Here is a 124,702-nt window from a genome sequence, read left to right on the forward strand (position 1 = left end):
TGCTCCTGGTGCTGGATCTCTCTGTGGCTCCTCCTCAGGGAACGGCAGCCGCTGCCATGCCCTCTGACAGGGGTGACCTGGGCTCCTGCCCCCAATGTAACAAGACAGGCTCTGTCTTCCCAGCACATCCACAAGTTCCACCCTTCTCCCCAGCACAGCACCCCAACAGCTCTTCACTGGAGCCCCCTGGGCCCCTGCTCTGCTCTGCGCCTTGAGGTCCCTGCCGTTGAGAAGCCCTCAAGTGGGCATGGGGCCTGATTGCTGTGTCTTTTGGGCCTGCTCCCATGTGGCAGCCCCCAGGTTGTGAGGGTCATTCACACCCACGCCCCTCTCTCCACTGTGCTTCTAGGGGTTTGGATCTACTGCTCACCACCATCCAAGCCACAAGACTCTAACATGGACTCTGATGCTCTTTGCACCTCGGGCCTTTTGGGCTCTGAGGCTGTGGCCCCTGACTTTATGTGACATCACATATGGTCCCATGGCTTCTCTTTTGCATTCCAGGCAAACATCTTCCTGAGAGTCCTGGACATCTCAGACAATGGCTTTGGAGATCCTGGAGCCTCCACAGCAGGTGAGACACAACCAACAACATGTTGGAGGAGCTCAACGTGAGGTGAGGAGCACGGGTTGCCCCACGTGTCACAGCCTCTGGGCCCATAGACAGCCCAGGGACTAGGGGCTTTGTGATCTTGCTGCTGTTCACCACTTTAATTCCCAAACCTACCACAGTTTACCCACGATGGAGCCTGAGCCACAATCCGAGAGTGGCCAGCTTCGACCTTGTCACTTGAGCATCATTCGAACACTGGGGCTCATAATTCCCACTGCACAGGTGGGGGGCTGGGAATCGCACACGCACGTGTGAAGCATCTTCAGAGAGCCTGGTACAGGTTAGGTGCTCACACGCTCTACTCGACACATGGCTGCTGGGGTCCTGCTGTGTGGGCTGCTCCTCCAGGCCCAGGCAGGGTCCCAGGCCTAAGCAGGGGACCAGAGAGGGGCTGCAAACCAGAGGGAAGGAAAGAGGCAGAGCCCTGACAGGTCATGAGCTGCCAGAGTGAGCAGGGCCTGTCTGCTGCAATCTTGCCCACCTTTGCTCCCCGTGGAAGGAGCCAAGGCCAGAGGAGACCACAAGAGATGCTGAAATTCCAGGCCAGAGCTGGGGGCTGAAGAGTCAGAGAGAAGTGGGACTGGCTCCGAGACAAAGTGGCCAAGAGCGGTGCTGAGGCCTGGAGTTCAGTTCCAGCAGGACGAGGAGGAGGAGGAGAGGAGGTGGGGAGGGAGCTGGGGGGTTTCCCAGAACAGATGCTGTCATGGTGATAGGTACAGGGTGCCAGCTGGGGCAGAACATGTGGGAGCAGCTGCTGAGCTCTGAGGGCCAGGGAGCAGCTGCTGGTCTCCACCAGGGGAGGGACGCTCTAGGCGTGTTTGCTGGGGGATCTCCCTGAACACTGGGAGCCTCCGATGAAGCGGGGTCCTCATCCAGCTTTTACACACTGACCTGCCCCGGGTCCCTGGGGCATGTGTGGAGGCTGGAATGTGAACCCTGACCCAGTGGATGCACCAGCAGCTCCAGCTGGGAGCCTGGGGAGATCTGTTGCAAGGCAGCACAGTGCACATGTCTTTCTGCTGCAGCAACAACCGCATCTCTGCGGTGGGAGTCCTGAGCCTGGGCCTGGGCCTCCGGGTCACCCAGACACTGAGGATTCTTGTTGTGAGTGCTGCCTGATGGGGGAGACCCCAGCACAGGGCTGCCTGTGCCTGTCGACACAGATCCCTTCTCTGTCATGTCTCCCCACCCCAGTGGCAGCAGGGTACAAGGGTCCAGAGCACAGATGGGGAGGGGCCTCCTGGCTTCTTCTTGTGACCACTTCTTCCTTTTGCCATTCACTCACCCATCTCTGGCGTGGCCCATGCCCTTCTGCAGACTCCTCCCCCCCCTCCTTCCCTCTCAGCTGCGCTTCCTCCATCTCAGCCCACTGGAGAAGTGGTGGGGGGACTCCTTCCCATCAGAAGCTGGGGCCCAGTGCTCGCCCCTCCCTCTCTTTCCCACATCTTCCCTCCTCCATCTCACCTCCTGCAGCGCGCCCAGGCTGCCTGCTCCTCCTTCTCACTTCCCCTCCCCCAGTCCTGTGGTCCTGCTGCTTTCTCCTCTCTGGCCCTTCCTTCCCACCTGCTCCCAGGTGATCTTCCTAAACCAGAAACATGTCCTTGTCCTTCCTGATTTACACCTGTCAGCGGCTCCTCTCTGGATAAATCCAAGCTCAGTAGTGTGTCACTCACAGCACGTCCTCAGGATCTGGGCTCTGCCATCCCCCTCTTCCCTCCCACCTTGAAACCCATCCTCTGACTCCCAGCTGCCTGGGATTCTCCGTGCACATGGGGCGGGATCTCACCTCTGCTTTGCTCCTGCTGCTCCTCTTGCTGAAATGCCCGGCTCTGCCCACCTCACCTGTGGAGCTCAGCTCAGGGGCTCTGTCCCCATCCCACCTTTACTCCAGGGGGAGCTGGGGCACACTCTCTATTGCACTTATCACACTGCATTTATATGAGGTTCCTTTTCTTCTCCTCCCCACAATGGCTGAGCTCTTTATGGGCAGGAGTGTGTCTTGTGTGTCTGTACCTTTGTCCCCAGCACAGAGGTGGCACTGGGTGGGCACTCACTCACCATCCACTCCCTTCCTCTCTCCTCGGCCCTGCATGCTCACCCAGGGCATTCTGTCCCATGGAGACACCTTCTCAGCAGAGACAGTGGGGCCATCCTCGGCCATGTCACCAGAGATGAGGAATCACTCCTTCTCTTCACGCTCCTCTCCCGGGCTCCCTGGGCTCAGCTGTTCTCAGTGTGTGAATGTGGGTTTCTTAGGTGTCCGGGAACCATGAGAAGTGCAGGCTGCTTTGCTGTTCTCAAGTGTGTCCAGGAGAGTCCAGTGTCTGCCCTGGAACTGCTGGATTTCTCTGGAAGCACTTTTCATAAACCCCACCTCAGACCCTCCCCTCAGCCCTGTGAGGGATCATTTAAAGGGAGAAAGTGGGGATTAGAGAACTGGAGTGCTCTGCCCAGATCCATGGCATGGCCGAGTCCACATTCCAGCCCAGGTCTGAATGTGGGTCATGACTCCCCACCGGCTCCACTCCTGCTCCTGACTGGGGTACCGCCCTGGCCTCACCTCGGACCCCTGCCTGGTTCTTCATGGCTGAGAGAGAATAGCTGGCTCAGGGGACGGGACACGATGCTCACTGTTCTCTGATGTTTGGACTCACAGGTTCAGCCCTTGCAAGGTGATCCCTCCCTCCAGCCTGTCCTGCCTGCAGGTGGATCCTGGTGCTGGAAGATTCACCTGTGTGGCTGTGAGGGAGATCAGGACCCCTTTTCATTCTGTTTTGCCTTTTGTGTGTGTGTGTGATGAAGATTGGCCCTGAGCTAACATCCATCTTCCTCTACTTTATATGGGACACCGCCACAGCATGGTTTGAGAAGCGGTGTGTCGGTGCACACCCAGGATCCGAACATGCGAACCCCGGGCCTCCTAAGCAGAGTGCATGAATTTAACCACTACACCACTGGGCCGGCCCCTCAATTATACCTTTTTAACATAGAAAAAATGTCATTCTTTTCCAAGGCAGTTAAACACTAAGGAGAGATTCCCCAAATACAAATTATTAAAAGAAAGCCTAATCACAAATCACTGCTTATTCTCACCCTGATTCATTTCCATCCAGACTTGAGTCAAAGCCTCTCCAGAGATGTGTTTTCACAGTTCAGCCCTCAGGCTTGGGACACCTGGTGTTGAACGTCCTTGTTTCCTTCTACCTGCCTTGTCTCCATGGCGGCACAGCCAGAGGTGAGCTTGCATTGACCGTGTTCCCTCTGCTCTGAGAATGCCTGTCAGCACTGGACTCTATCGTTCTAAAACAAATGGGGTGATACATGAAATTGTCCTGCAACAATACAGCTTATTCAATATAATGTATGGTTATTACCAGAAGCTTTAGTATAATGGAAATCTCATGGTGTTTGCAGTCAGACAGACCTGGGACCAAATCCTGATCCATCAACGTTGCATCTTGATTCTGAATCAGAGATGAGCACTAGTCTAGGTACAATGTTCTATTTCCTGTTCCTTAACTCTTATCATTAGTCTGATCTGCCACACCCAGATTTTATCCTCAGATTTAAGGGAAATACTTCTGAATCCTTACATTTCATGTAAAACCCTTCCCATGACTCAGCCTTGTGTTTGTGTGAAACGGGGCTAGTACCTACCAGCCACGGTCACTGTCAGACGGGATGAGATGACAGACCCCATGGAAAGGGCCTGTGCAGAGAAAGACTCACCGCTCGTTCTCTTCCCCCAACCTCTCTGGTTTCCATTTTTTGTTGAGGAACAATATTTATGCTGAAAAGTGCACTTGGGTTAAAAGCAGAGCCTGGTGAATTTTCACAAACAGCATAGACCTATGTAATCAGCCCCCAGATCAAGAAATGGACTAGGCCCCCAGAAGCCCCCTCGAGCCCCTGTCCTTCTCTATTTGAATAGTTTGGGGAGTAATGATATTGTGATCCTAGGAGAGAAGCTGTCCTGAGGAGCTTCTTTGAGACCCTGTGAGTGTAAGTAAAAGAAGTCAAGTTCTCAGAAAGTGACCATGTGCTGCCTTGTCCTGGGTGTCTCCTCAGGATGTCCAGGTGAGCAGAGAGTTTGATGACCTCACTGCTCAGTGAAGCTCATTCTCCCAGGGCTTTGCATAAAGACTGCTGCCCGCTAGTGGTGTACGAAAAAGAGTTGCTGCCAGTCTTCAGACCGTCCCCACCAGTGTCTGCCCCTAAATGACTATGGAGTGTGGCTTCCTCATCTTCCATCAGCCACTTCCCCTTCCACCTGGAGGGTTCTGGGCCTCACCATGCCTTGTTACCACCTGAGTCTGCACTAAGTCCCCATGTCAACTGGGGGGTAAGTCCTACAGAGCCAGCCTTCATGTCTCTGACACCTGTACCTCCTCGGCCCCCACGGTCCCTGCACTAACCTGGACCTTCCTGTGCTCTAACTCCTTTGGTGAATTCACTCATGGGTGATTTGCATGGTGTGTGCATTATATCTCAAGAAAGCTGTTACAAAAAAAAAGAAAAAACATATTCTTTGATCCAAATTGTGTAGGAAAAAAAATGTATGAATGTTCATACAGAGGAAAACAAGACCAAAAAAACCTCTGGCATCTTAATAATGTTGATCTCTAGGTTGTGGGTTTATGTATTTTTATTTTCTTCATATTTTTTTGCATTTTCCCCAGTTTCTACTCTACGTATGTGTTACTTTTAGAGTCAGAAAATAAATAGGACTTTAAAACACAATGCAATACAGGCTACAATTTAGTTATATGCATGGTGTGGTTGGAGTCCTAAGGAGGGAGGGTGCTATAGACTGAATTTTGTCTTCCCAAACTTCATATGGTGAAGCCCTAACTCCCAATGTGACTGTGTTTGGAGAGAGGAATTAATTAACGTTAAATGAGGTCATAAGGGTGAGGGTCTGATCTGATAGCATTAGTATCCTTATAAGAAGCAGCAGCAGAAAGCTTGCTCTCTCCCCCTCCCCCCACGTGAGGACACAGCAAGAAGGCAGCCCTGTGAAAGCCAGGAAGAGAGACATCACCAAAAGTCAACCCTCCCGACCTTGATCTGGGACCTGTGGCCTCCAGAACTACGTGATGTCAACCAAGGAAAAATTCACTATAATTCAAATAGCAGATATTTATTTGGGCAATTAGAATTGCAATTCAGGGGACATAAATTCAGGCAGAAACCCAAAATGTGTTCCAAGGAAGACAATGAGGCAAGAGTTTATAAAAGCAAAAAGAAAATTGCATGGATTGTTTCATAAAATTTGTGGTTGGTGCTGCAACAACTAACTGTTACTTCTTGGCTGTATGAGATCAGTTGCTAAGGCCACCTCTAAGGCAGAAAGTTCTTATCTATGGGAGTAAGCATATTTCTTAAAAGGAGGTCAAGATGACAACAGCAAAGCAGAGTTCAAAAGTTCTATTCCCTCTGGGTAGAGACATGGTGTGTGTGCATTGGCCCCGTTTCCTTAATGGCCTCCCAGCTCCATTTTAGAAGTCTTGACACATGTTACTCCATTTTGTCATTGTCCACATTTACCCCTTATGATCAAGATCTTTCACCAGAAAGCATCATGGATCAACTGTTTGATATATTGGTATTTCCCTCATGGCCAGGAAGGCTCATTCCTGGGAGGTCATCTCCCTCATGCGGGGGAAGTGAGGTGCTCAGTCATCAGTAGGAATAACACAGTCAGAGCCTCTGGCCGCATCTGAGCAATAAGGAGACGGTCAGGAAATGAGTCGTAGGCACGGTCTCTATCTGGAAAAGTATCAAGTCCTTTGTTTGGAGTTTCAAGACTGGTCAATCATCTCAAGTCGCTGAGCAATCAGTATTCAAGAGGTAGAGACAGACACACAGCATGGAGAAAAGCAAATCTTTAGTAGCTTGAAGGTCACAAAGATCACACAAATCAGAACAGTAATCATTAGTATAAGTTGAGCAGATCTGAGTGAATAATAGCATAAGAAGCTTAAGTACAAGTATGCATGCAAAAGGCGACACACAGAATACAATGCTCTCTAGCTCTGTAGCAGTGTCAGTGCTCAGGAACACTTGGTAAAGTCCTTTCCAATGGAGCTCAAGGGCTGTCTTCCTCTGATGATGCTTCCAGAATACCCAGTCACCAGGCGCTAGACTATGACCAACATGATCCTTTTTTTTTTTTTTTTAAAAGATTTTATTTATTTTACTTTTTCCCCCCAAAGCCCCAGTAGATAGTTGTATGTCATAGCTGCACATCCTTCTAGTTGCTGTATGCGGGACTCGGCCTCAGGATGGATGGAGAAGTGGTGCCTCGATGCGCACCCGGGATCCGAACCCGGGCCACCAGCATTGCAGCGCGTGCACTTAACCACCAAGCCACAGGGCCGGCCCCAACATGATCCTTTAAATTGGAATCTGGGAAGGCATCTTTAACCTGTTGATGATGGGCTTGAGCATAAGACAGCAGAGACTTAGAGTAGCTGGTCACACTCATATAAGACAATAGGGGATCAGCAGAAGGTTGTGTACCAACAGACACTGATCTGCTGGTGATGGTCTCATGTGGAGTTAGTTCATGTTTTCCGAAGAGAGCACTGCAAACAGTTGGCAAGACCAGGGGATGCCAGTCCACAGTATGTAACAAACCTCAAAGACAATTAACAGGACTAGAATCTAATATCTACAAAGGTGCAAACAGAATTTTTCTCTCTACAATTACCCTCATTTTTTACGAAAAATTCTCACAGTAAAACTAATTTGTTTATATTAAAAACTTGGCCTGATTATTTATACAAGTGAAATAAGAATACTTACTGAGACTTTCTGAATTCTGGAAAGATCAAGTAGGCAGAAAAAGTCAATGTTTCATCTTTGTTCACAAAGGTATGTGTTACCAAATAGTTGACAGATTAAGAGAAAAGATTTCTTTAAATCTGGGAAAACAAAACATTAGAGCATCTTTCTCAGCTCATGTAGTCCCATGGAATTTAATATTTCTTCTGCTTGAAGCCAGTTTTCCATTAGTTTTCTTGCCTTTGACTGATGATTGAGGGTGATAGGGACAGTGATAATCCTAAGAAGTTTGCAAAGTTTTCATTAAGGTTCATATGATTTGTCCAGTGAAGTAGGTGCCTTGGTCACTGGAGATTGTGGAAGGTACATCCCAAGTGCGAAATACATTTTCTAACAGTTTCTTTCTCATCGTGGGGGCATCAACTTTGTAGCAAGGAAGGGTTTTAACACATCCAGAAAACACATACAATAACAAGAATGTATTGATAAGCCATAGTAAGTGGCAATTGAGTGAATCCAGCTGCAGGTGCTCAAAGGACCCAGAGGGAGGAGATCTGAGGCCTCTGAGGACAGAATAGTTGTTCCTAATGCACTATGGTGGGGTACAGAATGTAAAAATGAAAAAAAATGGGGCTTGCCAGGGAGCCAGGAAGAACCAAGTGGCGACTTGGGTTTTCCATAGCCCCAGCTGTTGGTTGAAATAACGGTCATTGTTTCCCCACCCTAATTTCTTTGATTCAGGAGCACGCTGGTCCCATGTTACAAGGATGTCAGGATGGCAAAAGTCTGGCAATGAGCTGGCCTGGTGGTGTAGTGGTTAAGTTCGTGTGCTCCACTTAAGCAGCCCAGGGTTCACAGATTTGGATCCCAGGTGTGGACCTACACACTGCTTATGAAGTCATGCAGTGCCAGGCATCCCACATATAAAAGTAGAGGAAGACTGGCACAGATGTTAGCCCAGGGCCAATCTTCCATAGCAAAAAGAGGAGGATTAGCAACAGATGTTAGCTCAGGGCTAATATTCCTCACAAAACAAAAAAAAAAGTCTGGCAATGAGAGGTCAATTTTTTTTCTTTGCAAGAGAAGCAGAATGGACTTCATCCACATGTGTCATAACCTTTATAAATTCTGTTGTTGCTGCCTTTACATGAAAGTCAGCTAAGGTGCTTTTCTGACATTTAGAGTGAGCGTCAAATTTGATAACAGACAACATTTTATACCAGGACATCTTAGACTTCCAGGAATTTCACATAATTTCTGGAACTCTTATAACATATACCTGTAGAGACGTAACATAAAGATGGCTTAATGTTATTTCTTATTTGACAATGCTTCCCATGTAATTTAACACATCAGCTAAGTCTAATTAGTTGAATATCTTTCAGGTCAAAAAAGACTTTATTTAGAATTTGATCTGGGGGAAGTTTTTCAAAAAATATTCAAAAAGGTTTTAAAATATTTGGTTAAAAAGCCAATCAGAAATGTTGGAGATGAAAAACAGAATGGATGAGATAAAGAAAAATCTGGAGTCCCTAAATAACAGCTGATATTATGGAGGATAGAATTAGCAATCTGGAGCACAGAAACATAGAAATGCTTCAGATGGAGGAGGAGAGAGAACTAAGACTAAAAAGAAACGAAGAAATTCTCTGAGAAATGTCCAACTCAATTAGGAAATGCAACATAAGGATGATAGGTATTCCGAAGGGAGAAAAGAGGGAGAATGGAGCAGAAAGCTTGTTCAAAGAAATAATAGCTGAGAACTTCCCAAACCCAGGGAAGGAGCTGGAAATACAAGTAAAAGAAGCTAATAGAACTCCTAATTATATCAATGTAAAAAGGCCTTCTCCAATGCATCTAGTAGTAAAACTGGCAAAAGTCAATGACAAAGAGAAAATATTAAGGGCAGCAAGGCGGAAGAAAATAACTTACAAAGGAACCCATATCAGACCTTCAGTGGATTTCTCAGCAGAAACTTTACAAGCTAGGAAAGAGTGGAATGATATATTCAAAATTCTGAAAAACAAAAACTTTCAGCAAAGAATACTCTTTCCAGCAAAAATATCCTTCAGATATGATGTGGAAATTAAAAACTTTCCCAGATAAACAAAAGCTAAGGGAATTCATTGCCACAAGACACCCCCTGGAAGAAATAATCAAGAAGACTCTCATACCTGGGGAAAAAAACAAAGAAAGTTTACAAAGCCTTGAACAAGGAGATAAATAGGCAGACAAAATCAGGAAATTGCAGCTCTATATCAGAACAGGTTAGCAAACACTTAATTGTAATATTAAAGATAAAGGGAAGGAAAACATCAAAAATAAAAATAATCTCTGTCATTTTAACCACAAACTCACAACACAAGATGGAATAATTTGTGACAACAATAACTTAGAAGGGGAAGAGGAAAGGGATGGAATCGGCTTAGGGTAAGGAAATAAGAGGCTAGCAGAAAATTGACTGTCTCATTTATGAGATTTTTCATACAAACCTCATGGTAACCACTAAATAAATAATCAGAACAGAGACACAAATGATAAACAGAGAAAAATCTGAGAAAACCATCATAGAGAACTACCAAACTGAATTGGTAGTCCGAAATACACGGGACAAGAAACAAGGGAAATACACAACAACTGGAAAATGAGTGATAAAATGGCAGCATTAAGCCCTCATATATCAATAATCACTCCAAATGTAAATGAATTGAATTCTCCAATCAAAAGACACAGAGTGGTGGGATGGATTCAAAAAACAAGACCCAACAATATGCTGCCTCCAGGAAACACATCTCAGTTCTAAAGACAAGCACAGGCTCAGAATGAAGGGATGCAAGACAATAGTCCAAGCTAACGGCAAACGAAAGAAAGCAGTTGTTGCCATACTTAGACAAAATAGACTTCAAGATAAAACAGGCAATGAGAGACAAAGAGGGGCAGTACATAATGATAAAAGGGACACTCTACCAAGAGACATAAAACTAATATATATGCATCCAACACAAGAGCACCAAAGTACAAAAAGCAACTATTAACAAACCTAAAAGGAGATATAAAAAACAACACGATAATAGTAGGAGACCTTAACACCCCACTTACATCAATGGATAGATCATCCAGACAGAAAGTCAATAAGGAAATAGTGGAATTAAACAAAAAACGAGTCAAATGGCCTTAATAGAGATATATAGAACACTCCATCCAAAAACAGCAGAATACACATTCTTCTCAAGTGCACCTGGAAAATTCTCAAGGATGGACCATATGTTTGGAAACAAGGCAAGCCTCAAGAAATTTAACAAGATTGAAATCATATCAAGCATTTTTTCTGATCATAATGCTATGAAACTAGAAATGAACTACAGGAAAAAAGCTGGGAAAGTGACAAATATGTGGAGACTAAACAACATGCTACTGAACAACCAATGGATCACTGAAGAAATTAAAGGAGAAATCAAAAAATATCTGGAGACAAATGAAAATGAAAATACACCATACCAACTCATATGGAATACAGCAAAAGTGGTCCTAAGAGGGAAACTCATAGCAATACAGGCCCACCTTAACAAACAAGAAAAATCTCAAACAAGCAATCTTTGTTCGTGTGTGAGGAAGATCAGCCCTGAGCTAACATCCATGCCAATCCTCCTATTTTTTGCTGAGGAAGACTGGCCCTGAGCAAACATCCATGCCGATCTTCCTCCACTTTATGTAGGACGCCACCACAGCAGGGCCTGACAAGCGGTGCATCGGTGCGGGCCCGGGATCTGAACCCGGGCCACCAGTAGCGGAGCACACACACTTAACTGCTACGCCACAGGGCCGGCCCTCAAACAAGCAATCTTAAACTATCCCTAACATAATTAGAAAAAGAAGAACAAACAAAGCGCAAAGTCAGCAGGAGGGAAATAATAAAAATTACAGCAGAAATAAATGAAATTGAAACCCCAAAAAAAAAAACCCAGAAGAAAGGATCAATGAAACTAAGAGTGGGTTCTTTGAGAAGATAAACAAAATTGACAAACCTTTAGCCAGACTCACTAAGAAAAAAAGAGAGAGGCTAAAATAAATAAAATTAGAAATGAAAGAGGAGAAATTACAACAGATACCACAGAAATACAGAGGATTATAAGAGAACACTATGAAAAACTATATGCCAACAAATTGGACAATCTAGAAGAAATGGATAAATTCTTAGACTTATACAACCTCCCAAAATTGAATCAAGAAGAAATAGAGAATCTGGAGCTGGCCCGGTGGCATAGTGATTAAGTTTTTGTGCTCCACTTGGGCAGGCCGGGGTTTGCAGGTTCGAATCCCAGGAACAGACTGATGCACCACTCATCAAGCCATGCTGTGGCAGCGTCCCACATACAAAATGGTGGAAGATGGGCATAGATGTTACCTCAGAGCCAATCTTCTTCTTCAAAAAAAATAGAGAATCTGAATAGACCAATCACAAGTAAAGAGATTGAAACAGTAATCAAAAACCTCCCCAAAAATAAAAGTCCAGGACCAGATGGCTTCTCTGGAGAATTCTACCAAACATTCAAAGAAGATTTAATACTTATCCTTCTCAAACTGTTCCAAAAAGTTGAAGAAGATGGAACATTTCCTAACTCATTCTGTGAGGCCAACATTACCCTGCTACCAAAGCCAGAACATCACAACGCAAAGAAGGAAAATTACAGGCCAATATCACTGATGAACACAGATGTAAAAATCCTCAACAAAATAGCAAACCAAATACAGCAATATATTGAAAGGATAACATACCATGATCAAGTGGGATTTGTACCAGGGACACAGGGATGATGCAAAATCCACAAATCAATCAATGTGATACACCACATTAACAAAATGAGGAATAAAAATCACATGATCATCTCAATAGATGCAGAGAAAGCATTTGACAATATCCAACACAAATTTATGGTAAAAACTCTCAGTAAAATGGGTACAGAAAGAAAGTGCCTCAACATAATAAAGGCCATGTATGACAAACCCACAACCAATCAGCCAATCATACTTAACGGTGAAAAACTAAAAGCCATCCCTCCGAGAACAGGAATAAGACAGAGGTGCCCACTGTCGCCACTCCCATTCAACATAGTACTGGAGGCTTTGGCCAGAGCAATTAGGCAAGAAAAAGAAATAAAAGGAATCCAAATTGGAAGGGAAGAAATGAAACTCTCACTGTTTGCAGATGACATGATTCTATATGTAGAAACGCTAAAGAATCCATCAGAAAACTATTAGAAATAATCAAGAACTACAGCAAAGTTACAGGATACAAAATCAACTTACAAAAATCAGTTCCATTTCTACAGAGTAATAATGAACTAGCAGGAAGAAAAGTCAAGAATACAACCCTTTTACAATTGAAACAAAAAGAGTAAAATATCTAGGAATAAATTTAGCTAAAGAGGTTAAAGACCTATACACTAAAAAGTATAAGACATTATTGAAGGAAATCAAAGAGGATTCAAAGAAATGGAAAGATATCCCATGCCCATGAATTGGAAGAATAAAAATAGTTAAAATGTCCATATTATCTAAAGCAATCTACAGATTCAATGCAATCCCAAACAGAATCCCAATGATATGATTCACGGAAATAGAACAAAGATCCTAAAAGGTATATGGAACAACAAGAGACCTCAAATAGCCAAAGCAATTCTGAGAAAAAAGAACAAAGCTAGACGCATCACAATACCTGACTTCAAAATATACTACAAAGCTATAGTAATCAAAACAACATGGTACTGGCACAAAAACACACATATACAAATCAATGGAACCGAAGTGAAAGCCCAGAAATAAAACCAAATATATATGAACAGTTAATCTTTGTTACAAAGGAGCCAAGAACATACAAGGGTGAAAGGAAAGTCTCTTCAATAAATGGTGCTGGGAAAACTGGACAGCCACATGCAAAAGAATGCAAGTAGACCATTATCTTTTGCCATACACAAAAATTAACTCAAAATGGATCAAAGACTTGAAGGTAAGACCTGAAACCATACATCTCCTAGAAGAAAATATAGGCAGCACACTCTTTGACATCAGTCTTAGCAGCATCTTTTCAAATACCATGTCTTGGGGCCGGCCCCATGGCTTAGCGGTTAAGTGCGCACGCTCCGCTACTGACGGCCCGGGTTCGGATCCCGGGCACGCACCGATGCACCACTTCTCCAGCCATGCTGAGGCCTCGGCCCACATACAGCAACTAGAAGGATGTGCAACTATGACATACAACTGTCTACTGGGGTTTTTGGGGAAAAAAAAAAAGGAGGAGGACTGGCAATAGACGTTAGCTCAGAGCCGGACTTCCTCAGCAAAAAGAGGAGGATTAGCATGGATGTTAGCTCAGGGCTGATCTTCCTAATAAAAATAAATAAATAAATAACAAATACCATGTCTACATGGGCAAAGGAAACAAAAGAAAAAATAAACAAGTGGGACTTCATCAGACTAAAGAGCTTCTGCAAGGCAATGGAAACCAGGAACAAAACGAAAAGACAACCCAACAACCAGGAGAAAATATTTGCAAATCATATATCTGACAAAGGGTTAATCTCCAAAATGTATAAAGAATTCCACACAACACAACAACAAGAAACAAACAACCTGATCAAAAAATGGGCAGAGTATATGAACAGATATTTTTCCAAAGAAGACATACAGATGGCCAATAGGCACATGAAAAGACGTTCAGCATCACTAATCATCAGGGAAATGCAAATCAAGACTACATTAAGATATCACCTTATACCTGTTAGAATGGCTAAAATCATAAAGACAAAAAATAACAAATGTTGGAGAGGATGTGGAGGAAAGGGAACTCTCATTCACTGCTGGTGGGAATGCAAACTGGTGCAGCCTCTATGGAAAACAGTATGGAGATTTATCAAAAAATTAAAAATAGAAATACCATATGACCCAGCTATCCGAGTACTGTGTATTTATCCAAAGAATTTGAAATCTACAATTCAGAGAGACTTATGCACCCCTATGTTCACTGCAGCATTATTCACAATAGTCAACAAGTGGAAGCAACCCAAGTGTGCCTCAATTGATGATTGGATAAAGAAGATGTGGTATATATATACAATGGAATACTATTCAGCCATAAAAAAAGACAAAATCGTTCCATTTGCAACAACACAGATGGACCTTGAGGGTATTATGTTAAGTGAGATAAGCCAGACAGAGAAAGACAAACACTGTACGATTTCACTCACATGTGGAAGAGAAACTAACACATCAACAAAGAGAACAGATGAGTGGTTACCAGAGGGGAAGGGGGTTAGGGAGGTGGGCATAAGGGGTTAAGGGGCACATTTATATGGTGACTGACAAATAATAATGTACAACTGAAATTTCACAATGTTATAAACTATTATGACCTCAATAAACTTTAAATATATATATGGTTGCTTAAAAAGGATCACAGATTTTTATGAAATGATACTTAATTATCTATTTAACCAAAGTGACAAAGACATTTTAAAGGCAAACACAGAAAGTTACATGGTTCTGAGCAAAGCCTAGCTTTTCTAAGTAATTGAAGACTTGATAAAGACAAAACACAGAATCTTTGTTTTCTAGGGAGATGACAATAAAAGTAAAGAAACTTCGTGTACAATTTCTTATTAAGAGCAGACCAATAATCTGAGAAGACTTGGTCCTTTAATAGAGAGAAAAACCAAATTCTAATTTTGTACCAGTCTACTTTTGATATTAAAATTCATTTTTAAATAAATTCATTTTAATCTTAGCCAGCTTGACCACACATCAAAATTTCTTTTTAAAGATTCCTTATTCATAAACCTTCTACAACTTTCTATGTCTATTTAGCTTTTGTCCAATCTTTTTCTTTCTTATTTTGGAACTATCATTTTATTTTAGGACAAAATTACTTTCTTATTTTCCTTTAACAAAAATGCATCCTCATCCTTCATAGTTTCTTTTACTGAAAACACATATCCTACTTTCCTTGTCTACTTTTCATATATAATTGTTTTCTTAATTTCAAAAACTTACAAAGTTTATCTAAAAAAAGAACTGACATGAGGCAATTGTTAGAAAATAATTACAGATTTTACTCTTGGAGGATAGCATAATTGCCTATGCATTACATTAAATGAGTATAAACTCCTTCTATATAATATAGTTAAACCATCCACTCTTTTGAAATGACAGTATGAGATTCACTCGTGTCTACAGGTTCATCCTGACATTGCTCTGCTCAACTGGGAATAACAGAACAGGCAGAGGCAACAAGATCCCCACATTCTTGCTGAAGAGCGTTGCTCTAGGTTGAGTAGGCAGAATAAAGATTTGACAGATGGAACAACAACTTCTAAACTGATGGCAGAGCTATAAATACCTGGGAAGCCACCATCAGAATTCTCAGCCTTGGAAGCAGTTATAAGAAATGGGGGACTTCTTCTAAATAAAGATCGCTGCCTGGCTGTAAATCTGAAAAGACAAGGCAACAAAGTGTGAGCCTCTCAGAGAGTGATTACAGCCTGGCCTTGAAGAGTTGTCAGTGTGTGTGCAGGACAGAAAGGGTGGTTGTTCTTGTATTGGCCTCTCCATCGGGCCACACAGAACTTTCTGTTGCTCAGTTTACTGTGGTATAAGAGCAGTGGCTTCAGATCATTCCATAGCAAGACACAGAGTGTATATTATGGTCTAGCATATACTTATGTATATAAAACCATATAAGTAACTGAAATAAAAATTTAATAAACTGACATGTACTTCCTGTTTTTAGTATATGCCATACATGTATTCTATTTTTCATTCTATGAAATTATTTTCTTTTAATTACATATAATAAATTTATAATGAATTTATCTATATATCATAGATAAAATTGAAGATATATATTATCCATTTCTCTATTTTGATAAATGTAGACACTGTGTACATTCTCTATTTAAATAAATGTTAATCATAATTTATCAATGATCTGTGATCACAGTTTGAAAAATAAGAAGTTACAGTAAATCCTTCCAGAGTAGGAGGAAGCTCCATGAGATTCCATCGCTTCTCATCTGTCAAAGGGGCGCCTGCTGCTCTGCTCATGCGTTCTCTCCGCATCGATGCACACAGTGTGCGTAGAGTGAATTTACATCTCTTACTCTAAGTGTTCTGCATTTTCTCTTTGCTTCATTTGTATTCTCAGCTCTTCCAACTTTTTAGAAAACTATCGCAATCTTTGCTTTCCAGTGAAAACTAGGAAGCAGCCAATTGTGAACTGTCATATAGTAGCATCCATAGTACATTAGCAAACCCATAAACACATTTCATAATTTCTAGAAGCATATTTCTCTACACAGAAAACTTTTCAGTGTGGCACAAAACATGTCTACTGATAATCCAAATAGTGTTTGCCTCTCTAAAAAAGAATTAGAAAGCCAGAACTGGACAAACTTATGTTGAGCAATCAATGTTTCAGTATACCATCCTATCTGAAAGGAATTAGACATTCGATGAATATCTATTATTTAGTTTAACTTAGTATAAACTTTTATCTTATTTACATTTATTTAAACACTTGTTTTTACAATTATGTTTGGATTAGACAGTAAATAGTTAGCCATTATCCCAAGTCATTCCCCCTGCAGACAAATTCCACAACAGAAACAGCAGGAGCCTACCCGGCCAGTAAACCCAGGTAGAAATAGTTGTATGTTTGCTTTACATTCAATACTGATAACTCTGAAGATGTGTTTGCTTTTAGTAAACCAACAAACTTAAACTATTTTTTACACAGATTATCTCAAATCACTTGAACTTGAAAAACATTTGGGATAGTTTCCATATTTCTGAGAGTTTTAGGAATACTTAACTTATAGAAATGTTTAATTTTAGCAATACCATCCCAAGGTAGAAAAATGTCATATATAGAGAGAGAGACACACACATTCATAGATGTACAGAAAGACACAAACAGAGATCTTTAAAACTTTTAGCCATGTCTCGGGTGCAAAATTCAAAAGTATAGTTGGATCCAAATAGTGTTTCTGGCAGATGGACTAAGTTAAGCTTACCTGCTCAGATGGCCAGAGATTTTTACTAAAGATTTTTTTTTTTTTTTGCATGCTGTAGGGATCCTTTTTAGAGCTGTTTTTGAAGTCATTTTATCTTTTAGAAGCTTCTGCATACCAATCAAAGAATGCACTCCATTGTCTCTGAGAGGTTTGGAATCCTCTCTTTTAAGGTGGACCCTTAAGGGGACTTATCAAAGTTCACCCAGAATAGCCATTACATTTCCAAATTATCTCAAAAGTTCATCCATTTCCACTTGCTTAGTTTTAGATCTCTTACTTTCTAACTGTGCATGCAAATAAACTAATTTAGGTATTTCAAGCGAGCCCCATTGGGGCCAAGGAAGTTTTAAATATCCCTGAGTAATATGGGTCCATTGAGGTAAAATTACAAGAAGAGGGACCATATTCTTTAAACATAAATCCAGCTGGAGTTCCTAAGGAAGGTTGATCAGTTATGGTTGTTCTAGAACAATTGTTCCCCATAATTTAGAGAGGGTGTTCTCGGATGACCAAGGCAGGAGGGTATATGTTCTGGGTCAGGTATGGGCTGTTGTGTGAGGACCACTTCCCAGAGTGTCACCAATGGGCTGTTGGTCTCTCTCTTTTATGTGTCTCGGAGATTCTCGAGCACCGAGTGCTGTCAGGTTGCTCAAGGTCCTAGGAAAACCAATCCTTTATGAGTACCTTCCGGATGAGCTTATGAAGGTCCTTGTGACCCAAGAATGGGGTATGTCCTTCTGTTGGGAGGCCCTGTGAAACTGCTGTAGGTCAGGGACAGAGTCCTGACACTTCCACTAGGTTTCTAGTCACCTAGAAACAACCCAAAGAGGGTCAGAGGGAGCAATGTCTCTGCTCTTTGGAGTCAGAGGAGTCTCATTTGCATAAGAGGAGAAACTAAGAGGTCTGCACTGAAGAACAGCTGAATTTCAAATTGTGAGAGAATGTGGCCACTTGAATAAAATGAAAAACTACTAGCGCTACAATAACACTCACCAAGAAATGTCCTTAAACCCAAATTGTCCACCTAGTTAAGGTGAGGATGGAATCCTCCCCTCCAGAGGAGTGAGGGCAGAACCAGCTAGTCACCCCAAATCTGGTCAGAAACCCAACTGAAAATAGAAGCTTTGGATCCAGGAAAACTTACCACTGGAACTCCAAGGCTCTCTGGTGGAAACGGAGGTACCTTCCAGGTGTCCATGGCAGCACCAGGGTCTGTGGTCAGCTGCTCTGAATCCTGCCGACTATGCCAGGAAATGTTGACTGAGGAAAAATTCACTACAATTCAAATAGCAGATATTTATTTGGGCAATTAGAATTGCAATTTGGGAGACACAGATTCAGGCAGAAACCCAAAATGTGCTGCAAGAAAGACAAAGGAGGCAAGGGTTTATAAAGGCAAAAAGATAAACTACACAGGTTGTTTTGCAAAATTTGTGATTGGTGCTCCAACAACTGTTACTTCTTGGCTATATGTGATCAGTTGCTAAGGCCATCTCTAAGGCAGAACGTTCTTATCTATCAAGTAAGGATATTTCTTGAGAGAAGGGAAAGATGACAACAGTGAAGCACAGTTCAAAAGTTACATTCTGTCTGGGTAGAGGCGTGGTGTGCTGCGTTGGCCTCATTTCCTTAATGGCCTCCCAGCCCCATTTTAGAAGCCTTGACATATGTTACTCCATTTTGTTGTCTCTGTCCACAGAGAAAATAAAATTCTGTTGGTTAAGCCACTCAGTCTGTGGTATTTTGTTCTGGCAGCCCTAGCTGACTGAGACAGGACTCACTCTCCTGGGGAGATGCGGCAGGGAGGTTTTCTCCTGGTTTCCCTGGCTCTCTGCTGACCTCTCTCAATATCCCTCCTTCCTAGTGCCAAAGCCGTGTTTCTCAGGGCAGACCCGATACAGTGTCCCATTGCAGGGGTCGGGTGTCCACTCTCCTCTAAGGAGGACAAGTTAAGGGTCTGCCTGAACTTCCACTAAGGAGTCTCCAGAACCGGGTGCTGCGTTCCGGCGCTGAGCTGGGGAACGCCTGGATTCCTCCTCCCCTGCTTTTCCCAGAAGTGGATCCTAAAGAAAGTTCAGTCCATCTTTACAGAATGGAGGAATCAGGTGCTTGTTCCAAAGTCCTCCAAAAGGGACACTGTGCCCCAACCCAACTCTTCGGGGTGGGAGGGCTGTGGTGTACCACCCTCCTTGTCCCTGGAATCCCACACCTCATTAAAGAAGTAATCAAATCCCGCCCGGCTCCTGGGCGCTGGATGGAAAAGCTTTTCTGCACCAGGAACGGGGCAGACAAGAAAGAGGGCGCAGACTTTGGGTTGATGACGAGCAGGCATGTCTGCAAAGACCCGAATATGGACCCGGGAGGCCAGCGGGCCTGGGGCGCCCGCCAATGGGACGGCAGGACAAGGACGCAAGGGGGCTTATGTGCACGGTAGGGTCCTGTGCCCCACCCAGGGGGCGCTGTGGCCGCCGCAACCTAAGGTCGGAGGACAACACCGAACGCCCGACCCTCCCTCTTTCTCCTGCGAGCCAAACCTTCCCGCCAAACCCGCATCCACTCAGAGAGCGCCACACTGGGCGACTGGAGCAAGAGAAAATGGAGAGCGGGATTCCCGGCGTCGGCCCGCCCCCAGGCGCTCCGGCCCAATGGCCGCGGGGCAGCGGCGGGCTCCTCTGGGGAGCGCGCTCGGCGGCGGCGGTTGAGGGCGAGGAGCGGTTGAGGGCGAGGAGCTGCGGCGGCGGCGGGGAGCTCAGCATGGTGAGGCCCCGGCACTGTCGCCCCGCGGACGCCCAGGCGGGAGGGCGGACGAAGCCGCCACGTGAGGCGGCGGGGGCAGGCCCGGGGGCCGCGGGGAGAGGGCGCGGGCGGCCCGGCCTGTGGGGCGAGCGGAGCGCCGGCGGCCGGGGGCGCCGCGAGGCCCGGGGGCCCGGAACGGGCTCGTCCTCTGGGGTGCGGGCCCCGGGCGGTGGGGACCCGGCGTGGGAGCGTCCGGTGAAGGGGGTGCGGGTGCGGCGGCCCCCGGACATCGTGTCGTCAGGAGCCGGGGTGGCGGCGGGTCGTTGCTCGGCCTGGACTCGGGCCCCGGGAGCGCAGACGGTGTTGGGGTCCCGAAGGCTGGGGCGGTCTCCGGACCTCCCTCCGCGACTGCAGGTTCTCGAGGACCCAGAGCCCGTGTTCGTGGGGTCGTGTCTGCCGGGGCTGCTCACGTTAGAGATTAAGATGAGCCGCTTTACAAAGACTGACTTGCAAGCAGCACGTTACCGTAAATAACAGACCCCGAAGTCTGAGCAGCCGGGTTGTCAGTCCTTGCGAGTGAAAACAGCGTTCCGTGGAAAAGCAGCTAGTTCAGCTGGCGACTCAAACAAATGCCCCGGGCTCTTCCCGAGCCGCTGCGTTTCGGCCTGTGCACAGGTGCCGCGTCCCTACTTTCCGTTTTGTGGCCGTTCTCCAGGGAGAGATTTAGTACAGTTAATCAGCGTCTCTGCTGCATCAGGGACACCTTAAGTGAATCTGGCTTTACTTTTTCTTCTTTTTACTCTGAGCGCGTCTAAGTGTGAGGAACCCAGTGACCACTGGTACAGTCTGGTGCCACTGCCGTGATTCCGGCTCAGGCGCCAGCCGTTGTGTCCACCTTTGATTGTGCACCATCAGGGCGAATGTCAACACAGTGGAGGGACTCGTAACCTCCTAGTCCTACTGTGAAATGCTTCTGTCTCCCTGTGCCCTGCAGAGGGCTGTGGACCCCTGGCGGCCTGGGAACTCCACCCTGATTCCTCTGAGGACCTTGCTGGGTAGGGGATCAGTAGGAGCAAGGGCTCATTCACAGGAGAACACGGCTTCATTGTAGAGTAAAGGAAGGGGAGAGCGGAAGGGTCTGTTTGCACATTTGGGGCAGGAAGGTGAATCTTCTGGGTAGGAAGGTAACAAGGTCATCTTCCAAGAATATCGAGAGAGGAGTTGGTCTGGAGTTTGAAAAGATCACAGGAAGTTTTGATTAATTTTTTGAGAGAGGAGATACAGCTGACTAAAGAAATGTAGATTTTAATGATCCAGCTGAGGTTGGCGATGAATTTGTAATTAAGGCTTTCTGTTGAAAGCTAGGAGTGATTTTCCTGACTGCTTTGATTATGTCATTCGTTAGTTAATCAGATAGAAGTGGCCTTGCAGACCACTTAGCTCCCCAGCCCCCATTCTGTAAATGAAGAAGTTGGGGGGCTTCCCCAGGTCATAGAGCTGACTCTGACCACACTGGGGCTGAGGAGTGGAATGCCACATCAGGCCTCCTGGGAGAGACACTCTGTGAAATACAGGGTGTCTGGACTTAAGGAAGGCACAATGATAATATGGATTTGAAAAGTGTGGTTGGGTGGATTCCAGAGCACTTCCCAGAGTGTTGAGGAATTTTCCTCTGGAGGATGCAGTTCCTTGTCACTGGAGAAGTTCTTTCTGGAACTGAATGCCTCCTTCTGGGGTGATATGGGGGGACTGCTGCGTCATGTCCATCTTTGATGCCCTGATGACTCTGAGTTTGTTGATTGTATAGTAAACAACAGAACTTCAAGTTCTTGGGATTGTGCATTTAAGAATTTAGGGTGGAGGGAACACCTCAAGTTTCATTTGGTTTCCTCTCTGTATTTGTAAGGATGATGTGTCTACAACTGAACAAGAGGTTCATGTCTGTACAGTTAGGTTCCCGGCAGGAAAGAGATGGTACATTCAGAATAGGTACTTTGGGGAGAATCTTTAAAAGGTACCGTTTATAAAGGAATGGGCCGAATTTCAGGAAACCACCGAAGGGCAGCACAGTGTCCCAGCATTCGGGGTGTCTGGGAGCCATCACCTCCTAGGCTTGAAGTGGGGACGTGAGGGAGTGGTCACTAGAAGTTGACAGGGTAGCTTTATGAGGAGCGCTGGCTGCTGAAAGCTGTGGCCTTGATAAGCAGCCTCCAGCAACCGCTGGTGGTCTGGCAGGGAGAGAGCCCAGGAGGGAGCCCTGACCACACTTTCTTTTAACCTCCCGGTGTCTTGCTGCTGCCTGCCACTGGCTAGAGCAAGCAGAAGCCAGGGGACAAGGAAGCCCTTTGATGCAGTCCCCGTGGTCAGCCTCTGGGAGCCTGGATCTGGATGGAGAACAACAGAGGGTAGATCCAGAGGGCAGCTGGGAGACACACACACACACAGTGACCACCGGCGCTTGGGCCATGGTGACCTGTGTCCTAGTCCACTTTTCCTTCCCTGACTCTATCACTTTTACCTTATTCTTTGGTCAGGACACAATCAAAAACTGCCGTATTCTTCAGAGAATTATGTGACTAGCCATAATGTGGAGTTTACTGTTCACATTACTCGGCTTCCATGTTTTAAAATAACCCAAGTTTTGTACAGTAGCAAACACTTAGGTTCTGGGCTAACTCTGGCACGTACTAGCTAGGGTGGTTTAGGGCATGTCTGTTTTCACATAAAATGGTCACATAAACCTTGTGGGAAATAAGGTTTGAGAAAGCCGTAGACACTCTGAAGCACACATACATGTTCTGCATGTCATAGAGTGACAATTGCCTTGAAGACGCGGGTCTCACCTTTATGTTCTGGTTCCCGGCGTGAGTGCATCTCTATCCACGTGGGGTGGGCCAGGGTCCAGATCAGCAATGCCTGCTGGGAACTGTACTGCCTTGAACATGGAATTCAGCCCGATGGTCAGATGCCAAGTGACAAAACCAGCGGTGGTGGGGATGACTCATTCAACACTTTCTTCAGCGAGACTGGGGCTGGCAAGCATGTGCCCAGAGCAGTGTTTGTGGGACCTGGAGCCCACCGTGGTGGGTAGGTACTCGGGCACTCAGGGCAGCTGTCCTGGGAGGGTGGGAGAGCCTTGCTAAAGCCCCACGTGTGCTCCTTTGACTCCTCTGCAGAAAGGACAGACGTACAAGTGTATACCCTTGGCCACGTTAGGTGAGAAACTGGAAGGTTAGTGCTTGAAATGTCTGTGGGACTAGGGCTCCTAATTTAGAAAAACCTACTGTAAGGTTGGCCAGCAGGAAGATGGGCTGGGGACAGATTCACTCGTGGCCACCTCAGCCCTGGTCAGGTGGTTGTGTAGACCCTGTCTGCAGGGTGCCCAGGCACTGGTCCCTTCTTAATGCTGTGCACTCCCTCAGGCTGGTGCACGAGTCTTGACCTGCATCTTAGACATAGAAAGGTAAGTACAGAACATTCGTTGGGTTCCTCCAGATTAGGAGTCTGAGGTAGTTTCCAAGGAGAGCTGCAAAGAGAGCACCTTTCAGTGGCCACCTAGGAGATGACAGAATGTCACCCTGAAGTCTGTGAGACCCGGGCCACATAGAGTGCCCTGATGGGACTGCCCAGCAGAAGTCATGCTGTGAACTGTCTAGTATGTAAGGGAGTTTTAAATTACACCCTTGGCTGTAGCTACGGGTATGAAAAAACATGCACGTGTAGAATTGCCTCTGTGCGGGTGTGAGAACTCTGTTCCCTTCTTTGGGAACCAGCCACACTGGCATTTGTACCGTGAGTTGAGTTTACTTTCCTAGAGCCATAGGTTGCAGTTGTGGTCTGTGTATTACACGGAGACTTTCCTAGGAGACACTGATGCTGTTGACCTACAAGGAACAGCATGTACTTGGGAGAATGGAACAGTCCTGAATCTGTCCACCCTGGTGAGTTAACAATAGGCCTTAAAGTCTCGCGGCCCCTGTGTCCTCTGTAGATGAAGTGCGCACAGGGACCTACAGGCAGCTCTTCCACCCGGAGCAGCTGATCACCGGGAAGGAAGACGCAGCCAGTAATTACGCCAGAGGCCACTACACCATCGGCAAGGAGATCGTTGACCTGGTCCTGGACCGCATCCGCAAACTGGTAAGAAGAGCGCCGAGAAGGCTTCCTGTGGACGTTGTCCTGGACGGGAGGGTAGGCCTTGGATTGCAACCAGGAGGACATTTTGGCAAAACCAAGGCCAGAATCACGAGTCCACAGTCTGACTCTCCAGTGCGGCTGCGGTGCACCCATACATCTTTAACGTCTGCTCTGCTCTGCCTCTAGGTGTAATGCATGTTCACTGGGGAGGATGTGAGTCGTATGATCCTGCAGAGGAAGAGAAGTGACCGTGGGTGGTTGGAGGTGGGCGGTGTGGCTTCTGCAGGTGTTGGCTCACGTTCTCTGCTTTCTCTCAGGCGCATCTGTGCACGGGGCTGCAGGGCTTCCTCATCTTCCACAGCTTTGGGGGTGGCACTGGTGCTGGGTTTGCATCTCTGCTCATGGTGTGCCTCTCAGTGGACTATGGCAAGGAGTCCAAGCTCGAATTTGCCATTTACCCAGCCCCCTAGGTTTCCGTGGCCATAGTGGAGCCCCACAACTCCATCCTGACCACCAACACAACCCTGGAACATTCTAACTGTGCCTTGGTGGTGGACAACAAAGCCACCTATGACATATGTCGGTGCAACCTGGATATCGAGCGGCCCACGTACACCAACCTCAGTCATCTGATCAGGCAAGTCATGTCCTCCATCACGGCCTGCCTGCAATTCGATGGGGCCCTGAATGTGGACTTGATGGAATTCCAGACCAACCTGGTCCCGTACCCCCGCATCCACTTCCCCCTGGCCACCTACGCCCCAGTCATCTCAGCCGAGAAGGCCTACCATGAGCGGCTGTCCGTGGCTGAAATCGCCAATGCCTGCTTCAAGCCGGCCAACCAGATGGTCATGTGACCCTCGCCATGGCAAGTACATGGCCTGCTGCATGTTGTACAGCGGGTGCTTGGTCCTGAAAGACGTTAACGCAGCCATCGCCACCATTAAGACCAAGCGCACCATCCACTTTGTGGATTGGTGCCTGACTGGATTTAAGGTAGGACTGGGTGATGTGGAGGGGGTCTACCTCTTAGCAAGCAGCAGACCCTGCAATAGAACATGGCCCTTTGCAGAGAATTCCCCTGTTCCCTTCAGCTTGGTTTAAGTCACTTTTTGGTTAGTTCAGCTGTAGCATAACCAGGACCAGCACAGAGAACTAGTTCTAAGTCTTTGTGCCTTGATGTATTCAATATGTGATAGAAAACGTCTTGAATGACCCTCAGTTTTTCAAAAGGTCTATTATCAACTGGAGGAAGCCACACAGAGCCTTTGCTGGGGGGTGGGGAGCCCACAGCCAGGCGGCATGAGAAGTCTCCACCTGTCTCAGGTGCTGCTCCCAGGGGGGCTTTTCCCTTGGTCCACCCCCATTGGGCAGCCTGGTGGCACTGGGCTGGCGGGGCATCCTCTGGCTGGATCCTGCCCAGCTGCCGCGTTCTGCCAGTGCCCGGCCTCCACTGCGAGCACTGCTGCCTTTGTTTCTCCCTGAGCAGACAGAACACCGCCGTCAGGAACCCGGGCAAGCCCCACGGTCACAGTGCACCTACTGTGTTTGTGTTCTCTGAGCAACATTTATGTTGAGGACATTTCTGTCACAGTCCTTTCAGCTGGAGACCCTATGGCAACCTGAGGGTGAGCACCACCTGGAGACAGCACATCCAAGAGGAGTCCTTGGCAGAGTGCAGGAGGCCCTCCTAGGACGGAGGCAATGCCAGGAGCGATGGGGGACGTTCTGAAGAGCAATATAAGGGAAGGGGAGCTCAGCCTGGTGACTCCCGCCCTGGAAAGTATATGCGGTCGGCCCTAACTGCCAGCAGCACAGGAGGGCTCCCTACAGGGCCGCTGGTCTCAGCCCCCAGGCCCTCTCCCTCTCCTCCTCTCCGGACCGTCCACATCTGAGCGGATCAGGAAGCGCGTCAGTCATCAAGTACGGAAGTCAGGCTTTTGGATCTGCATCTGGAGAGCTCTTTCTCACACGTTTCCCACCCTCCCTCAGGATCCCGCACACATTCTGTGGTCGAGCCTCCTGCTCCCAGGGTCACTCCTGGGCCCGTGACTGGGCTCTGCTGAGGCTTAACCGCTCGAGCCTCGCCCTAACCATGGGAGTCACACTCAGACGGAGGCTCCACATATGGAGCCCACGGGTTCAGCTACTCCTTGATGTGTCCTTTGCTTTCTTTATTCTCTTTGTGAAGACAGCCAGGAAGCTCTGCAGCCACACCTGGGCCAGAGCTCGATTGAAGGAGTAGCTGCCCAGGGCTCAGGGGCGTGACAGCATCAACGAGACCAAGAGGACCCCACGGGGACAAAACATGCCAGGGAACAGGCTTGCCTGCTGGGTCACAGTGCCCCCATTGGCCCTGCTCCAGCCAGGGCTCTCTGCTCTGGCCTAGCAGGGTCTGCCCTGCAGCCTCTGACCAGAATGCGTGTGCCCTGCTTGACCCCAGCCTCCATCTTGGTTCTTGGTCAAATAGCCTGCAACGTGGAATTGTGAGTTCTTGGAGAAAAGACACAAGGAAGGTTCTTAGGAGCCTGTTAGGTCACGTCTTTGTCACCATTTGTCACCTTGAGCAAGCATAGGCGTCTGCATTTGAGACTTTGCAGACCCTGGCTCCTCCAGAAGGACATCAGGCTCACTTTTCATGCTAATACTGGCAACTGAATTCTCCCCAGGATTCCTGCAGGGATGGGGTGGCCCTTCTTAAGAGAATTTCTGGAAACTTCTCCCTCAAAAAGCAGAGGGTCTTTGCCGCCCGGTTGATGGGGAGGGTTACAGTGGTGCCATGCTTGGAACTCTGAGGGCTCGGGTTTTCCCAGCCTCGCCTCCCTGGGTTTCACACTCAAGGGCTCACGTACACTTGATGAGACAAAGATGTAATAACAGGTTATCCAGAGCCGAGGGTGAGCAGACAGGAGCGTGTGGTGGGGTGAAGCTGGGCCAACGCAGCCTACCAGTGACTCACAAAGACAGACACAGAGAGAACCGTCACCCCCCATTTCCTTTGGTACAAATGCCACTATTCTGGTCCCCACTGCAAGGATCCCATGTCCTATGATAGCATGGGCCCCACCACCCTGCAGTGTCTCCCAACATGCCAGTGCCCCTGAGGCCACAGCCCCGCCCCAGGCAAGGTGGTGCAGAGTTAGGTCTTCTGTAGCCTCTGACCTAACCCTGGGAGGTTAGGGGCCCATGGACTCTCCATGAGGGGCGTTTCCTGAAGGACTGAGGAGAAGAGCTCAGGCACAGCTCACCCCCAGCAAGTGGCGGCTCTCAGGCATGGGCCTTTGAAGCCAGCTTTTCTTCAGCCTGCCACACAGGTGAGTTTCCTGTCCCCCTCAGTATAGTGACTTGGCCCTTCTGGAAACTCAAGGATGAGAGGAAAGTAGAGACGAGCAAATAATCTTCACCTTTAAACTTGACAAGGCCGATAAACCCCAGAAGTAAGAAACCAATGTAACTTTGAGCCACAGAAGGCACTGAGAAACCATCTAATGGTGAAAGCAGGCCATCATCCCGCTCTGGGTGATTCTTGGAGTCCTTCAGGAATCACGTGCTCCCGGGATTAGCGGGGAGACCCATTCAGGACTCTTCATTTTCCCCATGGAGATGGGGAGGTGGAGAATGGTCTGCAGGGCCTGGCAACGGGAAGACCTGCTTTGTTAAGCCCGGCTCAGCCACGCCCTCCCTGGGGGACCCAGCAAGGGACTGTTTGGAGCGGGTCACACCTGCCCCAGCTCCCTTGTGGAGGAGTTAGTAGGGTCAGAGGGAATGGAGGGTAGGGCTGAGCCAAGGGTGACTGCAGGCTGGGGTGGGGCAGGGTGGGGACGTGCTCCCAGGCCGGGTTCCTGAGGGCCCCTCTTAGGCGTCCACTTGGACACTCTGGCTTATTGTCTTCAATGTCAGTGCTCCTCCGATCCCCAAAACCAGCTTGTGGCTGCTCAGTGCTCTGTGACCCTCTAATGAAGCAAACCCTAAAACGTACCAGCCTGTCAGCACCCAGGACTCGGGGAGCCCCTGAAGCTGAGGAGCCAGCCAGACCGGTGGGACCCACTCTGCCATTTCTCCTTGGTGTGGCCCCTGTGATCCCCACTCACCATCCCCTGCGAGCTCTCCCGGCAGAGCTGCTTGACAACAAGGATCTATAAAAAGCCCAATGGGAACTGCTGCTCCCATCCCTTCCTGCTGGTCCCCAAAAGTTGTCTTCCTCCTTCGTGGTGGGAGCGCCTCTTCATGGGGAAATAGTCCACTGGGGCCGCAGAAGCAAATATTAGTGACTGGCCAAGAGTGTTCCCTAATGCATGTTGTGTGAGGAAGGAAAAGATCAGGGGGGCGGGAGGATGGGGGTGCAGAGAGTAATGACGAGACGAAAGAAAAGACGACAGCCCCGCTGCGGGAGCCACTGCAGCCAGGCGAGGCAGCACAGCGGGCCACCCCAAAGTCTTCAAGGCTGGCAGGCAGGGTAGTGGCCAGGGCAAGTAGTTGGCCAGGGCGGTACATGACCTGGCTGGAGAGCCCACCAGAAGGTCTGCACCCACCAGCCAGCACTGCTGCCCTCTCTGGCCGGGCTCAAAGTAGGGGCTTAATCACTGCCTCTAGAACACATTACGGACACGACAGTGACCGACGTGCCCCAGGGATGTGCACACATGCAGTTTTAACCCTGAACTGAGCCTCCGCTCCTTGGGAAGGTGCTCTCCCAGATGGACGTGCCCAGTGACCCTGCCCTGCACGCACGCACGCACACAGCCGTGATTGTGAATATTCTGGAGCAGCGCTGTTCAATAGCAATGTGATGCGAGCCACATGTGTAATTTTAAATTTTCTAATGGCCACATTAAAAGGTAAAAAGAAACAGGAAATTAATCTGTTTTAATTAATCGCAAATATCCAATATATGATCATTTCAGCATGGAATCAATATGAAAGTTATTCGTGAAGTGGTACATTCCTTCTCTGTGCCAGTCCTCCAGCGTCTGGGCATGCGCTCTGCACCTACACTCCCAGTGCATCTCACCTGCACCAGCCCCGGGGCCTGTGGCTCCCTCACTGGACGGCGCAGCTCCATGTGAGGCTCACGGCTTTCGCTCACCAAGTTCATCTCACAAGTCCTGAAGGACTTTTTTTTTTTTGAGGAAGATCAACCCTGAGCTATCATCCATGCCAGTCCTCCTCTTTTTTTGCTGAGGAAGACTGGCCCTGAGCTAACATCTATTGCCAACCTTCCTCCTTTCTTCCCCCTTTCTCCCCAAAGCCCCAGTAGATAGTTGTATGTCTAAGTTGCACATCCTTCTGGTTGCTCTATGTGGGACGCCGCCACAGCATGGCCTGACAAGCAGTGCCTCGGTGCGCGCCCGAGATCCGAACCTGGGGTGCTAGCAGCGGAATGCGTGCGCTTAACCTCTACGCCACGGGGCCGGCCCAAGGGACGTCTTGTTAAAATGTAGTTTCCCTAAACCTCAACAGAGAGCACTCCACTGAATTTAACTTCTCCTTAGTGACCCCCATCCTCATGACAAGCATTATCCCTCTGTGCTTTCGGGGTCTTCTGTTTCCCCCTTTTCTGCCAAGAAAAGGCAGAAATGAGTGAGCATGTCAGTGACAGTCCCCACAGGCCACCTCGATGGCCAGGGGTCAGGAACCCAGAGTCAAGCCCCTGAGTGGGGTCCAGCCCATGGCCTGGAGCAACTGCAAACCCCAATTCTGTGGGAAACCTAAGGCCAGTGAGTGCCCACAGCCCAAGACCCCCGTCGTCCTCATGGGCCATCATGGGCCCCACAGCGGGGTCACTCTGAGAACTCTTTATTTTCTCCACCCCAGATCCTACCATTAATGAGGTGGCCCGAAGGTCTCTGTGACAGATGCTGCGACATGTGGCCTAAGACATCTGTCTTGTCTGGTGGCCTCTGCCTATCGGCCACAGCACATTCCTGGCATGGCCCCTCATCTGCCCGCTCCCCTCCCACTCCTCCCCATCAAACCCTTCCCAGGCTACCCTCTACCCCACCAGGCATCTCCCCAGGGCCTCGGTGTCCCGGTCTCCTGGCTGCTGGCCGCCCAGCCCAGCAGGACCCAAGGCCTGAGCACTTGAGGAGAGAACAACCTTGTGAGCCCAGCGCTCCACTCCTGTCCCCGGGCTTGAGGCTTCCTCCCCACCTCCCTCAGAGCCCCCTCGGATCCTCCCATCCCCTCTATGCCAGTGCTCCCAGCGCCCTTCCCACAGCACACCTCCTGACACCCCACTGTCTCCCTCTCCCCACACCCCCCAGCTCAGGCCCAGCTCCCACCAGTGGCCTGGATCCTGGCTCCGCATCTGCCTCCCGCCTGCCCTTCCTCTCTCAGCCCCTCCCCACCACCCCACCTGCAGGGCTGCAGGGCAAGGAGACTGCAGCTGGTCCCCCCACCTGTTGAACCCTTACTGCTCCAGCAAGGCCAGCAGCACTGGCCTCCTCCCGTCCCTGTTACTGTCGCTTTATCTGGCCACCTCCCTCCCTGGACCAAGAGCATGTCCCTCTCGCAGTCCCACTGCGCCCTCAGCACTGGAGCCAGCCTGGCACCTAGAGTCCTGAGTGAGTGAGCCCTCGAGTGAGGGCTCTGTTCCCTCTTTCTCCCTCCCTCTGGAAACTCACCCATCGATTCCTCAGCCCAGCCTCTAGTCCACCCACCCCTCCCCTGACCTGCCCCTCGGCCCTTCCCCACTCCTCCCTGGCCCGAGCTCCAGGTGGCACCTGGAACTTCCAGGTGGGCGACATGGGGAGGGGCATGAAGGAGGGCAAAGCCCGATCAACTGTGGGATCTCAGGCTCTCCCTCATGCCCCTGGCAATGCCTGGGAGGTACCCCCGATTCACGAACCAGGCAGAAAAGAGGAGTCACAGTTTATCCTCCAGGCTGCCCATCCAGGTGGCTGACAGCATCTAAGAAGCAAAGGTGTCTCCCACACCCAGGGCTTTGCTCTCCCCAGCGCACCACGCTGCCCCTTCCCTGGCCCTCGGTCTGTTCTCCTCCTTGGGGGTGGGGGCACCTACAGAGCACAAGCCTCACCCAGCAGAGTTAGCCTCTGGGGGATGGGGTGTTGGTCCTGTTCTAGAATTACTGCGGGTTGTCTCTAATAAAGCGAACCGTGAAATCCTGTCCTTGGTCTCCAAGCTGCATGGCAGGGATGGCCTGCAGGGTCCTGCCCTTGTAGCTTGAAGCTGCTCTGGCTTTCTGGGGGCCACGGCAATTTCCATGGAAACAAGAAAGCACACCAACCCCCAGAGATAAACCAATAAACAACCTGTAAAAGGAGAGAACGGGCAGCAAGAGAACGGGAGGGCACCGGGGGGCCCAGGAGAGAGAGGCGAGTGCCTGGCAGCTGGGCCGTGGAGTAGAACTGGAGAGGCCAAAGGCCGTGGGGCCCAGGAAAAGGAGGGCCTTGCAGGGGGCTACAGTTCTTGGAAAAGAGGAAGGAGGCCTCTGGAGGTCAGAGAGAGACACACAGAGAGCAGACAGAGCGTGGGTCAGTGAGGAGGCCTGCACTCGAGTGCCCGGGGTCTCACAGGACAGGGGACGCAGGTACCCAGGGCCCTGGCACTCCCACCCACAGGGGCACAGCGTGCCCCCTACCCAAACGTCAGCCCCATCTCGGGGTGTCTGTGAGAGCCCTGGTGCTTCTGGCCCAGGAGCCAGCCCAGGAGGTTCGGCTGCATGTCAAGGGTTTCTGATAGCCACTGGGAACAGAAGTGACACACAGGGAGGATGCAGTTGGAGCTCCACCGTGACACCTGGTCACCAGCACCTGTTCATCCCCCAGTCATGACCCTCGAGAGTGAGGAGGCCCCTCACACCTGAGCCCAGCGCTCTGCCACTCAGGCCTCTGCACCCTGAGCATCTAGGGCAGCCAGGGGCTGCCACGCTGACTCCCGTCCCACAACCCGAGGAGGGAAGCTCAGCTGGCCAGACTCCTGAGCAGGACTTGGGCCGGGGTGGGGTACAGGCGAGGGGGTGGCAGGAAGGCCTCTGCCTGCCCAGCTCCCTGAGCACGTCCCTGGAGGCTGTACAAACCGTGAGAACAAGAACCAAAGCAGTCTTGTTCCCGCGTTTGTGGAGTGAAGGCAGGAGCCCAGAGGTGAGAAGAGTCGGGCAGCGAAAGTCCCGGATGAGGCCCAGCCTACTGGGGCCTCCCTGGGGCAGCCCCTCTGAGCCCACCCGATCTGGACGTGCTCTCTCAAGGGCGGCAGCCAACCCGAAGCTGGGGACCGGGAGCCCTTGGATGACCCAGCGGGTTCTGGGAGAAGACCGACAGATAGGCCTGGCCACTGAGGGCAAGCCCGCGCTTTGGCGGGCGCTGCCCTGCTCCCTGCCCCGGCCACCCGGCCGCCCGGGCGACAGGGGCAGGGAGTACCGGGCCCGACTCTGACTTGTCTCGGGCACGCTCGATGTGGGAAGAGACACGGCCACAGGGTCCTGGGGCTCGCTCGCCAGCCTCTGCCCGGCACACACACAAGGACTTGAGCATCTGGAAGACGGCGAGGGGCGCCACGTTCAGCTTCAGCAGGTCCACCAGGATCCTGGAGAGACCAGACGCGGTGCGCAGGGAGCCCTCCTCGCCCGGACCAGGCGTGGCCGCCTCCCTCAAGACCCCGACTCTACTCTGGGCCTCACGGGGGTCCGACAAGGGCGGGGGTGGGGAGCAGGAGTGTCGGGGGTCGGCCGAGCGCAGCGCCCCCTCGCCCACTCACTTGAACACGTCGGGGTCGATGGCGCCGCCCGCCGCCTGCCCTAGCTCGTACAGCTCCGTCTCCTCGGCGCTCAGCACCTTCTTCCGCCGCAGCGCGAGCTTCTGCAGGGTCGCCTGCAGCCCCGGGGGCGCCCCCGGCCGGGGGTGCCATCTGCGCGGCCGCGGGAAGGTGCGCGCCCCGCCCCTGTCCTCCGCCCCCGCCCCAACAGCGCCCTCTACCGGCCCGGCCGGCGGTTCCCTTCCCGGCAACGACCCGCCTGTCCTCCTCGGCAGCCCGACCCCAGAGGGTAGGGACGGCTCCGTCTCCCCCTGGCCATTCTGTCCACAGACATGTACGTGTCGGGCGGTGTGTTACGTGTGGGGGAAAACGTGGTCGACCCCAGAGACCTGCTCCTTGGCGATCAGGGCTTCCCTACTAGGCTGCATCGGTCGTTCTCGCTTAGGTAAGCAGCACTCAGCGCAGTGCCTGTCATACAGAGGGCGCTCAATAAAGGCCTGTCGGAGGCAGGGCAGTCAATACACTCTGCGTAATTGTTCTCCGGCGGTTCCCCACTATGAGGCGCGCCTCGAGGACCGGAATAACTGGCCTCTCATTACGCGCACGCCCAGTCCTTGCCGTGGATACCGGGTGTTGCAGGCTTAAGCCGCGCAGCTCCTCCTACTGCACACGCGTCTTCAGAGGTGGAGACCGTAGACCCAGCCGGCCTTCGCTTTGCGCACGCGCCTTTCGAGGTGGAATCCCGGAATGGTTATGGCGCGTTTCTCCTCCAGGCAAGGGGTCGTGGTCCCACGCGCAGCTTGATGACGACGTTCCGGCGCCCGGTAGTCGAGTGAAGGCCTCTGTCCTTGATGCGAGCGACGCTGTGGACCCCACAGGTGAGTGGCGGGACCGCCCCGTGTCTTGGCGGCCTCCCGGAACCTCCGCCGAAGCCGTCTGGTTCCTCCGCGAGCCCCGGGCCGGGCCAGCGGGGAACCCGGGGCCGGCCGCGCCCTCCTGCAGCCTTCCTGCCGCCTCTCACGCCCGCCCCGTGTGCTCGGTTAACGCTCGTGAACGGGCCGGCGGAAGGGAACTCGGGGTGAAAGCTGAGCCTCGAGTCGCCCAGCGGTGTGGGTCCCGGCCGAGCCCTCCTCCCCGTGGGGCTCGAGTTCTCCGAGCCTCTGTTTCCTCATCCGTAGGACGGGGCCCCGAGGCTCCCTTCCCAGGCCGCTTGTGAGCCCCAGTGGGGGCTGCTCGGCTCCGGAGCAGCCGGAGGGAGGCCTTGGCGTGATCCTGGCCTGCATGTTCACATGATTCAGTGTGTCTCCAAATGTGATAGTCACAGTACGGGTGAGGCCTCTGTGTAGGGCAGTGCTCAGAGGTGGGAGTCAGTAATAACGTTTTTCAAGGAGTGTATGAGACACACCCCAGAGCTGTATCATTCCTGCAAAATCCTCAATGACTTGAACGAAGTCTTGGCAGCGCTGTGCAAAGGGCTTCTTTATAGAGTCGGCTTTCAGGCTAGCCTAGAAGACAGAGCAAATCAAAAATATCAGGAGCATGTTCTCGGTAGGGGCACTATCCTACATGCCCTTTAAACCACGTGTCCTTCAGGCTCCTTGTCTGGGCTGCACACCAGCACTCATGATGGTAACAGGCCTGGGCTTGGCCAACCCAGCTGTTTTCTCGTGGGCGAGTTAGCAGACCTTTGAGACCCTTGAGGTCTGAAGGAACACGGAGGCCCTGCGGGGGCGGCGGGGGGTGGGGAGGGGCAGGAGGAAAGCTCTGGTCCTTGGAATGCAGGTCATACAGGGACAGTCACCCTTGGCAAGCATGCAGCCTTTCTTCCTCTGCCTAATTAAGCAAGCTTCTCTCAGGGGGTGGTAGTGGGTGCACATTTCCTGTCCAGCCGGCTGCTACTCCACCTTCCCTGGGAGTAACTCCCCAATAAACCCATATGTCTCATTCACTGTCTCCGAGTCTTTTCTTCAGTCTCTCAGCAACCTGTCCCGCACTGCTCGCCCAGCTGGGCATGTAGCGGAACATTCGCTTTGCAGCTTTTGCTGATATTCTGGCTCAAATCAAAACAGAAATCCAAGTGCTAGGCGGGAGTCAGACACACACCACTGGCCTGATTAACCTAAAAATAAAGAAGAAAAATGAGAGGCAGAGAGGTGTTTATTTTGGGATCAAAGAATTGCAATTCAGGGAGCACAGATTCAGCTAGAAACCCAAACAGTGTCCCCTAGGGAGTAAAAGTTAGGTGCTTTTAAAGGCACAGAAGGGAGGTTTGTATTACAAAGAATGTTACTTGGAGTTGGCAACAGAGAGCTAATCTTGGCTAAAAACAATTGATAGCTAAGGCTAGCTAGAGGGGGCAAAAGTCTACCACTGTGAGGAGCTGCAGGTTTCTTACAGTGTTACTCAGTTCAACAGTTCATGTTCTTCTGCATGAGGACGTGCATAAGACCCATTTCCTTAATGGCTTCCCAGCTCCATTTTAAAGCCCTTAGATATAAGTGAGTCCATTTTATTTCACATTTCAAATTTTTCCCCTTTTGATGGAGGTCTTTCTCTGAAAGCATCACTGATCGACCATAGGTTTGTTTAGTCCCGCATCGCTGGGATGGGCCTGTCCTAAAGAGTCATGTCCCACATTAGGTGAAGTTAATATTTTTTTCCCAATGGTTATTCCTAGGAGTCAGTGTCATAACGTTTAGGCCACATTTGAGCAATGAGGCAGTCAGGAAATGACTTTTAGGCAGTTTCCTTGCCTGGGAATTTCATCTGGTTATCTGAAGGTTCAGGTGAATAAGCCTTACGTATCATTTCAATATGTTGAGTGACCATAATCTTGGTGTTTGAGGAAGTTCTGGAGCAGATCTGAGTGAGCCGTAGCATAAGAAGTTTAAATACAAGTACACATGGCAAAATTCCAATAATAATCATAAACAGTATTTGAAGTCCTGATCTCATCCAAGCACCTATACCTGAAGTAAGCCAGCTGAAAACATCAACAGGGAACCAGAGGGTGTCATTGAAAGACATTGGACAGGAGACATCCTGTGCTACTTTTATCTTTTTTGTGAGTTCTAAGTCAACATCACCAGAAGAATTGATGCAGATGTAGCAAGAAGTGTTGGCTACGACACAGATGCCACCCTGTTCTGCAAGGAGGTAACGGAGTGCCATTCAGTTACCTAATACAACCCTTGCTAAGAAATCCAGGGATCATTGTTGTTGAGCTAGGGCTTAAGTGGTAGAATTTGCCAGTGTAGCTATCATCAGGGATATGTTTTTTTATCAACAGATTGTGATGGACAATGTCAGTCCAAGTGACAATGCCTTTGGCCATGGTAATCAATGGGGAGTAGATGAGGTGTAAAAAGGGGGTCTCCAACTCTCACCTAGACCTATGAGATTGTGGTTGGGTTTCTTCTTTAACAAGAACTTGAAATGGAAAACTATGGTATCCTAAAGGGCATTGTCCTGCCATATGCCAGCTGTCCAGACATTCATAAGCCCATGGGTCCGCATAGTAATCCACACACAAAGGAGTACCCGAAAGGGGACACGTAGAATGCAATGCCTTCTAGCTCTGTAGTAGTGTCAGTGGTCAGAAGCACTTGGTAATGTACTTTCCAACAAGGCTCAAGGGCTGTCTTCCTCTGATGATGCTTCCAGAATACCCAGTCACCAGGCTCTAGACTGTGACCAACAGGATTCTTTGAATTGGAATCCAGGAAAGCGTCTAACCTGTTGATGATGGGCTTGAGCATAAGACAGTAGAGACTCACAGTAGCTGGTCAGACTTGCATAAGACAACGGCATCAGCAGAAGGCTGTGAACCAACAGACACTGATCTGCTGGTGACCATCTCATGTAGAGTCAGTTCATGTTTTCCAAGGAGGGCCATGAGAACACTCAGCAAGACCGAAGGCAATACCTGAGGCCAGACGAGTCCAGTCCACAGTATATAACAAACCAAAGACAATTAATAGGACTGAAATCTAATATCAACAAAGGTACAAATAGAATTTTTCTCTCTATAATTACCCTTGATTTTTTTTTTTTTTTTTTTTTTTTTTTTGCTAAAGGTAATCACAGCAAAACTAATTTGCTTAAATTAAAATTTTGGCCTGATTATTTATACAAATGAAAATAAGAATATTCACTGAGACTTTCTGAACTCTGGAGAGATCAGGTAGGGAGAAAAAGTCAATGTTTCATCCTTGTTCACAAAGGTATTTCTTACCAAGTTGTCAGTAGAGAAAAGATTTCTTTAAGTCTGGAAAAGCAAAACGTTAGAGAATCTTTTTCTCAGCTCATGTGGTCCTATGTAATTTAATATTCTGCTTGAATCCAGTTTTTCCATTAGTTTTCTTGACTTTGCCTGATGACTGAGGGTGATAGGGACAGTGATAATCCTAAGAAGTTTGCAAAGTTTTCACTAAGGTTCATATGATTTGCCCAGTGAAGTGAGTACCTTGGTCACTGGAGATTGGTACATCCCAAGTGGGAAGCACATGTTCTAACAGTTTTCTTTGCCATTGTGAGGGCATCAGCTGTGTGGCAAGGGAAAGGCTTTAACACATCCAGAAAACACATACAATAATGAGAACATATTGATGAGCCATAGGAAGTGGCAGTTGAATGAAGTCCAGCTGCAGGTGCTCAAAGGACCCAGAGGGAGGAGTTCTGAGGCCTCTGAGGATAGGAATAGTTTTTCCTATAGTGGGTGAAGCAACGTAAAAACTGAAAAATGGGATTTGCCAGAGAGCTGGGAAGAGCCCAGAGGCCGTCTTGGGTTTTCCATAGCCCTGACTGTTGAATTTACAGCCATTGTTTACCCACCTTAATTTCTCTGCTTCAGGATCAGACTGTTGCCATGTTATAAGCACATCAGGATGGGAGAAGTCTGGCAATGAGGGACTGTTCTTTGCAAAGGCAGAATGGACGTCATTCACATATGATAATCTTTATTCTGTGATTGCTGCCTTTACATGACAATCAGCTAAGGAGCTTTCCTAATATTAAAATTGAGTGTGAGGCTCAATTTTGATGACAGACAGCCTTTTATACCAGGACATCTTAGACTCCCACGAATTTCACATAATTTCTGGAACTGTTATATACTTACAAAGTATTTAAAGACATGCATTTAAAGACATAACATGAAGAAGGCTTAATCTTATTTCACAATGCTTCCCATGTAATTTCACATATCAGATAAGCCTAATTAGTTTAATATCTCTCCTTTTATAAGGAGAGAAAACCAATGTTTTGAGATGTTTCAAGGATCCTCTGAAAAATCCCAATGTTAGCTAGAAGTCAAAAAAGACTTCATGTAGAATCTGATTTGGGGAAGTTTGTCCAAAATATCAAAGAAAGTCCTAAAATACTTGCCTAAATAGGATCACAGATCACTATGCAACTTAATATTTAATTATCTATTTAATCATGATGACAAAAAAATTTCAAAGACTAATATAGAAGGTTACATAGCTGCAAAACCTTAGCTCTCTGTAATAGGAAAGACTCAGCTTTTAACATAAAACACAGGAAATTATTTTGATAAAACATAACATCCCTGTCTTTTAGGCAGATTACACGAAGGTAAAGAAAAACTTTTCATAATCACTTTATCAGGAGTAGATTAAAAGCCCAAGAAACCTTGTCCTTATAACAAACATAGAAAACCAAATTCTCATTATGCACCAGCTTATTTTTGGTATTAAAACTCATGTACTTAATTAAATTCATTCCAATCTTAGCCAGCTCAAACATGCACAAGACGCTTTTCTCAGGGTTCCCCTTCCACAAACTTTCTTTTTTACATTCAGAATTTGTCCTTTTTTCTTTCCCATAACCAGGTTTATTTTATGACAAATTTACTTTCTTAAAAATATCTCCCTTCCTCATACCTTCTTTTACTGAAAATATACATTTTCTCATAGCATAAGTTTTTTAATGTGGCACAAGACATGTGTACTAATAGATCCAAACATCTTTTAGTTTTTCTGTAATAAGAAGCCAAAAGTAGAGAAACCCCTGTTCAGTAATTAACATTTTTCTGTTTTATCTTTTTTTTTTTTTTTTGTGAGGAAGATCAGGCCTGAGCTAACATCCAATGCCAATCCTCCTCTTTTTTTGCTGAGGAAGGTTGGCCCTGAGCTAACATCTGTGCCCATCTTCCTCTATTTTATATGGGCCACTGCCACAGTATGGCTTTGACAAGTGGTGCATCAGTGCGCGCCTGGGATCTGAACCTGCGAACCCCGGGCTGCCGAAGCGGACAGCACGCACTTAACCGCTTGCGCCACTGGGCCAGCCCCTGTTTTACCTTTTCTAGATATTCAATGAATTTTCCATCATTTACTTTCATTTAGCAAAACTCTAAGGTTTCAAGTTACCAAAAGATTTGAGGAAGCTATTTTTAAAGTACACATATCATAAAACATAAGTATTGCACTTAAAGGTCCTTATTTCAATGACATCTATATAACTCATTTATTCTTATCAGACCATGAAAATTTTGTGAGACATTAAAGCAGGTAGCTATCATTTTAAGTTAATCTTGCTGACAAATCTTATAACAGTGATGACGTGAGCTTATTTGATTAATAACCTAGGTAGAGTTAAAGTTGTATTTTTCGATTATATCCAGTGCTGATAACTCTGAAGACATGCCCATTTTCATTAAACCAGCAAACTTAAGCAAGCTTTTATTGACCAAAGATTATTTTATATTGTTATCTTGAAAAACATTTGGGTTAGTTTCCATTATATTTAGAAGTAATTTATATAAGCTCTTACTGTAAGTTCATTAAGTAGAACTCTTTTTTAGAAGTTAATTTTGTTGATACCATCTGAAGGTAGGAAAATATCACACCTATATAACGTACATATGTATATAGAGACCAACACAGAGATCTTATAGCTTTCATTTTAAAAATTTTAGCTGTGAATCAGGTACAATAGAAAACTCAGTAGTTTACAAATAAATGCTTCTCTAGCAGATAGAACATGTTTAGGTTACCTGCATAAAAGTTTTTGTTGTTGTTGTTAATATTTGTGGAGAAGACTTTAAGATTTATCTTTGCTATAGATAAGGAGGCGATGAATTAGATTTGGGGGAAAGAGCCTCTCTAGCAGCCTACATTTAAAATGAAACTCCTCCCCGCCTTTTTTTCTTTAACCTCAGGCTTTACTGATTGAGCTACCAGGCTTAGTCTCAGGTGACTGTGGGCTGTTGTCTCCTGGGGTGTTTACATTCTAAAGATATGGAAATTTTACAACTTCAAAGGACAGACAAAAAAATGCAAGTTTTTTCCTAGGAGTTTCAGGGTAATTGTGATTTAAATTTTCCTTCAGTCTTAGGAATTGGGGATGGTCTAAATAAGAGTTCCTGGAGAGGTTCCAAGGCTTTTAGTCAGATTGGGGAGGTTTTAGGATTGGTGAAAGGGAATGGGTGGAATCTGAACTGCTTTTAGAGCTGCATTTTCCATTTTACAAAGATTTGTAAGACAAGGACAGTTGCTCTCAATGCCTCAGAAATTGGGTTGTAATGTTGTATGTTACCCCTAACTTGCTTCTTTCTCTCTGGGTACATAGTTTTAATTTATATAACCGCAGGCCTTCCAGTACCAGTTAAACTGACCCCATCTCTTATCAACAAAGTGATTTATAATTGCCTTTCAGAAAATGTGCAGGGCCGTCCCGGTGGCATAGCAGTTAAGCGCGCGTGCTCCGCTTTGGCGGCCCGGGGGTTGCAGGTTCAGATCCTGGGCGCGCACGGATGCATCGCTTGTTGAGCCGTGCTGTGGCAGGTGTCCCACATATAAAGTAGAGGAAGATGGGCACAGATATTAGCCCAGGGCCAGTTTTCCTCGGCAAAAAGAGGAGCATTGGCATCAGAAGTTAGCGCAGGGCTGATCTTCCTCACAAAAAAAAAAAAGAAAGAAAACGTGCAGTCATGTAGCCAGAGCATGTGCAGAAGAAATCTTGACCTGAAATGACTGAGGAACCAAAGATTTTCCCCACAGAGCCCAAAGGACCAGGACACGGCCAGAACTTGAAAGTCACCCTCTTATCAGATGCGAGGGGTCCCTCATTCAGGAAGATCCAGTGTTAAAATTCCTTCCCCACGTCATAATAAATATTTAGAGCCCTATCATAAACGTTTAGAACCTCATCATAAATGTTTAAAGCCTTACCGTAAATACTTGAAGCCTACCAATCAACCCCCGTCCTACTAAGCATTTCTGTGTGCTACCCTGTTCTCCCTAACCTCTTAAATTTCACCCCATGGGCCGGCCCCGTGGCTTAGCAGTTAAGTGCTCAAGCTCCGCTACTGGCGGCCCGGGTTCGGATCCCAGGCGCGCACCAACACACTGACGCACCACTTCTCCGGCCATGCTGAGGCCGCGTCCCACATACAGCAGCTAGAAGGATGTGCAGCTATGACATACAACTATCTACTGGGGCTTTGGGGGGGGGGGAATTTCACCCCAAATCCTGTATCAGGAAGACAAATCTGAGGGCACACGCCCCTTGTCTCCCTGCAGATCTATATTGCAGATAAAGTTGATTTTTCCCAGAAAGGCTGATACCATAATTAATTGGCTGTTTATGGACATCAGGCAAGAGAACCCCAATTTTGTGCAGTAACAACTGGTGACCATGACGGGACAAGGTCCTGTGACTGCCTGCCTGAGGCTCCAGAACCCCCAGTGGGGTGTGGGGTCCTTCATTGTGTAAGCAGCTGCCTAGACAATTTTATCTAGAGGCTCAAATGATTGGATTTCTGTTTCCCGCTGTGGCACACCAGGCCCCGAGGTAGCTTTTTTCCCTTTGAGAGAAGAAACAGCTTCTGGATCAAGACGTCTCTGGGCTCTGGGTGAGTAACTTTAAGAAAGCAACTGTCCCTTATGTCATCTCTCTGGTATGATTTCCTGAAATATATTTGGCTTGTATTCTGGGGAATCCTGGTGGGCTGAGACCTGAACCTTGGGCTGGAACCACCCAAGGTAATTAGAAGCAGGATAAAAGGCTCATCATGGAGTTGCTTCTGGATCTGGGCAACTCCTGGCTCTGGTTGTGAGCTGCCCCTGGTAATCTGGTTTTGAGTGGCTCCTGGCACTGGTTCTCAGCTACTCCTGGAAAACTAGCTAGTATTCTGCTCTGTGTTGTATGTAGAATTGTACTGTGTATTAGTGTTTGTCTGAATTAAATTGGCTGTTTGGGGACTGAGTTTCTCAGTGATCATAACAAACTCTCTTTAGAAATTACCTTATTTGTTGCAGCCACTTTGGATAAAGCCCCCTAAAATGGGCATAACTGTAAACAGCTGGCAAGATAACCCAGGATAATTTAAAATTACAGTGGCCACTTTGGGGCTCCTTTTTAAGAGCCAGGTAATAGAGAAATTTCTTTAAAGAGTCAAGCTCGCCACCTTCTGACACGTAAAGGTCCCAAAAGCTGTAAATGTTTACAATGTTTACAAAGAACTGCAGGATGTTACCAAGCTTGTTTAGTGTCCTCAGGGCTTGCCTTAATCATCATCAGGTTGGAGGTCCCAAAATACAGTTGGGGAAAAATATTGTTGCATTCCACGTTGTGGCTAAAGGTCCTACCAAACTGCCATCAGCCTCGGGAATTACATTGCCCATTAGAAGGATTCCTTTGCTTGGCCTTCATTGTGAGGGACTTGGTTTCGGGGATGCCCAAAATTTTCACCATCTCATTCTAGCTGCAGCATAAATATACTTTGACTGGCTGTGTCTAAATTCTGAAACAATAGGAAACCCTAATTCAATCCCCACCTGTAGCCCCTTAGGCTGCATTCTTCCAAACTTGGTGACTTTTAGCTACAAGCCCATGAAATAGGAAAAGGTGATATTCTTTTATAACATTGCATGGCCACAATATTCTTTCAACTCTGGAGAAAATGGCCAGATAATGGATCATTCAGTAACTCTGAGAAATTTGGTGTGAGTACTTATTGGTTTATTGATTCTTCTCCTCCCAGAGATGGTCACTATTTTTCCTTGTCTCTGTCTTTTGTGTCGTTTGTCATGAAAGGGAAAACACCATAGGGCAAGTTGCAGGCATCTCCATAAGCCTGTTGTCTGGGTGGTGGGCCCCAAGTAAACTTTGCTGTACGTTAAGTATGTGCATAAGGTGAAAGCTATTGCTGAGGGGCCTCTTGGAAGCCAAAAAAGGCTGCAAAATTGATGGGCTTGGGTCAAGCAGGTAAGAGCCGTTAGGGTGCTTGCCACCTCCAGAAGACTCCTGTGATAGGATAAGTTGGTCACAGAACGGGGTAGATGATGACGGGATCCCCACCAACCTCAAGAAAATTTCTATGCTATGAGGTACTCTGTAAAACAACACACAATCCCCAACCCAGAGACACTTCCCTCCTAGGTATTAGTTTGGCTCCAAGAGACCCAAGGCTTAGTTAAAGCTGTTAATATGCATATGAGATGAGATTTTTTTTCTTTTGTCTTGTTCTGTGTCTTGAACGCTTGGCTTTTGGCCTTTTTGGTCTCCACCATCTGGAGGATGCATGCACCAGTGTTCATCTTGGTGGCCAGTCAAGTAGACTAGGGTTCTGAGATGTACTCTCTTTGTCTGGCTGTATCAGCTCTGAGAAGAATTTGTCATGAGAGGTCTCAATCCACCAAGGGCCTTTGTCATCTCAACGTTCATTGCTTGTTAGTGCACTACCACCTGTGCAGTAGAAACCTTTGCTTTCTTGGGCTATTTTTGGGAGTGAACTTTCTGGATCTTGTGAGGGCTGCTTCTTTTGCACTCTTTTTTGGGGACACCTCTTGCATCCATAGTTAAGCCATAAATGCTTATCGGTTTGAGTCATTATTAAGATTCTGCCTGTTGATGGATCCTTAAATTGGAAAAACTTCTAAATTGGAAAAAAAAAATTTTGAGAGCTCTCATAATGGCTAGTCTTAAAAGAACTTAAGCAAATTTGGAGTCTCATCTTCCTCTCATGGTCTTATATATGCTAATGAAAGCTCCCCCCGCCCCTGCCCAGGGTAAATTGATCTAGAGTTGAATTGTGCACTTGGAAAAAGGGCCTTTTTAAACACTTTGTGCACACTTTTTAAAGGTGTGATACATTGTCCTGAAGTTTTAGAACATAAAAATCTTTTGATTCACCTCTTAAATTAAAAATCTCCCTGATATAGAGAGGCAATTGGAAAAATTGTACCTGAAAGGGTGGGTCCACCTTTCCAGTTCTTTGGGGAACTGGAAACAATCATCTTTGTCTTGCAAATCTCTGCAGGGCCAGAGGTATGGATCTAGACTTGTCCCTTTTCCAATCCCAAAGCCTCCCCTATTCATCTAAAAATGCTTATAGACTATATTAGAATGTTAGAAACTGATATGTCCAAATGTAGTTGGACAGGTAGATCAAACTATAATGTCATTTAAATTACAACCCAATTTCTGAGGAATTAAGAGCAACTGTCATTAAAAAAAAGTCATTGCGGGGCCTGCCCAGTGGCACAAGCGGTTAAGTGCATGCGCTCCACTGCGGCAGCCCGGGGTTCGCTGGTTCGGATTCCAGGCACGCACCAACGCACCACTTGTCAAGCCATGCTATGGTGGCGTCCCATATAAAGTGGAGGAAGATGGGCATGGATGTTAGCCCAGGGCCAGTCTTCCTCAGCAAAAACAGGAGGATTGGCAGATGTTAGCTCAGGGCTGATCTTCCTCACAAAAAAAAAAAAAAAATCCTTGCAAGACTGGAAATGCAGCCCTAGAGGCAGTTCAGATTCCATTCATTACCCTTATCTCAAAGAACTGGCAAACTTCCCAGGAAGTATCTAGCCCATCACCAATTCCTAAGACTGAAGAAAAAAAAGGAAAAAGGAAAGAAAAACAGCCAAAGAGCACCCTCACCAAAAAATCTAGCATCTTGAGTATCTGCTCCACAAATATTAGTAAAAAGCTTAAACCAAAATTTGGATTCATAACTAGGGAGCCTTGTATTACTGTACCTGACTCATGGCAGTAATTTTAAAACAGTAGCTATGGAGTCCTTGTGTATGTGTGTCTATATGTGTGTGTGTGTGACATCTTACCCCTGGATGGTATCATTTCTAAAGAGCTCTGTTCAATTGGCTTAAAGTAAGCACTTATGTAAAATATTTCTAAATGTAGTAGAAACTAACCCAAATATCTTTCAAGTTAACATGATAAAAAATAATCTTTGGTAAATGAAAGCTTATTGAAGCTTGTTGACTTGATTAAAGTGGGCATGTCCTCAGAGTTATCAGCATTGCATATGAGGCAGACCTGCAGTCTTTATTCTACATTTATTGGTCAAATAAGCTGATGTTATCTCTATTACAAAACTAGTTAGCAAAAATAATCACTTAAAATGAATGCTAATTTTGCCCACTGTCTCATGGAGTTTTGTAGGCAATCTAAATAATTATTGGAAATGAGTAAACTAAATAGATATGAAAAAGATGTGTTGGCTGAACTTTTTGACAATAATTATGTTATGGCATGTATATTTAACATAACTTCCAAAATCTCTCTGGTAACTTGAAACTTTGAAGTTTTGCTAGGTGAAATTAAGTGATACAAAACTCGTTGAAGGGGCCAGCCCGGTGGTGTAGCAGTTAAGTGCACGCACTCCACTGCAGCGGCCCAGGGTTCGGATCCCAGGCATACACTGACGCACCGCTTGTCAAGCCATGCAGTGGTGGCGTCCCGTATAAAGTGGAGGAAGATGGGCACGGATGTTAGCCCAGGGCCAATCTTCCTCAGCAAAAAGAGGAGGATTGGCATGGATGTTAGCTCAGGGCTGATCTTCCTCACAAAAAAAAAAAAACTTGTTGACTATTTGGGTCATTTTCAAATAAGATAGAATACTGAAACATTATCACTGAACATGTCTAAGTTTATCTACTTTTGGCTTCTTATTACAGAGAAACTAGAAGATATTTGAGTCTATTAGTAAACATGTCTTGTATTTCATTAAAAATTGTACTGTGAAGGGGCTGGCCCGGTGGCATAGCGGTTAAGTGCACGCGCTCCTCTGCAGCAGCCCAAGGGTGCGCAGGTTCAGACCCTGGGCACGCAGCGATGCACCACTTGTCAAGCCATGCTGTGGCGGCGTCCCATATAAAGTAGAGGAAGATGGGCACAGATGTTAGCCCAGGACCAGTCTTCCTCAGCAAAAAAGAGGAGGATTGGCATTGGATGTTAGCTCAGGGCTGATCTTCCTCACACACACACACAAAAATTGTACTGTGATGTAGCGTGTTTCTAGAAATTATGAAAAGTGTTTATAATCTTGCCAAGACACAGAATGCTAATGTAAAAGACAGTTCATAATTGCTTGCTTTTTAGTTTTCACTACAAATTAAGGTCTGTAAGGATTAAATATTTCAATTAATATGTGCAACTAAAGCTACTAAAAATTAACAAGGAAAATATCTTTGTATTCAAGGAAAGTAAGATATGTGTTTTCAGTAAAGAAGGTATAAATAATGGAAATATTTCTGTTTGTTTTGTTAAGAAAGATAAATTTGTCCTGAAATACTAGAAGGGAAGAAAAAAGGCATGGGACAAATTCTGAATGCAAAAAAGAAAGTTATAGAAGGTTTGTGGAAGAGGAACCCTGAGGAAAGAATTTTGTGTGGTAACACTTAGGGAAGAAAGTCTATTAAAAAATTCCTATCAGGCTCTGAATATCAGCTTTTAATTTAGCCAATTTTTGGCCATAGAACTACTTAAAAAAAAAAATCCTTCTCAATATCTTGTTAGTTTTCAGCTGGGACAAACAGAAAACATTTCTGGAAGTATTAAATAACCCCATTAATTCTAATTTTACTTTCCCCTGGGCTGTTTAGAGGAATAACATAGCAGTTTACCAGAAAAACCTTCAGAGTCTCATCAACTCTGGAAGGGTCCATCCAGGAGACCTCCTATGAGAGTGGATATGAGGGTGTCAGTAAAGCCACTAACTTGGTGGACTTCTGTTTATGGTTGTGTAGTCTTTCAGGTCCCTCTTATAGCTTTAATTTTTCATTAGCTTTTTGCAACAAAACTTTCAATGAAGCTATTTTAGAATTTTGAAGCCTTTGCTTTTAAGTGCACCTTTTAAATGATCTTATCTCATTAAAATGTTCCTTGACTAGTCATTGTGATTTTAAATGATGCTTAGTAATTTTGGTCCATTGAGATAGAAATTTAAAAGAGAGGCAACCACAGTTCTTAAACATAAAACTGGTAGGACTTTCTGAGGGAGAAACTTTTCAGGAGACTTTAGAAAATGAAAGTCCCGTGTGAAAGAAAAGCTCACAGACAGGAATTGTTACCACACAAAATTGGGGTTCTCTGCCCCATGAGCATAAACAAGCCAGTGAATTATGGCTACAGCCTTTGGGAAAAGAGATCAGCTTTATTCTGCAAGATTGATCTGCAGGGGGACAGAGGGTGCGTGCCTTCAGATCTGTCTTCAGGATTTGGGGTGAAATTTAAGAGGTTAGGAAGAATAGGCTGGCATGCAGAATTGCTGTCTGGACAGGTTTTGATTGTTGGGCTTCAAGCATACATGGTAAGGTTTTAAACATTTATGTCAGGATTCTAAACGTTTATGATGAGGTTCTAAACATTTGTGATGGGGTTGTAAACATTTTTGATGAGGTGGGGAAGGAATTTTAACACTGGATCTTCCTGAATGAGGGACTCCTCCCTTCTGATAAGGGTCTGACTTTCAAGTTCCGGTCTGTCCCTGTCCTTGGGTTCCATGGAAGGAGGCTCTTTGATTCTGAGATCATTTCAGGTCACGATTTCTTCCTTTGCCCATGAGCTTGTTCTGTGAGGAACATTTTCTTAAAGTCAATTCTTAATCACTCTGTTGATAAGAGATGGGCTCAGTTGAACTGGTCCTGGAGGGCCCACAGTTGCAGAATGACAATAGAGAAATCCCTCAATTTAGTGAGAGTGCTCACCAATCAAAGAAAAAACCCTGCTGAGGAATCCCCTCCTGTGGCAATGGCTGCCACACTAGACCGAGACAATCATTTTCTGGACAGTCGCCTACCCCATCAAAAAAAAAATGGGCACTGACTTCAACCAAATGGAGGGAGGTCAGAACCTGAGAGGACCCACAGTCCATGGAAACAGTGAGCCCCAGGTGGCTCATGTAGCTACCTTACCCGGTTCCAGGGGAGGTCCGTCCACGAAGGTGAGATCACTTCAGGTCCCACTTTCTGACACATATGTATGTTAACCTAAAAATAAAGAACCCAAATAAGAGGCATACAGGCATTTATTTGGGGATCAGAGAATTGCAATTCAGGGAGCACATTCAGGTAGAAACCCAAATAGTGTCCTGCTAGGGAGTAAAAGTCGGGAGCTTTTAAAGACACAGAAGGGAGGTTTTCATTACAAACAATGATAATCGGGGTTGAAGGCAGAAAACTAATCTTGGCTAAAAATAAGTGATTGCTAAGGCTAGCTAGAGGGAGGCAAAAGTCTGTCCCTATGATGAGCTGCAGGGTTCTTGCAACATTTCTCAGCTCTAAAGTTCATGGTCCTGCTGGATGAGGACGTGCATAAGACCCATTTCCTTAATGGCTTCCCAGCTCCATTTTAAACCCCTTAGACATAAACGACTGTTTTGTTTCACATTTCACAAGCTCAATCAGGTAATGCACAAGGGGCCAGCTTAGGAGAAACACTAGTCTTCCAACTTCTCACTCTCTTCCTCTGTTTACCAGTCTTCATCTCTGTCTGGCACTCAGCCCTTCGTGCCCCTGGAGTTCTTTCTTGGAAACAGTTGGTGCTTTATCTTTTATTTTGATAAAAATTTTATTCACATACCATAATACTCACCAACTGAAAATGTACACTTCAGTGGGTTGTAGTATATCCACAGAATTGTGCAACCATCACCACTATCTAATTTCAGAACATTTCCATCACCTCAAAAAGAAACTATGTACCCATTAGTAGTCACTTCCCATTCGCCTCTCCCCCCATCCTCTGGCCACCACTAAGCTACTTTCTGTCTCTATGGATTTGCCTATTCTGGACATTTCATATAAATGAAATCATTCAATCTCTGTGGTCTTTTGTAACTGGCTTCTTTCACTTAGCAATAGTGTTCTCAAGATTCATCCATGTTATCTCACCACTTTATTCATTCTTATGGACAAATAATATTCCTTATATGGATATTTCACATTTTATTTATCCATCAGGAGTGGATGGACATTTGAATTGCTTCTGCTTTGGGGCTGTTATGAAAATTCACGTACAAGTTTTTGTGTGGACACATGTTTTCATGTCTTGAGTATATACCTAGGGGCGGAATGGCTGGATCCTACAGTAACTCAATGTTTAGCATTTTAAGGAACAGCTCAGTGGTTTTCCAAAAGAGCTGCACCATCTTACATTCCCACCAGCAGTGTATGAGGGTTCCAGTCACTCCACATCACCTTCAACACTTGTTCTTCTCTGACTTTTTGACTGTAGCCATCCTAGGGAGTTCATCGTACTGTGGTTTTGATTTCCATTTCCCTAACGACTAATAATGACAAGAATCTTTCCATGTGCTTATTGGACATTTGTGTATCCTCTTTGGAGAAATGTCTTTTCAGAGCCTTTGCCCATTTTTAAATTGGGCTATTTATCTGTTTATTGTTGAGTTGTAAAAGTTCTTTCTGTATTCTGGATACAATCCCCTTATCAAATATATGATTTGCAAATATTTTCTGCCATTCTGTGGATTATTCTCTTTTCAGTTTCTTGATGGTATCCTTTGAAGCACACAAGTTTTCAATTTTGATGAAGTTCAGTTTATCCATATTTTTCTTAGGTTGCTTGAACTTTTGCTGTCATGTTTAAAGAAACCATTGGGGAGAAGGTGAGATGGGTAAAGGGGGTCAAGTATATGGTGATAAATGGAAACTACACTTTTGGTAGTGAGCACACTGTAGTGTATACAGATGTTGAATTCTAATGTTGTACACCTGAAATCTATACAGTGTTATAAATCAATGTTACCTCAATAAAAAATAAAAACTAAAAGAAGGAAAGAAACCATTGGCTAACCCATAGTCATGAAGATTTACTCATGTTTTCTTCTAAGACTTTCTTGGGAGTTTAGCTAAACTACTCCATAGTGTTGCTGCCTCAGCATCCATTTTGTGTGGACAAGCAGCCTGCAGGGGCCTGGAAGTGACACTAACCCCTCCCGAGAGTGCATGCCCTAGATAACCAGTGGCAGACTTCTTACCAATTTCACTCTGGTGTGACTTAAACCCACAATCAGATGCCAATTCTGTTACCAATTTAGCCTTCCTCTGCTGGGACTCAAACGCACAATCAGAGGGGACATGAGGAAGAGTCCATAGGTGGCACTCAAACCCACAATGCCCAGCTCTTCTTTGGGTGGTTCCTTCCTGTTTGGTGTTACAGAGTGGAAACAAAACTGAAGCTGAGCATTCAATAGCACAAGCTTTATACAATGGCTGAAGTATAGAAAAGCAGGAACAAATTTTGCAAATGAACTTAGCTCTGGAGGGATTAAGCAGCTGTTACAAGGGGTCAGGGTAATGAAGGAGAGGAATATTCATAGCAGTATGGGGCACTGGGCAGGGTTTTCTGGGGAAAGGGGTGCCACCCCTTTTCTTCCCTTATTTGGTCTGGAATTTCCTGTCATGGCCATGGGTAAGTGTGTTACGTAGCATGATAATGTATTACAATGAGCATATAATGAGCTCCAGGGTCTATGTAAGGTCAAGTCAGACTGTCATGGTGCCTTCAACCAGTTTTAACTGGTTTTCACCATGGGACTCAGTCATCTTCCCCTTCCTCTCTCTGTGGTTTCCTGTAAGCTAAAGATCATCCGTTAGGCTTGTTCTGAGCAGCGTTGTGGTTAATGTCTTAGGGGATTGGTGGGCTAGGTAACAGAGTCATAAGTAAACCTAAGTTCCTGATATGATTCCTGCAACTGCCCTTGTGAGAAGCATTCTCCCGGCCTCCCAGGGCCTTCCGGTTGTGCACCCTTTAGATGAGACCCCTGCAAAGCTTACCACAACCTCTTTTTGGTTTGAATTGACCAACCCAGACTTAGCCTGGCAACCACAAAGCATTCCACCTGCGAACCCTAATAAAGGCATATGCCCCAGGTCCTGCCCTGCTCTCTGCCTGCACTCTGCTTTAACCTCCTGGTGTGGCTCCTCAAGGTCTGTCCCCTGTGGACCTTCTCCAGGACCTGTGAGTAACAGACTTCTCTATTTCAATTCCTTTGTGGTCTGTTGTTGAACAGAGGCTCACCATCTAATACCCCCAGGGCTCTACTTAACAAATGTTAATTTAACAAAGTCATAATACCTATTACAGGCATACCTCATTTTATTGTGCTTTGCAGATATTGTGTTTTTTACAAATTGAAGATGTAGGGGAAGAGGGGGAATAACCCCTTTTCCCCTTCCGGTTCTTATGGCTGGTCATAGAATTAGAAATGACACAAGGCAGGTTAGCACGAGAAAATCAAAGTTTAATATGTGCACATGGGAAATTCACATAAGCTTGAAGAATTCCAAAGATAGGGAAAATGAGATATCTATGTCTTTCTGGACTAAGGAGAGGGAGATAGAGATCTGAGCCTTCAAAGGGGGAGAAAGCAATTTACAGGAAGATGGGAAGAGTTCATATTTGGTAACACATGTTTACATTGTCTTATCTATAGACAATGGGACCCAAAAGAAATCTTTTGATAAAATGGCCCTTGCTAGATGCCTTCCTGCCTACCACACCTAGAATTATCTATGGTAAGTTCTCCTTCCTGGGACAGGCCCTTCTTTCTGAAATTCTTTTAGGCAATTTGGGGGAAGGTCAAGTGTTCTTCAGAGTCTTCTTAGCCTTGATCGTCTTCAGCTCAAAATAATCTGCATACCAGAGTGGCACACCTTGGAGTGGCCTGCCCTAAACCCCATCAGTTCCCTTCTCTGAAACTTCCCTGGAAGGTTCACATATTAAAAGCTGAGCTGGTGACTGTGGAGAGAGAAAATGAGATATAGTAGCTGAGCGGTAAGAAATCTGCAGAGAGAAAAGAACATAGATTAGAATGAGGATGAACAAACAGAAAAGAAGGGACCAGAGCACATCTCCTCACACGCCATTAAACCAGTTCCCCGATCCTGGGAATAAGTCAGCCCGATAAAATGTGTGAGCTTCATTCATCTGATGGAAACTGTCAGTCTTCTCTTTTAATAGGTGTAAGTTAGATACTACTTGCTCCATTTGGTTCACATAAAACCAACATTTTTCACTGATGACTGCACAAGCTCCTCCTGGCTGGGCAGCCAGTGTGTCCAGAGCACATCGATTTTGAGGGCCACAGAGGCTGAGCTGTTAATCTGTGACTGGAGCATTTTCAAAGTTTGCATGGTGGTGGTGAACTCTTGTTCATTACCATGGAGAGATTTAAGATTGCCTTTTCCAACTCATAATTTCCAAAGCTGGAGAATAAGACTTTGATGCTGAAAAGAACTTGAACTTGTTATACACAAGCAGATTCTCTATGATTTCTCAACTGCCACGTTTATGTGGCACAATCTTAACGACAAACAAACCCATTTGCAATGTGGCTGGCATTTAGGGTGGAGTATCTGGTGACAGAAGAGACCAGGTATCCAAGTCCACATCATCCTGACCAATTAGGTGGGAACCCTTTTATGTACTTTGTTGCCACATAAAATAAAAAGACCAGTGTGGTTTACAGACAAGGTTAGAACTGAACCTATAGTTCCCAGGGTCTGGAGTATTCTGTGACCTTTGCCACTGGTACTGTTAGTGCCTAAACATCTCCATTTTCCATGTGCTCCTGTCAACCTGGGAGAGCAGAACAGATTGCAGAGTAGCTGGTATAGGTCCTCTGGTTTTGACAGCTATAAAGGCTGATCCTGTCACCTGACCAAGTGAGTCCAGAGTTTGGATCCACCCATATATAGTTGGTGGTTTTGTGCAGCTTAACCATGCGGGCAGCTGCAATACCCCAAGTTGTACGAGGGTGGTTTGTAAACCATCCAGAACATTTAATGATTTGGCAGATGTTTGTGCCAAAGGGAGTAGTGTTAGAGTCACTTACGATTCCCTTGAGAAGTTTAAAGATGCCACGTGTGGAATCAAACCACAGAGTTTGGTTGCACTGCTGTCCTGGTGTGTCACCCAGGAAAGGTCCAGTGTCATGTTTACTTTCAATGCAAAGGGAACAATTTTCACCAATTGTCTTTATCTGGGCAAGGGACAGTCCTTGAGCTTCTGTAGAGGTTTTCTGGGGCTGAAGTGACTCACCAGGAGAAGAAGCAGAGTGATGTTTTCCTTGTCGTGGATGCCATACCCTGTCGTTCATCCATCTTCCATACTTAGTCCACCAGGTGTTTACATCAGCAGGAGCAGAGACTAGTTTAGGTTCTTTTGCACTGTCTAGCTGTTGACATAACCCGCCGTCAGATGCATTACTTGGTGTGGCCAGGGTTTGGTAAACTGGCATAAGGGGGAGTTTGGTCTGCGCTCGACCTGTTGAGAAAGAGAGGCGTTAGTAAAAGCAAGACAGATTGGAAAAAGCCCATAGTGGAAACTTAGAGAGGGAAGAGGGACAGATAAAGAAGAGTGCTCTCCAGTCAGCTTTCTAATATATGATTAAAAGGAATATATATATATTTGTTAATAGGAAAAGGTGCGTGTGTGTGTGTGTGTGTTCGGGAGTTTTAAAAGGAAGGTGGGAAAACAGATGAAAGCCAGGTTTCTTGATCCATGATCTTAGGAAAAGCCATCTACTCCGTGAGGCCGGCTGCTTCTGGGGCCTGGGAATTTGCCCTGGAAATTCTTAGTTTAAGGATTGTGGGAGGCCTGCCCCGTGGCTTAGCGGTTAAGTGCGCGTGCTCTGCTACTGGCGGCCCAGGTTCAGATCCCGGGCGCACACCGACGCACCGCTTCTCCAGCCATGCTGAGGCCGCGTCCCACATGCAGCAGCTGGAAGGATGTGCAACTTTCTACTGGGGCTTTGGGGAAAAAAAAAAAGGAGGATTGGCAATAGATGTTAGCTCAGAGCTGGTCTTCCTCAGCAAAAAGAGGAGGATTAGCATGGATGTTAACTCAGGGCTGATCTTCCTCACAAAAAAAAAAAGGATTGTGGGGACTCTCCCAGTTGTCTTGAGAGTGATATTCTGGGTCTATTTTGGTGTGGTTTGCATGGATGCAGCAAGATTTTTTCTTTATTTTGATGACAGTGTATGTGGTCAGCAGGACTTCATAATGTCCTTCCCAGTGAGATGACACTGCGTGTTTTCTTTTAAAGACCTTGATGTACACCTGATCTCCTGGTCCAAAGGGATGGTGGAGTCATACCTCTTTTACCTGTTGATGATATGCTTCAAGTATACTAGTTAATTTTTGTCTATAGCTAGTCTTGGCATCAAATGGTTCACTTAAGTTCCCATAATATTCACTTAAGCCAGGAATGGAAGGTTTAGAGATGCCAGTAGGCATCGGGCATCCAAAACCTATTTCAAAAGAAGTCGATCCATGTCTCCTATTTGGAGTATTCTGGATCTTCATAAGGGCCAAGGGCAGAGCTTCTGCCCACTTAAGCCCAGTTTCCTGACAGACCTTTGCTAAAGTCCTTTTGATGTCTAGATTTTTATGTTGCACTTGCCCTGATGATTGAGGATGATGTGGGGAATGAAATTATAATGAGTACCCTAGAGTTTCTGCAAGCAAGTGGTTTATCTACTGTAAAATGAGCTCCTTGGTCTGATTCAATCCATAAAGGAATGCCAAAACAAGGAATAACCTGTTATTAATTTCTTTACCACTGTTGTGACATCTGCTTGTCTAGTTGGATAGCATTCGGTCCATCCACTCACCATGCAGATGATAACCAAGCAGTGAGAATAGCCTAAAGCTGGGGGCAGGTCTATAAAGTCCATTTGGAGTGCCGCAAAGGGCGGTGTGGGCCTGGGAGGGCTTCCTGGGGTACAGTGATTTCTCCCAGAAACTCAGTGAGATTTACAAGTCGTGCACTGGGAAATAATTGGGTCAGAAATTTTGTGGCTGCTAGGGCAAAACTAATTGTCTTTTGTTTCCTTAACTATCCCACATCTGTCCCATTTGGTGGGAGATAAGGGGAAGCCAAAAAGTCAAAGGAAAAGGAACTACAGGAAGTCCTTTCGCCCAGTATCAAATCCATCTGATCATTATTTGGCACCCTTTTGTATCCATTATTTGGCACTCCTTTCGTGGGGCATTTGCCTGAGAGTTAATAGTGTGAGTCAGGGCTAAAGGCAGGTTTAAAAATTGGGTGAAGAAAGGACAAGGGGCTCCATGATGACCTGCATATTTAGCAGCTTTTCCTGAAGATATGACATCAGTCTCCTGAGTGTGGGCTGAACAGTGAACAATGGCAATTTGAGAAGGGAGGTGAATAGCTAGTAACAGGGCAGCAATTAAGTGTCCATTAGCAATAGGGGTTCCTGCGGAAGTTGAGAATCCAGGGAATTTCCAAATTGTGCGAACAGCATGGCAGACTCCAAAAGCATATCTGGAGTCAGTGTAAAGAGTGGCAGTTTCCCTTTTGCTTGTGTGCAGGCTCTAGAAAGAGCTATGAGTCCAGCAGCTTGGGCTGATTTTACAGTAGGTGGGGAATAAGCTTCAAGCATTTCATGTGGGGAAGCTGCGGCATAACCAGTTATTATGTTTCCCCAGAAATTCCATTGGCAGGAGCCATCACAAAACAAAAGTCTGGATTGTCTGAAGGGATATCCGCGAGATCCTCTCATGGCTTTGAGACCGTTTCTGTAGTTGCAGGGCAATCATGTGGGATGGAGTGGGGCTCTCCATCATCAGGGAGGGGTCGTAAGGTAGCTGGATGTAAAGTGTGACAATGATTTAAGATAGTGGAAGTGTTAGTTACAAGAGCCTGCTCATAGGTGGTCTGTCATCCTGTAGAGAGGTGTTGTGTCCTGTGAACTTGCAAAATAGCAGCATGGGGAACATAGAGATGAATGGGAGAGCCTAACGTTAGAGTACTGTCTTTGTCAATCAGGGTGGCAGCTGTGGCCACTGCACATAAGCATGGGGGCATGCCTGATGCCACGGGGACTAGTTGGCATGAGAAATATGCTATAGGACATATCTGAGAGGCAAAGACTGTCCTAGAATGCCTGCAGCAGTTCCACTATTTTCATGGTAGTATAGATGAAAAGGTTTCTCAAGATTAGGTAAGCCGTGAGCCAGGGTGTAGACAAAGTTAATTTTAAAGCTTCAAAGGAGTTTAATGCCTGTGAAGACCAGGAAATTGGCTCTGGGGTGATATCTGGGAGAAGAGCATACAAAGGTTTAGCAAGGGCTGCAGAATTAGGAATCCACTGGGGCAGTAACCAGCTGCCCCTAGAAATTTATGTAGCTGTGTTTTCCTTCTTGGGGAGAGGGATGGACAAAATGGACTCAAGGCATTTGGGGGTAGGTTTTGAATGCCTTGAGATATCTCATGTGCTAAGTAAATGACAGTCATTTGCACCCACTGAAGTTTAAAGATTTTATTTATTTATTTTTCCCCCAAAGCCCCAGTACATAGTTGTCTGTCATAGCTGCACATCCTTCTAGTTGCTGTATGTGGGACGCGGCCTCAGCATGGCTGGAGGAGTGGTGCCTCGGTGCGCACCCGGGATCCGAACCCGGGCCGCCGGCAGCGGAGAGCACGCACTTAACCGCTAAGCCACGGGGCCGGCCCCGCCACTGAAGTTTAGATCTGGAGGCTTTATGGCCTCATGCAGCTCATGCCTTCAGAAGAACAAGGGAGTCAAGAGTTTGGTTACAGAGTAGGAGGTCATCCACATATTGAACAGGAGTGGAGCCTTGAGTAAAGACTACAGAATCCAAGTCAGCTTTAAGAACTTGGGAAAATAATGAAGGGGACTCACAATATCCCTGAGGTAGGTGAGTCCATGTTCATTGCCTCCTTTTAAATGTAAATGCAAAAAGAACTTGTGAGTCGGGGTGCAAAGGGATTGAAAAGAAAGCTGAGCAAGGGTCAACTCTTGTCACCCAGGCTGCACCTGCCGGAACTGAGGTCAGGATGACAGCTGGTTCAGGGACCAGGGATGCTGAGGAATACAAAAGACTTTATGGCCTGAGGTCTTGTACAAATCTACAGATTTGGTTCCTATCTGAGAGAAACTTGCCTTCTTTTTTCACTGGCAAGTGTCAATGCAAATAATCCATAACCAATCTATAAATCAAACTTGGGAGTGAGTTTATTATGAGCCAACCCTAAGGATCACATAACCCGGGAGAGTCCTTTCACAAAGGAAGGGAACACTGCAAAGAAGTGGGATGTACAGAGTGGTTATATACCATCAAAGAGCATGCATCACATATGATTGGAATGTCCTTTTTACAATAGTCATGAGATTGTTTTGGCAGCACAGCAGTTCAGTGAACACAGCAGGTCCCTGGTCTCAAGGTCACAAGGTGAGCACATCAGGTCAGACATCAATCCTTAGTTTAGGGAGAGATGCTTATCCTTAAGGAAATGCCAATGTGGAGGAAGTTACCTCCTTAAAGGGCATTTTTCTTATCTTTGGGACATAGTAAATACTTAAAGCAGATATACAATGCATGCTCAACAGGCCACATCAGCCCCTTTTGGTAAAACAAGGCCAGGCTGAATTAGTTTTAACCCAAATGGCTTCCTGATATACTCCAATATATCCTATTGCTTGTCATTTATTTATCATTTTCCCCCTTTTGATCTATAATCTTTTGATAGAAAGCATTGATTATCAAAATATTGTCCCTTGGCACCAGGGTGGCTGCTGCCTGCCCTGGGTCCATCATGTTCCTTGGTGCCAGGCTTTTATCTCACTTGTTTGCCCAGTTGTCCATGTTGGGGGGAAATAATTGGATATAGTGGACAAGCATAGAGAGAGAGAGAGATATATATATTAACTGAGGAAGCATTTCATAGGTTTTTTAATTAATTTTAAGTTGTTGCACAAACATTATACATGTGTTTTTCTATGACTCCTTATGTTTACATTGTTCACAATTATAGAATAAGTATAGTAACAGTGATAATAATTCAATATTTGAAAAGATTAGTTTAAAGTGAGTTCTTAGGCGTAGTTCTTATCAGAAAAGGAAATTTGTCCAGGGTTGTAAGATCAATCGACCATCTCAAGTTGCTGAGCAATCCTTACTCTAGCTTGCATGCCAGTCTTACAACACTGAGTAAAGAAAATGGCAATTAGTTTGAATATTATGACTAGTACAAGAATTCCAAGAAGTAATAGAAATAGGAAGTGCTATCTGGATTGAAAAAGGGAACCGATACTGGAAGGGGGCCAACCAAACAAATCGAGACTGGGTGTGGGATCACTTAAGGCATTCACCTGTTTTTTCATGTGCTTTAGCAGAGATGATATATTGGAAGACTCATCAGGTATAAAAAACAGCATTCAGTTGAATGATTGCACATGTACCACCTTGGGATGCTGTTAGAATATCTAAGGCCATTCTATTTGGAAGGACAGCCTTCCTCATTAAAGATATTTCAGTATTTAATAAAGCTATTCCTGTTTGACTATCATTAAGGGCTTGTTGAGTAAATTTAGTCAGAGCCTCTATATGTGATATGACATCTAGCCCCAAGGAAGGAACAAATATAGCCGCTAGGTGGTCATACCAGTGGAACACTGAACGAGCCCCTCTGGCCTTAAGGAGGGAGAGATTGGCAACAGTTGTTAGCTCAGGGCGAATGCTTCCTTGTATGCAAAGGAATACCAGAGTGCAGCGCCCTAGCCATCCAGACAGCAGCCAAGGCCAGAGGTTTGTTCCATATAACCACTGAGTTCCATTAGGAGCCACCCAATAAATGCCTGGTCTTTGAGACCAGTCTGTTCCAAACCAACCACTTTCTTTAAGTATGATAGTATTCTGACATGACTCAGGGGCTATCCAGCCCATATTTTGAGTATAATTTGGTAGATTTTATTTGGAATGATTTCTTTGTTCCCAACATAAAGATGCCCGTATGTTTAAAGATTCCTGGCTAGGAGTAAGCCAAATCCATCCCAAATTTGTGTGAAACCTTCCATAGTTCTCACTGTAATATCTGGTTTCTTTTGTTTATTTGCAAATTGTTGGGTTAATTGGATGGTCTGAGTAACAAAAAAAGAATACCATGCCCTGTATCATTAATAGCATGGGCTACTGGCCATGTTTCATGATCCTAATTAGTAATATCAGATGAACTGTGAACATTGGAACCAGATCTTTCCATCGTAATTAATTGCTTTAGAGCTTTCCAATCCTTGCCTTGAAAAGGGAGAGACCCACCAAGGCAACCCAGAGATACTAGAACGTGGAAGTTGGCCACATAGCCAACAATTGGACTGATTTTTGCATGTAGCAAGAGAATGTGCCCATTGCAGAAAAACATTGCCATCAGAGGCACATTCAGATGTAGATTGGAAAAACAAACATAGTATTAGGAAAATCTTAAATAGCATTTTCGTAATTAATTAAAGGCTTTGTAATTAGGTTCTAATCTATCTTATAAAGTTTGGGGGAGTAAAGTATTGGGGTATGAAAAAGGTAAGGCAATCTAGAAATTGATTATTGTAGGAATTACATAAAGTCTAAACATTACAAGGGTTTAAATGAGGAGATATAAGGTTAGGAATACAGGCATGGTCCAGAGTCTTGGGGCTGGACTGTCTACAGCAGATGTCATCTTCTTCTCATGCTGCTTTGGAGATATACGTCTTGGTAAGTCAAAGGCAGGTGTCAGAGACTGGAGTTGAAGCCCACTCAGGTAGAGAAGCCTTTTTTAAATGAGAAATGTGAATCCATGAGTCTATGCCTTTTTTTTTTTTTTTTTGAGAAAGATTGGCCCTGCGTTAACATCTGTTGCCAACCTTCCTCTTTTTTTTTTCTCCCCAAAGCCCCGGTACATAGTTGTGTATCATAGTTGTAGGGTTGTAGCTCTTCTATGTGAGACACCGCCTCAGCATGGCCTGATGAGCAGTAAGTAGGTCTGCCCCCAGGATCTGAACCAGTGAACCCCGTGCTGCCGAAGCAGAATGCGCAAACTTAACCGCTATGCGCCACCGGGCCGGCCCCTGTGCCTTTTAATTTTGCAGCATATGGGTTGGTTAAAAGCATCTGATATGGTCCTTTCCAACAGAGCTGCAGAGTCCTTTATCTGGTGTCCTTTCCAATAAACAAAGTCTCCAATAAACAAAGTCTCCAGATTGTAATGCATGATCCTTAAGGTCTTAATCTCCCAGGAGCTCACTGTGAAATGAATCAGCTACCAATCTCTCATTTCTTTTGAGTGTCTCAATGAGACCTTGACAAAAATGTAAAATATCTCCTTTAAGTAAAGTTGATTCATACATTCCTTCATTTAATTGCATAGGCCATCCAGTTATTATCTCAAAAGGAGACAGCTGATGTTTACCAAAGGGTGTAGATCTAAGATTGAGGAGCACTAGCAGAAGAGCTTTTGGCCATGAGAGATTAAATGCTCATGAAAACTTTGCCAATTGAGTTTTGATTGTGCAGTTAGTTCTTTCTACCAGTCCTGAGGATTGGGGATGGTAAGCACGGTGGAAATGCTGTATTATTGGCCAAATTTTACAAATAGATTTAATTATTTGTCCAGTGAAATGAGTTCCCCAGTCACTATGTAACTCAGTAGGAATTATTCTCTCCAAACAGGAGATTATTCTCTCCAATAGTAATTTAACTACTGTTAGAGCCATTGCTCTTCTGCAAGGAAAGGCCTCAATCCAATGTGAGAACATACAGATCATTACCAAGATATATTTATATCCTTGAGATGGTGGCATTTGGACAAAGTCCAATTGCCATACTTCAAAGGGTCCCTTTAAAAGAGGAAAATGGTCTTATGATCCATGAAGTGGTTTCCCTGGATTATATTTTGGGCATATAACACAACGAGTGTAGGTTTTATGGGCCACTGTGGGAGAAGGTTTCCAAAAATATTGTCTTCCCCATAAAATCGTCTTTTCAGGTGCCCAATGGGTTAGTTGGTGTATATGTTGGAGCAGTGGCAATTGTGCTCCAGCAGGCACTATGGGTTTCCTGTTGGGCCTGAAGCACATCTGTGAGGGGGCGTCAAAATTTCCCCCTTTTGACTGCCATGTCTGTTTCTCTTCTTCCACGGTGATTTCTTGAGCCTGTAGAAGGAAACCTTTCACTGGGTTAGCAGAGTTAATAGGAAGCAGCAGGCATCCTCGAGGCTGGATAGAGCAAAGGTTCTTGTTTAGCAGCTGCATCAGCAAGCCGGTTTCCTTTAGCTTCCAAAGTATCAGATTTGAAATCCCCTGGTACTTTAATAATTGCTAGTTGTCTCGGTAGCTGTGTAGAATTTAATAATTCTGCAACTTTTTTCCCATTCTTTATAGGTTGACCTGAAGAGGTTTTAAAAACCCTCATTGTTTCCACAGCATTCCAAAGTCATGTGCTACTCCAAAAGTACGACGGCTGTCAGGGTAGATATTTGCTACGTGGTCTCTGGCCAACTGACAAGCTTAAGCTAAAGCAATTAATTCAGCTTGCTGTGCTGATTTGATCTCTGGTAAATAAGAACTCTCGATTACATCCACTGAGGACGTTACTGCATATCCAGCCTGATAATGTCCTTGTTCATCATTTAAGTAAGACCCATCTGTAAACCAAATTAGAGCAGCATTGTCAGTGGGAGTTTTTTGGAAATCATTCCTAGGAGTAAGTAGGTAATCAGTTAATAAAATGCAGTCATGGGCATCTTCTTCCTGTGATGCTGGAAGTAAAATTGCAGGATTAAGATTATTACACCGGGCTAAGGTAATATTAGGTTCAGAGAGCAACAGAGCTTCGTAGGAGGCTAGTCGGCTGACAGAGTAATGCTGAGTGTGCTGAGAATTTAGGAGAGATTCGACTGAGTGAGGAACATAGATAGTTAAAGGGACCCCATGACTATTTCTTCAGTGGTCTTGCATAAGAGGGCTGCTGCTGAAATGGCTCTCATACAAGGTGGAAGCCCTTTTGCCACTGAGTCCAATTGCTGACTATAATACCCTATAGGTCGATGTTGATCTCCATGTTTTTGAGTTAAGATACCTAAGGTATTTCCTTTATCTCCGTGTATGAAGAGGAAAAACAGCAAGCTGTAATTAGGGTGTCCTAAGGCTGGTGCTTGAGCCAAAACAGACTTTAAGGTAGTTACTGCCTTCTCTCCTTCTGGCGTCCATTCCATTAAATCAGGCTGGTCAGACTTTAGTCATGTATGTAAGGATTGGGCAATGAGTGAAAAGCTAGGTACCCTGTTGCTGCAATATGCCATTAGTCCTAGGAATCCCCTTAACTGTTTCTTTGTCTTAGGGAGAGAAAAAGCCAAGATTCCTTTAATCCTTTCAAAATCAATCAATAGTCCAGTCCTTAGATGTTTTTGTGTGTGTGTGTGAGGAAGATCAGCCCTGAGCTAACATCCGATGCCGATCTTCCTCTTTTTTGCTGAGGAAGACTAGCCCTGGGCTGGCATCCATGCCCATCTTCCTCTACTTTATATGGGACGCCGCCACAGCATGGCTTAACAAAAGTAGTGTGTCGGTGCTCGCCCGGGATCCGCCCTGGCGAACCCTGGGCCACCGCAGCGGAGCGCGCGCACTTAACTGCTTGCGCACAGGACCGGCCCTCTCTTCTTTTATTTGAGTCATTGATTTCACAATCATCAACCTTTCAGTAACTACATTTTTGTCAGCATCCCTATTTTCTAAATCTAGAAGCATTTCACTCTTTTGTGACAAGGCAGTATGGGCATTGTATGCTTCTAGAAGATCTCATCCAATCAAATGAATTAGAGCACATTTTACCAGGAGAAACACTTGTTTTCCCATGGTGGTTCCTAATTGAAAAATTATTGGTTCAGATTTAAAAACCTGCATTGGAAAATTTGAAACGTGATAGTTATCTCAAGTTCCCCTAAGGTATTTGTGAGGAGGGGAAACACCCTCTCGTAACACTCAGAGCAGCCTTACTCCTATTTGTTGTTGTCACGCCCTAAATCCCATTTGAGTTTATGGCAATCTCATTTGAAATGACCAGGCTTTTTGCAACAGTAACAGGCATGGTCATTTTGTTTCTGGTTAGATTTGATTTTATTTTTTATTTTTTTAATTTTTTGTTTATTGCAGTAACATTGGTTTATAACATTGTAAAAATTTCAGGTGTACATCATTATATTTCTATTTCTGCATAGATTGCATCATGTTCACCACCCAAATACTAATTACAACCCATCACCTAACACGTGCCGAATTATCCCTTTCACCCTCCTCCCTCTCCCCTTCCCCTCGGGTAACCACCAATCGAATCTCTGTCACTATGTGTTTGTTTATCGTTGTTATTATCTACTACTTAATGAAGGAAATCATATGGTATTTGACCTTCTCCCTCTGACTTATTTCACTTTGCATAATACCCTCAATGTCCATCCATGTTGTCACAAATGGCTGGATTTCATCCTTTCTTTTGCCTGAGTAGTATTCCATTGTGTATATATACCACATCTTCTTTATTCATTCGTCCCCTGATGGGCACTTAGGTTGCTTCCAAGTCTTGGCTATTGTGAATAACGCTGCAGTGAACACAGGGGTGCATGTATCTTTACGCATTGGTGTTTTCAAGTTCTTTGGATAATTACCCAGCAGTGGAATAGCTGGATCATATGGTAGTTCTATCCTTGCTTTTTTGAGGAATCTCCATACTGTTTTCCATAGTGGCTGCACCAGTTTGCACTCCCACCAGCAGTGTATGAGACTTCCCTTCTCTCCACATCCTCTCCAACACATGTTGTTTCCTGTCTTGTTCATTATAGCCATTCTGACGGGCGTGAGGTGATATCTTATTGTAGTTTTGATTTGCATTTCCCTGATAGTTAATGATTTTGAACATCTTTTCATGTGTCTGTTGGCCATCTGTATATCTTCTTTGGAGAAACATCTCTTCAGGTCTTTTGCCCATTTTTTAATTGGGTTGCTAGTTTTTTTGTTGTTGAGATGCATGAGTTCTTTATATATTTTGGAGATTAACACCTTATCAGATGTATGGTTTGCAAATATCTTCTCCCAATTGTTAGGTTGTCTTTTCGTTTTGTTGATGGTTTCCTTTGCTGTGCAGAAGCTTTTTAGTTTGATGTAGTCCCGTTTGTTTATTTTTTCTATTGTTTCTCTTGCCCGGTCAGACATGGTGCTTGAAAATATGTTGCTAAGACCCATGTCAAAGAGCATACTGCCTATGTTTTCTTCTAGAAGTTTCACCGTTTCAGGTCTTACATTCAAGTCTTTAATCCATTTTGAGTTAATTTTTGTGTATGGTGTAAGGTAAGGGTCTACTTTCATTTTTTTGCATGTGGCTATCCAGTTTTCCCAACACCATTTGTTGAAGAGACTTTCTTTTCTCCATTGTATGTTCTTGGCTCCTTTGTCAAAGATTAGCTGTCCATAGATGTGTGGGTTTATTTCTGGGCTTTCGATTCTATTCCATCAATTTGTGTGTCTGTTTTTGTGCCAGTACCATGCTGTTTTGGTTACTACAGCTTTGTAGTATATTTTGAAATCACGGAGTGTGATACCTCGATCTTTGTTCTTTTTTCTCAGTATTCCTTTGGCTATTCGCGGTCTTTTGTTGTTCCATATAAATTTTAGGATTCTTTGTTCTATTTCTTTTTTTTTTTTTTTTTTTTAAAGATTTTATTTATTTATTTTTTCCCCCCAAAGCCCCAGTAGATAGCTGTGTGTCATAGCTGCACATCCTTCTAGTTGCTGTATGTGGGACGCGGCCTCAGCATGGCCAGAGAAGCAGCGCGTCGGTGCGAGCCTGGGATCCGAACCCGGGTCGCCAGCAGTGGAGCACGCTCACTTAACCACTAAGCCACGGGGCCGGCCCTCTTTGTTCTATTTCTTTGAAAAATGTTGTTGGAACTTTGATAGGGATTGCATTGAATCTATAGATTGCTTTAGGAAGTATGGACATCTTAACTATGTTAATTCTTCCAATCCAAGAGCATGGAATATCTTTCCATTTCTTTGTGTCTTCTCCATTTCTTTCAGCAATGTTTTATAGTTTTCAGTGTAGAGATCCTTCACCTCTTTGGTTAAGTTTATTCCCAGGTATTTTATTCTTTTTGTTGCAATTGTAAATGGGATTGTATTCTTAATTTCTCTTTCTGCTACGTCCTTGTTAGTGTATAGAAATGCAGCTGATTTTTGTATGTTGATTTTGTATCCTGCAACTTTACCATATCCGTTTATTACTTCTAAAACTTGGTGGATTCTTTAGGGTTTTCTATATATAAAAATCATGTCATCTGCAAATAGTGAGAGTTTCACTTCTTCCTTTCCAATGTGGATCCCTTTTATTTCTTTATCTTGCCTGATTGCTCTGGCTAGGACTTCCAGTACTACGTTAAATAGGAGTGGTGACAGTGGTCATCCTTGTCTGGTTCCTGTTCTTAGAGGGATAGGTTTCAGTTTTTCACCATTGAGGAAGATTTTAGCTGTGGGTTTGTTGTATATGGCCTTTATTATGTTGAGGTACTTTCCTTCTATACCCATTTTATTCAGAGTTTTTATCATAAATGGATGCTGGATCTTGTCAAATGCTTTCTCTGCATCTATTGAGATGATCATGTGATTTTTATTCTTCATTTTATTAATGTGGTGTATTACGTTGATTGATTTGCAAATGTTGAACCATCCCCGCATACCTGGAATAAATCCCACTTGATCCTGGTGTATAATCTTTTTAACGTATTGTTGTATGCGATTTGCTAGTATTTTATTGAGGATTTTTGCATCAATGTTCATCAGTGATATTGGCCTGTAATTTTCTTTTTTTTTTGTTGTCCTTGTCTGGTTTTGGTATCAGGGTAATGTCAGCTTTATAGAATGAGTTAGGGAGCTTCCCCCGCTCCTCAATTTTTTGGAAGAGTTTGAGAAGGATAGGTATTACATCTTCTTTGAATGTTTGGTAGAATTCACCAGGGAAGCCGTCTGGTCCTGGACTTTTATTTTTGGGGAAGTTTTTGATTACTGTTTTGATCTCCTTACTGGTGATTGGTCTATTCAAATTCTCTACTTCTTCTTGATCCAGTTTTGGAAGGTTGTATGTTTCTAAGAATTTATCCATTTCTTCCAGATTGTCGAATTGGTTGGCATATAGCTTTCCATAGTATTCTCTTATAATCTTTTGTATTTCTGAGGTGTCTGTTGTAATTTCTCCTCTTTCATTTCTGATTTTACTTATTTGTGCCTTCTCTCTTTTTTTCTTGGTGAGTCTAGCTAAAGGTTTGTCAATTTTGTTTATCTTTTCAAAGAACCAGCTCTTGGTTTTATTAACTTTTTCTTTTTCTTTTTTTGGTCCCTATTTCATTTATTTCTGCTCTGATTTTTATTATTTCCCTTCTTCTACTGATTTTGGGCTTTGTTTGTTCTTCTTTTTCCAGTTCCTTTAGGTGCATTGTTAGATTGTTTATTTGAGATTTTTCTTGTTTGTTGAGATAGGCCTGTATCACTATAAACTTCCCTCTTAGAACCGCTTTTGCTGTATCCCATAAATTCTGGTTGTATTTTCATTTTCATTTGTCTCCAGGTATTTTTTGATTTCTTCATTGACCCAGTCGTTGTTCAGTAGCATTTTGTTTAATCTCCACGTATTTGTGGCTTTTCTGATTTTCTTCCTGTAGTTGATTTCCAGTTTCATACCATTGTGGTCAGAAAAATGCTTGGTATTATTTCAGTCTTCTTAAATTTATGGAGACTTGTTTTGTGGCCTAATAGATGATCAGTCCTGGAGAATGTTCCATGTGCATTTGAAAAGAACGTATATTCTTCGGTTTTTGGATGGAATGCTCTGTATGTATCTACTAGGTCCGTCTGTTCTAATGTGTCATTTAAGGCCAATGTTTCCTTATTGATCTTCTGTTTGGATGATCTATCCGTTGGTGTAAGTGGAGTGTTAAAGTCCCCTACTATTATTGTGTTACTGTCTATTTCTCTTTTTATGTCTGTTAATAATTGCTTTATATATTTAGGTGCACCTACATTGGGTGCGTAGATATTTACAAGTGTTATATCTTCTTGTTGGATTGTTCCCTTGATCATTATGTAATGCCCTTCTTTGTCTCTTTTTACAGTTTTTGTTTTAAAGTCTATTTTGTCTGATATGAGTACTGCTACCCCAGCTTTCTTTTCATTGCCATTTGCGTGGAGTATCTTTTTGCATCCGTTCACTTTCACTTTGTGAGTGTCTTTAGGTCTGAAGTGTGTCTCTTGTGTGCAGCATATATATGGGTCTTGTTGTTTTATCCAATCAGCCACTCTATGCCTTTTAATTGGAGCATTTAGTCCATTGACGTTTAAAGTTGCTATTGATAAGTATGTACTTACTGCCATTTTTTAACTTTTTTTTCCTCAGTGTTTTAGTAGTCTTTCTCTGTTCCTTTCTGCTTCTATACAGAAATATGGTCTCTTTAGTTTGACCTCCGTCTGAAAGCTCTACTCTTTAACTCCCCTCCTCCCTCATTTTATGTTTTTGATATCATATCTAACCTCTTTTTTGTGCATTTGTATCCGTTACCCTCTTATCATGGAAATAGATAATTTTTTCTATTTGTGGTCTTCTCTTTTCCCCTTAAATCAGTCCCTTTAACATTTCTTGTAGCACTGGTTTCTTGGTGGCAAACTCCTTTAATTTTTGCTTGTCTGGGAAATTTTTGATGTCTCCTTCCGTTTTGAATGATAACCTTGCTGGGTAGAGTATTCTTGGCTGTAAGTTTTTTCCTTTTAGCACTTTAAATATATCGTGCCACTCTCTTCTAGCCTGTAAGGTTTCTGGTGAGAAGTCAGCTGATAGACTTATGGGGTTTCCTTTGTATGTAACTTGTCTTTTTTTTTTTATAATTTTATTTATTTTTTTTTCCTCCAAAAGCCCCAGTAGATAGTTGTATGTCACAGCTGCACATCCTTCTAGTTGCTGTATGTGGGACACGGCCTCAGCATGGCCGGAGAAGTGGTGCGTCGGTGCGCGCCCAGGATCCAAACCTGGGCCGCCAGCAGCGGAGCACGTGCACTTAACTGCTAAGCCATGGGGCTGGCCCAGTAACTTGTCTTTCTCTTGTGGCTTTTAGGATTCTCTCTTTGTCTTTAATACTGGACATTTTGATTATGATGTGTCTTGGTGTGGGCCTCTTTGGGTTTATCTTGTTTGGGGCTCTCTGTGCTTCCTGTACCTGGATGTCTGTTTCCTCCCTTAGGTTAGGGAAGTTTTCATCTATTATTTCTTGAAATAGATTCTCTGCCCCTTTGTCTCGCTCTTCTCCTTCTGGGACACCTATAACACGGATGTTAGTGCGCTTGATGTTGTCCCAGAGGTCCCTTAGATTGTCCTCACTCTTTTTAATTCTTGTCTCTTTTACCTCTTCAGCTTGGGTAATTTCTTCTAGTCTTTCGTCCAGCTCACAGATCCGTTCTTCTGTATCCTCTACTCTGTTTTTGAGTTCCTCTAGTGAATTTTTCATTTCCAGTATCGTATTCTTCATTTCTGATGGGTTCTTTTTTATATCTTCCATTTCTTTGTTGACATTCTCACTGAGTTCATCTATTCTTCACCCCAGATCAGTGAGCATCCTTAACACTCTTTGCTTGAACTCTCTGTCGGGTAGGTTGCTCATTTCTGTTTCACTTAGTTCCTTTTCTGGGGTTTTGTCCTGTTCCCTTACTTGGAATGTATTCTTTTGCCTCCTCATTTTGCCTCTTTCCCTGTGCTTGTGTCTATGTATTAGGTAGGTCAGCTACGTCTCCTGCTCTTGGATAGGTGACTTTATATAAGTGATGCCTTAGGAGGCCTGCAGTGTGCTTCCCTCAGTTCTCAGTGTTCCAGGGGTGACCCCTATGTGGGCTATCTGTGTCCTTCTGTTGTGGCCTGTTTGCTCTCCCTGTATGCACCCAAGGAGGCTGAGTTATGCTCCTGCCCAGCTGTTGTAATTCTCGGCTGTTTGTAGTTGTTGTGGGCCCTTCAGTCTCTTTATCAGGTGTGGGGAGCCCCAGCATAGTTGGCTGCAAGTTCTAATACCACATTTGTGTTGCAGTGTTTCTTTTAAGTGAGTAGGCCCCCAGCCTGGCAGGTTGTTAGGCTCAGGGGCTTACAATTGCCATAAGCCTCCAGCCTTTAGGTCTCTTTTCAGCTGTCTGAGGATTGCAGCAGGGTGGGGCTGGCCTCAGGCACGGGAGCACCCAATTATTTCAGGCTTTGGAAGGTGGGGCAAACCCCCTATGTGGGTCTTTGAGAAGCACAAGTCTTCTGCAGCTGACAAGCCCTGCCGCCCAGGTCCACATACACAGTCAACACAGTCCTGCCCTGTGTGCACGCCCCAACCTCCTGAAGTGGACCCAGTCTCTCCACGATGGGAGCCCCACACACTCCACCACCGCCCCACACTCTCCACCCGCTCCTTGTGCATGCCCTGCCCCCCTGAAGTGGGCTCAGTTGCCAGGCTGCAGAGAATCCAGTCACCAATCTATGCAGGCCCACAAGTTGCCTGAGGGCTTGTTGTTGGGTGGGGCCAGTCTCTAGGGTGGGCTGCCTGCCCTGGCTGAGCTGGATTAAATCGGTGCTCTAGTGGGTGGGGCAGACCTGGGCTAGCAGGCCCCCCGGGAGAACTCCAGTGGCGTCTGTGTCAGCATACCCACACCAGGCCACAACAATGGCCGCCACCAATGTCCCAGTCACTGGAGAGATCTCACCTCTCACCAAGATGCACTCAGGGCCTATCAGGTGAGTCTCTTTTTCACCAAAGCACCGTGCACCTTTCTTTCTGGTGATTTTAGGTTGCTTTCTGAAATGGGTGAGTTTGCACGTGGGCCCTTTAAGAGCCGGTTTTACTTTCTTTGTGAACCAGCTTTTCTGGGGGTACTCCCCGATGCTTTAGTAGCAGGCAAAGTCAGATATTATGCCACTCATTTCGATTGTGCTGGGTCCACAAAATACCCACTGTGGGGGCACTCCCCAGCTCAGGACCTCACTCCTCCAGGGAGGGCTGCGTACCTGTGGGCTGCTCCCGGGCAGCCGTGAAGCTGGCGGCTTGTGAAGGCGGCGTTTTTTTCTCTCCAGAAGGGAGTTTCTGGCTCTTCAACCTCAATTAAGATTGTCCTTTGTTGCAGGAGTTCCTCTTATCCAGTTTTCAGTTCTGTCTCAGGGGTAATTTTTCCACAAGTAGTTGTAAATTGGCTGTGTCCGCTGGAGGAGGTGAGTTCAGAGTCTGCTTACGCCGCCATCTTGACTCTCTCTCTCTCTGGTTAGATTTTAAAAGGATGGGTTTTGTTGGGCCACTAAGCTGTTGCAGTTGTATACTCATAACCTTAGTGGCTTTTTCTGTAAGATTTTAGATAGTTTAGCTGCAGTAGTGTCCAGAACACTAATGTGCATTAAAGTCCAATCCAATTCATGTCTCTTAACTAATTTTGCTGATTCCTCATCTAATCCATCTAAGAAAATTGAATTTAAAATTGGATCATTTGGGGCCGGCCTGGTGGTGTAGCGGTTAAGTTCGCGCACTCCGCTTTGGCCACCCAAGGTTTGCAGATTTGGATCCCGGGCGCAGACTGACGCACCACTTGTCAAGCCATGCTGTGGCAGCATCCCATATAAAATAGAGGAAGATGGGCACGGATGTTAGCCCAGGGCCAATCTTCCTCAGCAAAAAGAGGAGGATTGGCATCAGATATTAGCTCAGGGCTAATCTTTCACACATACACACAAAAAAACTACAACAAACAAATAAATAAAATTGGATCATTTTGATGATCCTGATAACTTCCAGGAGCCATCCCAAAGTGTTGTTTGAAGGTTTCCTCAAGCCTTTCAGAATAATCAAAGATAGATTCTTTGGGTCTATGCTTACATTGATGAACTTTAGCCCAATCTATCTTCCTGGGAAAAATTACAGGAATGACTTTATGTAAGTCTCGAGCAATATCTCTACACTCCGTAAGGTCCTGAGGCTCATACTTACGGAAATCCTCCAGGGGATCTCTCCAACTTGCCTCTTTTATCCATCCCTTTGCTTTGCTCTCAGACACCAGCAAATGCACAAGCTGATATAAATCTGAATATCCTGGTGCATGTGTTCTAATGATTAAATCAAATTCTCAAGCAAACCCTCAAGGATCTTGCAAAGGGTCTGTGAAGTCCCTCATTAAATTCTTAAGTTCAGTTCTGGTTCAGGGATTATACACAAGAACAGGCTCACCTCTCCCAGTAAAGGTTTCTCCTTAAAGGGAGCCACTATAACTTTAGGACTTTTAGTATCTGCTCCCTGAGAGTTACTCCTCGTTTTCTCTAGGGGTGGAAGAGGGGGAGGAGGAGGTAGAGTGGACAAGTCAGTGTGTGGAAGTTCAGAAAGGAAAGGATATAAGGGTGCTGAGGGAGAAGATGAGTTCTGAGGTGCCGAAAGTGGCAGCAGAGGAGATGGAAAAGATAAGGGGAAAGTCAGCTTCTGACTTCTTATCTCTCTTTAATTCAGACACAGTCTCTGCCAATTTATGGTTAGTCTCCTGTAAAGAAGTCGTTTTATCATTATTACATTTTGAAGCCTCTAAATGTCAATTGTAATAGGCTTCACATTCTTTTAGTTTTATAGCTGGCTTTTTCAACTTGTGCATCTGAATACAGTAGTTTTGACAGGCCAAATGTTCCCCGCTTTGGCTATTTAAGACTTAAGTCATCCTTGTTAATCTTTCCCATTTTGTTAAACACTTGCAAGCTTTGTTCCTGTACACATTGTACATGAAACCATCTGGAGTTCCACTGTAGGGTTGTCCATCTAGGAGCTGGCCAGCTTTAGAAGCACAGTTTCCCATTTTCTTTTAGTTTTGTTTTATTATAAAGTCTGAACAATTTCTAAGGACAGTGTAGTGGGTCAGAAGTGTGCTGCTTGTGGGTATTACTCCCTAAAGAAAGATCATAAACACTCTCTTACGTGTCACAGTTTCTCCTGCCGGCAGTCTAAGACCACCATGGGGGCTCAGAGCGTGAGAGTGACCAACTCTAATATGCGCTTCCCCGGATGAGCCTTTAATTAATTAACATGAACGATAGTGGAGTTCCCTATAGGCCAGCTATGTGTTGTGAGGATTTGATCCTCTGACACTCCCACTGAGGTTCTCAGCCACCTGAGAACGCTTTTTGGCCGGGAGGAGCTCGTGTCCCTTTTCTTCTGAGCTGAAGAAGTTTAGACTCTCATTTGTCTATCAAGCAGTTTGTTCAGACTTTATAAAGCAATTCTTTCCAATTTTAAAGCCAAATTAAAAGGGCAACCAACCCAGTTCACTCCAAGCTTCCCCTAAGCTCCCCTGGCCTAGGATATTCCCCCTAGGTTTCTCTTCACCTAGGAAATGTACCAGTACCCTTCAAATTCTCTAGTCTCAAGACCTTAAACAGCTCATGTAAACTCTCAGACCGTCAACTTAAAATAAGGAGGTCTGGGTTTTAGGAGAACTCACCAGGATCACCTGAAGAATGCAGTGATCCATGGAGCTCAAGGGGTCCCTGTGATACCAGCTCAACACAAGGTTGACATGAGGGAAGCCATATTGTAGAAAAGAGATCATATTGTAACTTTGAATGACCTCTGATTAACTAGCCCAGACATGCTCTGTGGATTGTATGGCCCCTCCCAGCTGCAATAAGTTGATAACTTTGTTCTTTTGAGTTCCTTAGGAATGTGATGACCCCTGGGCAGAGAGTCTATGCTGATGACCATCATCAAGGACAACTGAAAGATCAGGATAGAGGGTATTTCTCCCATCTCTGATGCATATTCAGTGAAACAAGACTATCAGGAACTAAGACAACATGTCTGCCTCCACCCAGAGATCAGATGGGGGGGGGATGCCCCACCCTGAGACCAGATGCCTCTCCCACCCTGAGACCAGATGCCTCTCCCACCCGGAGACCAGCCCCCTATATAACTGGCCTGTAGTCTTTGTTCTGTAAGATGGTTCTTTTGGACATTAGTCTGCCATCTTCCCCCTTGCTAGCAAGCTGTAATAAACAGTCCTTTCTCTCCTACCTCCTTGCCTCTTGACTACTGGCATGTCTTGCAGTGGACAGATGACACTTCCCCCCTGCCTTGGGCAGTAACACCTGTAGTACCAAGCACCAGTTAAATGTAGATTCCAGGTGGTCTCTGGTGAGTTTCTCTGAAATCCTGCCAACTATGCCAAGAAATGATGCAAATAATCCATAACCAATCTATAAATCAAAATTGGGGTGAGTTTATTATGAGCCAACCTTGAGGACCATAGCCCAGGAGAGTCCTTTCACAAAGGAAGGGAACGCTCCAAAGAAGTGAGGTGTAGGGTGCTAGCCCTGTGGCTTAGCAGTTAATTGTGTGCACTGCGCTACTGGCAGCCTGGGTTCGGATCCCGGGCGCGCACCGACGCATCGCTTGTCCAGCCATGCTGAGGTGGCGTCCCACATACAGCCACTAGAAGGATGTGCAACTATGACATACAACTATCTACTGGGGCTTTGGGGAGAAAAAGGGAAAAAAAGGAGGAAGATTGGCAATAGATGTTAGCTCAGGGCCTGTCTTCCTCAGCAAAAAAGAGGAGGATTAGCATGGATGTTAGCTCAGGGCTGATCTTCCTCACCAAAAAAAAAAGAAGTGGGGTCTACAAAGTGGTTATACACCATCAAAGAGCATGCATCACATATGACAGGAATGTCCTTTTTACAGTAGTCATGACATTGCTTCACCGGCACAGCAATTTGGTTAACACAGCAGGTTGGTGGTTGCAAGGTGGGTGGTCACAAGGTGAGCACAGCAGGTCAGCAATTAATCCTTAGTTTAGGGAGAGATGCTTATTCTTACGGAAATGCTGGTGTGGGGGATGTTACATTCTTATCTTTAAGGGCATGGTTCTTGGCTTTGGGACATAGTAAATACTTAAAGCAGATATACAATGCATGCTCAACAAGCCACATCAGGCCATTTTGGACAAACAAGGCCAGGCTGAATTAGTTTTAACCCAAATGGCTTCCTCATATACTCCAATATATCCTATTGCTTGTCATTTATGTATCACAAGATTGGAGTATTACAGAATGAGGAAGTAAAAACTAGTACACCCTGTTGCAAACGGGAGTCTGTTATAGATTCAGGTCCTCACTCTGCATCTCTGAAGAGCAGATATTGGGCTACTGATGGACACAGTTCATTTTTTTTCTCTGTAATGTGCACAGTAACAATCTACTTCATTTGCATGTATAGCCCAGAGACTAATTGGGACATCATTTAAAGACTCATCCTCTTCAGAAGAATTTAAATCAAGATGAGTTTCTAGCAAGGAAAGTAGGAGACTTGGGTTGTGGTCTGAGGGCAGGGAGATAAAAAAGTCTTTCTCGTGACGATTTATAGTGGCATTATATTTACATAACAAATCTCTGCCAAAAACGTTTGCTGGTGAACAGTGGGAGACTAGAAAGGCAGGATGAGTGCTAAGGGGCCTAAAAATGTTGGAGTGGGCTGAGATGTAGGCCATGAAATAGGCTGCCCAGAGACTCCAATTGCTTGAATAGAATCAGAGGTGACAGGTAGAGATAAATCCTCTGAAGGGTTAGTAGAGAAAGTCGCACCAGTATCAATTAAGAAATCCAGTTCCTGGGACCAGCCTGGTGGCGCAAGCGGTTAAGTACGCGCGCTCTGCTGCAGTGGCCCAGGGTTCGCCGGTTCGGATCCCAGGCGCGCACCGAGGCACCGCTTGTTAGGCCATGCTGTGGCAGCGTCCCATATAAAGTGGAGGAGGATGGGCATGGATGTTAGCTCAGGGCCAGTCTTCCTCAGCGAAAAAGGAGGATTGGCAGATGTTAGCACAGGGCTGATCTCCTCACAAAAAAAAAAAAGGAAAAGAAAAGAAATCCACGTCCCTATCCTCTGTTTTTTTAGTGGTAGGCTCAGGGGTGTGACTGAGGATCGGCTGACCCCATCACTTAGGGGAAAATGCCCCTCAGGAGGAGAAAAACAAGCCTTCTGGGGGTGTTGGGGCCAAGGCGGGGTATAGTTAAGCTGTCTCTTCTCTTAAAAGCAGGACGATCTCTTTTCCAATGCCCTGGTTTCTTGCAATACCTGCAATTGTCTGGAGGCAAGTAAGGAGGCCTCTGAGTGGGCTGTAATTTACTTTCAGAGTTACATTTTTACTTGTTTCAAGATTCAAGTTGTAAAGTGAGAAGAGTTGCTTTTAATTCTCTTTTCCTTTTGCTTTCTTGCTATTTTCAAAGAATTGTGTAGCAGTCTCCATTATTACACTTAATGGTTGCTCTGACCAACCAACCACACTATTTGGAATATGTGGTTGGGTTTTTTTTTATATCAGGAAGAAAATTTCTTACTAAAGCAAAAATTAGGAGATTCCTGTGCTCTGGGGCTTCCAGGTTTCATGCAGTGTGCCTTTGAAAAGTTTGTGTGAAATGTTCAACAAAGGCTTTTGGATGTTCCCCTCATTCTGAGGGCATAATTCAATTTTTGACCAATTAACTTTAGGAGGAAATGCCTCTAAAATCGCTCCTATTAAACCTTGAATATCAGCCTCTAGCAGAGCCGCTTCCTGGTCATTTGCAGGAGGGTCTGGGAGAGAGTCTGGCCATATATTTCCCCTATGAGGAGGGTTTTCTCCAGGGGGCTGTGTGGCTCAACTACAGTGTAAACCTGGGCTGGAGGAAACCCCCCTTAGCAGCCAGTCAAGATGTCTGTGGGTGGGGTTATGAATAGCCACTAATCTTTCTAATTCCTCCCTAAATTTAGTAGGATCTTCTGACAATGGAGGCAGGAGAGTTTTATAATTTAATAGATCGGCTGCTGTCCAGGGGATGTGAATTCTCTGCAGTGGAGGTCCAGGACACATCCACAGTGGACACTGTGGAGGAATGCCTGAAGCTGGCAGAGCCTGATGACAGAGCCCTGGGAAGTAGGAGGACTTAGGAGGGACAGCAAAGCCAGCCTTCCTGCCTCTCCTGGCTGCTTCTACTGAATCACTTCCTAGCTTTCAGCATTTACACAATTGGCCTGTATGCCCCTGGCTTGGAGGTCAGGCCTGAGTGCCCCCTGTGAGTCTTCTAAAGAGAGGGAAGTGAAAATGGGCAGCTGAGTGCTGTTTGGAGAAGGTGGGGTTTTAGGATCTGAGGGAACTGGCTGAGGAGCTAAGTCTTGAGAGGGGGAGTTGAAACCAGGGGCCCAGAGATCCAACAGATCTCCTGGGGAGTCGGGGACAGGGAGTTGGAGACAGGGAGGAGAAGGGGAATTTTCATTAAATTTGGTTTTTAATCTTTGTTCTAAATCTGACTTCTGTTCTTTAATTTTATTAAGAGATTCCCTAAGGCTAGCCATTATATTTTTTTGGCTTTTCCATTTGATCTTCCCATAAATACTAATCAGGCAGCTGCTTGTGATAAGAGCTCTCTAAAATAGTTTTCAAATATAGAAGAATTGCCAATTCAAAAGATCTATCATCAGGCCGTTGATGAGGAGGATCTCCATTTGTATATTTATTCCAATAGTGGCTCAATCCAATGAGCCATTTTAAGGAAAAGATTGGTGATAAGTTTCCAGGCTTAAAATCTTTACCATGGATGAAGGAGGCATCCCTGGGGAGGGCATAGATGATGTAGCCCCCATGATCCAAAATGTTCATTCCCCAAAATAGAGAGAGTAAAGAGCTTCATTGCACAGGTAGTAAGGATGGTGTTCTGAAAATGATGTCTCTAGTCTCCCTCCAGAGCATGGGACACCTCCAGTCACAGACTCGCTAATCAAACCAGCCATGACATTCCCTTAAGCCAAAGCCTAATCCAGAACAAAGGCCCTAACTCTCTTCAATTCTTTGAAGGCTGAGAGAGATGAGGAAGCTGCAGAAGAAGAGGTTGAAGCTAGGAGAAGTTGGTTCATGAGGTTTAAGGAAAGAAGCCATCTCCATAACATAAAAGTGCAAGGTGAAGCAGCAAGTGCTGGTGTAGAAGCTGCAGCAGATTATCCAGAAGATCTAGCTAAGATCACTAATGAAGGAGGCTACTCTAAACAATGGATTTTCATCTTAGACAAAACAGCTTTATACTGGAAGTAGATGCCATCTAGGACTTTCATAGCTAGAGAGGAGCAGTCAATGCCTGGCTTCAAAGCTTCAAAGGACAGGCTGACTCTCTTGTTAGGGGTAATGCAGGTGGTGACTTGAAGTTGAAGCCAGTGCTCATTTACCATTCTGAAAATCCTAGGGCCCTTAAGAATTGTGCTAAATCTGCTCTGCCTGTGCTCCATAAATGCAACAAAGCCTAGATGACAGCACATCTGTTTGCAACACAGTTTACTGGATATTTTAAGCCCACTATTGAGACCTACTGCTCAGAAAAAAAGGTTCCTTTCAAAATATTACTGCTCATTGACAGTGCACCTGGTCACCCAAGAGCTCTGATGGAGATGTACAATGAGATTAATGTTGTTTTCATGCCTGCTAGCACAACATCCATTCTGCAGGAACTGGGCAGTCATTTTGATCATGGATCGAGGAGTAATTTTGACTTTCAAGTCTTCTTATTTAAGAAATACATTTCAGGGCCGGCCCTGTGGCTTAGCGGTTAAGTGCGCGCGCTCCACTGCTGGCGGCCTGGGTTCGGATCCCGGGTGCGCACCGCTTCTCTGGCCATGCTGAGGCCGCGTCCCACATACAGCAACTAGAAGGACGTGCAGCTATGACATACAACTATCTACTGGGGCTTTGGGGGGAATAAATAAATAAATAAAATCTTTAAAAAAAAAAAAAGAAATACATTTCATAAGGCTATAGCTACCATAGATAGTAATTCCTCTGATGGATCTGGGCAGGGTAAATTGAAACCTTCTGGAAAGGATTCACCATTCTAGATGCCATTAAGAACATTCATGATTTATGGGAAGAGGCCAAAATATCAACCGTAACAGGAATTTGGAAGAAGTTGACTCCAACCCTCACGGATGACTTTGAGGGGTTCAAGACTTCAGTGGAGGAAGTAACTGCAGATATGGTGGAAATAGCAAGAGAACTAGAATTAGAAGTGGATGGGGCCAGCCCAGTGGCATAGCGGTTAAGTGCACGCACTCCAGGCTGGCAGCCTGGGTTTGGATCCAGGGCGTGCACCAATGCACTGTTTGTCAGGCCATGCTGTGGCGGCGTCCCATATAAAGTGGAGGAGGATGGGCACAGATGTTAGCCCAGGGCCAGTCTTCCTCAGCAAAAAAAAGCAGAGGATTGGCATGGATGTTAGCTCAGGGCTGATCTTCCTCACAAAAAAAAAAAAAGAAAGTGGAGCCTGAAGATGTGACTGAATTGTTGTAATCTCATGATAAAATTTTAAGGGATGAGGAGTTGCTTCTTGTGGTTGAGCAAAGAAAATGGTTTCTTGAGATGGAATCTACTCCTGGTGACAATGCTATGAAGATTGTTGATATGACAACAAACAATTTAGACTGTTACATAAACTTAGTTGATAAAGCAGTGACAAGGTTTGAGAGGACTGACCCCAATTTTGAAAGAAGTTCTACCTTGGTTAAAATGCTATCAAACAGCATTGCATGCTACAGAGAAAATGTTTGCGAAAGGAAGAGCCAATCAATGTGGCAAACTTCATTGTTGTCTTGTTTTAATAAATTGCCACAGCCACCCCAACCTTCAGCAACCACTACCCTGATCAGTCAGCAGCCATCAACATGGAGGCAAAACCCTCCACCAGCTAAAAGATTACAACTGACTGAAGGCTCAGATGGTGGTTAGCATTTTTTTAGAAATAAAGTATTTTTTTTTTTTTTTAAAGATTTTATTTATTTTATTTTTTCCCCCCAAAGCCCCAGTGGATAGTTGTGTGTCGTAGCTGCACATCCTTCTAGTTGCTGCATGTGGGACTCGGCCTCAGGATGAACGGAGAAGTGGTGCCTCGATGCGCACCTGGGATCCAAACCCGGGCCGCCAGCATCGCAGCGCGCGCACTTAACCACCAAGCCACAGGGCCGGCCCAGAAATAAAGTATTTTTAAATTAATGTATGTACATTCATTTTTTAGACAAAATGCTATTGCAAACTTAAATAGACTACAGTATAGTGCAAAATAACTTTTTTTATGCACTTGGAAACCAAAAAATTCATGTTACTCACTTTATTGTGACATTCATTTTATTATGGTGTCCTGGAACCAAGCCCACAATATCTCCAAGGTATGCCTGTATAGTTTCAGCTCTTAGATTTAGGTCTCTGATTCATTTAGAGTTAATTTTTGTATGTGGTGTGAGCTAGGAGTCTGACTTCATTCATTTGCATGTGGATATCCAGTTGTTGGAGCACAGTGTGTTGAAAGGACTATTGTTTCCCCCATAGAATTGTTTTGACACTCGTCAAAAATCAATTGGCTGGGCCGGCCCCGTGGCTCAGCGGTTAAGTGCGCGCACTCTGCTGCTGGCGGCCCGGGTTCGGATCCCGGGCGGGCACAGACGCACCGCTTCTCTGGCCATGCTGAGGCCGCGTCCCACGTACAGCAACTAGAGGGATGTGCAGCTATGACATACAACTATCTACTGGGGCTTTGGGGGGAAAAATAAATTTAAAAAATCTTTAAAAAAAAAATCAATTGGCTATCAAGAGAATGAAAAGACAAGGCATAGACTAGGAGAAAATATTTGTAAAAGACATAGCTGAAAAAGGATTGTTATCCAAAATATACAAAGAACTCTTAAAAATCAATAAGAAAACCAACAACCTAATTAAAAATGGGCAAAAGACCTGAACAGACACCTCACCAAAGATGTACAGTTGGCAAGTACGCATATGAAAAGGTGCTCCACATCATATGTCATTAAGGAATTGCAAACTATAACAACAATATTGTACCACTACACACCTGTTAGAATGACAAAAATCCAATACACTGACAACACCAAATTTTGCTGAGGATGTGGAGCAACAGGAATGCTCCTTCATTGCTGGTGGGAATGCAATATGGCACAGCTATTTTGGAAGACAGTTTGTTGGTTTCTTACAAAGCTAAATATACTTTTACCATATGATTCAGCAACCACACGCCTTGGTATTTACCCAAATGAGTTGAAAATTTATGTCCATACAAAAACCTGCACATGGATGTTTACAGCAGCTTCATTCATAATTGCCAAAACTTGGAAGTAACCAAGATGTCCTTCAGTAGGTGAATGGATAAATAAACTATGGTCCACCCAGACAAGAACTATAACTCAGCACTAAAATGAAATGAGCTATCAAGCCATGAGAAGACATAAGACGACCTTAAATGCATATGACTAAGTGAAAAAGGCCAATCTCAAAAGGCTACATAGTGTATGATTCGATTCCAACTATATGACTTTCTGGAAAGGCCAAACTGTGGAGACAGTGAAAAGATCAGTGGTTGCCAGAGGTTAGTGGGGAGGGAGGGATAAATAGGTGAAGCACAGAGGATTTTTAGGGCAGACTGTAATAATCTATACATCTCATTATACATATGTCATATAACCCATGGAATGTATAACACCAAGAGTGAGCCCTAATGTACCTATGGACTTTAGGTGATAATGACGTGACAATGTAGGTTCATCAGTTATAACAAATGTACCGATCTGGTGGGGGATGTTGATAGTGGGGGAGGCTGTGCATGTGTAGGGGCTGGGGGTATATGGGAGCTCCACCTCCTGATCAATTTTGTTGTGAACCTAAAACTGCTCTAAAAAAAATAAAGTGTATTTTTTAAAAATCAATTGGCCATAAATTTTAAAAAATTAATTGCCCATATTTTTGGACTCTCAGTTCTATTCCATTGATCCTTATGTCAGTAACACACTGTCTTGATTCCTGTAGCTTTGTGATCAGTTTAGACCTCAGAACGTGTAAGTTTTTCTCCAACTTTGTTTCTTTGCAAAATTGTTTTGGCTCTTCTGGGTCTGTTGCATCTGCATATGAATTTAGGATCAGCTTGATAATTTCTGGAATATAGGCAGTTGGGATTTTGATAGGGATTGCACTACATCTGTAGACCAATTTGGGGAATATTGCCATCTTTACAATATTAAGTTTTGCAGTTCATGAACATGGAGTGTCTTTCCACTTATTTAGGTCTTCTTTAATTTTTTTCAATGTTTAGTAGTTTTCAGTGTACAAGTTTTGCATTTCTTTTGTTAAATTTATTTTAAGTATGTTTATACATAAATTTATTCTTTTTCATGCTATGTAAGCAGAATTGTTTTCTTAATTTCATTTCTGGGTAGTTCATTGCTGGTGTATAGAAATACAATTGATTTTTGTATATCGATCTTATCTTCTGCACCTTTGCTGAACTTGTTTATCCATTCTAATATTTTTTGTGCAGATACTTGAGGATTTTCTACACATAAGATCATGTCATCAGTGGCTAGAGAGAGTTTTACTTTTTCCTTTCCACTCTGGATTCCCTTTATTTCATGTTCTCACCTAATTGCCATGGGCAGAGCCTCCAGTAAAATGTTGAGTACAAGTGGAGAGAGAGGACATCCTGCTGTTGCTCCTGATCAAAGGGAGAGCTTTCAGTCTCTCACCGTTGAGTGTAGTAGCCGAGGGTTTGTCATGGATGGTCTTTATCAGTTTGAGGGTGGTCCCTTCTGTTCCAGGTTTGTTGACTGATTTTTTCTGTGTCTATTGAGACGATCTGTGGTTTTTGTCCTTTATTCTATTAGTACAGCATATTACATTGATGGATTTTCACGTTAAATCGATGTTGCGTTCCTGGGATAAATCCCACCTGGTCCTTTTTATATGTTGCTGGATTCAATTTGCTAGTATCCACTTGAGCAATTCTGGATCTATATTCATAAAAGATATTGGTCTGTAGTTTTCTTTTCTTGTGATGTGTGGGGGAAGAGGGAGAATCTCCCTCTGCCCTTTCCCTTAAGGTTCTTGTGGCTGGCCAAATAATTAACAAGACAGGTTAGCAGGAGAAAATAATACCAAGTTTAATAACATGTATACATGAGAGAAACTCAGAAATGAGCAACTCGTCCCTCTGTCTAAGCTGCTTGCTTAAGTATTGCAGCTAAAGGCGAGGAGCGTGTTGGGGGCGGGTAGTGGCCTGGGACTTCAGAGGGCAGGAAGACAGTTCTTTTCAGGGTCATCTATAGGTAAGGTGGTCAGGGAGAGACAGAGTTTTTGATAAAAGAGGCTTGGTGCCTTTCCTATTGTAACCTCTATCCTACATTATCTTTATAGCCATCATGATAGAAGATCTGTTCCAGGAAGGAGCCACCATGTCAAATTCTTTAGGCAGTTAGTGGGGGAGGTCAAATGTCCCTCAGAGAAAACAATCAAGGTAAAGAGATATTTCAGGGTGGCCAAATCTTGATCTCCCACAGTCCCGCCTTTGAAACTAAAAGTTTCACAGTCCTTTTGAAACTTAAAGAAGTTTCATAGTCCAGAAGCTGAGTTGGTAGATTGTTTCATCTCACTGAACACATTTCTTAGTCCTGATAATAGATCAGTTCAATTAAATTCCTTTTGGAAGGTGGTGATGCAGGTGGGCTCTCAAGGTTATGCCTATATTGTGGAAGCAAGCAATCAAGTATTTAATAGAAGCATTTCTATGTAAGCAAAAGAAAACAAGGTTAATGGTTGCAGCAAGTTGTAAAGCAGTTTCTGAGTTTAGAGGACAGCCAGTTAAGATTTTTAGATGTCAGCGTCAAAGCATCTTTTGCAGTTTAAAATATCTCTGATGATGTCATCGGGTAATCTCTTAAGTTTATATCACGTCCATCAGCTTCAGTTTGTAAGGCTTCAGGAAAAAGAGCAGGTTCAGTTTTCAGTGATTCCAAACGAAAATGATGGAAAAAAGCAAAAACGTTAGTTTGGACATCTGTAGCCAGATATTTCAGGAGACTAGAAGAAATCAGGATCCAGTCCAGTCAACAGATATAAAACAAAAACCTCAAAAGACAATTAACAAAACTAGGATCTAATATCCACAAATTTATACTATAGTTTTTACTGAAATATAATTTTTCTCTCTAAAATCACCCCCATTTTTATTAAGATAGCAAAATTAAAACTAGTTTGCAAAATTAAAACTAGTTTGCAAAATAAGTCTAGTTCCAATAGAGTTGGCCCAATTATTTACATAAGTACAGCAAGAATAGCAATTGATCACATAGGCTCTTTTAAATCTGCTTTGCTGGAACTTTTTGTAAGGAATCTCACATTGAACTTCAAAGGCCTCTCGAGGCCAGGAAAGCCAAGCCAAGGATTTTGTCATCAGACTTTGCCTGCAATACCTACAGATTTGGGTGAATTCCTCTCCTCCGAGGTTCCCCCCAAATATTTCGAGGTTCCTTGTACCTGCCAGATAAGTGACATTCTTTACTTATCCTGGTAAGTGCTGCTTGGAACATAAGGTACCAGGCCAATATTTCCACGTGGCTTTATTCCATAAAGTCCAATCTTCATTCTTCAAAAGCTGTATGGTTATATCGCAAATATGATGTTCCAGTCACAACCTTGGTAATATAACCAGTGTTTAACCAGTGTTTCCAATTGTGTCCTGTTATAAGGAGAACAGATTCTTATTGAACTTATGCAAATAACTATATTGCCATGAAAACAACAATACTCACTAAGAGTTTCCAAATTCGAGGGATCAGATAGAGAGAAAAAGATAAATATTTCAATTTTACTTACAAAAGTATCATTTACCAAATTGCTGTAAGTCATAGCTATCTCGGGAGAAAAGAGAAAAAGTTTTCTTTAAATCTGAAAAAACAAAACATTAAAAATTCAGCAATACTTCAAATGAAAAATCATAAAAATTATAATCATCCTTATCAGGTCGTTCAGTCCTGTGTAATCCATTCTTGATCCCAGTCTTTTTGTTAGCAGCTTCATGAAGTTATCAGTCTCTCCATCAGATTTCTATAATTTTTTACCAAGTTCAGTTTTATGATCAGAAAGTTTGTCAGAAACCTGAGTTCCAGTGTAAATGTCAGTCTTTTTTATGAATTTTTTTGAAGTTGAAACATTTTGCAAAAGCATTAGAGCAAAGAGAAATGTCTGTAAACAACAAGACCTCAGAATGGCAATTGACAGAGAAATTAGGTTAATTTTGTGACATACAACACTTTAAAATAATAATAACCAGAATTATGACTGATAACCAGCAGAATTTCAGTAATGTTATACAATTTTAAAACACCTATGTCAATAACGTCTGCCCACAAAATACCACCTAAGCAGGCTTATCATCACTTGTCTGACAATGCTTTCCATGTAATTTAACATACTGAATAAGCCTAATAAGTTTAGTATCTTTTTCTTTATAGGAAGAGAGGAAATTTCTTTGAGAAGTTTCAGGGCCCTTTGAAAATTCTCAAAGTGAAAAAAAGACTTTATTTAAGATATGAATTTTGGGGAGCTTGTCAAAAATATAAAAGGGCAAAGCAAACAGCATTAACAGTCTAAAAAGCCTTAATAGAGAGACCTCAGTCTTTTGAACGTAGGAAATTATTTTAACAGTTTTTTTTCCTTTTCTGTCTTTTAGGTAGACTTACCCAAAGGTAAAGAAAAATCTTTTATAACCTCTGTATCAAGTTTAAGCAAATTATCCTTTTAAGAGAAATAAGACCAAATTATAATTTTCTACCAGCTTACTTCTGATATTACAACTCATTTACTTAATTAAATTTATTTTAATCTTAGCAAAGTTGACCATGCATAAAACTCCTTTTCCAGAATTCCTTCCACAAACCTTCTATAACTTTCTTTTTACATTTAGAATTTGTCCCATGTCTTTTTTTTCCCTCCTAGTACTTGAGGACAAATTTATCTTTCTTAATCAACCAAACAAAACTTTTCCATTTTTTGTACCTTTATACATCTTACTTTCCTTGTACACAGACATATTTTTCTTAATTTTTTAGTAGCTTCAATCACATATATTAATTAGAAATTTTAACCTTTAGGAACCTTAATTTGTAAGTAAAAACTAAGTAAACAATTATAAACTTTCTTTTACATTAGTATCTTGTGGCTTGGAAAATTTATGAACACTTCATAACTTCTAGAAATATGTTACTTTATAGTACAATCTTTTAATAAAACACATGTTTACCAATAGACCCAAAACATCTTTTAGTTTTCCTGTAATGAAAAGCCAAAAGTAGACAAATGTATATTTAGCAATCAATGTCTAATATCTTATCTTATTTGGAAATGATGATACTCAGTGAATTTTTATCATAAAATTTAGCAAAACTCTAAAGTTTTAAGTCACCAAAAAGAGTTTGGAAGCTGTAACCACCATAACACATAATTATTGTTTAAAGTTTACCCAACATTCATCTTTTTCACAACTATTTAGCTACTTATTCCCAATAATTATTTAGATTGCTTACAAGACTTCATAAGACTTCAGATAAAATTAGTCATTTAAGTTACTATTTTTTTTAACCAGTTCTGTAATAGAAATAACATCAGTTTTTTCCTACAAAATTTCATGTAAATTTCATTACCTCTTACACCTTTAGACATAGTTTTCATTGAGACTTTTATCAATAGGTCTTGGTCTTCTAATTTTGGACAAGGGAAGCATTCCCAGTCAGACATTTTAAAACATACTCAGGCAAAGTTGATGTAACCTCTTTATATAAAATTAGCTCAAACATTCCAATCTTTATAATCTTACCAACACTTACACTTTTACATGTTCTCAATTCAATTGTAACCTGAGTCAAGGTCTTAAGGCTAGTCAAATTTTTCCCTTCCTTTTTCTGGCCTTAATTCTTAGGTACCAATTAAACAATTATGTGAGAGCCCTCAAAAAAAACTTTTTTTTCCCCCAATTTAGAAGTTTTTCCAATTCAGTGGATCTGTCGTCTGGCCATTGACGAGTAGGATCTTCATTTGTATATTTATTCCAATAGCGACTCGATCCAATAAGCCTTTTTAAGGAAAGACCCAGAGGTAACTTTCTACACTTAGAATAAATCTTTACCATGGACGAAAGAGGCGTCCCTGGTGAGGGCGCAGATGATGTAGCCCCCATGATCCACAGAATTCACTCCCAAAGATATTCAGAGAAAGTAAAGACCTTCGTTGCACAGGCGGTAAGGATGGTGTAGTGAAAACGGTGTCTCCGGTCTCCCACAATAGTGTGGGACGCCTCCAGTCACAGACCCGCTAATCTGTGACACCGGGCAGGCGATACTGGAATGGGATTTTTCCAGCACTAACAAGCAACAAAGGTTAAGACGACAAAAGCCCTTATGGACTGGGCCCTTTATGACAAATTCCCCTGAGAGCTTGGCACAGCCGGACAAAGAGACAGTTCGGAACCCCAGTCTACTCGACTGGCCACCAAGGTGCACTCCGGTAAATGCACCTTCCATATGGTGGAGACCAAGGAGAACATCCTCACTGGTCATAAAGCCAAGTTTTCTCAGGACACAGAACGAGACAGAGACTACTCTGGGAGGAAAAGAGATCAAGATCAAAACCAAGAGTAGTCTACCAAATTTAAACCAAGAGTCACTAAAAGCACAAGAAACTAGTTTCCCAAATATTTTCTCCTGCCAATCTAAATTTAGAAAGAGAAAAAAATTCTCACCACTTCCTTCCACCGGACCCTGCAGATAGAGATTCCAGGAGGCTGACGTGGTAAGAAGTCTTACCTTTTGCCGGCTTTCGTCAGGCATTCCCGTATCTCATCATCTGCAGTAGTCCAGCGAGAAGCCAGGTCTTCCAGCCAGAGGAGGCAACTTGCCAGCCAGTGTGGATCCTGCCGACTATGCCAAAACTGTGGGGGAAGAGGGAGAATCTCCCTCTGCCCTTTCCCTTAAGGTTCTTATGGCTGGCCAAATAATTAACAAGACAGGTTAGCAGGAGAAAATAATACCAAGTTTAATAACATGTATACATGGGAGAAACTCAGAAATGAGCAACTTGTCCCTCTGTCTAAGCTGCTTGCTTAAGTATTGCAGCTAAAGGCGAGGAGCGTGTTGGGGGCGGGTAGTGGCCTGGGACTTCAGAGGGCAGGAAGACAGGTCTTTTCAGGGTCATCTATAGATAAGGTGGTCAGGGAGAGACAGAGTTTTTGATAAAAGAGGCTTGGTGCCTTTCCTATTGTAACCTCTATCCTACATTATCTTTACAGCCATCATGATAGAAGATCTGTTCCAGGAAGGAGCCATCATGTCAAATTCTTTAGGCAGTTAGTGGGGGAGGTCAAATGTCCCTCAGAGAAAACAATCAAGGTAAAGAGATATATTTCAGGTGGCCAAATCTTGATCTCCCACAGATGTCTTTGTTGGGTTTGGTGTCTGGGTGATCCTGGCTTTGTAGGATGAGGTGACAATATTCTCTCTTCTTCTTGCATTTTTTGTTGCTTTCTCTTCACTGCATCTTCATGGTGTTGCTCTGTGTAACTGCCTTGCTCAGTGGAGTCTGACACTTGGCCCAGCCACGTCCCTGGAAGTTTACGGTTTATTGTGTCAGCCACGCTTGGCCACGAGTATCCATTGGAGGCTGGTGCCTGTGAAAGGGGGTGTGGTGAGAGCCCCTCTCTGGGTAGATAAGAAGTCAGTGCTCTGAAACCCTGCACACCAGCTCTCAGGTGGTCATCGGTAAGGCCTTGGGGGAGCTCCTGTTACAAAACTGCCCAAGCCTCTTGGTTGGAAATGCGTTTTTCTGGATTTCTGTGAAGGCATTTCAGAATAAGGAACATCTGCTCAATTACGTTCAGGCCCCACAGGAGCGAGGTAAGGGAGATGTCACCCCTGCAGGAAGTGGGAGCCCATCTGAGAAGTTCCTCAAGACAATGTCAGCCAAATATCAGAAGGGAGCAAGGGGGCCGGCTAAGGCAGAGTGTTCTAAGTGGCACCATCTTGTCTGGGAGTCCACCATCCTGTCACCAGCCCACTGAGCCAGACAGCCTGCAGGTGCCCCTAAAATCCTATTCCACAAACCACATATAAACCTGACAACATGGAGAAAGTTCTGGGGGAAGAGGATGTCTGTTTTGGTTTTGCTTTGCTTGGATGGATTGTCGTCATTTTGCTGTAAACAAGTTAACACCTGTCACACCAACATTTCCACCTTCAAAGAAGTGGGAGGAGCAGAAGGACAAAGACCCCTCAGCCCCAGGAATAAATAAGCCTGGGGGGGTGGGGCTTGTGATGGTCACGTGATGAGACACATAATGTGCTCCTGTGATGCAGGGACTGGCATGGAGTAGATGCTCAGTCCATGATACCCCTCATGGATATCCACAAGAAGGGAGCTGCCCTTAGGGTCCCCTGGGGTCCTGCAGGCTTGATAGGTGCTCCTGGGCGAGGAGGGGCTGCCATTGGTATCTGACGAGCCCTAGGGGTGCCCCAACCTGGAGGGCTGGTTGTCGTCCCCAGGAGTCTACTTGCCTCCTTTCAGGACACTGTCTGTAGCTGGAAGCTCAGAACAGCCAGTGTGAGTTCTGCCCATTCACAAACACTCCCCAAAGTCAGGCACTCCGTCAATGGAGGAGGGTGGCTTCCTGCCATCCCATTGTGCCGGGAGGTCAGGGACTGCCCAGGGCCTCTCAGCCAGATTCATACCCTCATCTTACCAGAGTCTTGCCTGATGCCCGCAGCCCCCACACCTCCCAATGTTGAGGGGCCTGGAGGGTGCCCAGCAGGAGGAATATGTGTGTTGGGATGAGGGATCAAGGAGGGTGTCTGCAGCAGTGCAAAACGGGTGGGTTCCGGATAACCACCCCCAGACCTGGACCTTAACCTCCACCAGCCTCCCGAGGCCACCCCGTGACCTGGGCTAGTCACTTACCTGGTCACCTGGGCTTCCTCATCTCTGAACCGGGCACAGTAATAGGGTTTCCCTAGAACCTTGTGAGCTCTGGTCTTGACCATGTGAGGTGTGGGTAGGGGGGCCTGAGTGCCTGTGTGACCATGACATAGAGCCCAGTGCTAGATCTGGCACCCAGAGGTGGGAGTGGGCCCTCTGCACAGAGGGGCAGTGGCAGTGACAGCAGGTGATAGCAGGTGAGTCACAGCAAGTCCTATGGGGACGGACTCAGGCGAGAGAGGAGGCAAAGACTCTGATATCAGGGGACAGTGGCAACACAGAACTGGCTCTGGTGGCATGTCCAGGCATGGGGGCAGGGCACACGGTACAGGGCATGCCCCGCTCCAGGTGGGGTGAGCTGCTATACCAGACTGGCGAGGCGGGAGATGGGGCAATGATTGCCTGTGTCTGAGGCCAGGTGGCTGTCTTGGCTAAGCCCAGGGCCACAGAATCGCTCCTATTTCAGGTCCTGGAGGCCTGGCCCTGCTCCCACGAAGTCTCGGGTTTCCCACTTGCTTTAGGGTCCCAGACCACTGGAGTGGTTCCTAGCTGGGCTCCCTGAGGCTGCCCCCTCCCCACCAGCAGGGCCCCTCCCAAACGTGCTGTCCCTTGCCCAGGAAGCAGGCCAAAGGGATCTACTTGCTTCCCTGTGACCTCCTGCCACCCTGCTGGCAGGCCCTGACCCTGCCTCATCCCAGCCCTCCAGCTAGCCAGTGGTTTCAGGTTTGGGTCCCCAGGGCAGGGTCAGAGCAAGGACTGAAGGCTGATCAGGACCTTGCTGGGCAGCCCGTCACTCCCCTCTGGCTTTCCTAGGTGCCGACAGCCGGCTTGCTGCTCCTCTCAGCTGCCCACCATGGCCTGGGGGCTGCCCAGCACCGCCAGCCTGGTGCGCTTCTGCCAGAAGCTGAACCGGCTGAAGACACTGGAGGAGTCCACCAGGGAGACGTCACTGCAGCGCCACCTGACCACGCTGGACCTGACCCTGCTGGGTGTGGGTGCCACAGTGGGCTTGGGCCTCTACGTGCTCACAGGCACTGTGGTCAAGGAGATGGCCGGCCCTGCAGTACTCGTGTCCTTCGCTGTGGCTGGCGTGGCCTCCCTGCTGACAGCCCTGTGCTATGCAGAGTTGGCGGCATGTGTGCCCCGCAGGGGCTCTTCCTACCTGTTCACCTACATGTTCATGGGTGAGCTGTGGGCCTTCCTCATTGGCTGGATATTGATCCTCCAGTGTCTCACTGGTGGCGCCGCCATAGCCCGCGTCTGGAGCAGCTATCTGGATGCCATCTGCAGCCACCACATCCGCAGCTTCACTGTAGCCCATGTGGGCATCTGGCAGGTGCCCCTCCTGGCCCAGTACCCAGACTTCTTGGCTGCTGGCATCCTACTTTTGGTCTCTGCATTTGTCTCCTGTGGAGTCCGCATCTCTTCCTGGCTCAACCACATCTTCCTTGCCGTCAGCCTGGTTGTCGTCCTCTTCATCATCATCCTGGGGTGTGTCCTGGCCCGCCCGCACAACTGGAGCGCTGAGGAGGGCGGCTTTGCACCCTTCGGCTTCTCCGGCATCATGGCCGGTGCCGCCACCTGCTTCTATGCCTTCATGGGCTTTGGCGCCATTGCTGTCTCTAGCGAGGAGGCCCAGAACCCAAAGCGAGCTGTCCCTAGGGCCATCGCCATCTCAGTTGCCCTGGTGGTTGGCACCAACATCCTTGTCTCCACTGTGCTCACCCTCATGGTGCCCTGGCACAGCCTGGACCCTGACTGGGCGCTCACTGACGTCTTCTACCAGCGGGGCTATAGCTGGGCAGGCTTCATCGTAGTGGCTGGCTCCATCTGCGGTAAGGGGCCCTTCTGGGCAAGGTGGGAGGGACCAGGGGAGTGAGGCCCTGCCCTAAGTCTCCAAGAGAACCAGGTCCTTTCCTGGCAGAGGGACTTAGCCCTCATCATATTCTCCAGCAGTTCTGTCACCTAAACTGGGGTGTCCCATTCCTGTGTGGTGAGGGGGAACAATCCAGCACCCCACACACACTCAGACTCACTCTGGGAGACCAAAATCATGCTATGTTCCCAAGGGGCCACCCAAGCCCTAGGCCCCAACAGCAGCCCCTGGTGGGCCTGTCCACCATGCTGACCAGTCTCCCATCCTCTGCCACAGCCATGACCACTGTGCTGTTCAGGTACATCTTTTTCCTGCTACATATCATCAGTGCCATGGCCACCGACGGGCTCTTCTTCCAGGTGTTTGCCCACGTGCACCCCCGGACACAGGTGCCCATGGTGGGCATTCTGGTGTTCATGGTCATCATGGCTTTCCTAGCGCTGCTGCTGGACCTCAAGACGCTGGTCCAGTTCCGCTGCATCGGCGCACTGCTGGTCTACACCTTCCTGGTCACCAGCATCATTGTGCTACGCTTCCAAAAGGCCCCTCCATCCAGTTCCCTGGGCCCAGTCAGCCCTGTGGGCACAGAGCAGGCCTCAGCCCCTGAGCCTGGGCAGCCGCGACCAGCCCTGAGGCCCTACCTCGGCTTCCTGGGTGGGTGCCGGCCTGGAGCTGCCGTGGCTTGGGCACTCGGTGTCCTGGTGGCCTCGGCCATCACTCTGGACTGCGTGCTGGTCTTCTGGGACTCAGCCCTACACCTCCCTCTCTGGGGGTACACCCTGCTGCTCCTGCTCAGCTCCGTCATGTTTCTGCTCAGTCTCCTTTTCCTGGGGGCCCACCAGCAACAGCGCCGGCAGGATACCTTTCAGGTACTTCCTCCAGCCAATCCCCTTCACTCTCAGCCCAGCCAGCTCCCCTCGCCCCTCCCTCCTCTGCCGTGGCAGGGTGCACCAGGGCTCCCAGGGCGGGGGAGGCCAGTCCCCCAACCCCCTCTTTCTGCATGGCGAGTGGGCCCTTGTCTGCAGAATCTCCAGAAGTGGAGAAGGCTCTGAGGACTCCTGAGAAATGAGGCTCTGGGCCAGCAGACCTTCCCACAGCCAGCCCAGCCCTGCCCTTGCCCCCCCAGATTCCCATGGTGCCCCTGACTCCAGCCCTGAGCATCCTCCTCAACATCTTCCTCATGCTGCACCTGAGCTCCCTGGCCTGGCTGTGCTTCTCCATCTGGATGCTGATCGGTGAGTGGGGGCCAGGCTGGGACCCCAGGTGGGCTGCAGGAGGAGGGCAAGCAGGGAAGCAGGGCTGGGACCTGTTTTTCACGCTTGTGTCACTCTTGCAGGACTTGTGGTGTATTTTGGCTACGGCATCCGGCACAGCAAGGAGAACCAGCGGGAGCGGCCGGGGCTGACTGCCCCACGCGGCAGCCTGGAGGAGACGGTGCAGGCCCTGCAGCCCCTCAGCCAGACACCAGCCCAGGAGCCCAGACACACGGGGCAGCCTGACAATCCATGAGGACCACTAGGGAGCTGCTTGCCCTCCCCCACCTTCTCGGGAGACCAGAGGGGCTGGAAGTCCCCTCTGCCTGGTGCAGCTCGGGTTTGCAGGCCTGCACATGACTGGGGGTCCTCAGGACTGCAGGACCTTAGCCCAGGTGTCAAGTCTTTGGGAGTGGGCTGTGGACAGCGCTGGTGTGGTGGACTCTTAACCCAGCGCCTTCCCATTTATGACCAACTCCAGCTACCTGGGCAGGTGGAGTAGGGCGGGCAGGGAAGAGGCCCCCAGCCCCGGGGATCCACAATAACAACATGTGGCCTGCTGCCATGTCCACTGTGGCATCTTTGTGGCACAGTCCTCACTTGCTCCCAGGATCTAGACAGTTGTCCCTAATCAACAGCAAAGTTGCCGGGTTCTCTAAGAGGGAGGTACCAGGACTGGGACAGCCCTGAGTTAGGGACATGGCCAGGCCTGGGTCTTGGGGTCTTGCCCGCAGGCCAGTGCCCTCTGCCCAGCTCAGAGGGGAGCTACACACACCAGGCACAGAGGGGTCCCTGACAGGGTGGAGTCAGGCTCACTCCCAGGCTCCACACATGTGCCCTCGGGGGTTGATCCAGAGAGCAGAGCCTGGACCCCAAGGCGGCCGCCTAGAAAGGGCTGTGGAGTTCTGGGGTTCCCTCGGTTTCCCAGGGCTCCCAGAGAGCAGAGCATGTGCCTGAGGCCTGCCCCGGGATGTGGAGGCCCACCTGCCCGGGTACACGCACTCCAGGGGCACATGCTTGCCAGCAGCCAGAGGGAGCCATGTTGGCCAGACTCACCAGACCCAGCCAAGCCGCTCCGGTGCCCAGAGTGAGGGTTGTGGGAATGAGCCCAAACTTCCCTGCCTGAGGGAGACCTGGGCTGAGTCTCTCTGGCTGTGGCTGTCACGGATCCAACCCCTCACCCTTGCCTGCCCCAGTCTGCCCCCTACCTCCAGTGACAGGGATATCAAAGGATCCCGTAGAGCTTGAACAGGCTCCAGGCCTGCACACCTGAGGCCTCCCACGAGTGAGCAGCTGTCCTGGGGGCAGGAGAGTCTAGTGGCCTGCTCTGCCCACTCCTGGGCGGGGCTCCCCCTCACAGGCCTCATCTTCGTCATCCACTGACTCCATCCACCCCCAGCCCGAGTCCTGGGTCTCAGCCGTGTGTCGTTGCTGAGGACCCAGGGGACAAGCAAGCTGGGACCTGCCTCTCAGAAGCTCCCTGCCTGCTGAGGGGATGGGGACAGAAGGGTCCCAAAACATAAACTGGTAGTAGGGATGGGGGAGGCGGTGGCAGGCCTGGGGCTGTGGGGTCCAGAGAGGGGCACTCACTCTCCGCTAGGAACCAGGGAAGGCTTCCTGCTGGGAGACTCTCAGGCTGGTTTCCCAGGGGTCAGGAAGGAGTTCTAGGCAGAGACATAGGGTGGGCGAGAGCACAGGGTGAGGGGAGGAGGGCGTGGGTGGGGTCCAGCCCCACATGGTTGCAAAGGGCTGGGGAGGTCAGCGAAGCCAGGCCAGGCCCAGCGAGCAGTGTCAGGGGCTTCACCTCCAGGCCTGGTGGCTGTGTGCACGTATGCGTGCGAGTGACAAGGTGACAGGTGACAGAAGGATGGGGGCCTGCTTAGGACACTCAAAGACATGACAATACATGCACACAAGATCCTTGAGTGCATCCTGGATCGCAAAAAAAAAGATTTAGGGGCCCCGTGGCTTAGCGGTTAAGTGCGCGCGCTCTGCTGCTGGTGGCCCAGGTTCGGATCCCGGGCGCGCACCGACGCACCGCTTCTCCGGCCATGCTGAGGCCGCGTCCCACATACAGCAACTAGAAGGATGTGCAGCTATGACATACAACTATCTACTGGGGCTTCGGGGGGTAAAAATAAATAAATAAAATCTTTAAAAAAAAAAAAGATTTAGGACTATTATTGGCGCAGCTGGGGAAATTTACATATTAGAGTTATCTGCCAATGTTAGATTTCCTGAGTGTGACAGGAGGCCAGCGGTCACCTGGGGAAGGTCCTCATTCTCAGGACAGCATTGAGAGGTGAGTGTCCAGATATCTGCCACTTATTTTCCAACGGTTTCCTGTGAAATCTATCTACATATATCCGGCTCACTCTAGAGAGGGAGGGAGAAAGCAAATGGGGCAAAAGGGTAAAAAAAAAAAAACCCTGGTGAACCCAGATGAAGGCTATATGGGTTTTCACAGTACTAATCTTTGAAGTTTATTCTATAGATGCTTGTAATTTTTTAGATAAAACCTTAAGGGAAAAGTAAAGACAGCCCGCTGTGTGGTGGAGGGAGATGCTGGAGGCAGGGTGGAGTGGAGGAGGGGCTGGGGGTGAGGGGTCCCAGCTGCAGCAGGGGTGTGGGGGACACACAGGGTGGAGGCCACAGGGCTCACTGCGGAGGCTGGACGGAGCCTGTACTGGGCGACCTGGAGCTGAGAGGCCCCCCTCCTGCCCTGGGGACCCCTCCACACACAGCAGAGCATCCAGAGGGATGGGCCAGGCTGGGGTCTGTCCTGGCCGCCACAGGAGGACAGGTGGAGGGGCACCTGGCTGAGGAGCAGCAGGCGGGCAGTGGGGCCGCACCTGGAGTCATAGCTCCTCTCCTGCAGCTGAAAGGAGTCGTGGGGCTGCCGTCAGAGCCCCCGGCGTCCAGGTCACAATCCCAGCAGATGTGGATGCCCACGGCCCCGCCCTGCACACAGCACATCACTGCTCCACCAGCACACAGGCAGGGACCCTCTCCCCAGCCCTCCCAGAACCCTCCCCCCAGGGGCCCACCAGCAACACCAGGTCCTCAAAGACCCCTCCAGCCCCAGCCCCTAGGTCCCCGATGAGGAACACAGGGCAGTGGGGCTGAAGCCTGGGTCACAGTGGCAGCACTTAAACTAGGTGGCGTCCCAGGTCTCTAGGGCATTGGACCTGGGAGGGGGTGAGGCCCAGGGGTCGGTCCAGACGGGACAAGGAGGATCCGGGGCAGCCAGGACCCCCCCATGCTGACCTGGAGAAGTTGAACTTGCTGAAGGTGACAGTGTTTTGATGAACAGCATGAGGTTCTCAGCCTGGAGCAGCAGGGGCTTCCTGCAGGTGGGGGAGGTCAGGGGCAGGCTCTGCTGGTCCTGGGACCTGCCCTGGGTGTCAGGGACACTTACACAGGCACAGTGTCGCTCTCCACGGGGCACCAGCCCCGGATCTCACAGGTCCTATGGGTCCCACTGAACTCCACACACTGGCCCATTTTTATGCCTTGAAAATAAGACAAATTCCAGGCTCTCAAGACTCCACAGGGCCTGGGGAGGGTGTGGGCAGGGGGCTGTTGGCAGAAAGAAGACACACAGAGGCACCACCAGGCCTGCATGAGGGCGCCACCCAGGGTCCCAGCAGGGCCCCCTGAACCCCCTCCCAGTGGAGGCGCTGGAAGACAGGCCCACAGTTACCGTGGCTGTGCGTCCCCGTCTCCCCTCAGGACAGTCCTCGTCAGCCCAGCGGTTCACAGTGGGATGGAGGGTGCTGAGGTGGTGAGAGAGCAGAGTTGTCCAGGCCCAGGAGGTGTCTCCCCTTCGTGACCCAGTCCTGCTGTCCCCAAGGACGTGCCTTTCCCCCTCTTAGCCCCCAGGGTTCCCTGAGTTTGGGGACACATGGGAAAGCTGGGGGGTGCAAATAAAAGGAGGTGGTCAGAGGGGAGAGGGCGAGCAGCCCCGGCCAGATCGGGGTGCAGTGCTGCATCCCAAGAAAGAGCGAGACTCCTTCCCTCCTGAGAGTTCTGTCCCTGGTGGGGGCAGAAATGACTCCTCAAGGCCTGGCCTCCTCCAATTCCGATGATAGAATAGGGAAGGTGGCGGGACTCTGGGAGGGTAAGTTCATGCCAGGGTGGAGGTGCTAGGCGTGGCAGACTAAGGGAGGGACCCTGGTCAGAGGGGCCTATAGGGAAGTGGGACCCCACACACTGGACAAGGGACCACAGGCCAGTCCCTTCCCAGCTTGTTCTGCTGTGAAATAGGGACATTAGTGCCTGCACACGGTCACAGAGTTCTGGGCATCGGCCAGGAGGGGATGGTGGTGAGCTTTCTGCGAGTCCCAGACCCAGAGAGGAAGCACCCTCAGGCGTCAGGCACTCACACAGACGTGGTTCTGCCAGGCAGAGGGTGGACACCTCGGGCTCAGGGGCAGCAGGAGGAATGCAGCACCAGTGTGGCAGGAAGGGCCGGAGACTGAGAAGCCAAAGGAAATGGTGGGACTTTGTGGGGGTGGGACTGCGATAAGTGGGCAGAGGACAGAGTGGGGCCACCTGCTCTGCCTCGCTGTCCCTACCTATGTTCTGACTCCGCCTCTCCTCTCCACCCTGGCTGGGCCACCATCTCCTCCGAACAGACCCCACGGTGACCACCACGGGGCCCCACCTCTGCCCTCATCCACCTCCCTCCAGCAGCCCGAGTGGCCCATCCCAGTGACAGACGATCGAGCGCCCCTCCCCTGAGCCCATCTGTGGCTCCTGATGCTGCTGTCTCCAGTTCAGCTCCTTAGAGGGGCTCACAGGCCCCTGTGGTCTGGGGCTACCCCCTTCCTGCCCCAGTCCAAATCTAGGCTCCACCCCACTCAGCAGCAGGGAACCCTGGAGGGGCCTCCTCTCACACAGTTGGGGCCTTTGCCCATGCAGCCCCTCTGCCTGGACATCCTCTAGATCCCACTCAGCCTCCCATCCTGCAGGAAACCCTTCCTGAGGCCCCGGGTTGGCTGACGTGCCTCCCTGGGTCTCCCAGCTGCAGCTTCTGCCCCATCGCAGGCCCTGCCACCCTGGCCGGGCTGTGTGTGCAGGAGCTCTGGGAGGTGGGGAGGGTGGAGTTCTGCAAGCCTGGTCTGGGGGACGCTTGGCAGGTGTTTGCTGGAGGCTGTGACACTACAAGGAGCACAGAGCATGTGCTGGGAGGGACCAGACGACCAGACCCTGAGAGGAGCTGGCAGGAACTCTGCTATTCTCAGGAAGCCAGGGTGTCAGGTCTGATGAATTACCCAGCCCCGGCAGCTTCGAGGAAAGGGCCAGAAGCCTGGACACGGGCAAAGAGGAACCACGTGGATTCCAGAAAACAGAGAACCGTGGCCCCAGCACAGTTTCAGGACAGTCTACAAACAGCACATCAACTAGATATCTCTGAGCATCTAGAAAGGGAGGACATCACGTGTGTTTCTGAATGTCAGCACATCCTTTGTGCACCTGCCTCACCTCGTTTGTGGATAGGGCCAACTGCGGACATGTGGCTCCCAGCAACGGTGGTGGGACCAACGACTAGGACTCAGGGGACAGGGGGCCACACAGTGACCCTCCAGCCCAGCCAGTGATTCCATGTTGGACTCAATTAAAGAGAGACGTCACCATGGAGGGAGGCTTCCAGGGCTATGTCCTGGGTCCCAACTGTTCAGACAAAATCCACAACTGCGGACCTGTACGCCTGAAAATGGTTAAGATGGTAAATTTTATGTTACATATATTTTGTGGCAATAAAAAAGTTGGAAAAATCCACAGCTGGGGAAGACAGCGAGTGTGCTCTGGGACAGACGCTGAATCCCTGGAACATCCCCAGGCGAGAGGAAAAGGTGAGATTTCAGGGGAGAGTCTGCATTTCTGCATGAACGGGCAAGAAGAGGGTGGGGCACTCTGGCTTGACCCCAATTGTAGTAAAAATACCCAGAGATCATAAGTGACTCTGCACTCAGCATAAGAAGGAGTGTGCTGTGTTTGCCCACAAAAACAGAAGCTGCCCCGGGACACATTAACAGAGGCTGGGCATAGAGAAGGGGAGGTGATCTTCCAGCTTGGCTCTTGCTATTAGAGCCCACCTAAGCATTGCACATAGTTTTGTGTGTTACACAGCCAGGCCTTCTCCCCTTGGACCTGCTAGTGTTGCTGGGGGAGGGACCTCATCGCAGGGTGGGGTGGGTGGCGGTGGAGTTAGACCCTCTGTGGTGCACCCAAGGCTGGACGCCACTCCCTTCCTGACCCGCCCCACCCCTCAACCCCCTCTTCTGCCGGGCAGCACCCCCTGCAGATGAGGGCCTCCCAATGCCTGACTGCGGGGGGAGAGTCCTTGGACACAGAGATACCGGGGCTGGCAGGGTGAGAGGAGGGAGGGCTGGGGGAGTTTGGCGGGGCTGGATCCAAATGCCGCCTCTGCCACAGAAGATCAGGGTGACCCTGGGCAAGCAGCTCAACCTCGCTGAGCCTCAGTTTCCAATCTGTGAAATGAACCCAACAACACCACTTAGCCCTCAGGGTTGTGATGAGCATTAGATGCTCAGCCGAGAGTCTGGCCCATGTCAGTGCTCCGTGCATGGCCTCTGGGCTGTCGTTGCCAGTCCACAGAGATGCGGCTGTGAGGGCTTCTGTGGGGTTATATTGCTGCCAGGCACGAGTCATCAACGGGGTGGCTGTGGCCCCATCACAGCATCCTCCACAGCACCACAAAGGAGGTGGTGTAACCCCTTGACAAAGAAACTCGTGGACACATGGGGTGGGGGTGGGGTATCCAGCAGATGGGTTGCAGAGTCACCACGCAACCCCAGGACAGTCTGCCTGCAAAGCCCCTTCCACTGCCTCAGGCCTGGAGGTTTGGGGGATGGAGGAGGGTGGGGGAGGGTCGTGCCTGACTTTGGAGCCTGCTGACTGGGAGTGGTGCCGGCCCCCAGATGTGGAGCTATCGGAGAACCAGCTGGGAGCAGTGGGCACCCAGGCTGTGTGTGCCGCCCTCACAGTGAACCCAGCCATGCAGAAGGTACAGCTGGCAAGGAACAGCCTAGAGAAGCAGGCGCCCCAGTACCTTGCTGAACTCCTGCTGGCCCACAGGGGCCTGAAGTCCCTGGACCTGAGCTCTAATCATCTGAGTGAACAAGCAGGTCCCATCTGGCCTGGGCCACTGTCGGGCCCGTCTTCCTGGGGCAGGGGTGGGGGGAGGTTGGCAGGACCACTCTGAGCATCCATGCTCTGGGCCCTCTCCCCACGTCCCACTTCAGCCTGCCCCTTCCCCACTCCTCCCACACAGAACTCTTAGTCCACTGCCTGGACATCACATTGCCCACTGCTGCCTGTGCTGGGTGCTGACTTAGCCAGTAGGGACCCAGCATGAACACAACAGAGGCCCTGGCCTCAGGGAACACACATTAACAAGGTCATTCTCCATAATTATTGGTGCTACAAAAGAAACAAACAGGGTGTGATTCTAGAGAAGAATGGGGGTCCTTGCTTAGGTGAGTGGCCAGAGTGGCCTCTGTGAGGAGGCGACATAGAAGCTGAAATGGGCAGGGTGGGGAGGAATCAGCCATGGCAAGACCAGAGGGAGTGCATTTCAAGCAGAGGAACGGTGAACATGCAGACCTATTTCTCAGATTGACAGACACCAGTGTGAATGGGCTATTGGGCCAGGGCAGAGTGGCCAGGCTGTGGAGTGGAGAGGTGACAGGGGGCTGCAGGGCTACAAATCACGGCAAAAGGCATTAAAATTTTATTCTGAGTCTGTAGAAGACATCAGTGGGATTCTTTGATCTCACCACTTTCTCTAATGCCCCAGGGCCTTTGCAGGGGTTATCTGCTTTGTGAGGTACATGGAGGTCTACTTGCCTGTCCTCAACTACTCCAATCAATTATAAGAATCACCTGGGACCCTGGCTTAGGAATACAGATTCCTGGGCCTTGGACCTGCTGCACCAGACTCTTGGGGAGAGGCCTGTGCATCTGCATTTTAGCAGGAGCCCCAGCAGATGTGTCTGATAGAAAAATTTTGGGAGTCACTGCTCTGTCTCAAACTGCTTAGAGCGCATGGGGCGGCACCAGCCTTGGCCTGTGAGAATCAGCCCTAGAATCTAACTGCCAGAGAGCCAGACCCCCATCTAAGAAAATTATTGTGGGAAGTCAGAGAAATTAACAGACAAGCTCATTTCAAACTTTCAAACTTTCAAACTAAGTATAGGCATCCCTCTGGGCCTGCACAGTCAGACGGCGAGCACCAGAGACGCAGCCAGGAGGGAGCAGGCTGGAGGCTATGGCCCTGTGGAGGCTGCACAAATACGGGAGGGGGCGGCCTTCAGCCTGGAAAAGGACAGACGCAGCAGGGCCATTTTGTTTCCCCAAGTGGGGATCTGTGGGTGAGCCCAACTCCCTGGAGGGTGAAGGAGCTTGGGTCCCAGTCTCCTCACCTGACCCACGGCAATTGTAGCACCTGCCACATAGTTGGCTACAGAGGTCATGAAGACCAGCATTGGAACCACAAGAGGCCGATTCCTCCTTGTAGAAGAACTTTCTCATCCTCCAGCTGTCCCGCAAAGGGGCTTCCCTACCAAGTGGGAGACCACTGCCCTCTCTTCCCAGCCCTGGAAGTGTCTGAGGAGGAGGAAAGTACCCCTATCTGGAACCTGTGGGGGTCAGCCCCAGTGCTGGGCATGGCGTCTGGAGCCCTGTTCTCAGAGAAGCAGCGCAGGGGCCTCCCCTCCTTGTAGGGAGCTCTCCAAGGTACTGAAAGTGCCTGCTGAGACGTGTTCTGGCCCCACGGGGTGGCTGAGCTCAGTCGATGCATCTGTTTTCCTCTGTGCATTTCTTCAGACCAGCCTTACTAGACCTGTGCTCGGTGCTGGGACCATGGAGAGGGGTCAAGTTCAGATCCCTGAGGGACTCCTAGTCTGGTGAGAGAGACAGGCCAGGCAAAGAGAGGTCTAATGGCCAGAGCCTGGAAGGATGGAAGCACAGTGGACATGAGGCCCGAGGTGGCCCAGCCCAGCCAGGCGGGCAAGCCTTCCTAACACCGTGACCCCAGGTTAGAAGGATGAGGAGCTGTTGGCCAGGTGAAGAAGGGGGTCAGTAGTTCCACACAGCAGACCACACAACCTGGAGACGTGTTGATCCTGGAACTTCTGAAAACTGGACTCAGACCAGTTTAGCTGAGTGCTGACAGAGTGGAGAGCAGGGTGGGCGGGTGGGTGGGGCTTCCGCCTATTTTACATGCTGAATATCTCTTAGGGTGTCTTAACCCCACAGGGGCCCCCTTTCCTTCCTCTACCACCCCTGCCTCCTCTCCACCACAGCGGGGCTGGCCATGTCACTTCTTGCCTATAGACTATGGCACAAGCCTTCCAACAGTCCCCTTGCCTCTTGTCTCTGCCCCTGCCCACCTGAGTCCCTCCCCTACACCCACCACTAAGGAATCCAGCCTTGTCACTTCTTAAAGCCCACCCTGCCTCCTCACTCTCAATAGGGCGGTGCCCAAGACCCTTGTCCTAGCATTCAAGGATCTCAGCATCCCTCAAGTGCCCATGGCTCCTACCTCATTTCACTGCCTCCCCCCGCCACCACCAGCACCAGGCCTGTGTATATTACCACTAGTGCCCCATGCTCCCTTGGCCTCCACACATTCACTCTTTCCTGTGTCTGCCCTCCACTGTGTGTGCACACGTGCATGGGGAGTCCCTCAGTCTTCAAGTTTATCTCCTCTGTTCTCACTTTCCTGACGCCCCAGCCAGGGTGAGCCCCCACTCTGTTCCCACGCCTCCCCGTTTGTAGACTAGAAGAGCTCATACTCCATTAATTTGTATATATGTCTCCCCCATTACATGTGAAATCCTTGAGGGCAAGGCAGGCCCATGTTTGGTTCAACTCCATGACCCTCAGGCCCAGCAGAGACCCTGGCACACAGCAGGCATCAGTATCATTTTTTGAAGGAATAAACAGTGAATAAGAAGGTCTCTCTTGGTGTTTCTGAAGGGGAGACACTTGGAACAAGCCCTGGCAGAAAACACAGCACTCACCAAGCTTAACATGAGCTGGAATCACCTTTGAGGCCCAGGAGCCACGGCCTTTGCCAAGGGACTGGAGGTATGAGGCCCCCACCCATCAGCCCCACTGGCCTGTCTTTTAGGGGCAGGTCTCCCAGGTGCCAGCCCCCCGTCTTTGCAGCTCTTCAGAAATGAACCTTGGGGGCCGGCCCCGCGGCTTAGCGGTTAAGTGCACGCACTCCGCTAGTGGTGGCCTGGGTTCGGATCCCAGGAGCACACCGATGCACCGCTTCTCCATCCGTGGTGAGGCAGCATCCCACATACAGCAACTAGAGGGATGTGCAACTATGACATACAACTATCTACTGGGGCTTTGGGGAGAAAAGGGGGAAAAGAAAAAAAAGGAGAAATGAACATTGGATCTTTTCAGCAGAACTTCAAGAATATTTCTTTAAGTAACTTTGATGTTTCCAGCTCCACTTAATGATGACACTGGTCCATCTCCCTGTGCCCACTCTCACATCACTTACTGAGGGGACCGAAGTTGAATGTCACACACCTATACCAAATATCACAGACACTTGGCTGGTGGGGACATGGTACAGTCTGGTGACACATGCTGGCTGTTAGACTTATGCAGATGCTTCCTGAGATGACACCCTGGCCCCCTTGGGTCCCAGCACACTCTCAACAGCCCACTTACTCCCTTGGAGGTTGTGGCTTGTAGCCTCGGGAATGGGTGGCTCCAGCCCCTGCCAGGGTGGCACAGGTGCCTGCAGTGCTCTTGGTGCGGCTCCCCCTGTGGGTCCTCCTCAAGGAATGGCAGCCACTGCCGTGCCCTCTGACAGGGCTGACCTGGGGTCCTGCCCACGAGGTGGCAGCTCAGGCTCTGTCTTCCCAGCACATCCACCAGCTTCACTCTTCTCCCCATCACAGCCCCATGACAGCCCTTCACTGGAGCCCCCTGGGCATATTGGCTGCTCTATGCCTTGGGGTGCCTGCCCTTGAGAGGGCCCCAAGTGGGCACAGGGCCTGATCACTGTGTCTCTGGGGGCCCCCCAGGCTCTGAGGTTCATTCACATCCACACCCTCTCTCCACTGTGCTTCCAGGGGTTCAGCTCCACTGCTCACCACCATCCAAGACACAAGACTCTAACCTGGTCTCTGCCCTTCCACACTGTGTCCATGCTCTTTCCACCTCAGGCCTCCTGGGCTCTGAGGCTGTGGCCCCTGACTTTCTCCACTGTCACATGTGCTCCCATGTCTTCTCTCTTTTGCATTCCAGGCAAACATCTTCCTGAGAGTCCTGGACATCTCAGACAATGGCTTTGGAGATCCTGGAACCTCTGCCATGAGTGAGGCACTTAAGACCAACAACGTGTTAGAGGAACTCAGCATGAGGAGAGGAGCATGGGTGTCCCCCACTTCACAGTCTCCAGGCTCATAGCCACCCCAGGGACCAGGGGTCCATGGTCTTGCAGCTGTTCAGCACTTTAATTCCCAAGCCTACCACACTCTACCCATGATGGAGCCAGAGCCACAATTCGAGAGCGCCCAGCTCTGTCCATCTCACTGGAGTCCACCATTCGAACACTGGGGCTCATAATTCCCACTGCCCAGGCGGGGAGCTGGGAATCACACACGTATGTATGAAGCATCTTCAGAGAGCCTGGTGCAGGGTGGGTGCAGCTCACGTGCTCTGCTCGGCACATGGCTGCTGGGGGCCTGCTGTGTGGGGGCTGCCCCTCCAGGCCCAGGCAGGGTCCCAGGCCTCAGCAGGGGACCAGAGCAGGGGCCGCAAACCAGAGGGAAGGAAAGAAGCAGAGCCCTGACAGGTGATGGGCTGCCAGAGTGATCAGGGCCTGCCCGCTGCAATCTTGCCCACCTTTGCTCCCCATGGAAGGAGCCAAGGCCAGAGTAGACCACAAGAGATGCTGAAATTCCAGGCCAGAGCTGGGGGCTGAAGAGTCAGAGAGAAGTGGGACTGGCTCCGAGACAAAGTGGCCAAGAGCGGTGCTGAGGCCTGGAGTTCAGTTCCAGCAGGACGAGGAGGAGGAGGAGAGGAGGTGGGGAGGGAGCTGGGGGGTTTTCCAGAACAGATGCTGTCATGGTGATAGGTACAGGGTGCCAGCTGGGGCAGAACATGTGGGAGCAGCTGCTGAGCTCTGAGGGCCAGGGAGCAGCTGCTGGTCTCCACCAGGGGAGGGACGCTCTAGGCGTGTTTGCTGGGGGATCTCCCTGAACACTGGGAGCCTCCGATGAAGCGGGGTCCTCATCCAGCTTTTACACACTGACCTGCCCCGGGTCCCTGGGGCGTGTGTGGAGGCTGGAATGTGAACCCTGACCCAGTGGATGCACCAGCAGCTCCAGCTGGGAGCCTGGGGAGATCTGTTGCAAGGCAGCACAGTGCACATGTCTTTCTGCTGCAGCAACAACCGCATCTCTGCGGCGGGAGCCCTGAGCCTGGGCCTGGGCCTCCGGGTCACCCAGACACTGAGGATTCTTGTTGTGAGTGCTAGCCTGATGGGGGAGACCCCAGCACAGGGCTGCCTGTGCCTGTCGACACAGATCCCTTCTCTGTCATGTCTCCCCACCCCAGTGGCAGCAGGGTACAAGGGTCCAGAGCACAGATGGGGAGGGGCCTCCTGGCTTCTTCTTGTGACCACTTCTTCCTTTTGCCATTCACTCACCCATCTCTGGCGTGGCCCATGCCCTTCTGCAGACTCCTCCCCCCCCTCCTTCCCTCCCAGCTGCGCTTCCTCCTTCTCAGCCCACTGCGTGCTGCTCTGTTGAAGATGGCCAGGGCACCCTTGCTTCCCCTTCATCTTCTCCCCTGCTCTTCCTCTGGCCTTGCTGGACCCAGGCTCAGACCTACCTGAGGCCCTGGGCGCACAGCAGGGGTTCCTTCCTCCAGGGCTGCCAGTGGGGAGGGAGCTGCTGAGCAGGGCTGAGAGCAGAAGACAGAGAAGGGAGGGTGTGATTGAGGGTGGAGCAGGTCCACGAGGACCACTGTGCCAACAGCATGTGCTCAGAGGACAGAACCACCAGCTCCAGGGGATCCAGCCCTCCTGGGCCCTCAGCTCCCTCAACTAGCAGAGGAGCCCCCTGCAGCACCCCCATCTCCAGCCTGAGGCTCACTCCTCTCCTGCCCTTGGCTAGAACCTGGACCTCTCTCTTAAGGTCTGTATCCCCACTTCCAGCCACCAGCTGGATGCTCCCCCACGTGGCCCTTAGGCACATCAGATTATGAGATCCAATCTGAAGGCATCATCTCCCTCTAAGGGCTACCCCTTGGTCAGGGGGACTCCGTCCCATCAGAAGCTGGGGCCCAGCACTCGCCCCTCCCTCTCTTTCCCACATCTTCCCTCCTCCATCTCACCTCCTGCAGCGCGCCCAGGCTGCCTGCTCCTCCTTCTCACTTCCCCTCCCCCAGTCCTGTGGTCCTGCTGCTTTCTCCTCTCGGGCCTTCCTTCCCACCTGCTCCCAGGTGATCTTCCTAAACCAGAAACGTGCCCCTGTCCTTCCCTCCTCTAAGCCCATCAGCAGCTCCCCTCTGGATAAATCCGAGCTTCCCAGTGTGTCACTCACAGCACGTCCTCAGGATTCAGGATCTGGGCTCTGCCATCCCCCTCTTCCCTCCCACCTTGAAACCCATCCTCTGACTCCCAGCTGCCTGGGATTCTCCGTGCACACGGGGCGGGATCTCACCTCTGCTTTGCTCCTGCTGCTCCTCTTGCTGAAATGCCCGGCTCCGCCCACCTCACCTGTGGAGCTCAGCTCAGGGGCTCTGTCCCCATCCCACCTTTACTCCAGGGGGAGCTGGGGCACACTCTCTATTGCACTTATCACACTGCATTTATATGAGGTTCCTTTTCCTCTCCTCCCCACAATGGCTGAGCTCTTTATGAGCAGGAGTGTGTCTTGTGTGTCTGTACCCTTGTCCCTTGCAAAGAGCAGGGCACTACGTGAGCACTCAGCCAGCAATCACTCCCTTCCTCTCTCCTTGGCCCTGCAGCCTCACCCAAGGCATCCTGTCCCATGGAGACACCGGAGCAGAGACAGTGGGGCCGTCCTCGGCCATGTCACCTGAGATGAGGACTCCCTCCTTTCCCTCACGCTGATCTCCCAGCCTACCCGGGCTCAGCTGTTCTCAGTGTGTGCGTGAGTGGGTTTCTTAGATGTCCAGGAATCCCATGCGAAGTGCAGGCTGCTTTGGTGTTCTCAAGTCTGTCCAGGAGAGTCCAGTGTCTGCCCTGGAACTGCTGGACTTCTCTGTAAGAGCTTTCCATAAACCCCACCTGGGATCCTCCCAACAGCCTCTTGAGGGACCGTTTAAAGGGAGAAAGTGGGGATTAGAGAACTAGAGTGCCCTGCCCAGATCCATGGTGTGGCAGAGTCCACATTCCAGCCCAGGCCTGACTGTGGGTCATGACGCCCCTCTGGCTCCACTCCTGCTCCTGACTGGGGTACCACCCTGGTCTCACCTCAGACCCCTGCCTGGTTCTTCATTGGCTGAGAGAGAATAGCTGACTCGGGGGTCATGATGCTCACTGTTCTCTGGTGTTTGGATTTGCAGGTTCAGCCCTTGCAAGACGGCCCCTCCTCCCAGCCCATCCGGCCTGCAGGTGGATCCTGGTGCTGGAACATTCCCTTGTGTGGCTGTGAGGGAGATCAGGACCGCTTTTCATTCTATTTTGCGTTTTTAACATAGAAACAATGTCATTCTTTTCCAAGGCAGTTAAACACTAAGGAGAGAATCCCCAAATACAAACTATTAAAAGAAAGTCTAGTCACAAGTCACTGCTTATTCTCACCCTGATTTATTTCCATCCAGACTTGAATCAAAGCCTCTCCAGAGATGTGTTTTCACGGTTCCAATCCTCAGGCTTGTGCCACCTGGTGTCAAATGTCTTTGTTTCCTTCCACCTGCCTCATCTCTACAGCTCCACAGGCAGAGGTGAGCTTGCCTTGACCCTGTTCTCTCTACTCTGAGAATGCCTGTCAGCACTGGACTCTATCATTCTAAAACAAATGGAGGGATATACGAAATTCTCCTGCAACAATATAGCTTATTCAATATAATGTATGGTTATTATCAGAAGCTTTAGTATAATGGAAATCCCATGGGGTATGCAGTCAGAGAGGCCTGGGACCAAATCCTCATCCATCAACATTGGATATTGATTCTGAATCAGAGATCAACGCTAGTCTAGATACAACATTCTATTTTCTGTTCCTTCACTGTTATCATTAGTCTAATCAGCCTAGCCCAGATTTTATCCTCAGCTTTAAGGGAAGTACATCTGAATCCTTACTGTGAATTTTCACTTGACCCCAGATCAAGAAATAGAGCAGATTCCCAGAAGCCCTCATGAACACCTGCCCTTCTCTATAATAATAGTTTGGGGAGTAATGACATTGTCATCCATAGGAAAGAAGCTGTACTAAGGAGCTTCTTCAAGACCCTGTGTGTGTAATTAAAAGAAGTCAAGTTCTCAGAAAGTGGATAATGTGTTGCCTTGTCCTGGGTGTCTCCTCAGGATTCCAGGTGAGCAGAGTTTGATGACATCACTGCTCAGTGAAGCTCATTCTCCCAGGGCTTTGCATAAAGACTGCTGCCTGCAGAGTGGAGTACAAAACACAGTGGCTGCCAGTCTTCAGACCGTCCCCAGCAGCATCTGCCCCGAAATGACTGTGGAGTGTGGCTTCCTCATCTTCCATTGGCCACTTCAACTTCAAAGTGGAGGGTTCTGGGCCTCACCATGCCTTGTTACCACCTGAGTCTGCACTGAGCCCCCTGTCAACTGGGGGGTAAGTCCTACAGAGCCAGCTTTCATGACTCTGACACCTGTACCTCCTCAGCCCCCATGGTCCCTGCACTAACCTGGGCCTCCCTCTGCTCTCATTCATTTGGTGAATTCACTCACTGGTGAATTGCATGGTATGTGCATTATATCTCAAGAAAGCTGTTACCAAAATAAAAATCATATTGTTTGACCCAAATTATGTAAAAAAAATTTATGAAAAACACAGGAAGAAAAACACCAAAAAAAACCCCTAGCATCTCAATAATGTTTATCTCTAGGTTGTAGGTTTATGTATTTTTATTTTCTTTATATTTTTATGCATTTTCCACACTTTCTACTCTAACTATGTCTTACTTTTAGAATCAGAAAAATAAATAGTACCTAAAACCACAACATAATACAGGCTACAATTCAGTTATGTGCATGGCGTGGTTGGAGTCCTGAGGAAGGAGGGTGGTATAGACTGAATTTTTCCCCCAAAAAATTCACATGTTGAAGGCCTAACCCCCAGTGTAACTGTATTTGGAGACAGGAAGTAAATAAGGTTAAGTGAGGCCATAAGGGTGGGGCTCTGATCCCATAGGATTAGTATCCTTATAAGAAGAAGCACCAGAAAGCTTGCTCTCCCCCTCCGCCCATGTGAGGACACAGCAAAAAGGCAGCCCTCTGCAAGCCAGGAAGAGAGGCCTCACCAGAAGTCAACCTATATGATCTGGGACTTTGATCTGGGACCTGTAGCCCCCAGAACTATGAGATATCAACTGACGAAAAATTCACTACAATTCAAATAGCAGATATTTATTTAGGCAATTAGAATTGCAACTCAGGAGACACAGATTCAGGCAGAAACCCAAAATGTGTTCTGAGGAAGACGAGGAGGCAAGGGTTTATAAAGGCAAAAAGAGATAAGTTACACAGGTGGTTTTGCAAAATTTGTGGTTTGTGCTAGCAACAACTGTTACTTCTAGGCTATATGTGATTGACTGCTAAGGCCATCTCTAAGGCACAAAGTTCTTATCTATTGGAGTAAACATATTTCTTGAGAGAGGGTCCAGATGACAACAGTGAAGCACAGTTCAAAAGCTACATTCCCTCTGGGTAGAGACATGTTGTGCGTGCATAAGCTCCATTTCCTTAATGGCCTCCCAGCTCCATTTTAGAAGTCTTGACATATGTTACTCCATTTTGTTGTCACTGTCTACATTTTCCCCTTCTGATCAAGATCTTTCACCCGAAAATATCTCGGATCAACTGTTTGATATATTGATATTTCCCTCATATCCAGGAAGGCTCATTTTTGGGAAGCCATATCCCTCATGTCGGGGGAAGCGAGGTGCTCAGTCATCAGTAGGAATAACGCAGTCAGAGGCTCTGGCTGCGTCTGAGCAATATGGAGATGGTCAAGAAATGAGTCGTAGGCACGGTCTTTATCTGAAAAAGTATCAAGTCCTTTGTTTGGAGTTTCAAGATTGGTCGATCATCTCAAGTCGCTGAGCAATCATTATTCAGGTGGTAGAGACAGACACACAGCATGGAGAAATGCAAATCTTTAGTAGCTTGAAGGCGACAAAGATCACACAAATCAGAACAATAATCGTTAGTATAAATTGAGCAGATCTGAGTGAGTAGCAGCATAAGAAGCTTAAACACAAGTACGCACAACAAAATTCTAATAATAATCATAAACAATATTTGAAGTCCTGATCTCATCCAAGCACATGTACCTGAAGGAAGCCAGCTGAAAACATTGATAGGGAACCAGAGGGTGTCATTAGAAGACATTGGACTGTAGACACCCCGTGATATTTTTGTAATTTTTCCAAGTTCTAACTCGTTACCGGAAGAGTTGATCCAGGTACAGTAGGAAGTGTTGGCTATGACATAGATATCACCCTGTTCTTCAAGGAGATAATTGAGTGCCATTCAATTATCAAATACAACCCTTGCTAGGGAATCCAGGGATCATTGTTATCAATCCAAGGCTGAAGCAATAGAATTTTCCAGAGTACCTAAGGTTAGGGATACATTTTTCATCAACAGGTCATTATGGACAATGTCAATCCAAGGGACAAAGTTTTTGGCAATGGTAATCAATGGAGAGTAGATGGGGTGTAAAAAGGGGTCACCGAGTTTTGTGTAGACCTATGATATGGTGGTTGGGTTTCTTCTTTTAAAAGAACTTGAAATAAAATACTATGGAATCCTAAAAGGCATTGTCCTGCCATATACCAGCTGTCTAGACATTCATAAGCCCATGATTCCCCATAGGTGGAAGGTGTACTCAAGAGGGGACACATAGCATGCAATGTCTTCTAGTTCTGTAGCAGTGTCAGTGGTCAGGAACACTTGGTGAGGTCCTTTCCATGGGGCTCGAGGGCTGTCTTCCCCTGATGATGCTTCTAGTATACCCAGTACCACACTCTGCACTGTGACCAACAGGATCCTTTAAATTGGAATCTTGGAAAGCATCTTTAACCTGTTGATGATGGGCTTGAGCATAAGACAGTAGAGAGTTACAGTAGCTGGTCAGACTCACATAAGACAACAGGAGATCAGCAGAAGGCTGTGTGCCAACAGACACTGATCTCTTAGTGACTGTCTCATGTGGAGTCAGTTCATGTTTTCCAAAGAGGGCACTAGGAACAGTCAGCAAGACCAAAAGCAATACCTTAAGCCAGGGAAGTCCAGTCCACAGTATATAACAAACCTCGAAGACAATAGGACTAGAATCTAGTATTTACAAAAGTGCAAACATAATTTTCCTCTCTACAATTACCCTCATTTTTTACCAAAAATTGTCACAGTAAAACTAATTTGTTTATCTTAAAAACTTCGCCTGATTATTTATTTATTTATTTAGTGAGGAAGATCAGCCCTGTGCTAACATCTTCCAATCCTCCTCTTTTTTTTTTTGCTGAGGAAGACTGGCCCTGGCTAACATCCATGCCCGTCTTCCTCCACTTTATATGGGACACCGCCACAGCATGGCTTGCCAAGTGGTGCATTGGTGCGTGCCCGGGATTCAAACTGGCAAACCCCAGGCCACCGCAGCGGAGCGTGCACACTTAATTGCTTGTGCCACTGAGCTGGCCCCTGACCTGATTATTTATACAAGTGAAATAAGAATACTCACTGAGAATTTCTGAATTCTGGAAGGCTTAGGTAGGGAGAAAAGGTCAATGTTTCATCTTTGTTCACAAAGGTATGTCTTACCAAATAGTTGATAGATTAAGAGAAAATATTTCTTTAAATCTGGAAAAACAAAACATTAGACCATCTTTCTTAGCTCATGTAGTCCAGTGTAATTTAATATTTCTTCTGCATGAATCCAGTTTTTCCATTAGTTTTCTTGACTTTGCCTGATGATTGAGGGTGATAGGGACAGTGAGTATCCCAAGAAGTTTGCAAAGTTTTCATTAAGGTTCATATGATTAGCCAAGCGAAGTGGGTGCCTTGGTCACTGCAGATTGTGGAAGGTACATCCCAAGTGTGAAATACATTTTCTAACAGTTTCTTTGCCATTGTGAGAGCATCAGCTTTGTGGCAAAGAAAGGCTTTAACCCATCCGGAAAACACATACAAGAACAAGAACATATTCACGAGCCATAGTAAGTGGCAATTGAATGAAATCCAGCTGCACGTGCTCAAAGGACCAGAAGGAGGAGTGCTGAGGCCTCTGGGGAAGAATAGTTGTTCGTAATGCACTATGGTGGGTGAAAGAATGTAAAAATGAAAAAAACGGGGTTTGCCAGGGAGCCAGGAAGAACCAGGTTTTCCATAACCCTGACTATTTAATTTATAGTCATTGTTTCCCCACTTTAATTTCTATGATTCAGGAGCACACCGCTGCCACGTTACAAGGATGTCAGGATGGCAAAAGTCTGGCAATGAGATGGCCCGGTGGTGTAGTGGTTAAGTTTGCATGCTCCACTTCGGTGGCCCAGGACTTGCAGGTTCGGATCCCAGGTGCGGACCGACGCACCAAGCCATCCTGTGGTAGAGGAAGATGGGCACAGATGTTAGCCCAGGGCCAGTCTTCCTCAGCAAAACAAAGAGGATGATTCACAATGGATGTTAGCTCAGGCCTAATCTTCCTCACAAAAAAAAAGAAAAAAGAAAAATATGGAGTTCCTGAATAACAGAGCTGATATTATGGAGGACAGAATTAGCAATCTGAAGGACAGAAATATAGAAATGCTTCAGATGGAGGAGGAGAGAGAACTAAGACTAAAGAGAAATGAAGAAATTATCTGAGAAATATCTGACTCAATTAGGAAATGCAACATAAGGATTATAGGTATTCCAGAGGGAGAATAGAGGGAGAATGGAGCAGAAAGCTTGTTCAAAGAAATAATAGCTGAGAACTTCCCAAACCTGGGGAAGGAGCTAGAAATACAATTAAAAGAAGCTAATAGAACTCCTGATTATATCAATGTAAAAAGATCTTCTCCAAGGCACATAGTAGTAAAGGTGGCAAAGTCAATGACAAAGAAAAACTATTAAGGACAGTAAGGCAGAAGAAAATAACTTACAAAGGAACCCCTATCAGGCTTTCAGCAGATTTCTCGGCAGAAACCTTACAGGCTAGGAGACAGTAGAATGATATGTACAAAATTATGAAAGACAAAAATTTTCAGCCAAGAATACTCTATCTGGGCCAGCTCCGTGGCTTAGCGGTTAAGGGCACGTGCTCCACTGCTGGCGGCCCGGGTTCGGATCCCAGGCACGCACCGATGCACCGCTTCTCCAGCCATGCTGAGGCCACGTCCCACATACAACAATTAGAAGGATGTGCAGCTATGACATGCAGCTATATACTGGGGCTTTGGGGGAAAAAAAAGGAGGAGGATTGGCAATAGATGTTAGCTCAGAGCTGGTCCTCCTCAGCAAAAAGAGGAGGATTAGCATGGATGTTAGCTCAGGGCTGATCTTCCTCACACACAAAATAAATAAATAAATAAATAAAATTATTAAAATAAAAAAGAATACTCTATCCAACAAAAATATCCTTCAGATATGATGGAGAAATAAAAACTTTCTGAGATAAACAAAAGCTAAGAGAGTACATTGCCATAAGACATCCTCTAAAAGAAATAATCAAGAAGAAAAAAGAAATAAAGAGTTTACGAAGCCTTGATCAAGGAGATAAATAGGCAGACAAATTCAGGAAATTGCAGTTCTATATCAGAACAGGTTAGCAAACACTTAATTATAACATTAAAGATAAAAGGAAAGAAAACATCAAAAATAAATATAATCTCTGTCATTTTAACCACAAACTCACAACACAAGATGGAATAATTTGTGACAACAATAACTTAGAAGGGGGAGAGGAAAGGGATGGAATCAGCTTAGTCTAAGTAAATATGAGGCTATCAGAAAATGGACTGTCTCGTCTATGAGATTTTTCATACAAACCTCATCGTAACCACTAAACAAATAATCAGAACAGAGACACAAATGACAAATAAGGAGAAAACTGAGAAACCTATCATATGGGCTGGCCCGTGGCTTGGCGGTTAAGTGCACACGCTCCACTGCTGGCGGCCCGGGTTCGGATCCCGGGCGTGCACCGACGCATCACTTCTCTGGCCATGCTGAGGCCGAGTCCCACATACAGCAACTAGAAGGATGTGCAGCTATGACATACAACTATCTACTGGGGCTTTGGGGGAAAAAATAAATAAATAAAATTAAAAAAAAAAGAAACCTATCATAGAGAACTACAAAACTGAATTGGTAGTCTGAAATACACAGGACAAGAAACAAGGGAAGTACAGAACAACTGGAAAATGAATGATAAAATGGCAGCATTAAGCCCTCATATATCAATAATCACTCTAATGTAAATGGATTGAATTCTCCAATCAAAAGATACAGAGTGGCGGGACGGATTAAAAAAACAAGATGCAACAATAGGCTGCCTCCAGGAAACACATCTCAGCTCTTAAGATAAACACAGGCCTAGAAAGAAGGGATAGAAGATGATACTCCAAGCTACTGGTGAACAAAAGAAAGCAGTTGTTGCCATACTTAGATAAAATAAACTTCAAAATAAAACAGGCAATGAGAGACAAAGACGGGCAGTATATAATGATAAAAGGGACACTCCACCAAGAAGACACAACACATAAATATATGTGCACCCAACACAAGAGCATCAAAGTACATAAAGCAACTATTAACAAACCTAAAAGGAGATATTAACAACACAATAATTAACAACACAATAATAGTAGGGGACCTTAACACCCCACTTACATCAATGGATAGATCATCCAGACAGAAAGTCAACAAGGAAATAGTGGAATTAAACAAAAAACTAGACCAAATGGACTTAATAGAGATATATAGAACACTCCATTCAAAAACAGCAGATTACACATTCTTCTCAAGTGCACATGGAACATTCTCAAGGATAGACCATACGTTGGGAAACAAGGCAAGCCTCAATAAATTTAACAAGATTGAAATCATATCAAGCGTCTTTTCCAACCACAACGATATGAAACTAGAAATCAACTACAAGAAAAAAGCTGGGAAAGTCACATATATGTGAAGACTATACAACATACTACTGAACAATCAATGGATCATTGAAGAAATTAAAGGAGAAATCAAAAAATATCTGGAGACAAATGAAAATGAAAATACACCATACCAACTCATATGGGATGCAGCAAAAGTGGTCCAAGGAGGGAAATTTATAGTAATACAGGCCCACCTTTACAAACAAAAAAAATCACAAATAAGCAATCTTAAGCTACACCTAACAGAATTAGAAAAAGAAGAACAAACAAAGCCCAAAGTCAGCAGTCAGAGGGAAATAATAAATTTAGAGCAGAAACAAATGAAATTGAAACCAAAAAAACCCAGCAGATGGATCAATGAAACTAAGAGCTGGTGCTTTGAGAAGATTAACAAAATTGACAAACTCTTAGCCAGACTCACTAAGAAAAAAAAAGAGAGAAGGCTCAAATAAATAAAATTAGAAATGAAAGAGGAGAAATTACAACAGATACCACAGAAATACAAAGGATTATAAGAGACTACTATGAAAAACTATATGCCAACAAATTGACAATCTAGAAGAAATGGATAAATTCCTAGACTCATACAACCTCCCAAAACTGAATCAAGAAGAAATAGAGAATCTGGGGCCGATCTGGTAGCATAGTGGTTAAGTTTGCGCACTCCACTTGGGCAGCCCAGGGTTTGCAGGTGCTAATCCTGGGCACGGACTGATGCGCCACTCATCAAGCCATGCTGTGACAGTGCCCCACACACAAAATGGAGGAAGATGGACACAGATGTTAGCACAGAGTCAATCTTCCTCAGCAAAAAGAGGAAGATTGGCAACAGATGTTAGCTCAGGGCCAATCTTCCTCACCAAAAAAAAAAAAAATAGAGAATCTGAATAGATCAATCACAAGTAAAGAGATTGAAACAGTAATCAAAAACCTCCCAAAAAATAAAAGTCCAGGACCAGATTGCTTCTCTGGAGAATTTTACCAAACGTTCAAAGAAGACTTAATACCTATCCTTCTCAAACTATTCCAAAAAATAAAGGAAGATGGAATACTTCCCAACACATTCTACAAGGCCAACATCACCCTGATACCAAAGCCAGGCAAAGACAATACTAAGAAGGAAAACTACAGACCAATATCCCTGATGAACATAGATGCAAAAATCCTCAACAAAATATTAGAAAACCAAATACAGCAATACATTAAAAGGATAATATACCATGATCAAGTGGGATTTATACCACGGATGCAGGGATGGTTCAACATCCACAAATCAATCAATGTGATAAACTACATTAACGAAACGAGGAATAAAAATCATGATCATCTCAATAGATGTAGAGAAAGCATTTGACAAGATGCAACGCCCACTTATGATAAAAACTCTCGATACAATAGGTAAAGAAAGAAAGTACCTCAACATAATAAAGCCATATATGACAAACCCACAGCCAACATCATTTTTTTTTTTTTTGGTGAGGATATTTTTTTTTATTTTTTTATCTTTTTTTAATTGCAGTCACATTGGTTTATAACATTGTATAAATTTCAGGTGTACATCATTATACTTCTCTTTCTGCATAGATTATATCATGTTTACCACCCAAATACTAAGTACAACCCATCACCACACACATGTGCCTAATCATCTCATTCACCCTCCTCCCTCCCCCCTTCACCTCTGGTGACCACCAATCCAATCTCTGTCTCTATGTGTTTGTTTGTTGTTGTTGTTATCTTCTACTTATAAGTGAGATCACATGGTATTTGACTTTCTCCCTCTGACTTATTTCACTTAGCATAATACCCTGAATGTCCATCCATGTTGTCACAAACGGCTGGATTTCATCATTTCTTATGGCTGAGTTGAATTCCATTGTGAATATATACCACATCTTTATCTGCTTGTCCCTTGATGGGCACTTAGGTTGCTTCCAAGTCTTGGATATTGTGAATAATGCCGCAGTGAACACAGGGGTGCATGTATCTTTACACATTGGAGTTTTCATGTCCTTTGGATAAATATGCAGCAATGGAATAGCTGAAGCATATGGTAGTTCTTTTTTTTTTTGGTGAGAAAGATTAGCCCTGAGCTAACATCCGATGCCAATCCTCCTCTTTTTGCTGAGGAAGATTGGCCCTGGGCTAACATCTGTGACCATCTTCCTCTACTTTATATGGGATGCCGCCACAGCATGGCTTGACAAGGGGTGCGTCAGTGTGCATCCAGGATCTGAACCCGTGAACCCCAGGCCGCCAAAGTGGAGCGTGCACACTTAACCGCTACGCCACTGGGCCGGCCCCTCATGTGGTAGTTCTATCCTCGATTTTTTGCGGAATCTCCATAGTGTCTTCCATAGTGGCTGCACCAGTTTGCACTCCCACCAGCAGTGTATGAGACTTCCCTTCTCTCCACATTCTCTCCAACACTTGTTTCCTGTCTTGTTAATTATAGCCATTCTGACGGGCGTGAGGTGATATCTCATTGTAGTTTTGATTTGCATTTCCCTGATAGTTAACGATGTTGAACATCTTTTCATGTGCCTGTTGGCCATCTGTATATCTTCTTTGGAGAAATGTCTGTTCAGGTCTTTTGCCCATCTTTTAATTGGGTTGTTAGCTTTTTTGTTGTTGAGATGATTGAGTTCTTTACATATTTTGGAGATTAACCCTTTATCAGATATATAGTTTGCAAATATCTTCTCCCAATTGTTAGGTTGTCTTTTCATTTTGCTGATGGCTTCCTTTGCTGTGCAGAAGCTTTTTAGTTTGATGTAGTCCCATTTGTTTATTTTTTCTATTGTTTCTCTTGCCCGATCAGACATGGTACTTGAAAATATGTTGCTAAGACTGATGTCGAAGAGCATACTTCCTATGTTTTCTTCTAGAAGTTTCATGGTTTCAGGTCTTACATTCAAGTCGTTCATCCATTTTGAGTTAATTTTTGTGTGTGGTGTAAGATAACGGTCTACTTTCATTTTTTTGCATGTGGCTGTCCAGTTTTCCCAACACCATTTGTTGAAGAGACTTTCCTTTCTCCATTGTATGTTCTTGGCTCCTTTGTCAAAAACTAGCTGTCCATAGATGTGTGGGTTTGTTTCTGGGCTTTCAATTCTATTCCATTGATCTGTGTGTCTGTTTTTGTGCCAGTACCATGCTGTTTTGGTTACTACAGCTTTGTAGTATATTTTGAAATCACGGAGTGTGATACCTCCAGCTTTGTTCTTTTTTCTCAGGATTCCTTTGGCTATTTGGGGTCTTTTGTTATTCCATATAAATTTTAGGATTCTTTGTTCTAGTTCTGTGAAAAATGTTGTTGGAACTTTAATAGGGATTGCATTGGATCTATAGATTGCTCTAGAAAATATGGACATCTTAACTATGTTAATTCCTCCAATCCAAGACCACAGAATATCTTTCCATTTCTTTGTGTCTTCTTCAATTTCTTTCAACAACGTTTTATAGTTTTCAGTGTACAGATCTTTCACCCCTTTGGTTAAGTATATTCCTAGGTATTTTATTCTTTTTGTTGCAATTGTTAATGGGATTGTATTCTTAATTTCTCTTTCTGCTGCATCGTTGTTAGTGTATAGAAATGCAACTGGTTTTTGTACTTTGATTTTGTATCCTGCAACTTTACCATATTCATCTATGATTTCTAAAAGTTTTTTGGTGGATTCTTTAGGGTTTTCTATATATAAAATCATGTCATCTGCAAATAGTGACAGTTTCTCTTCTTCCTTTCCAATTTGGATTTCTTTCATTTCTTTTTCTTGCCTGATTGCTCTGGCTACGACTTCCAATCCTATGTTAAATAAGAGTGGTGAAATTGGGCATCCTTGTCTGGTTCCTGTTCTTAGAGGGATAGCTTTCAGGTTTTCACCATTGAGGATGATATTAGCTGTGGGTTTGTCATATATGGCCTTTATTATGTTGAGGCACTTTCCTTCTATACTTATTTTATTCAGAGTTTTTATCATAAATAGATGCTGTGTCTTGTCAAATGATTTCTCTGAATCAATTGAGATGATCATGTGATTTTTATTCTTCATTTTATTAATGTGGTGTGTCACATTGATTGATTTGCAGATGTTGAACCATCCCTGCATCCCTGGGATAAATCCCACCTGATCATGGTGTATGATCTTTTTAATGTATTGTTGTATGTGATTTGCTAGTATTTTGTTGAGGATTTTTGCATTCATGTTCATCAGCAATATTGGTCTGTAATTTTCTTTTTTTGTGTTGTCCTTGTCTGGTTTTGGTTGGCTTCATAGAATGAGTTAGGAAGCTTCCCTTCCTCTTCAATTTTTTGGAAGAGTTTGAGAAAGATAGGTATTAAGTCGTCTTTGAATGTTTGGTAGAATTCACTGAGAAAGCCATCTGGTGCTGGACTTTTATTTTTTAGGAGGTTTTTGATTACAGTTTTGATCTGCTTACTGGTGATTGGTCTATTCAAATTCTCTATTTCTTCTTGATTCAATTTTGGAAGGTTGTATGGTTCTAAGAATTTATCCATTTCTTCTAGAACATCCCATTTGTTGGCATGTAGTTTTTCATAGTATTCTCTTATAATGTTTTGTATTTCTGAGGTGTTCATTGTAATTTCTCCTCTTTCATTTCTGATTTTATTTCTTTGAGCCTTCTCTCTTTTTTCCTTGGTGAGTCTAGCTAAAGGTTTGTCAATTTTGTTTATCTTTTCAAAGAACCAGCTCTTGGTTTCATTAACTTTTTCTACTGTTTTTTTAGTCTCTATATCATTTATTTCTGCTCTGATTTTTATTATTTCCCTCCTTCCACCTATTTTGGGCTTTGTTTGTTCTTCTTTTTCCAGTTCCTTTAGGTGCACTGTTAGATTGTTTATTTGAGATTTTTCTTGTTTGTTGAGATAGGCCTGCACTGCTATAAACTTCCCTCTTAGAACCACCTTTGCTGTATCCCATAAATTCTGGCATGTTGTATTTTCATTTTCATTTGTCTTCAGGTATTTTTTGCTTTCTCCTTTGATTTCTTCACTGACCCAATCGTTGTTCAGTAGCATTTTGTTTAATCTCCATATATTTGTGGCTTTTTTGGTTTTCTTCCTATAGTTCATTTCTAGTTTCATACTGTTGTGGACAGAAAAGATGCTTGGTATTATTTTAATCTTCTTAAATTTATGGAGACTTGTTTTGTCGCCTAATATGTGATCAATCTTGGAGAATGTTCCATGTGCATTTGAGAAGAACATGTATTCTTCGGTTTTTGGATGGAATGCTCTGTATATATCTACTAGGTCCATCTGTTCTAGTGTGTCATTTAAGGCCAGTGTTTCCTTATTGATCTTCTGTTTGGATGATCTATCCATTGGTGTAAGTGGAGTGTTAAAGTCCCCTACTATTATTGTGTTACTGTATATTTTTCCTTTTATGTCTGTTAATAAGTGTTTTATACATTTAGGTGCTCCTACATTGGGTGCATAGATATTTACGAGTGTTATATCCTCTTGTTGGGTTGTTCCCTTGATCATTATTTAGTGCCTTTGTTGACCTCTTGTTACAGTTTTTGTTTTAAAGTCTATTTTGTCTGATATGAGTATTGCTACCCCAGCTTTCTTTTCATTGCCATTTGCATGAAGTATCTTTTTCCATCCCCTCACTTTCAGCTTGTGAGTGTCTTTAGGTCTGAAGCGTGTCTCTTATATGCAGCATATATATGGGTCTTGTTTTTTTATCCAATCAGCAACCTACGCCTTTTAATTGGAGCATTTAGTCCATTGATGTTTAAAGTAGCTATTGATAAGTATGTACTTATTGCCATTTTTTAACTTTTTTTCCTGGTGTTTTAGTAGTTCTTCTCTGTTCCTTTCTTCTTCTCTTCTCTTGCTCTCTTCCCTTGTGGTTTGATGGCTTTCTCTAGTATTATGTTTGGGTTCCTCTCTCTTCGTTTTTTGTGTATTTATTATATGTTTCTGGTTTGTGATTACCATGAGGTTCATATATAGTAATCTATATATATTAAGTTGATGGTCTCTTTAGTTTGACCTCTATCTGAAATCTCTACTCTTTTACTCCCCTCCTCCCACATTTTATGTTTATGATATCATATCTAACCTGTTTTTTGTGCATTTGTATCCATTACTCTCTTATCATGGAAATAGATAATTTTTCCTATTTGTGGTCTGCTCTTTCTCCCTTACATAAGTCCCTTTAGCATTTCTTATAGGAATGGTTTCTTGATGATAAACTCCTTTAATTTTTGCTTCTTGTAAACTATTTATATCTCCTTCCATTCTGAATGATAACCTTGCCAGGTAGAGTATTCTTGGCTGTAGGTTTTTTCCTTTTAGTACTTTAAATATACTGTGCCACTCTCTTCTAGTCTGTAAGGTTTCTGCTGAGAAGTCAGCTGACAGCCTCATGGGGTTTCCATTGTATGTAACGTGTTGTCTTTCTCTGGTGGCTTCTAGGATTCTCTCTTTATCTTTGATTCTGGACATTTTAATTACCATATGTCTTGGTTTGGGCCTCTTTGGGTTTATCTTGTTTGGGGCTCTCTGTGCTTCCTGTACCTGGATGTCTGTTTCCTTCCTTAGGTGAGGGAAGTTTTCAGCTATTATTTCTTTGAATAGAATCTCTGCCCCTTTGTCTCTCTCTTTTCCTTCTGGGACACCTATAACACAGATGTTAGTGCACTTGATGTTGTCCTAGAGGTCCCTTAGACTGTCCTTGTTCTTTTTAATTCTTTTTTCTTCTATTGTTCAGCTTGGGTGATTTCTCTAGTCTTTCATCCAGTTCACTAATCTGTTCTTCTGTATCCTCTACTCTGCTTTTAAGTCCCTCTAGTGAATTTTTCATTTTCAGTATTGTATTTTTCATTTCTTTTGTGTGTGTGTGTGTGAGGAAGATCAGCCTTGAGCTAACATCCATACCAATCCTCCTTTTTTTTTTTTTTTTTTTTTTGCTGAGGAAGATCGGCCCTGGGCTAACATCCTGCCCATCTTCCTCCACTTTATATAAGACACCGCCACAGCACAGCTTGACAAGCGGTGCATCAGTGTGCGCTCAGGATCCAAACCCTGGGCCACCACAGTGGAGCTCACACACTTAACTGCTATGCCATGGGGCTGGCCCATATTTTTCATTTCTGACTGTTTCTCTTTTATATCTTGCATTTCTCTGTAGACATTCTCACTGAGTTCATCCATTCTTCTTCCAAAATCAGTGAGCATCTTTATGAGTCTTTGTTTGAACTCTCTGTCTGGTAGATTGCTCATTTCTGTTTCATTTAGTTCCTTTTCTGGAGTTTTGTCTTGTTCCCCTACTTGGAACATATTCCTTTGCCTCCTCATTCTGCCTCTTTCTCTGTGCTTGTGTCTATGTATTAGGTAGGTCAGCTACATCTCCTGATCTTGGAGAGGTGACCTTATCTAAGTGATGCCTTATGAGGCCAAGCAGTGTGCTTCCCTCTTGTCATCAGATCCAAATATTCCAGGAGTGACTCCTGTGTGGGCTACATGTGTCCTTCTGTTGTGGCAGGGTTGCTCTTGCCGTAGGTGCCCAGGGAGGCTGAGCTGTCCCCCTGGCTGGCTGGTTGTAGTGCTCAGCTCTGTGTAGCTTTTGTGGGCACTTCAGTCTCTTTATCAGGTGTGGGGAGCCCCAGAGCAGTTGGCTACAAGGTCTAATAGCACATTCCTGTTTCAGTTTTTCTATTTCTATTTTCTATTTCTATATCTATATTCAGTTTTTCTATTAAGTGAGTAGGCCGCCAGCGTATCTGGTTGTTAGGCTCAGGGGCTTACAATTGCTATAAGCCTCCAGCCCATAAGGCTCTTGTCAGCTCTCTGAGGAATGCAGCTGGGTGGCATTGGCCTCAGGCAGAGGAGCACCCAATTGTTTCAGGCTTTGGAAGGTGGGGCTGATCCCCTATGTGGCTCTTTGAGAAGCACAAGTCTTCTGCAGCTGACAAGCCCTGCTGTCCACAGGGCCACATGCACAGTCAACACAGTCCTGCCCTGTGCATGCATCCCAACCCCCTGGAGTGGACCCAGTCACTCCAAGGCAGAAGCCCCACCCACTCCACCAACGCCCCACACTCTCCACCCACTCCTCATGCACATCCTGCCCCAAGAGGTGGACCCACTTGCCAGGATACAGAGAAGCCAAGGAGCTCACTTAGCAGGCCCACAAGTTGCCCGAGGGCTTGTTGTTGGGTGGGGACAGTCCCTAGGGCAGGCTGCTTTCCTTGGCTGAGCTGGATTAAATCCTCGCTCTACTGGGTGGGGCAGACCCTGTGCTAGCAGGCCACAGGGAGAACTCCAACAGCGTCTGCCAGCATCTGTTTCAGCATGCCCACACTAGGATACAGCAATGGCCATCGCCAATGTCCCAGTCCCTGGAGAGGTCTCACATCTCACCAAGATGCACCCAGAGCCTATCAGGTGAGTCTCTTTTCAGGAAAGGACTGTGAACTTTTCTTTCTGGTGATTTTAGGTTGCTTTCCAAAACAGGTGAGTTTGTGCATGGGCCCTTTAAGAGCCGGCTTTAATTTTTTGTGCCCTAGCTTTTCTGGGGGTATTCCCCATTGTTGTTTGTGGCCAGCAAAACCATATATTATAACACTAGTCTTGGTTGTGCTGGGGTCCAAATAATGCTTACAGCAGAAGTGCTCCCCAGCTCAGGTCCCCCACTCCTCCAGGGAAGGCTGCATACTTTGGATTGCTCCCGGATGGCCATGAAGCATTGTGGCTTGTGAAGATGGCATTTTTTCTCTCCAGAAGCTAATTTATGCCTCTTTCACCTCAATTAGGATTGTAGTTTGTTACAGGGGCTCCTCTTATCCAGTTTTAAGTTCTCTCTCAGGGGTAATTTTTCCAAGAGTAGTTGTAAAATTGGCTGTGGCCATGGGAAGAGGTGAGCTCAGAGTCTGCCTGTGCCGCCATCTTGTCTTCAGCCAACACCATACTTAACGGTGAAAAGCTAAAAGCCATCCTTCTGAGAACAGGAACAAGACAAGGGTGCCCACTCTTGCCACTCCTATTCAACATAGTACTGGAGGCTTTGGCCAGAGCAATTAGGCAAGAAAAAGAAATAAAAGGAATCCAAATTGGAAGGGAAGAAATGAAAGTCTCACTGTTTGCAGATGACATGATTCTATATACAGAAACCCTAAAGAATCCATCAGAAAACTATTAGAAATAACCAACAACTATAGCAAAGTTGCAGGATACAAAATCAACTTACAAAACTCAGTTGCATTTCTACACACTAATAATGAACTAGCAGAAAGAAAAGTCAAGAATACAATCCCATTTACAATCGCAACAAAAAGAATAAAATATCTAGGAATAAATTTAGCTAAAGAAGCTAAAGACCTATGCACTGAGAACTATAAGACATTATTGGAGGAGGGCCGGCCCCGTGGCTTAGCGGTTAAGTGCGTGCATTCCACTGCTGGCGGCCCGGGTCCGGATCCTGGGCATGCACCGACGCACCACTTCTCCAGCCATGCTGAGGCCGCGTCCCACATGCAGCAGCTGGAAGGATGTGCAACTATGACATGCTACTATCTGCTGGGGCTTTGGGGGAAAAATAAATAAATAAAATTATAAAAAAAAAAGACATTATTGGAGGAAATCAAAGAAGATTCAAAGAAATGGAAAGATATTCCATGCCCATAGATTGGAAGAATGAAAATAGTTAAAATGTCCATATTACCTAAAGCAATCTACAGATTCCAATCCAAAACAGAATCCCAATGACATTACTCACAGAAATAGAACAAAGAATCCTAAAAGTTATATGGAACAACAAAAGACCTCGAATAGCCAAAGCAATTCTGAGAAAAAAGAGCAAAACTGGAGGCATCATAATACCTGACTTCAAAATATACTACAAAGCTATAGCAATCAAAACATCATGGTACTGGCACAAAAACATACACACAGATCCATGGAACAGAATTGAAAGCCCAGAAATAAAACCAAACATCTATGGACAGTTAATCTTTGACAAAGGAGCCAAGAACATACCATGGAGAAAAGAAAGCCTCTTCAATAAATGGTGTTGTGAAAACTGGACAGCCACATGCAAAAGAATGAAAGTAGACCATTATCTTTTGCCATACACAAAAATTAACTCAAAATGGATCAAAGAAGTGAAGGTAAGACCTGAAATCATACAACTCCTAGAAGAAAATATAGGCAGTACGCTCTTTGA

At 46.2% G+C, this 124,702-nt stretch overlaps 2 protein-coding genes and 2 pseudogenes across 4 annotated transcripts; 3 read left to right on the forward strand and 1 right to left on the reverse strand.

Annotated features, from left to right (window-relative positions):
- Nucleotides 1-20,585: 20,585 nt before the first annotated feature.
- On the forward strand, nt 20,586-25,562 carry LOC147912390 (tubulin alpha-3 chain-like; annotated as a pseudogene).
- A 4,942-nt stretch (nt 25,563-30,504) lies between these two features.
- On the reverse strand, nt 30,505-33,367 carry LOC101387602 (uncharacterized). Its single transcript, XM_087423577.1, is given in 4 exon segments — nt 30,505-32,809; nt 32,811-32,880; nt 33,052-33,201; nt 33,270-33,367. Coding segments are annotated over 4 exon segments (1,029 nt in total). The 3' UTR covers nt 30,505-32,098.
- Nucleotides 33,332-94,325, forward strand: LOC101387861 (cationic amino acid transporter 4). Of its 3 annotated transcripts, none has more exons than XM_014796707.2 (6): nt 33,332-33,493; nt 33,822-33,926; nt 89,835-90,856; nt 91,174-91,766; nt 92,024-92,132; nt 92,234-94,325. In XM_014796707.2, the coding sequence occupies exons 3-6, from the start codon at nt 89,875-89,877 to the stop codon at nt 92,404-92,406; spliced, it is 1,857 nt and encodes a 618-aa protein (XP_014652193.2). In that variant the 5' UTR covers nt 33,332-33,493; nt 33,822-33,926; nt 89,835-89,874; the 3' UTR covers nt 92,407-94,325. The 3 variants fall into 3 exon arrangements, with proteins under 3 accessions (XP_014652193.2, XP_087279914.1, XP_087279915.1); XM_087423788.1 differs by lacking the exon at nt 33,332-33,493 and adding an exon at nt 87,343-87,442 and having other exon boundaries at nt 33,603-33,926; XM_087423789.1 differs by lacking the exon at nt 33,332-33,493 and having other exon boundaries at nt 33,604-33,926; nt 91,336-91,766.
- A 4,702-nt stretch (nt 94,326-99,027) lies between these two features.
- LOC147912391 (uncharacterized) lies at nt 99,028-107,861 on the forward strand (annotated as a pseudogene).
- Nucleotides 107,862-124,702: the final 16,841 nt, after the last annotated feature.

This window comes from Ceratotherium simum, chromosome 35 (assembly GCF_057802395.1).
Source record: "Ceratotherium simum simum isolate JZ-2026a chromosome 35, ASM5780239v1, whole genome shotgun sequence".
NCBI classification, from domain to species: Eukaryota; Metazoa; Chordata; class Mammalia; order Perissodactyla; family Rhinocerotidae; genus Ceratotherium; species Ceratotherium simum.

What these genes read in the sequence shown, in the direction of transcription:
- LOC101387861 (XM_014796707.2), top strand. Translation starts at nt 89,875, where the DNA reads ATGGCCTGGGGGCTGCCCAGCACCGCCAGCCTGGTGCGCTTCTGCCAG. An exon ending in AGTGGCTGGCTCCATCTGCG is followed by an intron (nt 90,857 to 91,173) that starts GTAAGGGGCCCT and finishes CCTCTGCCACAG; the next exon opens with CCATGACCACTGTGCTGTTC. An exon ending in GCCGGCAGGATACCTTTCAG is followed by an intron (nt 91,767 to 92,023) that starts GTACTTCCTCCA and finishes TTGCCCCCCCAG; the next exon opens with ATTCCCATGGTGCCCCTGAC.